Raw genomic sequence first — 110,167 nt, forward strand, 5'->3', positions numbered from 1 at the left:
AAAAATGCTTCGAACTATTTTTTGTCTTCTAACTTATCTAGAAATTCTAAGACCTTTTTAGCCATATGATCTTGTAATTGTATTGTACCTGACTTAATATACATTCCTAAAATTCTATATCTTGCTTTTCTAATGCTATTTTATTTTTGCTAATCACAATTTCATTATTGATAAATTCTTGTAAAACTATCTCTAAATGTTTTCTATGTTCATTTCTTTTTTTTACTATTTACTAAAATATCGTCTACATAAACACTACAAAATTTATCATATTTCTTGAAAATTTGGTCCATCTTTCTTTGAAAGATCAATGGAGCATTTTTAAGTCCAAATGACATAACAAGCCACTCAAAATGTCCTTCTGGGCATGTAAAAATTGTCCACTTAATTGATTTTTCTGCTAATCGTATTTGCCAAAATCCTGATTTACAATCAAATTTCCTAAAATATTTACTTTCTTGAATTTTGTTTATAAGTTCATCCTTATTTGGTAACTTATAACTATCTTCATATGTATTATCATTTAATCTCTTGTAATTATAAACTATTCTAGCCTTATCTCTCTTTAGTTCTGAATGTTTTGTCACAATAAATGTTGATGATCTATGTCTAGACTTAGATGGTCTAATTACTTTTAAATTTAACAACTCTTTTATTTGCTGCTCAAACTCTTGTTTATCTATTAAACTACAAAGCATATCAGTTGTCTTTATGGTTAAATCTGGATTAATTATATCTAATTTTGCTAGTATTTTATTTTTATTCCAATGTAATTGTGGGTCTTCTCCTATAATTCTAGTTTGTTCTGCTAATTGTAACAATTCTTCTAAACTCTTTAGTCTATCTAACTGTAATATTTCTATATGGTTTTCTTCTTCTAAAATCGGATATTCATGTTCAAATATTTCTTCATCAAACTCTTCTATATTATTATGCCCATCATTTTCTTTTGAGTTTTCTAAATAATAATTATCTTGACCACTATACTCTTCTATATTTATACTTTTTTATGCTTCTACAGTATTACTTTGATCAATTATTGTAATGCCTCTTTTGAAAAATGTTATGTTAGGATTCATAAACAAAAAACCTTGCAAATTTTTCAAAAAGTTTAATCCTAAAATAAATGGATATGATCCTACTGGTGAAACAAATGTTAGTGGTAAATTAAATTGTTGTTTTTCTACTTTAATAGACTCATTATTAATACAATGTGTTAAGTAAACTGGTATCTTATCAAACTATGTTATTCTCACTGGTTTTGCTAATTTTTGTCTATATTTTTCTGATACTAACTCTTCTCTTATGACACTCTTTGTACTCTCTGTATCTATCATAGTTGTTGTTTGTATCTTATGCTCTTTTCTAATTCTATTTCACAATTTATGGTAATTAAATAACTATTTTTTGGCTTTTCTATACTATAAACAATATTTCCTAATATTTCAGTATTTTCTTGTGATTCTGCTAAATTAATTTCTAATAACTTATTATTATAACACTTTTCGCACAATATTGAATATATATTATAGTATTTATTTGCAACTAATTTATTACACTTATAACATTTTTCTGGCCAACCTAAATTAATGTATTTATATTCTTCTTCATGTTGTTCTTCTATGAATGCACACATATACTCTTCTAAATCAATATTTGTGCTACTTGAATCTTCCGAGTCTGAATCTATCATGTTAATACTCTTTATACTACAAATACTCTCATTATCACTTAAATCATCTAAATTATATATTGACTGTATATTCTCATCCTCTTCTAACTTAAACAACTCTATCAAATGTTTTTTTATCTCTCGACTGTTTTCCTAATTTTGGACATTTAGGTCTAATATGTCCAACTTCTCCACATGAATAAAATTTACAACTACTCTTATCTTTTGGTGCTTTATATTTTCTAATCCAAGGTCTGCCACTTCTTTTCCTAAATTGTTTTGGAATATATTTTCTTTTCTTATATGTTCTTGAAGGTTTTATGCTGAAATTCTTATGTTGTTTGTATGGTTTATATGATTTATATTTCTTTTTGTATATTTTCTTATGCTTATTTTTCTTATGATAACCATACTGTTGTGGTAAATCTATATTTTTACAGCTCATGTAAAATTGTTTCCTAATCTGCCTTTTAGCTTTTATTTGGCCACACTTATGTCTAAGTATGCCATATACGTGTTGAATTATTGGTCCTATTGCAATATCATTTTTCTTTGGATGCTTTTGCCATTCATTCCAAATCTTTGCTCTTATTGGTCCTTTTATTTTTGTCATATAAGTATCTAATAAATTAATATTACTAATTCTACATGTTCTTCCTAAATATTTAAATAAATCAGTTGTATACTTAGCTATATATTGTAAATCATATATTTGTAATTGTTCTAAGTTTCTAATTGCCCTTATTTGTTCTTGTTCACTTAGGTCATCTAACCTATTATGATCTAAAAATTCTTGTTTAATCAAAGTAACAAAATCATCAATATTAAAATGCATTTTAGTTGCCTGATGCTGTTCTAAATTTTGAACTTTCCATGACTGAAAATAATCAAAAACTAATCCATCTAAAGTATGCTCAAAGTAATCTAACATATTTTGTGGATTACTAAAATCTAACATTAATGCCGCATGTACGCAACATTTTTCCCATCACTCAATTGTTTTCTCCCAATCTTGTGGATCTACATTATCTAAGTTTAATATATTACCAGCTATATTAATTTGTTCTAACCCTCTCAAATATGAAATCATATTTCTTCTAGGTGGTTTTATCATACTTTCGTCTATGTAATCTACTCTCGCTTTTTCATTATATTGTTTATTTGTTGGTCTCAAAAATTGTTGATCAGTTCTACTTGAGTGTCCTGAATTTTCTACTCCTGATGTACTACTTTCTTCTGCTAGATTACGTTCTTCTTTCAATTCTAATAAATTATTATATTCTTTTGATCCCAAAATATGTTCTACTCCTATTTCTAAAATTAATTTTTTAATCTCTTCATCTGAAATTCTATGTAGTCCTAAATCATATGTCTTATATTTTTCTAAGTACTCTTCATCTAAATGATCAATATCTTCTATAAGCTTATCTAGAATATGATCAAAATTTTGCTCAACTAAATTAATATCTAAATTATCAAAAGTCATATGAATACTCTCATTTTCGATCTCACTCTCATCCTCATCTATATTTTCTAGTTTCTTGTAATTACTAAACATAATTGTTGCATTACATGTACTAGTTTCATATATTTGTACTTTATCTAGTTGTTTATTTCTTGTTACTTGTAAATTAGGTAATATCCATTGAGTTCCTTCTAAAAAGTTATTATCTACGGGTTTTGCTTCTATCATATTTACATGTTTACTACTAAATGTTTGAACAAAATTTTGAAATTCTAAATTAAACTTATGATTATATTTATCAAATACTTTACCAATATACATTAAGCTAATACACAAATTTTTATACTTTCCTTTCATATTATAATTTTTTGTTCTTATGCTCACTTTAATATATTTACTAAATTCATTTATTGTCATAACATAATTAAGAATACAACCTATGACTGCTAAATTCGAACTTAAGTCTACTTTAGTTGTTATTGTTGTTGTTGTTGTTGTTATTACTGCTTGCTGGTGATTATCCTATCTATCATCATATATGTATACTAAAGTTTTTGTATACTTGTGCTCTGGTTAGTCCTATTATTCCAATTAATATTGTTCCTATGTGAATCTGATTGAAATATGATTTTCTCAAATGAGTAACTGCTTCTTTACTAATTAAATTAAGTGTAACTTCTTTATCAATATAGCTAACTTCATGTTAACTAATGTTACTTACAATTCTGCTTCTATTCTCAAATAAACCTAATTGATACAAATTATATTTATTTTTCTGTGTTCTCTCAAAACCTCTTCTAATAAATTATTGTGCTTCTTCATTTGGGTATAAATCTTTAGCTCTAACTACTTTTCATTTTCTCTTAAAGAGTTCCATTTTTTGTTATCAAAAGGATTTATCTTATGTCTTCTAATATGATTATTTGTACTTAAACTTAAATTTTCTAATTTTTCTAACAAAAATGGTGGAAGTGATGAAGATGCGTTATGTAAAACTTGGTTTATTTCTGCTATTTGTTCTTCAACTTGATCTAATTTCTCAACCAAACTTAAAACTAATTGAACAATTAAATTATTTTGCCTAATGGGAATATTACCACTAGCTACTTGTGTTGAAAAATCTGTTAAACTTAATGGGAATATTACTACTATTTCTTTCAAAACTTATTGGTTCTTTCTCAGGGTCTCTAAAGTTTGATCTGTTGCTCCTTTTTGCTTCTAAAACTTTATGTTGCAATTCTGTATTATTATATTTACTAATAAATGAAGGATGTTCAAGATAACCAAAATAAAACTTATACTTATTCAAAGTCCTGCTAATTCTTTTGGATATGTATGCCAATCTTCTCTTTATGCTAGTTATAGTTGGGTGTCTGGGACAATAAATACCTGGTGGTTATGGTTGACAAGGACAATAATATTTGTTGTTCATACAAAATAAACGAGTGTGATATCAGTTGTATCAATGACTTCCGTCCTCAAGGTACTCTATTATTATAATTATACTATTAAAATGTTAAACTTGGCTCTGATACCAGATTCGCAAATCAGGCCCGATTAAATAGTCGGATGGACATTATAACAACTAGACATAAAACCTTGCACATGGAACTAGACATGTTTCAGCATGACGGACACTCACAATGCAAGTATAAGGCCTTAATGGCTGAACTCAGAGGTACGAAGAACTCATAGGTACCCTGGTCAATGTCCAGTTATTTGTATGACAAGCATTCAACTATAACAGAGTGCTCAAACAAAGTATGATCATCAGTTTAGCAGGTTAATAATATAACTGCAATAGTGTTTCCCTATTTTGGACTAAAAGTCTAATTAAACAAGCACATTAAAGAAAGAAAATGAAACTTACTTAAGACTTGGAGATTGCTTGAATCTGTACACTTGACCTTTTATTGATATATAAAATGTTTACAAAGATAATTGTTTACAAGAAAGTGTTTACAAGGATGCTATAAGGGCTATGGATGAAGATGGTATGAGTATATGGTGAGAGTAGGGTGTTCAGGTGTTCAGGTGTTCAGGTGTTGAGATGTTGAGGTGTGGTGTGTTTTTACAATGAATGAAACTCCTTTTATATCGACTGAGTGAGAATACTCTGAAAAAATTAAAATCTTTACAAATGTATGGTATGGACATCTCCTTGATAAATGCATGTGAGCTTACATCATGGTTGTCTCTTGGAGCCCAATTTTTGTTTTTGCATGTGATATCCCTGAAATGCTTTTTTACTTGTCTTCTTTTCCATGCCCATTTTGGGTATTATTGTATTGTTTTGTGCTGATGATTAAAAGGAAAGTCTTTTAGGGGTTTTGGTTAGTTTTCTATTTTATTTTTTTTATTAGAGGAACTACTTGATTTAATATCAAATTTATTGTTTGACGTGTGAAAATTGAAGGCTATCCATGATTGGAGTTTCTTCTTGTTTTATTTGTTGTTTAAGTTAACGGAGTTGTTCACCGTTTTGATCATTTACATCTTGGCAACGAGTGTTTTTTATTCGAGGAACTAGATTTAATATCAAGTTTGTTGTTTGACGATTGGAATCACTAAATAAAACAACGATTTGTCATACAAACATACACATGCGATTAAGTGAATTTACAAAAACTAAGGATAATTACATCTTATAGAATATCTTGCAGGGCACATACCAACCATGTATGTATTAATCTTAAAAAAAATAACGATTACGTTAGCTGCTGGCATGCGTGCAATCGATTATGAACTTTATATAACTTTCTATTTTGCATAACTAATTCTTGAATTCAAATAAAACTACGATTTATCACACAAATACACGTATGATTAAGTGAATTTACAAAAACTATGAATACTTACATGTTATAGATTATCTTATGGGGCATACCAACCAATAAGTGTCAATCTCCCACGTACACATGACGACGGATTGTTAAAAAAAATTAAAATCTCCTTTCATACTCTCGAATCTTGAAGATAATATAACGTGGTAGGTCAATACGAAGCACATCATTTTGATCTTTTGAACTTTGAACTTTGAGGCTAATAAACTATAATTCAATGATTATGACCGATCATGACCGTCCATTACACTGAATATTCCATCTAAAAGATATTAGGTCCCAACCAATCTCCTAGGTTGACACATGTCAATAGTGGTTTATGAATCGCCATATCCTAAAATCAAGATTACAAGACTGCATGAAATTTATGTCTTAAAACGCACATCCCAATATGATGTGATCCACTTTTGACCCAAAAAAAAAATGATGTGATCCACTGCAGCGTGTCATCGTATACCGGCACTCTATTAAATACATAAAACTTTTATGTCACAACCACACTGTTATTCTTATTTTAAATATTAAATGCTATGATAACACGTATGAGAGTTATAAAAGATGTTCTTTGACGATGATTACACCGAAAGAAAGAGTGGGACCTGTAAAACCATGCAGAGACAGTCACGGTTGTTGCCGGCCACGAGTGCATTGACATCTACGGTGCAATCTACGTCAAAATCTTCGTTTCTCAAGCATGAAGCCAATTAGAGCAGACCACGTATGTATTGGAGGAAGCAGAGAATCAAAGCAAGGAGATGGGTACGTGTGCAAATCCAAAGGGCCCAAGTGGTAGAACATAGAGGTTCTTTGGATAGTCCATATTTGAGACGTGCTGGGCTTTTCTTGCGGCCGCCTGCATTCCATTTTTCATGATTCATCCCATGTGCAATAGACTGAGTCGAACTCAACGTATTTTGAATATGCTAATACTAGTCTCTTTCGTTGCCCTTACAGGAATCTTGATAATGATTAGTTACAGTTCTAAACTAGTTTTCCTAATAATCAAAGATGGATAATAAGTTCAAGAAGTCTAATTAGTATTTTAGTATTCTTTATTTGTAATAAGTGAGATGTCATAAGTTTAAATTTTGTATATGACGAGTTTGATATTAAATTATTATAACTAATTCATTGTGTTACTTATGAGAAATCTCTAATCTCACAGTAGGCCGAAAAAAGTGAATGTGATATAAGTATATTGAACTCGAATAGGATTTACACACTTCTATAATGGTCCGGAAAATTTGAGTGTGATACCAATTTATTGAACTCATGAGTTTAATATATTAAACTCATGAGTTCAATATATCAAACTCATGAGTGTGGTACACTCACACTAATGTAGCAATAGTGTTATAGAAATTAAACTCAGGATGTCTGATTCTTATGAATAAATATCACTCACCTAAACCACTATAGAAAGTACTAGTGTGAATATGTCATTCTAATAATTAAAAAAAAGGTTAAATAAGTTGATGAATTGTACTACCGACAACAATGAGAAATGCTAAGCAGACTCTCTTAAAGTGGAACTCTCCATTGATTTTCCCCTCATGTTTTTGGTACAAAGTTTTATAATATTAGTACGAGAACTATGCAAAAACATAAAGTGACGAAGAGCACGCAAAAAATCCCATTTCTTGGGAGAGTCTCATTACCATTTCTGAACAACAATAGGCGGATCTTTCAGTTTCCAATGCCCTTAAAAGATACTGAAAACACTAAAATACTTCATAAGATAATGGCCAAACTTTTGGGTCCCAAACATAACCCCTTAAACCTTATGTTTATTTTACTATTTTAGTTTTGCCCAAGCCATTTCAACTAGGCAAAAGCCCCATCAAATTCCACCAAGGCCATCTCCAACCGATGGCTGGCCAGAGGGCTCGTTTTAGCCCTCTGGCCATCCAAGATTCTCCAAGATATTAATATTTTAATGAACAGTACATGGTCATATTTGCCTCCGTCTCCAACTGAGGACCAGAGAGCTCGTTTTAGCCATTTCACAAAAAACCATCTCCAACCGAGGGTCAAAGGGTCATATGGCCAAACATAATTTATTATTTAAAAACTACAACTTAAATTCAAATCCAACGGCTAAATGACAAATTTTGTGAAATAGAAGTTATAGGAAAAAAAAAGAATTTAAAAAAAATATGAAACAAATTTTGTGAAATAGAAGTTATAGGAAAAAAATGGAATTTAAAAAAAATATGAAACAAATTTTGTGAAATAGAAGTTATAGGAAAAAAATGGAATTTAAAAAAAATATGAAACAAATTTTGTGAAGTAGAAGTTATAGGAAAAAAATGGAATTTAAAAAAAAATATGAAATAAATTTTGTGAAATAGAAAGGAAAAAATAGAAGTTATATGAAAAATTTTGTAAATAAAAAATAATAAAAAAACTGTAAAAAAAAAAAAAAAAAAAAAGCAACGGCTAGTAGCCGTTGCATTTGAATTTTTTCTTAAGAAATCATGTCGGTTATAACCGACAAAAATAACAAAACATTAAAAAAAAAATCCAGCCCTCCAACCCTCTCCGATTCTGTAGGGCCTTTGCAGATTCCAGAGCCCTCTGGCTTAGCCCTCGGTTGGAGACGGTTTTCGGGCTATTTTCAGCCCTCTGACCTTCTGGACCCTTCGGTTAGAGATGACCTAGGTCCTTGGAGGAGAGTTTTGCCTACGTGGCACAGCAAACGAAGTCAAATCGTTTTCGTGAATTTTTGAAATCATTCGAGCATTAATTTATTATTTTAAGTTGAGTAATACTAAGGAGACTAACTATTATTTGTAAAACCAAATGGGTTGATCTTACGGCTTGAGGTCTGTTGTCCCGTATTTTATGTCCCGTTTTTGTCTCTTGTTTAATTTTTTGGCACGTGTCTCTTACTTTAAACCCACGTCTAACACACATCTAACACAGTTAAGTTTTAATAAAACTAATTAAAAAATAAATAAAAACCAAACGGGTTAATCCGGAGCGTCTATTCTCTTCTAACAATGGGAAATCCAGCACACAGAGAGCATTCGGCTTCTGTGCTCGTCCGCCTCGCAATCGCCAACCCAGTACAGACAAACCCAGCAAGGAGCAAACTGAACTCATCGCAGAAAAACTAGAAAATCAAGCTAAAGAAGAAGAAGATGACGACGATGGGTTGCTGAATAAAGAGACCGGTGAGATCATTCGGCCAAGAGGGCCGGAGCCCACACGCTGCGATTGGGAGAGAAATGATCGAAGCTCTGATTTTTTCGTTTCTTTTTTTCAAATCTGATTAATCATGATAGCAATGGTATGCAGTTCTTTGATTTTTTTGGAGAATTTGTGCTTGACAGCACCCCTCATCGGAACCGTCGTTTGAATAATCACAGTCCAACACAAGAATTCCCAGGTGAGAGAGAAAGAGAGATGAAAAGTCTTGGCGTGGGTCTCCAGTGTTGCTTTCTTTAATTTTTTTATTTTTAAAGAATTTTATAAAAAGGTGACAGTATTTTTGTAAAGTTAACTTAACAGTGGTAGATGTGGGTGTAAAGTAAGAGACACTTGTCATAAAATTAAACATGAGACACAAACGAGACATGAAATACGGGACAGCAGATCTGGAGCCCGATCTTACTTACTAAACTTGGTAAAACAAATATCGAAACCAGGCAAAGCTTTAACACCGTTGTCCGGATTTCTTTATTTTTATAAATACTGTTAAAATAATCTAAAAATAATATCTGATCCATATTTCAACAAACCCTTAAACTTCACAGTTGCAATTTGAACATATTCTTAAATTTCAAATTCAAATTTTCAATAGAGATTCCATCTATCAGAAAAATAAAATTTGACTGGTAATCAAGGGAAAGAGAAATATGACAAACTATGGTTGGTCATTGGAGAGGAGTGTACAAGCGTCTTTGCAGATTCAAAGTACGACACATGATAACTATTAACTATGCGAATGTTCATGGTTAAAGATCTTTGTCATCCTATTTCATCGGATCCTTGCAACACATGATAACTATGTGAAAGTTCCTAATCTCCTCAATTCATTAAATGCACAAGATTCGGGCACACCTTACCAGAGTAAGATAAATTATGAACCAAAGATTGATTGCGTTGGATTCTAATGATATCAAGTGCTTAAAGATCTTTGCACACGAAGAGAGGGTTTCACTTTCTGAGGAAGTTAGTGCACGTAAATCCCAACTAAGTGAAATGAACCATGGAGGTTCAATATTTCTTGCGTCACTAGAGATCATCAACTCGAGAAGATCGCGATAGCCATCATACATGCAAGAAGGCAGTCGGACACCTATTAAAACACTTCTTAGAAACCGAGAAAATATCCAATTTTGGTCATGGGTAGGATTCACCATTCATCCGCTAGACATACCACAAAAGCCAATAGTAGTATGAAGGAGACAAATCTCTGAGAGTAAGTCATTAAGTTGATGCTTTATGGTGGATTGAAATGAATAAATCTCTTTTCATGCATTGTTCATCTTCTCCTTTCAACAAAATTTAGAAGTTGACTTTTAGTTTCTTACTCTACAATCTTATCTTGGTCATTCAAACATGACATAATCAAGAGAGTGAGATTTCAAAATTTGAGCTCGTATTGAATTGTCAAATAGCCCAATATAAAAGAAAATAAATTGACATTTGAACCATAGTAATTAAGACATAGACCATTGATGCAACTTACATGCACGGTGGAAAAAAAGAAGGGGTTTTTGTAAATTCACTCAACCGCATTTTTCTCAAATATTACGTAATATTTGGTTTCTGTTTCTTTTCTATTTTTCTCCAAAAATAAACAGTTATGAATGTGGGAGATGTGGCATGCACGTGTGGATGGAGTCAGCTGAGGCCAGCTGTGACGTGGGATGACGCGTGTGAACAGTGTCAAAATATGGGAACGAGGCTAACGTGAGCAGTAAAGATTTTTCAATGTGATCAGAATATGGGATAGTACATCACGTGTTATTATACAAATTGTGGAATACGTGTGCAAAAAAAGTTAATAACTTAAAAAATACAATTTTTTATTACTTAAATAAAAACACATAGTGTACCGGTCACAATGAAAATTTCCTCCGTGAGCAGGGAGCTAGCAGTAAGTTGGCGCCATCCACAACGGAACAGCCTCTCTCTCTCTCTCTCTCATACACTGGTTTTGCAAGGCACTTGGTTTAAGGAAGCTGTAACCCTGTATCACCCAGATTGCCACCCAACCCACGTGAATTGCTTATTTGGATTAGGGTTTACTAACTCGCTTTTAATCAACTTAATGAATTTTTGAGGATTACAGTAAGTTTTACATCAATCAATGACTAACAATCACTTACGAGTAAGCGGTTTAGGGATTTATTCTGGATGAGGGACGAAAATCGTGAACTGTTTTGATCAGTTGAGGTTATAAACAAAAGTCATTGGCAATTATGTCAGCATGCTCATGTGTTGAAACCTGTGGTTGCATTGCATCATGAAATGGGGTGGTTTTGGTGTACGTGGAAAGGAAACAATGACATGTCAACAGAGAGTGAGTGCAAAGCAATTAGCTGAGAGAGAGAGAGAGAGAGAGAGAGGGTTTTTGCCTAAAATGGCATAAGAAAAAAGGGGAGAAGAACCCAGAAAACAAGGTTCAGGAGAGGGAAAGGAGCCAAATACACGACACTCTCAGAGGCGGAGGAGAAATGTGGCCCGCAGCATGGTGCTAAATTTGTACGGAACTGATGGCTCAGTAGCGCAAACTAACCTGAGATTCTTCCACGTATGAGGCCACGAGTTGCCCAAACAAGATTTGTGGCTCTGCACTTGTATCTCCTACAGGCCTAGGCTTGGCCTCACCATGTGAAATTCACATTCGCAAAGTTTTGTTTGGTATCGGATATACGAACTTACAGTATTATAATTTGAGTACAACCTTAGGTATTGTACATTAGTATAGTCATCATTGAATAATCATATTTAGATTTTTTTTTTAACAGATGATAGAATATCTGTTTTAAACTATGGAAAGGGAATGTGGACACGGAATCTCAGGTAGAAAGACAAATGTTCTTAATCAACTAAACAATAAGACATTTTTAGTCAAATTTTTGTAACAAAATCTCTCTAATAGAGATGCGATCCACATTATTAGTGGACCCTATTTTTATTAAAGAGATGATACAAATAATGATAAATAATGATATAAATATGTAGTAAGTGTAATATTATTATTATTCTTTTGTAAATGTCCCATCGATGTAGATGGACGAGGTGGGGGTAAAGGAAGGTGGGGATGACCCCTATTGAAAAAGGGACCAAAGCAAGGTGTTCCCATAAAACTACTGACGCCTGTCCCAAACACCTCCCACCTACAAACCTCTCTTTCTCCATACCACTATTATAAAAACCAATCCACCACTCCATTTATTCATCCTTTCTTTCACTCACCACTAGCATAGCTACTTGTTCAAGCCACCCAACGCCACCTCTCAAACCCTCCCATCACCACTTCCACCACCATGCAACTTTTTGCCTCATCAACTTTTTTGCATTCTGATTTTGTTCTTCTTCTGATTCCAGTCCTGCTGCTCTTAGGCCTTGTCCTCCAATGGCGCCACCCCAAGCACAAACGCCTCCCCCCTGGCTCAATGGGTTGGCCTTACATAGGAGAGACCCTCAAGCTTTATACTGAAAACCCAAATTCTTTCTTCTCTACCAGGCAAAAACGGTACACACAACTCATATCACAAGAACCCCATGTTGTCTTTGGAATTCTCCTCATCGTAGCTAGTTTTTCTCTCTTTTCTTTTTCTCCAAACAAGTTTCTTAATTGGTTGTATCATATTCACTAGCGCTTACAGAGTATATATACAGTTTTTGCATACAACATGTGTGTGTGTGTATATATATATATATATAACTTTTTACTTATACACGCGATAATTTATATTATATTAATCTAAACTAAGAAGAGTAGATTCGAACTTGAAAGCATAGGGAAAAAAACTTAGCTAAGCACAAGTCCAATATATAGATATATATATATATATATATATATATATATATAACGAGTTAATATGAGAGTGAGATGACACAGAACGGTTGTTTTTATTGACTTGTTGTAGGTATGGAAATATTTTTAAGACGCATGTATTGGGGTGTCCTTGTGTGATGATTACAAGCCCAGAAGCAGCAAGAATGGTTCTTGTGAGCCGGGCACATCTGTTCAAGCCGACCTATCCAAGAAGCAAAGAGAGAATGATAGGACCGGAAGCAATATTTTTCCACCAAGGGGCCTACCATTCAAGGTTGAAGAAGATGGTTCAGGCTTCCCTTTTGCCTTGTGCAATAAAAGAGTCGGTCTCAGAGATTGAACAAATTGTTATCAATCTTCTCCCCACTTGGAAGAACAACACCATCAACACTTTGCAAGAGATGAAGAGGGTATATCTGTCAGTTCATGGACTTTTTTTTTTTTTTTTGACTTTTTTGCATGTCTCTGAGCATTGGAATCTTAAAGTTTGTTGCTTTTCTTGGCTTGGCATGTCAGTATGCTTTTGATGTGGCAATGATTTCAGCCTTCGGAAACAAAAGGGACTTTGAAATGGAAGGAATTAAACATCTGTATCAATGCCTTGAGAAAGGCTACAATTCCATGCCTCTTGATCTACCTGGAACTTCCTTTCACAAAGCCATGAAGGTATTTATGTATATGTTGTGATTGTCTCTATTGTGGTCCACCCAATTTTCCAAATTCAACAAATATCATTGGAGATTTGGCTTTTTTTTAATTTCTTGCACATTCAACTTTAATACATACATCATAAGCTTCCCTTAATTTATCTCGAAACATTTGACCTTCATTGATTTCTGACACGTGTGAAAGAAATTATTATTTTACTTTTAATGAGTTATATGCATGTGTCAAGACCCAGTTAATTTTTTTTTTTTTTTTTTTATACTTTTGGTGAGTTATGTATGAGATCAAATCTTCTGAACTTATTTTGTATGTGGTTTCTTTGCGATCTTTATTATTGATTAACACGTGTTAAATTTATAACAATAAAGTTAAAATAGGTTGAATTTAATTAAACGATAGAGGTTACGAAAATGCCACACACAAAATGGATGCAAAAAATTTGAACTCGTTATTTATGCACATGTATCAAGAAATATTGATTTACATGCAAGAACTAATTTCTTCCAAATCAAAGTTTGACGTGCATAAATAAAGTTTTCTTTTTAAGATTTTTAATGATATATGTCAAGACTTTATTAATTTGCAGCTGAGGAATTACTCCTTTGAATGGTCTACTTAGTAATACTAGAAATAGAGTATGGAGTTGCTAACTAATGTTGAACAGGCAAGGAAGCTTCTCAATGAGACATTGAAAAAAATGATAGAATTAGAGAGAAGGAAGAGTCCTAAAGAAGATAGTGGTGGCTTGTTGAGAGTAATGCTGGGAGCAACAGACCAGAATAATAAGCTTAATTTGCAGCTTAGTGATTCTCAAATTGCTGACAATATCATTGGGGTCATCTTTGCTGCTCACGATACCACTGCAAGTGTCCTAACTTGGCTCATTAAATATCTCCATGACAACGCCGATCTCCTAGAAGCTGTTACTGTAATTTTTCTCTTCTTAGTTAATCTTCCCAAAGAAAAAAAAAATACCAATATTTCGTTTTAATTAATATATACACGTATATATACATTGACTAGTTTGATGTTTCAGAGAGAACAAGAAGGAATTCGATGCCAATTAGTCAATGAGAATCGTGGGCTTACGTGGGATGATACTAGGCGCATGTCCTTAACTACCAGGGTAAAATAATCATTTCGAAAAATTCTATACGGAATATATATTCCATTTTCATACTGTCAATTAATTAGATTTTGAAGTTGACAAGTCTTACAACAATACAATAACTTTATGCTAGTAATAATCTCTTAGGATGTTCATGTTTTGACCTAGATGCTTGTGCTGCAAGATTGTGTATTTGGAACACCCTTTTTTTTTGACAAAAATTAATATGATTAATAGTCCAGAATCTCATTCTGATAAGATAAGTACGTATGTTTACGATTATATGTTTTTATCAGAATGATTCAAGTGAGTGTGAAAATGAATGAAATATCTCATCAGGTGATTCAAGAAACTCTAAGAACAGCAAGTATACTGTCCTTCACATTCAGAGAAGCAGTGGAAGACGTGGAGTTCGAGGGTTATGTTATCCCTAAAGGTTGGAAGGTGCTGCCTCTATTCAGAAGCATTCATCACTGTGATGATTTCTTCCCTCAGCCCGAAAAGTTTGACCCTTCAAGATTTGAGGTAATAAAACCTTAGCCAAAGAAACAAATAAATTATATAATCTCAAGATAATGAATTTATAATATCCCTTGGATCTCTTCATCATCTGTGTGACCAGTGCTGTGTCTCTGGGGCAATATTCAAAAAGTGGGTCATATGCTCATGCAGTAGACTGTTATACTTTATCTTATTTTGGCCAGAAACATAAGGTTATCAATGTCTGGAGGATTATCCTGGTCATGTCCTTTTCATTCTTATATGAATCTTCCTCTCTATTCACAAGGATCTGGGTCTGGCTCATGAATATCTCTTTCTAAGTTTCAGGTCACGTGACTTTGTTTTGTTTTTGTAGGCACTTAGCAATTAAAATTTTGAATATATATTTATTCATTATTTTTTATTACAACTTGAACGCAGAACATATATAGTGAGTTGAAAAGAAATATCATATATTCATCGAAACTATCCACAATTTTGTATTCATTCTTGTTTACTTGCTAGAAGTCTAAAACTATATGTGGTAAACGAAATTTGAGAATATTCAGTTAAGTTATTGTTAGAAATTGTCGTGGATTATTGGTTGAAGTGATGCTTTAATGTATTTATCTGTTTTTGGGTTTTTGTGATTTGTGTGATGGTGCAGGTTCCACCAAGACCAAACACTTTCATGCCGTTTGGAAATGGCGTGCATTCTTGTCCAGGCAGTGAGCTGGCCAAGCTTGAGATGCTCATCCTCCTCCATCACCTCACCACTGCTTACAGGTAATTCTCTCTATGCCTCTCTCTGCACATCTTCTAATAGCATTGCCAACAATATTTATAACGTGACAAATCTGTGAAAAATAATGAGATGACAATTGCTACGGAGACTCACCCCAAAAGCGATTCCCCCCAGACTCGTTGGCCATCTGGAGTTTATGCCTTAATCCATATCAGTTAAGGCCCATTTCTAAAAATAGAAAATAAAATATACAAATTTGTTCATGATATAGAGTGACACATGTCCTGTTCAGTTTTTACTGGACCATCTCTTCGGCATAAACCCCATTAGCATCGCCACCGTGCCGAAAACCGCATCATGGGATACTTTAAGATTCATCAACAACCAAAAACACAATTATAAACACTAAAAAATTCTTCATCAACGTCATTTGATAAATCCACGGCTTTATCTGCTCTTCATTCTGAACTTTCTTTTAAACTTCTGGGACGAGTCTCCGTAGCATTTCTAATTTTTTATTAGTATCCTAAATGTTTTGTATTACTAATGTTAATAAAATAATTTTAATTATGACATTTATAAGATTAAATAAAATATTTTTAATTATGACGTTTATGAGATTAAATAAAATAATTTTAATTATGACATTTATAAGATTAAATAAAACGAAAAACTGTTCTCGTTTTCTTTTAATTGTAAAAGTGATTTGTCCCCTCTTAGTCGACCAGAGCCTGGAGGGCAGTGGAAGGGGGATGATTGGTGGTCCAATCCAATGGTCCTTCCTTAGGCTGTGGAAGTGGTCCTCAGTTTCACTGAGGGCGAGTGGCCGGGCATTAACTTTTTATACTAGGGTTTCTTAGTAGAAATCTGGTCACCATATATATGATATATGATATGCTAGGAAGATTAAATTGTAGTTTAAATTTGTAAATTAAATAATAGGTCATCAATAGAAATCAGTATGTATATCAATCCTTAAGTAATAACCTAATTATAAACTTCTATATCTTTTAATTTTTAAAATTTTGTTTAAAAATTTAATTTTCCTAACATTACTATATGATATATGCCCACCCCAAACTAGATTCGTTCAGTTTGCATGTTTACTTCAACACGTGGCATGCATGCACCTAGCATTAACTAGTCAAACATAACTTAACTCTTACCAACTTTTCAATTTTTTTCCCTGAGATCCGTAACATGGATCCTTGTAGATGTGGCGTTTTACCGACGAAAAATAATTAAGTTTGTGTATTTTGATGTAAGTTCGATTTTCATCAATTTTTCTCTTTCAAACAATACATAATTTAATAAACTAACACTATCATTTGAAGAAAAAAAAAAAAACAAACAAACATGAATCTAATCAAGTATCAATTAAAATTTCACATGACGAAAATAATGAACATTCTCTCGGTAGTTACATATCTTTTCAAGTTCTCTTTCAAATTTGAGTAATTAAAATTGAAGTAAACTTTAAAAAATTAAAACAATAACATCAATACTAAACAAATATTTACGTTTAGCCGCCTTTCTTACTAATATTCGTGTACGATTTATACTAGACCCATCCTACTGTTTAACCGTCCACCTTTGCCTTCTTACTAGATTCTTCCAAGTGTTTAACTGTCCATCTTTGCACTCTCCTCCTCCGGCAGCTCCTCCCTTTATCGCCGGTCGAAACTCAAGTCTTCCATTTCTCTCGTCTCTCTTTCATATCCTTTCTCGTCCCATTTCTATTAGGGGTTGAAACATTCTCCTCTCTTTCTCCCTCCGTACATACACATAAATAGTTAGCTATTTTCCAGAAATCATATGAGCCAATAGATTTGAATAGTGATCTCTACTATGATGTACGTAGCCATCAGTTGTATCATACAGTTACAGGTAGGACCTTCCTCTAACCCTAATCAACTATTAGGATAGAGACACTCTTGAGTGATATTAGATCTCACAGATCGTGAGACATCTGCCATTTCCGTTTATAAATCTCTGGTCTCATTTGAGGAGTCTAGGCCTCAGAGGGTATCCTCTACGTTGTAGATTGGCGTACCACAGGTCCACATGTCAAAACAAAGTTTACTTGATATATCACCAATCAGGGATGGAGCCACTAAGGGATGAGAGTGATTTCGGGCTCATGCTAACTACGGTGTAAGAGATTCTCCGGTGGCCCAAAACCTGCATCCTTGTGAAGAAGTTGAGATGTGATCGTTTTTTTTTATTCTAATAGTTTTGTTGTTTTCTTTTTGCGGTTTAGTTGAACGGTGAGTTTAGGGGTGGGGGTAATTTATTCCCATAGCAACATAATCAATTTTTTTTCAACCTAATAAACTATTATTTGCACACCTCTTTGCCCTCCTTTTTTTATCAAACAATTTAAACCATATTTCTTTTTATTTTCTTTAAATATTAGAAAAAATTTAGTGGTTATCTCCTCTCTATCTGCCACTTAGTTGTACTGTACAATTCTTTTGATTCACTCTATTAAATTTAATTGGTTTTTCAATTTTGTAATGATTACTTCAATGACCCATGTTATAAGTTCAAATTTTTCTCTCTAACATATATGGAAGGCCATCCTCACATAAAATGCTGACTCCACCAATAATCATTAATATTCAGGCTGATTAAAATTTGATTTGCCAGCTGTACTCTGTCTAGATGGAATGGCTATGATACAATTGTTGTGCCAGCTGTTGACACGGGTGGCCACCATAGCTCTGTTCTGCATGTTCTACACCACAACATCATGCTCAAGTGTGTCCACATCAAATATCTCACAAGAACATGCATGCAGATATGATTAGCTAGGCACATGATTTTGTTAGCATCCAAAGCTACAGTACTTTGGCTAATCAAATGAGTTTGACGTTGTTGCTGACAATAACACTGATATTTAGCGATGTGATTGCTACCAACTAAATAGCCATATGCCTATTACAATGACACATTTACTAACGTAGTGATTAGAAACATAAGTTTCTTCATATGTATATCAAACTATGATTTGACGGTACAGAAAATGCTTTGGCTAAGTTTTGTATGATTGGTATTGATCAGGTGGCAGGTGACGGGAGATGAGGACGGGATACAGTATGGCCCTTTCCCGGTACCCAAACAGGGATTACCAATAAAAGTAGTCCCAAGAAACGAGAAGGCAACTTAATCAAGCTAAGCTTCTGGGTTCTTGACGGCAATCCAATATTTTCCAATGGGGCCAGAAGCAAGCATACCCCATTGAGCCTTTTTTACTTTAATTCCATGTTTTTTCCTTTTTCAAATCTGTCATTGGGAATCCTATGTTTCTTCTACCTCAGTTCACTTGGGTACGTGGATTTGTCCGGTTTGCTAGCTAGCATAAGATCATGATCTGTCAGTGTCAAACTGTGAATCTAAATGTGTGATAGAAATGTGAAATGAGAATTTTCAAAGCACAAATTAAGATGTGCGCATTATTATTTGGTCTAGCGGCACAACATTTCTCATGGACGGCAATTCTCGATGAAAAAACAAAGGAGATGGATAGTAAGATATGTTGTTGAATGTGTGAATAACAAAAGGATGAGAGGGAAGATCAGATGTGTGTGGTTTTGGATTGTGGATGAAGTAACTTTCAGTTATCATTGATTTTTCCTGTGAATCTGAAGCCAACTAGGCCAAGCTGGAGGTCTGAATCTGAAGCCAACTAGGCCAAGCTGGAGGTCTGGCCCATGTGTTATTAACCCTAACACTGTCACAAGCCAACTGCGTGCAAATGTACATGGATTTTTGGATTGTCGGGCCCGTCCTACTCTAACGACATCGATATTATCCACAACTTTACCACCTATCAAATCCGTCAGGTGTGGAGTTTTACCACAAAAATCCTCGGTATTAGTTAGAATAGGGTAATCCTATTTAAACCCATTGTGGAACTTTATCTCCACCGATGTGGGACATTTAACAAAATGTGCATGGATATGGAGGGTGTGCACGCTAGAATTCCACGTCGGGCAGTGTCTCAGCACACAACATTGAAGCCTACGTGGAAGACTAAATAATTCCAGTTGAACTACTGGTGTGCTGGGAGGAGGAAACTTGATCAAATATAAAGCCAAAATGTTATAACTTAAAGAAAACTAGAGCTTGAGAGGGATGTTATTTGTCCAAGAAAATGATTGGGAGGGATGTTTAATTGATGATTCCAGTTGTCTTGGCTTGCTGAGACTTTTGAGTGCACACAATAAATTTGTGCCAAAAAGATACAAATTTGGCCAATAATCCCTCCAAATTGATCACATCAAATAGGTTATGCCATACATGTAGACGACGGAACAATGCGATGTTTTGGATCCGATGCTTACACATGAGCATGACTATCGTGAGTCACCCTATGAAAGTGCGTGGATGACTTATCATAGCATTATCCATTATATATACTTAAGATTAAAACATCATATTTAGAAAACATTTTTCTGCACTACAAGAAAAACATCTATTTACTTAATTAGAGACAGATGAAGTTTTCACTAACCTATAAAGACAATGCAAAAACAAATTAGTCATGTTTGTTCAATTGGTATAACTATTGAGGTTTAGGGACATTAAATAAGATGTCTCTCAATTTTTACATGAAATTCAATTTAGTTGACGATGGAACAATGCGGTGTGTTGGATCTGATAATTACGCACGAGCGAAAGTCACCCCACAAAAGTGGGTGGTTCTTAATCCGTTTAAACTTGCGACTGATTTCCACGTCAAGCATTGAGATTCAGCTGTGCAATTTCTAACTTGTATGTTCGGATGACCAACGATAAAGATGGTGATACTAAGCGGTAGCATGATCTAAAATATCCATAATATTCCGATATTTTCATCGAAATTTCCGTTTTTTTGGACTACCAATATTTTTTTGGACTACCGATATTTCCGATATCATCGATATTTTAAACCTTGCTAAGTCACTCATGTATCTTACCATACAATGTATAAAGTGTAAAATATTGTACTAATTCATTATATATAAATGATTATGGTGTGTTCAAACTTCTTTCATTAATTACTACATATTTTCTACACTCACAATGTTTGCCAGCTCGCTATATAATCAACTTAAATCAGTTATATCTATCATGCAATGCATTTTCTTCCAATTTTTTGTGATAAACTAATAGATAATTGACTAAATAAACATCCTGCAAAGTTTCAATAAAAATTTCCAAGTTTTTCTTACATTTTCCGTGGTTTTTATTCAATTTTTATCGATATCGATAATATCCCAATATTTTCATCGAAATTTCCGTGTTTTTGGATTATCAATATTTCCGATATCATCGATATTTTATACCTTGAGCGGTAGTAATGGTGGCAATGAATGTGATGGCACCGGTGGGAGTGGTGAGTAGTTTTGACACGTAGTTGTGTGGCAATGACAACAATGCTAATAGGAAGGTGGTGGTGGAGCAATGACAACGACGCTAATAAGAAGGTGGTGATGGTGGTGGTGGTGATGGAACAGCGACAGTGACAATGGTGTTGGTAATTTTAATTAGAGAACATTGTTGGAGTGGTATCGTTAAGTTGGTTAGTTGTATTTAACTTTTGTATTACTTGTAAATAACTTTTGTGTCATTTGACGTCAAATTTAACTAGCGTTGCTGGAGATGCTTTAATCTCATAAAATCCCTCCATAAAGTTTAAAAGAAATAAAATCACCCCAAAACATGAAGAGGACAAGCGAACAACACACTTCCTACGATCAAAGATGTTTAATGCACGCATAAAATGGGATATTTTATGACTGCATTAGCCATTCACTTAAGTTTTGCAAAGGCAAAGCTTGTACGCAGGCCACAGAATGTCGATTTCCGACAGAAAATATATCTAACATACGAACACAACGGGCAGATCCTAATTTGGTACACGACCTTAAAAGTATGAACAAAAGTGAGTGAGTTTTGTTTCCATATCCTAACCATGAAATTGTCTGAAGTTTCTGAAACCATGGTCGAAAACCAGAACTGATGCGATAAATAACAAGTAAAATCGGAGGTGTAACACGAGAAACAAACTCCCCGATCACATACAGCTTGGGAGGGTGGAAACAGGTTCTTAATCTAATTGGATAAGGAAATGGCACAAGTAAAATTCACAACATGAAACACGAGCAAACTTTACTCGTGCTAACGGGCCCCCACATACATACACTTACATGAAGAAAAAACAGTGGAAGAATGAAAGGAGGAAACTGGACATCGTAGACGAAAAACATGTGAGTTTGAAAATGTCCAAACAATCTTTGTTCTCAAGTGCATGAAATTGTAAAAAACAGAAAAGACATAAACGATAGTGATCTGTTTGACCGCTGATGAAGAAAAAGACCCTACTAATTTTTCAAAGAGATAAAATGCTAGACACTCGGCAGTTTCCCTGTGCTCCTGAGAAAATCTGTGGTGTAAATCAAATATAAGTTGATAGATCTCACATCTGATGAGGTGACCCTCATGTTTATGAGGCGGAGTTTCACGGTGCCAGTAAATAGACCTTGTCAAACATTCTAAGTTCGATGCACCAGAGGGAATGCTACAAAATTGGCTTGTGTACGTGCTCTTCCAGAAAGCAAGGCCACACGTTGTTAATGCCTCCTGGAGAGGTTGGGGTTTTCTAGTTTATAGCAGGATAATGCTCCTAAAGTTCAGCAACTCTTGATCTAATGAAATACTAATGTAAAATTCTTCAAATAGTTTACTATTCCTTGGAAACACAGACATTCCTTGTAAAAAGAGCAACAGATAATGCTTCACTTCGATCTAAGATAACATTCTTGCTATGTTTATCTAATTATACTAGCAAGTATACAACATTTGGAAGGAATGATACATGCCGATTCAAGCAAGAAAATGAGGATAATGCTTCACTTCGATCTAAGATAACATTCTTGCTATGCTTATCTAATTATACTAGCAAGTATACAACATTTGGAAGGAATGAAACATGCCGATTCAAACAAGAAAATGAGGATAATGCTTCACTTCGATCTAAGATAACATTCTTGCTATGCTTATCTAATTATACTAGCAAGTATACAACATTTGGAAGGAATGAAACATGCCGATTTAAGCAAGAAAATGAGGATGTGTCAAGATCAAGAGACCAGCTAGTTACATGCATCTCAAACAAAGCAGCAAACCCACTTAATTAACAAGGTTGTGGTTTAGGGATAACAAAATACTGATACAAAACTCGGTAAGTTCATATGCCTCATCACAGAAACAAAAAGCATTGACAGATATTCTTGATTCCATTACTGAAACATACAAATAGAAAAAGTAACACCAGGTAAAAAAAGAATAAACAAACGAAACACATGATTGAGTCAGACTTAATCTACCCAGAATCTAAATGCTTTCTTTCTTAGAGTTATGGCTTAAACCCGGAAAAAGGAAGTATCTCAAGAGCATAGTTGGCCTTCTCTCATGCACGTTAAAACTGAATTAACCTTCAAATTAATTTTCGCGACAACCTTTCTTTATGTGCCCACCTGCTAATGATTTTTTTGTAGTTTTCACTTATTATTCACTTATAATGACCATTAGTTTAACATACTTCTTCAGCTTGGTACATTTTTAACGCTCTTGCAAAATGCTCAGATTAGTTTCAACTTCATCTGAACTAAACTTTTCAGGAAGCGTTATCTGCAACTTTCAATTAACTAAAGTGGTAACATAACTTTAGAGCTTTTATCAGTCATTAACTTTGACTTGTAACATCAACTACCAGTTTCAGTTGGGTCAGCAACAAGCCCAAGACCAACTCAGGATAGATTATCCCCAGGCCATCTGAATACAGCATGACTCATTGCGGTCAAATCATGCCAATGTGCTTGATGGAGAATGCCAAAACCAGGATTTAGACTGAGCAAAGTGATCGAAGTTTGTAACACCTTGTTGATCGTATCTCTATATCATTACTTCAGCACACACAAATCTTGTATACTTACATGAAGTCATCTAAAAGTAAATGTGAAAACTTCAATCAAGTGATCTTTACAAATAACAACAAATAACTTGCGATTAACAAAGACTAGAGAACAAAGAGCGCTGCTTTATATATCCTAGCATGCATGGTGTTCCAACAAATCATGGTGAAACCAAACCTCACTATTAAAGCCTATATAGAAAAAACCACTCAGACAAGTGAACACAAGGCGCTAGGATTTGGAGAAATTGGGGTCAAGATCCAAATATTCTTATCATACATGTGGAACTCAACTTGACCTAAAAGCTAAAACTTTTTAGGTTGCGAGTCTATCGATGCATATGCATATAATAATCAACAATTCTATTTTCAGTTCCATGTAGGATAACCAATCACACTTTTTCTCAATGAAACTACCTGTCAAATGTGAACCTATCATATTTGTTCTCACACCTTTATTTGGAATATTAGATACTTCTCTGGTCTGGTACTTGCTCCCAAGCTCCCTTAACGGCCTCGGTACATGACTCAAGGAACTCAGATTGACTCAAACGTTTTACCATTCAGGTTTGGGTCTGTATTAATCCATAATTCCATGTTCACTATCCCATGGGGAAAATAATTAACACTTTTTTTTTTCCAAGAGAAGACATAAAACAAATGTAACAAGTAAAATAAAAAGGGACCTCAAAAAAACCAACATGAAAGATAACCTAATCAGCAAATATAAATGCTCAACTTGGCTATGTAATCTAACATTCTCATATTGATTTCAAAACTCAAGTACTTAGTACAATACATTATATCCTCCACAATACAAAATTAATAACTGCATACCTTGTGAACAACTAATAGATAAAAGGAATGAACTTGTACCTAACTTTACTTGCATAATCCGTATACCTCTCCCCAAAAGTCTCAACCATCAAGGCCTCCTCCATTTTGGCCTTCTGATCATAGTACAACGAACAAACCGCTACAATGAATAGCAAGCTCAAAGGTGCCCGAAGCGCAATGAAATATGTGGCAAACAGAAGCATTGTAGAAGCATATATTGGATGACGCACCCACCGGTAAGGCCCAAACTGCACAACAGCAGTTGGCACCACAACCTTTTCTGAATACTTTGCAAGATACAATGTTGAGTTATACTGCATTAGCAGAGTCACCAATATCAAAATCCAAATAGGAACATTGCTCCACTTGCCAGGAATGCGATGAAGCTCGGGTCCTTCAAAAGCAGCCAGCCAGTGACCAGCCATGACCCCAACACAGAACAAAAGGCGCAACCATTTCGGTGGGCTCACATCCCACTTGGGATCATGTGGGCGGGCATAGTAATCCCCATATAACCGTTTCCTCACACTAACATTGAAGAAAAAGAAATAATGGTACACAAAGAAGAATACATAAGGCCAACCTTCAAGGAAGCCATTGAAATGGGCAGGTGGCACAAGTGTGAGCCAAGAAAACACTGAGGTAACAATCGCAAGCTGCTCAAACACATTTGCTTCACAGCGCAAATGCTTCCTAAAGCAGTATAACCCGTAAACCGCAACTGATACAGCCAGAAACCAAGGCCAAAACATCCAAGTCCAGCTGAAGTACATCCAGAAAAAAGGGCTCAATAGCAAATTCAGAGTCCCCCTTGTGGCTGCAATTGCAATTGACAAAATCCCGGACCACTTAATCACATCAAATGGGGTTAATTTCAAAAGGGTAGTTTTCAACGAATCAAATGAGAGGTTATTGAAAAGCTTCAGCAATGGAGTTTGAGATTCTGGGTGGCTTGAGGTGCTGGAAAATGAGCATTTGAGTGGAGCTAACAAATGGGTGCTTCTTCTTGTTCTTGTTGGGGATGATAAGAATGATGGGTTTTGTGAAAGACATAAACTTGCTGGGGTTTTGAGGGGTTTAAGGCTATGGCGGAAGGTAGAGCTGTGGTTTATTGGATTGCACGGAAGGTGTTTGCTGAAATGCCTGAAAGAGAAATTGGGTCTGTCTGTGAAGGTGGAACAGAAAGGGATTGTTTTGGAGTGAAGCAACATTGACTTGGCTTCCATGGTTGGGTGAGGATGCACAATTTGGCTAATCCAAACCAAATTTAGTCAAGAGAGTATCCAAAGAGACAGACATGGGAAAATTAGGGCTTCTGTCATTCTTCTGTGTTTCATTGAAACATTGCGTACAAGATGGAGCCGTAAGGGTCTTATCCTATGAAATTAATTTAAAGATTTATTGGGCCTAGATTGCTTTTGCACTGGCCCATAAACTTTTTTCACTAATTTATGGCCCAAGTTTATACTTCTTCTTGTCATCATTTTGATCATTATCGTTCAAGATTAATCAATGTCGTCTTACATATTTTACTCCGCATATGAATGTCATATTTTCCTTAAAAATCTTTAAATTTTGTGCTCAATTTGGTCATATCTAATTTTGTCAAAACAACACTATCTTACTTTTGTTTCACTCATTTATTTATTACCCTTTTCAATCTTTTCTTTTGTGAGTACTCGTATATTGATTTTCTTGAATCCAAGTTCTTTAGATGGCTTCTTCTCATATTTCTTATCCTTGGAAATCACTATTTAGTTACATAACTGTAATTAAACTATCTTTAGTACGAATCTTGTCTTTTGATTAGATCAATCGTGTGAATTATCCGTCAAATTTCATTATATAATTGACTTTTAGCCCATATTTCTAACAATCCCACGTGTGATTAAAAATTTATCTAACATGCTCTAAAGCCAATTGCATCGCAAATTGACATTGTTACCATTCTACATTCAACTTAAGACTTAAAAATATGAGACCAATAAAATTAAAGCTTATTTGCGGTAAACACCTTATGAAACTCAAACTCGATCTAACTTAACTCAATAAAACTTAAATTTTATCACTTAAGCCCAATTTGATATTGTTTTTTTTTTTACCAAATGTTGTTTCACTTTAGAGTAAGCATTAAAAAAGTGGCTGGTAAAAATACAATATTCCGTTTATTTTAAAAGCAATAACTTCAAGATAGCGGCTTTTAAAGTACGATGTATGTTGCTTTTAAAAGTTGTTTTAATAAAAAATGGAGTTAAGCCTTTAATGAATATGTTTAATTCCTTTAATACTCTTATTAATTTTTTTTAAAATCACATTATTTATCCTTCCAAACACATTTTATTGTTGAAAAACAAAGTGACCACGACCACCTATCACAACAAACCTTAACCTCTTACACTGTTATTGCCATTACCACAACCACCACTGCCACTACCATCCTTGCCGCCACTGTCACCATCGCCGTTGTCGACGCCCTACCACCATTGTTACCTCTACAACCAGACCCCCAGACTCCTTTATTGACACCACCATAATCACAATCATTGCCCTTGCCATTGTTATCGTCGTCATCATCCAAACTATCATGTTCATTTTTGTCACTACATATAATTATATTATTTTTGTACATTAAAGTTTACTAAATGCTTTTACATCACTTTTTATACTGGCAATACTTTTAAAAATACTGTTTATCATACGCTCAACTACTTTATTTTGCAATTGATTATTCTTAAGTTAGTAACATACAAATTTTTTTTTTAACACACAAATCCCAAACTAGCACTTAATTATTTAAAAGGAATTTTAACGAAAAACTTATAGTATTATTCAATTTTAACAAAAAACCATATTTTTACTTTTTTTTTATATTATTTACTACACCTTTATTTATCATTTTTCATTAAAACTAAATTTTCTTTTTTTTTTGAACTTTTTTGTTAATTTTCCTTTCAAATTAGGTTCCAAGTTCGTTAAAGGTTCCGTCAAATCACTTTATTTTCAACAGCCAAAAGCCAAACTCTGTGGCGTGCATGTCGTCTTGTCTTGTTTGCCAAGCCTTAGTTTCAATAAATATAAACTACGTAACACCCCTCTGACCACCAAATATCTCCACAACCCACCATAACGAGATGGCTTAGTGATTGAAAATAAATTATAGAATCGTAGTTAATACGGTATATTTTTTATTTGATTCAATTTTTAACATTGGTTAATCATACGATGGTAGGTAGAAAAGATTGAAATACTTTTGTAAATCTTCTCAATCTAAAATAATAGACTGCCATGTCGAAGCTACCAATCATAGGATGGCAGTCAGAAAAAGTTGAAATATCTATACATCTCTACTTATTTGCTTTTTTTTTCTTCAAAACCTCACTACATGTAATTTTAACATATCTCTAATTAAAAAATTAAAAAATAAAAACTTCTCGCTCCCACCTTCTCTATCACTCTTTTCTCCTTTCTTTATATTTTAAAAACAAAAATAAAAAAAAATTCTCACACACACTGTATGTGCCCATATGCTAGTATTTTTTAAAGAGTGTGCTATCCACACATCCCATTTTACTTCTCACACACCCATTAATAATTTCTGTCCGTTGATCTTTTTCAATTCATTCGATTCAACGGTTAAAAATTAAAAAGATATGTGAAAAGTAAAATAGAGTGTATGGACATTACACCCATTTTTTAATGAAAATATCTCCACAACCAAACACTTCCTTTTGTTTGTCTCTCTCCCCGCCCCCAATTCCCAAACACACACAGCTGAAAATACGCACAAAATAATTTAACAATTCGAAAACAAAAAAATAATCGGATTTTTCCAAATGGGTTCATCGAATCAGATCGAGAAGTAAGTTTCCATTGATTCTCAACGATTCTCAGAAGCAAAATTTCAGTCTCCCTCTCCGCCTGAGACATCAAAGTTATGATTTTTTCTCGGATTGGTCGCTCCGTTTCTCGATCTTCTCGCGCCAGGGTAAGCTCCCCAATTTCTCTCTTTTTTTGTTGGATTTTTTAATATAATTTTGGTTTAAATTTATGGGTGTTTGTTTTGGTGTTAGAATTTGTTGCTTGGAAGTGGGCGATCGGCGGGTCTGATTGGGAATGGAGGCATTTCTGGAGTTCCGCGTTTTGGTTCGTATCTGGGTCCGGTCGATGGGGAATTAGGGTTTTTGAGGTCGTATTTTGCTGCGTCAATAGGGGCCCACAAGGCCTGCGTTTCGGATTTCAGTTGCATTCTTGCAAACCCTAAACTTAGCCGACACTTTTCGAGTGAAACCCCAAAGAAAAAGAGTAAGCAATTTGCATTTTTTATTTGTTGGATTATTAGTTATTTGTTTTTCGGCTAAATGAATGTAATTATTGCTGTGATTTGTGGAGAAAGATTGTGGTTTGATTGAGTATGTGCTTGTGTTGCAGATTATGAGAACTTCTATCCCAAGGAAAAGAAGGAAATTCCGAAAGGAGATGAGCAGAAATCGGAATCAAAAGGTTAAGTTTCTGTCCTTCAGCTGCAACCAGGCTTATTTTCAATGCATTTTCACTGTTATTATTGTTTGAATTGAATGTTTATCGTAGAAGTGTAAAAATGTTGGATTTTTTTGTTTGTTTTAATTAAGTTAGATTAGTGTTTTTACGTTATCAGAGTCTCGTGGGTGCTCAGATGTTTTGGAGTTTTGGCTACTTAACTAATGTTGTCAGGAAAAAAGATAATGTGTTTTTGAAGCATTGGAGTTCGAAGTGACACCCCTGTGACATTTTATTTGCCGGTTACAGTAAGTATTTTTGTGGAGACACATGGTTCTAGTTGTAAAGCACTTACCCCACACTCACAGTTAAAGTTCGACTCTTGCTGTTCCCTACCTAGGCTTAGGATACCTGAAAAACAAGACGTATTTCATCGTAAAGTGGACATTTTATTTGGTAGGTGTTTGTGACTGACACTGATAAATGGCTACAATATTCTGTCTGTAAACTTGATCATCTGTCACTCATCTGGGTCTGATAGAAAATGGTGGCAAATTTAAAAGTCGAGGTTCTGTGTTAGTATTTGATATTGAAGGCTTGCGTGATTGAAAGCTGTTCAGTGTTCAGTATTTGATACTGCAACATTTTCTCCTTTCTCTAGTTCTCTTCCTCACTATTTTTTCTCTCTCCCTTTCCAAGATGATTGCTCTTTCATCACCCATACTTTTAGGAATATGCTTTAATATTTTTTCAATTTCAGATGAATCAAAGGCAGATGATCAGGGGAGTTTTCAGGAAACTTTCTTGAGGCAGTTTCAAAATTTAATTACCCCGCTATTGGTCATTGGGCTATTTCTTTCCTCCTTCTCCTTTGGTACTCCTGATCAGCAACAGGTTAGTGTGCACACAAATATGTGATCTCTTTTTTTCAATTCTCTTGCTATATATGTTTTTCCATTTTAGGTTTTCTGAATGGTGTTTATGCAACTACAGGCCCATATTGTATAATTTCTTGTTCTGTTGTGATATAAAGCAGAGGTCGCACTTGGTGCGATGGCAAGTGCCTTCGCCCATGAGCAGTAGGTCTCGGGTTCGAGCCTTGGGAGCAGCCTCTCCATAAATGGGGGTAAGGCTAGCCGACATTCACCTCTCCCAGACCCTGCGTAAAGCGGGAGCCTTGTGCACTGGGTACGACCTTTTGTTATGATATAAAGCGGAGTCGACTCTAAGGAAAATGTTTCAGAGTCCAACTATTTCCACATTGGATCCCCTACATGCGAGCAGAGAATTGGGAAATTAGTTTCGTTGTTTAACATCTTCCATAAAATAATTGTTTAAAATCACAGAAGTTTGGCCCATTTTGATTCAGACTAGCTTTACCATGAAAAAACTGCCCTTTATCTTTAAGATTGAGTTGAAGTTGGTCTTGAGCTAGATTCAACCTACGTGTTTTGTGACTCTAATTACTGAGAAAATACCTGTTCACTTCCATATCAGTTAATTCATTGAGTTTATCAGTGTACGAATATGGTGAAAATTTTGATACCTGTTTGTAATCGCTTTTATGTTTATGGTAAATTTCCTATACCAGAAAGTGCTCTACTCACATGCTATTCAATTTTGTTCTTTGCAGATAAGTTTCCAAGAGTTTAAAAACAAACTTCTGGAACCAGGCTTAGTGGATCATATAGTTGTCTCTAATAAATCAGTTGCAAAAGTGTATGTGCGTAGCTCGCCACGCGGTCAGACAAGTGAGGAAGTTGTCCAAGGACCTGGTACCCCTGCTCGTGCAAATGGGGGCCAGTACAAATACTATTTCAATATTGGAAGTGTTGAATCTTTTGAGGAGAAGTTGGAGGATGCCCAAGAAGCGTTGGGAATAGACAGTCATGATTTTGTTCCTGTTACATATGTCTCTGAGATGGTTTGGTACCAAGAATTGATGAGATTTGCACCAACACTACTGCTTTTGGGATCCCTCTTGTTTATGGGGCGGAGAATGCAGGGTGGACTAGGTATTGGTGGTTCTGGCGGACGAAGTGGCCGTGGAATCTTCAATATAGGAAAAGCCCAAGTTACAAAAGTAGATAAAAATACAAAGAACAAGGTTGCCTTTTTGTTTCTGTAGTGTTTTCTTGTCATTAATCTGTTGTAATATATTTTCTTAAGCACTCTGTTGCAGGTTTTCAGCAGTACCTGATATTTTAATTGGTACAGATCTATTTTAAAGATGTTGCTGGTTGCGATGAAGCAAAGCAGGAAATCATGGAATTTGTGCACTTTCTCAAGAATCCTAAGAAATATGAGGATTTGGGAGCCAAAATTCCCAAAGGAGCTCTATTGGTAGGCCCTCCAGGCACTGGAAAGACCCTTCTAGCAAAAGCAACTGCAGGGGAATCTGGTGTTCCATTTCTATCTATGGCTGGATCAGACTTCATGGAGATGTTCGTTGGTGTTGGACCGTCAAGAGTCAGAAACTTGTTTCAGGAAGCAAGGCAATGTGCTCCTAGTATAATATTTATTGATGAGATTGATGCAATTGGTCGAGCAAGGGGGCGAGGGGGCTTGTCAGGTTCCAATGATGAGCGTGAGAGTACTCTAAATCAGTTGTTGGTAGAAATGGATGGCTTTGGAACAACTGCTGGAGTAGTTGTTCTTGCTGGCACCAATAGGCCTGATATTTTGGACAAAGCCTTATTAAGGCCTGGTCGATTTGATCGCCAAATCTCTATTGATAAACCTGATATTAAAGGTCGTGACCAAATATTTCAGATATACTTGAAAAAGATCAAACTTGATCATGAACCATCATATTATTCTCAAAGGCTTGCAGCCCTAACTCCAGGGTTTGCTGGGGCAGACATTGCAAATGTTTGCAATGAAGGTGCTCTAATTGCTGCAAGAAATGAGAGTGCACTGGTCACAATGCAGCATTTTGAGGCGGCTATAGACAGAATTATTGGTGGTTTGGAGAAGAAGAACAAGGTAAGTCATTTTTGGCTTGTTCCTTTAGTTTTATGGCATATGATAACTATGTTTCATTCTTAGTAAATAACCATTCCCTCCCCTCTCTTCTCCTCTCCACATTGTCCAAAAATGAAAGAGCAATGCTGCCTAACATGGGCCGGTACAGCATTGTGTCCTCCCTAATTAGGACTCCGGTCATTTCTATGATGGAATTTGTGATGTGCACTTTAGCTAGAGATTTGATGGAACATTTGGAGATAATCATAGCATACCTTGGAAGAGGAAAATACTTAGAAGGCAAACTCTTGTTTTCCATCTTCCTAAACTATAGTATTGGGTTTGGATCTTGTGCGGCTATATGTGGCCCTTATGTTGAGTTAGAACAGTTTATTTCCATTGATCTGGACCTAGTAAATCCCATTTTACCTTCCATTATGCAGGTTTCAGTAGTGTTAATAAAGGTCCAGGTCAAACTTTAAGGTAGCTAAAAGGGTTATTATGTCTTCAAAGAGAATGCTTTGACTTTTAACCTTTAGTGTGTTTCTTTGTATTTGTTCTGTATAATTGGAATTTTGACATCCTTTTGCTTGTCAAACAGGTTATAAGCAAGCTCGAGCGCCGTACCGTTGCCTACCATGAGGCAGGGCATGCTGTTACCGGATGGTTCTTAGAACATGCAGAACCATTGTTGAAAGTGACCATTGTTCCTCGAGGTACTGCAGCACTTGGGTTTGCGCAGTATGTTCCAAATGAAAACCTCCTCATGACCAAGGAGCAGCTTTTTGATATGACCTGCATGACCCTCGGTGGTAGAGCAGCTGAACAGGTATCCATGAAACTTCATTAGTCGTATATTTGGAAGACTTTTATTATATCGTCATTCTCAAGTTCCTCGGAACTTCATTAGTCATCTAATGATATTGTTGGTTAACATGTTCTGGGGTGCAGGTTATGTTGGGGAAAATCTCGACGGGGGCCCAAAATGATCTGGAGAAAGTGACAAAGATGACCTACGCCCAAGTTGCAGTCTATGGTTTCAGTGACAAGGTGGGTCTCCTTTCTTTCCCTCAAAGGGAAGATTCATTTGAGATGTCAAAGCCCTACAGCAGCAAAACTGGAGCCCTTATTGATGGTGAAGTGCGCGAATGGGTGGGTAAGGCGTATGCACGCACAGTTGAACTCGTAGAGGAACATAAAGAGCAAATAGCTCAAATTGCAGAATTGTTGCTTGAAAAGGAAGTTCTTCACCAAGATGACCTGCTCAAGGTGTTGGGGGAAAGACCATATAAACCGGCTGAAGTGACCAACTATGATAGATTTAAGGAAGGTTTCGAAGAGAAAAATGATGAGAAAACAGTGGAGACACCGCTGGTTGGGTCCGAGGATGACGGCTCATCACCCCTTGAGCCTCAGGTTCTGCCTACTTAGTTATTGAGAAAGAAGTTTGTAATTTGTACATTGTAATTGCTTTCCCTTGGAACTTCTGTGCTAACTATTTCACACATTTCATGTATGGTCGAAATCTGTATGATACTTTATTTGTTATTTGGTGACAACGACCACGCGTTTTCCATACAAAAACTATAGATTCAAAAAGTTGGCACTACTGCTCAAGTGCTTTTTTTTTTACTAGGATGTAAATTGTTGTTTAGTTGCTCAAGTTCTGGGAAGATAATTGGTTGCCTATCCCGGAAAGCAACTGCCTTCGGCCATTACAGGTGATTTTCGGGGCAATTCCTAATCTACTGACTTCTTTGATTGAAGTGGATACTGCTACCATGGAGATTGGACTCGGATTTGGATCCTCGTCTGATCCCCTCCCTAGGGTTCTTAGGATCAATGCACGTGTATCGTTGATCAAAAATCATACGGCCACAATTTTTTTCTCTTTTTTTTTAATATATTTTTCATGCAAAACGAGGTTACTTTACTTTTAAAAATATAAAAAACATTTAATTGTAGTCGCACGATTTTTGATCAACAGTTCACATGCGTTGATCCCTAGGATCCCCAGGGAGGGGATCCGACGAGGATCCAAATCCATTGGACTCAATCTCTCGTACTCCTTTCTCGCGTGGCATCTCGCTAAATGATTTTTTTAGTTAAAATGATCTTTAAAATTTGTATAATTCCTCATTTTGGTCCTTAAGATTTGAAATCAATAGAAGTGGTCTTTGAGTTTGACCACCATCAATTATTTTTGTCATTCGGTGAAAAATTATGTTATATGAGGACCAAAATGATGCCATCAATTTAATAAACAAGGCTAAATTGGATTAATGGTCCCTGTGATGATAGGTTAATCGGATGATAACGCCCGTGCTGAAAAAATTTGGATTTAAACCCACCGAGTAAAGTTTCAGGATTCAAACCCAAAATTAACTGACGTCAACTTCCGTTAACATTTCCACCTTGGTTCTTTGATTCTGCCTCTCCCCACCTGGTTCTTTGCATCCCTTCTCTTTCTCATTTTTTCTCCAGACCTTCGGCCTGGAGCAAACCAATGGATATTTATCTTCATCCCAGCACCCAAATCATAGAGTCATAGCTATAGTTATGGAGCATATGAGTTAATTAACTAATCATTTTCAGCTCCAAAATAAAAGAAATTAAGAAATCGGAGTCATGAGGGCATAGAACAGAAGACAAAGAAACTAATCGTAGCGAAGTTGCCAAGGCAGCGATATACAACAAGATTGCAGATTTATCCATAGACGACGAACAACAATAACCAGTCGAATTGACGAACACGAGAAGAAGAAGGAGGGGAAAAGAAGGGTAAGAGAAGATAATACATGGGTGAGAGAAGGGCAAAATTTAAAAAAACGAAAACCAAGAAAAGGATATGAATATTTATGAGAAACAAAATCTGGGATTAGAAGAAATGTAGGAAAAGAAAAAGGTTTGAAATTTTGGGGTTGGAGTTGATGATGGTGGTGACAAAAATATCTTGGAAAAAAAAAATAGAGAGAGGAAAAGTAGCTCTTAAAATTGAAAATTCTAACGGAAATGTTAATTTTGGACTTAAATCCTAATGAAACTTCACTACGAGGGTTTAAATCCGAATTTTTTCACCATGAGGATTATCTTTCTATTAACCTATTACCACGGGGAACATTAATCCAATTTAGCCAATAAACAATGAACCAACATGATTTGACAAAAATTGAGGGTATTTTGATCATTTTGATCATTGTTTAATGAATATTTTTACGAAATAACCAAAATAATTGATGAATGACAAACTCATGGACCATTTACATTGATTCTAAATCTCAGAGATCAAAGTGAGGAATCATGCCAATCCTAGAGACTATTTTAACTATAAAACCTTTTAATAACCATGTCCCCAACTCTCTTTTCTACCCTTCCTACAAGGTTGTATTTTTGCAGGCATCTACTTGCACACGCCACAAGTCCTCTCTGTCAGGAACATGAAGAATCAATGGAGCATCTACCTTGTTTTAGGAATCTGTAGTCAAACTCGGATTTGAGAGATCCCAATGTAGCCTGCTAAAGGATTTTTTGAATCCATGCAAATCCTAATGTAGTCAACAAAAAGATTTTAAAAGACTTTAAAATCTTAGTGTAGTTACTTGAGATTTTGATCAACACTGTTAGAGTCCATCCAAATAGAATCTCACCTCACCCTCTAGGATTTCAAATCCAACGACCTCCCAACTCATTTTTCCTCTCATTGTCTGCCAGCCACTTTGTTTTCTTTATCTTCTTCCTTCATCTCTGCATTTTTTCTTCAATTTTCGTTGATGGGTCACATTATTTGTGAAAGATGATGCTGGGTCGCATCGCATCATTTCTCATATATAGTGTAGCTGGGTCCCAATTTTCACATCTTCACTTTTTTTTCCCGCACGGCGATCAACTCTCGTTCTTCATCCTTTTTAGTTTTTCCACTAATCTTTGGGGATTTTTCCGAGTCTTTTCTTCCTTTCTAATTTCATGGAATGATGGTGTTGATTTCACCATTTGTAATATTTATTTTGTAATTTTTATCGGAACGTCGAACAGAGATTTGGTGGGTAATGGTGAATTTCCCAAGGGTGGCGGTGGCGGTGGCGGTTGGAGTGCAAAAGTGGTGAAGAGCAACGGTTGCTCTCGTCTGTCTGTTGGGTTACCATCTCCATTGCCTTAATGTTATAATCGTGATTATCTTAATCATAGTATTGGTTATTAATTAAGGGATTACTTGTATTTAGGGAGAGTTTGTTAGAATATGCCAGCTGGCAGTGGGCTCTATGATGTTATAAATGGACCAAATTATAAAGAAAATGTTCTAGGGATCTCGTAATTATTTCCGTTCATCGTACATCGTACGGTCATAAATTATTTAAAATTTTAAATTAAATATAAATAGTATCTAACGAAAACTAACCGCATAATATACGATAAACGGACATGATTACATGATCCTTCGAATCCCAGGATTCCAAAAAAGGGATCCAGTGAGATCATTTTCCAAATTATAAGTGCTTTGCCCAACGGCTATATGAATAAACAAATATATTACAAAAATATACTGGAGCTTGTTCTCCTTCTTCTCTACTCATGCATAAGCCATGGTTCACCTGCATTAACAGGTCAAGGTTGAATTAAGATCTAACACCTAAAAATCCACCAAAATCATAAACCAAATCAACAGAAATCCCTAAAAATCCATATGGAATTTGTACGAGTTTTCCAATCCCACAGCCGCCGTGCTTAGAACTGTCAGTTCGGTGTCAGATTTTGCCAGCATTTGTCGTCCGCCCCAGGCACCTCAAAGTCCTTGTGTTAAAATTCATGGATATCATTTGACCAGAAAGAAAATACGCACAAACTAATTTAACAAAACGAAAAAAAAAAAAAAATCTGATTTTTCGAAATGGGTTCATCGAATCAGCTCGAGAAGTAAAATTTCAGTCTAAACGATTCTGGGAAGCAAAATTTCAGTCTCTCTCCCCGCCTAAGACATCAAAGTTATGATTTTTACTCGGATTGGTCGCTCCGTTTCTCGTTCTTCTCGCTTCGGGGTAAGCTTCCCAATCTCTTTTTTTTTTTTTTTCGATTTTTAATTTAATTTTTGGTTTAAATTTAGGAAAACTAATGAAAATGGCTTGAAAACTTTGAGTTTTAATGATAAGGACAAAATAAAGGGTAAAGTGAATAGTACCAGGATTGACTTTTTAGTGTAAAAATGTGGTTTTTCGTTAAAGTAAACAGTACCGGGAGCTTTTCGTTAAAGTTCCCTTTAAATTTTGATGGTAGAATTTGTTGAATGGAAGAGGGCGATCGGCGGGTCTGATTGGGAATGGAGGGATTTCTGGAGTTCCCCGTTGTGGTTCGTATCTGGGTCCGGTCGACGGGGAATTAAGGTTTTTGAGGTCGTATTTTGCTGCGTCAATAGCAGCCCACAAAGCCCGCGTCTCGGATTTCAGTTGCATTCTTGCAAACCCTAAACTTTGCCTACACTTTTCGAGTGAAACCCCAAAGAAAAAGAGTAAGCAATTTGCAGTTTTATTTGACCTTGTATTGTGGGTTTGCTAGTTATTTTTGTTTCAGCTAAATGAATGTAATAATTGCTGTGATTTGTGGGGAAATATAGTGGTTTGATCGAGTATGTGCTTGCGTTGCTCTTGGTGTTGCAGATTCTGAGAACTTCCATCCCAAGGAAAAGAAGGAAATTCCAAAAGGGGATGAGCAGAAAACGAAGCCGAAAGGTTAAGTTGCTGTCTTTTCAGCTGCAACGGGGCTTATTTTCGATACATTTTCACTGTTATTATCGTTTGAATTGAATGTTTATCATAGAGTTCGACTCTCACCGTTCCCTACCTAGGCTTAGATACCCGAACAACAAGACGCATTTTGTAGTAAGGTGGACATTTTATTTAGTAGGAGTTTGTCACTGACACTGATAAAGTACTGCAGTTTTTCTGTGTGGAAACTTGATCATATGAGACTCATCTGGGTCTGATAGAAAATAGTGTCAAATTTAAAAGTCTAGGTTCTATGTTAGAATTTTATACTGAAAGCTTGCCTGATTTAAAGCTGTCTATGTTAGTATTTGATTATGCATTTATAATGTCTTACGTTTCTATTAACTTTAATATTATTTCAATTTCAGACGAATCAAAGACGGATAATCAGAAATTTTTCTTGAGACACGCTCCCAATTTAATCATCCTGCTATCAGCCATTATGATATTACTCTCCATCTTGCTAATTTATGTTGTTAAACAAATAGAGGTTAGTGTATACACAAATATGTGATCTCTTTTTTTTTTTTTTGAATTGTCTTGCTATATTTGTTTCTCCATTTTAGGTTTTGTGAATGGTGTTTATGTAACTACCGGCCCATATCGTATGATTTCTTGTTTTGATGTGATATAAAGCCGAGTCGACTCTAAGGAAAATGTTTTAGAGTCCAACTATTTCCACGTTGAATCCCATACATGCATTGAATCCCCTACATGCGAGAAGAGAGAATTGGGAAGGTCGTTTGGTTGCTTAACATCCAAATCAGTAAATTCATTAAAATGTATCTGTGACCCTAATGTTTTGTGACCCTAATTACTGAGAAAATACCCGTTCACTTCCAAATCAGTAAATTCATTAAAATGTATCTGTGTAAGAATCTTGTGAAATATTTGAGTCCTGTTCGTAATCGCTTTTTTGGTATCCCTCTGTTTTATGTTTATGGTAGTTTCTCTATACCAGAAAGAAGTTCGCTACTCACATGATCTGCAATTTTGTTCTTTGCAGATAAGTGTGCAAGAGATGCAGATAAGTTTCCAAGAGTTTAAAAACCAACTTCTGGAACCGGGCTTAGTGGATAATATAGTTGTCTTTGATAAATTAATTGCACTCGTGTATGTGCGTAGCTCGCCACGCAGTCAGACAAGTGAGGAAGTTGTCCAAGGGCCTGATATCCATGTTCCTGCAAAACGGGGCGAGTGCAAGTACTTTATTATTGGAAGTATTGAATCTTTTGAGAAGAGGTTGGAGGATGCCCAGGAAGCATTGGGAATAGACAGTCATGATTTCGTTCCTGTTGCATATGGCTCTAATATGGTTTGGTTCCTAGAATTGATGAGATTTTTACCTACACTACCTATACTACTGCTTTTGGGAAGTTTCTTGTTAGTGGAGTGGAGAACGCACCGTGGACTAGGCATTGGTGGACGAAGTGCCCGTGGAATATTCAATATAGGAAAAGCCCAAGTAACGAAAGTAGATAAAAATGATAAGAACAAGGTTGGATTTTTGTTTCCCTGGCATTTTCTTGTCATTAATCTGTTGTAATATATTTCCTTAAGCACTCTGTTGCACGTTTTGCAGCACTACCTGATATTTTTAATTGGTACAGATCTATTTTAAAGATGTTGCTGGTTGCGACGAAGCAAAGCAGGAAATCATGGAATTTGTGCACTTTCTAAAGAATCCTCAGAAATATGAGGATTTGGGAGCCAAAATTCCCAAGGGAGCTTTATTGGTAGGGCCTCCAGGCACTGGAAAGACCCTCCTAGCAAAAGCAACCGCGGGGGAATCTGGTGTTCCGTTTCTATCTATATCTGGATCAGACTTCATGGAGATGGTAGTTGGTGTTGGACCGTCTAGAGTTAGAAACTTGTTTCAGGAAGCAAGGCAATGTGCTCCAAGTATTATATTTATTGATGAGATTGATGCAATTGGTCGAGCAAGAGGGCGTGGTGGCTTCTCAGGTTCCAATGATGAGCGTGAGAGTACTCTAAATCAGTTGTTGGTAGAAATGGATGGCTTTGGAACAACTGCTGGAGTAGTTGTGCTTGCTGGCACCAATAGGCCTGATATTTTGGACAAAGCCTTATTAAGGCCTGGTCGATTTGATCGCCAAGTCTCTATTGATAAACCCGATATTAAAGGTCGTGACCAGGTATTTCAGATATACTTGAAGAAGATCAAACTTGATCATGAACCATCATATTATTCTCAAAGGCTTGCAGCCCTGACTCCAGGGTTTGCTGGGGCAGACATTGCAAATGTTTGCAATGAAGGTGCCTTAATTGCGGCAAGAAATGAGAGTGAACTGGTTACAATGCAGCATTTTGAGGCGGCTATAGACAGAATTATTGGTGGTTTGGAGAAGAAGAACAGGGTTAGTCATTTTTGGCTCGTTCCTTTAGTTTCATGGCATATGTTAACTTTGTTTCATTTCTTAGTAAATTTACCATTCCCTTCCCTCTCCTCTTCTCTCCTCAATGTCCAAAAATGAAAGAGCAATGCTGCATAATACGGGCCGGTACAGCATTGTGTCCTCCCTACCCAGGACTCCTGTCATTTTTATGATGGAATTTGTGATGTGCACTTTAGCTTGAGATTTGATTGGAATCTTTGGAGATAATCATTGCATACCTTGTAAGAAGAAAATACTTGGAAGGCAAACTCTTGTTATCCATCTTCCTATTGGGTTTGGATCTTATGCGGCTATAGCTGGCCCTTATGTTGAGTTAGAACAGATTCTTTTCCATTGATCTGGACCTTGTAGATCCCACTTTACCTTCCATTATGTAGGTTTCAGTAGTGTTAATAAAGGTCCTGATCAAGCTTTTAGGTAGCTAAAAGGGATTTTATGTCTTAGAAGAGAATGCTTTGACTATTAACCTTAAGTGTTTTTCTTTGTTTTTGTTCTATATGATTGGAATTTTGACATCCTTTTGCTTGTCAAACAGGTTATAAGCAAGCTCGAGCGCCGTACTGTTGCCTACCATGAGTCAGGGCATGCTGTTACTGGCTGGTTCTTAGAACACGCAGAACCGTTGTTGAAAGTGACCATTGTTCCTCGAGGTACTGCAGCACTTGGGTTTGCCCAGTATGTTCTAAATGAAAACCTCCTCATGACCAAGGAGCAGCTTTTTGATATGACCTGCATGACCCTCGGGGGTAGAGCAGCTGAACAGGTATCCAAAAAACTTTATTAGTCTTATTTTTTGAAGACGTTTATGATGCATTATGTTTCTTAATTCTTCTCATTCTTCAATCGTCATTCTCAAGTTCCCTGGAACTTCATTAGTCATCTCATGATGTTGTTTGTTTAACATATTCTGGGGTGCAGGTTATGTTGGGAAAAATATCTACGGTAGCCCAAAACGATCTAGAGAAAGTGACAAAGATGACATACGCCCAAATTGCAGTGCACGGTTTCAATGACAAGGTGGGTCTCCTGTCTTTCCCTCAAAGGGAAGAATCATTTGAGATGTCAAAGCCCTACAGCAGCAAGACTGGAGCCCTTATTGACAGTGAAGTGCGCGAATGGGTGGGTAAGGCTTATGCACGCACAGTTGAACTCGTAGAGGAACATAAAGAGCAAGTAGCTCAAATTGCAGAACTGTTGCTTGAAAAGGAAGTTCTTCACCAAGATGACCTGCTCAAGGTGTTGGGGGGAAGACCATATAAACCTGCTGAAGCGACCAACTACGATAGATTTAAGGAAGGTTTCGAAGGGAAAGGTGATGAGAAAACAGTGGAGACCGCTGGTTGGGGCCGAGGATGATGGCTCATCGCCCCTTGAACCTCATGTTCTGCCTTCTCAGGGGCTAAAAAATTGGAACTAAATGCTCAAGTGCTTTTTCTATTAGGATGTAAATTGTAGTTTAGTTGATCAAAGATTGTGACACAAACACCAGATTCTCACGTTACCGGCAAATCAACCATAATGTGACTAATGTCCCTGAGCAATTTAAAATGTTCCCATCATTGTTAAAGTTACTTGTAACACCTCACTAAAGTTAACATGCAAAATGCTATTGGTTCTACTCTAGATGAGTAAGTGAAAAGTTTTTAACGTGATTGTAACACTGTCTCATAATTCTATAAATTTGTTTATATTACAACATGCATATATATTATTACACCACAAAATAAATATTGATAATATTACACCTCGTGAGGACATATGGTAGAACTTCATCTGTGTTCGAATCCTACGAGAGTATTCCAGTAGAAAAATGTATCCTTGTGTTTGTGATATCCGTCTTGAACTGCACCCAAAAAAGCTTTCATTGTGACATACACGCTATTTTATTCTGTATGCTGATTGTTGAGGCTCCGATACGATGCTTCTCTCGCTTTCACCGTTGATATATATACACGGAGAAACGCTTTCCCTTCTTTTTCTTTGTTCAAACGCTTTTCCTTCTTTTAGCTGTTAACTTTTGAATGTGTGTGGTGGCCAGTGGCATCTATCCATATATATAGTGGAGATATTTAGCATATATGTTTCTACTTTCTGGATGTTGAGTGTCTAAGAAGGTGGCATGCTGTGACATTCTTGTGGATTTCACCATAAATATGCTTCTACCCCTTCAATATTTTCTCAACTCAAACCTCTCATCTGCACCTTCTCTCTCTCTCTCTCTCTCTCTCTCTCTCTGAGGTAATTTCTCGCTTTCTTTTGAAGCTTTGATTTTAGTGCTAAAATGGAATTCCAAAACCAGTTTCAGGAGGCGGACCAGATGCCAAAATATGAGTGCCTTCTCTTTGGTTAGTGTTTTCCCTTTTTAATCTCATATATCATGCCCCTTAAGTTACCTGATCTAATAGCTTGTTAACTTGGATGTAGCCAAGTTGATTAGCAGTGTGGTGTCCCCCTGTGCACTCGTGTTTGAATTCCCCTCGTAGTATAAATTAGATTGTAATATGGCTCGAACAGGAAAAAAAAACAACAACAAAAAATCTGTTTTGTCGCAGACCTTGATGATACCCTTTATCCCTTGAGTTCTGGATTGTCTGATCAATGCACCAAGAATATTGAAGGTACAGCATAATCCATCAATGCCTCCATCCAAACACGCACTTTTCATCAGTTAATTTCATCAGTTATTTAGTGAAATTGAATATTTATCTGATTATTCTTAATTATCTTTTTTCAGAATTCATGGTTCAAAAATTAGGCATCGAGGAAAAAAGAGTCACTGAGGTGAATCAAGTATTGTACAAGAATTATGGAACATCAATAGCTGGTCTCAAGGCCATTGGTTATAATTTTGACAACGAGGACTATCATAGGTATCAAATTTTTTCATTACAACAAACCAAGTCATATCTCACTAAGTGGGTCGTTTGTATGAATCCTACAACGTCATGATGATCGGTTTTGCATCAAGTCTTCCGTTAGCGTACTCCATATCTTTTCTTAAAATGTCTTTCAAAGTCTTCTTAGATCTTTCTCTACCTCTTTTGCCCAGTGTCTTCGTACCAAAATTTTTCATTACCTGTTTTTATTTTCCATCATTATTATATGATGCAATAATCTCACAAATTCCCAAATATTACAGTTTTGTTCATGGAAGATTGCCCTATGAGAATCTAAGACCTGACCCTGTCCTAAGGACTCTATTGCTGAGCCTGCCATACAGGAAACTTGTAAGCTACATACAAGTCACCTTTAAATAAGAAATTGATTGTAATGAATTACTAATTAGCTTTTATATGTAATATTTCTCTGATTATGTTTTTTTTTGTTTTATGCATTAAACAGATTTTCTCAAATGGAAATAACGTCCACGTGGCAAAAACCCTAAGCAAGCTTGGATTGGATGACTGCTTTGAAGGAGTTATTAGCTTTGAGACTCTGAATCCCACTAAAGATGATGAAGGATGCAGCACAAGTGTTTTTGATCGTTCTTGTTTATTTGATGCTGGAATATCAGAGCTTCCAGCGACTCCTATTGTTTGCAAACCATTTGCAAATGCATATGAACAAGCCTTTAAAAAAGCCAACATTAACCCTCAAAGAACTGTAAGAAACTAACGTAGAGTCTGTTTGGTAGTGCTTTTAATTTAAAGTGCCCAAAGTGCTACTAGACAATCCGAAGCTTTTTTAGTGAGTTGTGATAAAATTCTTGTTGTGCTTCTAAACAAAGTGCTTCGAACACAAGCGTCTCGAGTAAAGCCTTCTAACAAGGAATTTTTTTAATTAATTTTGCAGATATTCTTTGATGATAGCCTGAGGAACATACAAACTGGAAAGAACATGGGTCTCCATACTGTATTGGTAAGTTGTAAACACAAAATAAGATTTTTCAGTTCATCTTAATTGCTAATTAATATAAAACATTCCTAAACCCTATATATATATATATATATATATATATTTTTGTATGTATAGGTGGGCAGCTCCAACAGAACAAAGGGTGTGGATTATGCAATAGAGAGCATCCACAATATCAGAGAAGCACTTCCAGAACTTTGGGAAATCGACAATAAAAATACAGACACGGCTAGAACTTTGTCAGGGAAGCTGGCAATGGAGAAATCAGTGACTGCCGAGGCTTAGCTTTTTACCTTCAATTTCAAAGCTCCTTTGAGCAAATGTAAAAGCATGGAGGCTAGCACTTGGCTGTATACTATTATGTTTATCCTAATAATTGTATGATCAAATTATCAATGATAAAAAGCAAGCTTCTTTCTGTAAATTTTTTCCTTTGCTTTCTGATTTTTGCAACCACATTACATACAGCTACCAAAATAAATACCATAGCCACTGAATAATAATACATAAACCTACCCAAATAAATCTAAAAAAAACCTGGATAACAATTGATGTGAATTTGTTTATAATCGATCCTTTGGTCCCCTTTATTTCTAACAATTAAACTTTGGGTATATTGTAAGGGTGAAATTATTTGAAACACACAAAATTGACAGAGTCTACTATAAGGTAAGACTCACGTGCAATGGTAAGGCTCACATGTATTTGCGATTGTGTCAATGTTGTGTATTCAAAGAATTTTACCTATATTATAATATATATGCTAATAATACTAAGGTGGTTTGGACATGTTGACCGAATACCTACAGATACTCTAATTAGAAGATGCGATTGTGAGACAGAGACTCAGGCCAAAATGGGTAGAGGAAAACCCTAAGAAGACTTAGAATGAGACTCTAAAAAAAAATATGGAGTACTTGGAGTTAACGGAAACTTCGCCTAATATTGAGTACATTGAGTTCTAGAATTTATACAACCGGCCCCACTTAATGGGATAAGACTTTGTTGTTGTTGCTGTAAATATACTAATGCCATATTACCATATTTAAATGAAGACACCCTTTTTTTTTATTTGTGTGTCAAAGTTAATAAGAAACTTAAAACACAATTAAACAAGCATCCATCATGATATTATATTTAAGCCATTTGCTAATGTTGGGAAGACTAAATTTGTAAACAAAATTTTGTAAACTAAAGGATATGAATGTTGATAATTGGATTATTACTTAAGTGTTGATAAACGTGCTCATTTTCTATTGGTGACACATTATTTAGTTGTCTACAAATTTAAACTCCCTACCATTACTCCATCAATTAATATGTGGGTAATGCTAGGAAAACTAAATATGTAAACTAAATTTTGTAAGCTAAATGATATGAAATTGATGATTGGATTATTACTTATGTGTTGATTAACATACTTATTTCTTATTGGTGATTGTTTGCAAATTTAATCTGCAAATTTTGTTTACCTAGCAGTATCCTTAATATATAAAATTTGTGTATAAAGCTGACCTTCACTACGTGAAAGACTGACGATGATATACACAAAATCAAAATGGTTTCACAAAAACGTAAAATGAATAAGAAGTGAATATTCCGTATAAGCATAAACAACATGCGCATTAAGATCGTCATGTTATATCTATAACACTATGTTTGGATGAAGAAATTTAAGATTACCAAAGAATTTTAAAATGACGAAAATTGAATTGACGGGATTTTATTTTTTAGAATTTGTGAATTTCTTGTTTGGTTAGCCTAAAAGAACAATGGAATTGAATACGGAATTTGTTATTTTTAAGCTCTCAATCATAGAAATTGGGAAATGACACCTATGTATATAGAATTTAAACTTACGAATTGGAGGTCCCAAATTCCAAGTTTTTTTCCACGTGGAAATTCTAAATTTCTATGTTTATGAATTCAAACAAGAGAATTCGTGCATGTCAATTTACAAATTTTGACTTTTATCCAAATTCCAAGTTTATTTCCCTCATCCAAACATAGCGTAAAAGTTGATGGAATACTCTCTCGTAGAGGTTAAATCCTAACGTGGTAAGAATCCTTGGAAGAAAATCTTTCTATTGTTGGAGGATTTTTTTTTTTTTTAATTTCGTAAGGTTTTATGTTGTAATCTCTACTGAAAAAAGCCTTCTATGTTTGGAGGATATTTAAGTTACACAAGGTGTTGTCTGTTGTGCCTAACAAGAAAAGATTATTTGAGTCACGATTCTTCCATAAAAAAAAGTGCCAAATACTTCTTAGGACAGTTTAGCATTGCTATGTTAAAAAAAATGATTTTGTTGTGTTTTAAAAATAATCAGCTGTAAAATAAAGCAGCTAAGTGTTTGATAAACTGTATTTTTTAAAATGTTGTGAATATGAAAAGCAGTGTCAAAACATTTGATAAGTTTTAATGTTAAAATTATATACTTGTATGTAATGACAAAAATGTACATGGGAGTGGGGTGGTGGTAATGACAATAGTGGTGGGGATAGTGGCGGTGATGGTAGCTGCCATAGGGGTGTGGTGGTGGTGCTAATAATAAGGTGTGGTGGTTGTGTTGTAGAGGCAGTAGTGGTGGCAAAGGTAGTGGTGGCGATTGCAGCGTTCTTGGTAGTGGTTTGTGATGACGGCAGTGGTGTAAGGCTAGTGGCATGTAGTCATAGATGGTGGGGACGATGATGGTGGTGATGGTAATGGTTGTACCAATGGCAGGTTGGCGGTGATGATCAATTGTAAGGGTAAGGTGGTGGTGTCAATAGTGGGGTGTGGTGGTTAGGGTGCAGAAGTTAAAATTGTGGTAGAGGCGGTGGCATTAGTGATGATTTTGGCGACAGTGACGATAACGATGGTTTTAGTAATGACAATAGTTGTGGTTGCGGTGATAGTGGTGGTAGTTTGTGGTTGTGATAGTGGGTGGCCACGATGATGGTGGTGGTATTGACGACGATTGTGGCAGTGGCGACGAAAATGGTGGGGGAGGTGACGACGATTGGGATGTTGATGGCAACGGTATCAGTAGTAATGACGATGGTGATGAAAAATTAGTAGTTGAAGTGGTAAGCGGTAGCAATCACTTTATTCTTCAAGAGAAAAAATGTAAGCAAATTTTTTTTAATATTAATGAGGGTGTTACAAGAACTAAAACTATTCACTAAAAACTGAACTCCGTTTTTTATAGTAACCTACAACTTTAAAAACAATGAAGTTGCTTTTAAAAAATAATGTCTGAAGGGCATTCTTTAAAAACACGTAAGATATTTTATATTTATCAGTGAAGCAGGTTTTTAAGGAAAAAAAAAAAACTAAAAAAAGTGGTTTCCTTGCTGCCCAAAAAACCTAAAATTGAACTACTTATTTTATTTTTCTCATATTTCTCGTTTTTTTATGGGACGTGGCTAACATGCAACGATAAAAAAGACGCATGATAACAAAAATATAAAAAATAAAACAAACTAAAACGTCCATGGTGATATGCGACACTTGTCCAGTTAAACGCGATTTCTGGGAGACGCTCAGGTAACATATGTACGTGTCAGGCTCCAATAGGGCCACATAATGAGGTCAGATCTTTTACTGGCTTTGGTTGAATAAATTGAATTAATATTTAAAAAACGGTTGTGTGCCTATTTAAACACACTTCCACACTTCCGCGTCTTCTTCTATTCTTTCACTTTACCCTACTTAAAGTCCTCTCTCTCTCTCTCTCTCGCTCTCTCTCCTCTCTCTCTGGCTCTGCAACGTCGGTTATTCGGATCAAGTAACGCTCATTTCTCTAGTCTATTCCTACTTTGTTAGGGTTTTCTTGCATTGGATGTTTTTTTTTCGTATTTGCAATTAATGGTTAATGTAGGAGAAACCAAATATTGGGTTTTCTATTTTGATTGTGATGAAGCATTGTTTTCTCACTTAGAAATTTAGAATGGTTAATGTTGGAGAAATCAAATTTTGGGGTTGCTTTTACCATTGAAATCTTACTTAAATGTCTAGACTTTCTGGGATTTCAGTCATCTGCTTTACTTTAATTGTGTTTTTGGTAAATGGAAACTGCCTTTTGCTTTTGATGTTTTGTTGTTATGTAATTGTATATATGCTTAATGATTTTTTCGATTCGTCTTCTTTGAAGCCTTGTAGGTAAAGATGGAAAATCAGGTTCAGTATCACCAATATGAGTGCCTTCTTTTTGGTAAGTTTTTTTTTCTTTTTTAACACAGGTTTTTTTATTTGAAATTTATGGTTTTCGAAGGCGGATATAAGAACTAGTTGCTTTGATTTCCAGATCTAGATGACACCCTTTACCCTCTGAGTTCTGGAATTTCAGTGCAAATCACTGCGAATATTAAAGGCGAGTTGGGCTTTGTGATTCTGGATTTTAAAACTTTGCTGTGAAATGTTCATTGTTTTAGTGTAAGTTTTATAAATTTTTGCTGTAGAATATATGATTCAAAAGCTTGGCATTGACGAAAGTGAAGTTCCGGAATTGTGTATTTCTTTGTACAAGGATTATGGAACAACAATGGCTGATCTTAAGGTATGGTCATTGCGATACCTTCAACCTTTATTTATAGTTTCTGAAAGTATTTTAATTAAGGCAGATCAGAATGGCAATTGAACATGGTTTTTGTTTTTTATTCCTGATTTCCAGGCTAAGGGCTATAACTTCGATTGTGATGACTTTCATAGGTACCAAATGCCTCACCTTACTTTGTGCTCTTGTCATTTACGACACCCGTGTGATCTTAATTTTTTGAAAAAATTACTTTTGTAGTTTTGTTCATGGGAGGTTACCATATGAGTTGCTTCATCCTGATCCTGTTCTGAGGGGTCTTTTACTTAGTCTGCCTGTCCGGAAAGTTGTAAGTTTTATTAATCCAGAAATGCACTCAGATGTTGTCTTTGAGGAAAAAGAAAAGGGAAATTTCATTACATTAATGCTTGCTTCTCATGTTATGTTGGTTATTCTGTGTAGATTTTCAAGAATTCGGATAAGGCACATGCGGCTACTGTGCTCAAGAGGCTTGGAATTGAGGACTGCTTTGAGTTGGTTATATGCTTTGAGACACTGAATCCCACACCAACAATGCTGATGATTCTGTTGGTGCAGGTGTAGCTGAACACATTGAACAACCAAATACTGGTGCGGTAATACCAAAGACCCCAGTTGTCTCCAAACCATTTGAACAGGCATATGAAGAAGCTTTTAAGATAGCAAACATCGACCCTCAAAGAACGGTAAGATCTTTTACCTATTTACTAAGGGAAATTGACTGATCCATAAGTCTCATAAGTTGGCAGGTTACACTTTAACATAATGTGGGGTAATTCTGTTTCTTATCGCCATTTATTCTAGCTTTATGTGAGTAGTTTTCTAAATGTCTACTTTTACTTGTTTTCCGCACTGTATTGATTTTATGATTTCGGTTTCCTTTCCAGTTATTCTTCGACGATAGCATTCGGAATTTACAAACTGCAAAGCAGTGTGGCCTCCACATGGTATTGGTAAGCTACAAATACAAAATTTGAGCAATTGTAATATTGCAGTTTTTGAAAAATGATCTTGGAATATCATCCTCACAAAATATCGTTTATCAAAATGGTTGTAGGTTGGCACCTCTCACCGAACTAAAGGCGTGGACCATGCACTTGAGAGCATCCATAATATGAAGGAAGCACTGCCAGAACTGTGGGAAACCAGCACTGTGGAGTCTGAAAATGTCCGGAATTCACGAGAGATTGCAATTGAGCAACTGGTAGTAGCTTAGCCTACCTGTAAGTCATCTGAACGGTTGATTACCAACACACAGCTTCTTTACGTTCTACCATATCAAGCATAGAGAAGGAAATAGCTTGTGGTGGAGCGCCGGAAACACCAAACGGCTGATGAGTTGTCGATATTTTCATGTAATTTTTACCTTAAAATTGTAGAAGTGTCTTAGATGTGGTAAGCTTGATATAGCACTACTTAGCATTGTTTTGTCTAATGCATGCTGGAAAGACCCTTCTTTATATTATAATAAGATTATATTTACCATGTTTATATTGATCACAATTTTGACAATAATTCAGGTTAATTGACTCTTTGAGTAAAAGGTGTTTATTATACAAGAGTTTTTACCATAAGAAAACGAACAGAAAATTGATCGATGCATCTCTTTCCCTTTAATTGAATACAAGGATTAAGTAATTTCCTGATCGATGTAGAAGAAAACACGAGTGCTAACTTTTTTTTAGTATATCAATATTTTTACACTTGAGGGATAGAGAGTTCGGTTAAACCACACAATGAGTAACTTAATTTGGTATCAAATTCGTCATCCACGAAATTCTAACCTAAGAAATGATAACTAAGAGAATGAACGGTTTCGAAAATAAACTTTACAAATGGGTGAACAAAGAGGTGCACCCAATGGGCGGGCACAATTGTTATTGTCAAATGTATGCCGCTTTCTTTCCTTTTTTGTTTCTTGCCATCTGTCAGCTTAAACCTTCGTACATAAAGTTTCCTAATTAATTAAGGTTAGTATTATCGCAACTAAATTTATGTTTTCCTAGTTAGTTAAGATACTTTTATGCTTTAGTACTATTTAAGCACTTGTTCGAGTTGTAATTTAGGACCATCCAAAGTTTAAGTCGATCAAATTAACTCGATCGACAATTGTTACTTGTAAAATTACAACAACGATGATCTTAACTAGCCAGCTTAAGAAGCTTCAGAGACATCATCATCCATGGCAGTGGCAGCCATGATCACCACCTGTCTTTCCTTTATTTTTGGTCTGGACTCATGTTTCTCCTTCGTGCCATCAGCTCTATTCGCATACCAGACATTATCGACGCTCGACGAAAATCCCTACATTGAGTGGCCGTGGCCATGGCCCGGAGAGGTTCCACCCGCCGGTTTTGATAACTATTACTAGTGTTCCATGCTTCCACGCTTCCAGCTGCATGTTCTAGTTCAACTAGCTAGTAAACTACGTAAATTCTGTGTCCTGCATAAGACATTACTTGATGTTTATGTGATAAAATAGCTTAAGCAGTGTCTTAGATTTCTTTGTACGTATATAGAGTTTTCTCGTATATGAAAAGAGAAAGACTTGCTTCGCAAAGGTTCAAAATACTTCGTGGGTTATTCACATAATTTTTATTTTCATGATCAAAACCATTTATATTATAAGTCATTTTGCAAAGATCATCTCTACAAAAAATTAATTAAAACTAAAATTGTTTAGTCATCACACTGTATAAAAACAAATGAAGCGTATTACCAAAGCAAATACGATTAACTCGATAAGATATTCCTTGTATTCATCCTCTGTGCTGTTTACAGAATCTGGTTCTTTTGGGGTTATAGTTGACAACTTCAATATCTCTTTTTGAGTTCCTACCAATGGTTTTTTGTGAATCTGTACGACTTTTGTTCTTCTCTTACGTATTAACGAATATTCGATTGATTGGTACGGGGTTATTGACAAAAAAGATTTGTCTAAGTCACTTCCTTTCTTTTTTCCAAGTTTCTTCTCGAAATATGGGTCTAGTTTATTAATATGTTCCAAAAAACCCTATTTCAATACATTTAACTACGAATTTAGTAAAAAGCATTACAAAATATCTATTTGTTTGCTACAATTTATTGACTAACTGATCTTTGTTTTAATTGATTTTTTGCAGTGATGATCTTTACAGAATAATTTATAATATAAACAGTTCCGATTATAAGCACAAAATTATGTGAATAGGTCAATAAGTATTTTGAGAAGGAACTCCTCCAAACTAGCTAAGCTCTTCTCATAGGAAAGTTGATGATATTATACATGGAATTTCGACAAAAAAAATGCATGGAAATGTGAATTTTGAATACATATAATAAACTTCATGTCACTTTTGAGAATTTTCCAAGCATCTTTATCCTTGCAAATATTGATTTATTTTTTGGGAATTGTTATTAGTACTAAAAAAATCTCATTCTACATTCCAAACTTTCTATATTAAGAAAGAAAAATACATTTGTGAGGAGTGTAGAATAAGATTTTTGGAGTGCCAATAACATTTGCCAATTTTTTTTTCTTAATATTACAACAATTTTGAGTTTAAATCTCTGCACCTCCCCCCTTTTAATTAAACGTAAGGATTATTCAAATTAAGCAACTAGTTACTACGAACTTGGCTGATCTCCTGAGCATAAAAAAGCAATAAAGAACGGATGAGATTTAAATGAATAAAATTTGGTTAAATCTTAACCGTTCATTCGTGAAAAATGACCTAGGTAGGGGAATCATGTCAACTACCCCACCTTAATTATGAGAAATTAATCAATGTCGTGGTCACATAATCACGTGGTGTCGTGTCATTAAAATGCACATTAATCAACTTAATAATATTGCCATTAATTAATTTCATGAGAAATTACATTTTATCATCTTAACTTTGGATCACATAACAAACTCATATATCATCTTTTAAACATTACAATGTCATACAACTTGCGGATTCGTTGCAATGTCAGACCTTCGTTAGTCAATTCGTCAAATTGACCATTACATGATGACATGACAAATGCCATATTTTTGTTGATGTGGACGCCAACTTTGCACTATGCGAATAAAAAACAAATAAAAAAAAGTTTAATCAATAAATAAAATCAATTTAAATATAAAACTAATCTAAAATAAATTTAAAAATAAATCTCCATTCCTTCAATTCCAGAATCCAATTGCGATCGAATTTGTTGGTTGGGGTTTCCAAAAGAGAAAACGAAGAAGCAGCAAGCAAATGACATCATTTGAGATTTGGGACAGAAATATGGTTGGTATCCATCACGATGAAATCAACAAAATGAAGGACCAAACGTCAATGTCATACAATGAGAAAAGCGACGGTGGTGTATAACCGATTGAAAGAGATTTTGAGTTCAAATTTCATGAACGATATTAAGTAAAACATATACTGGAAAAATAATATTGAAAATCATAACGCAACCGTGGAGTTGAATACTTGTGTTAGTACAGTAAAAGACCTGTATGTTATTGCCACAGGTTCACCATTTAGTTCTCCTACTGCTTTCTATGGGTGCTTTTCACTTGGACGCCTTCCTGAAGAAGCACTTCAGATATCAACACTGTAATCTACCGAACCCTAAGGACCGAGGTAGGTTGCATAATTTACTCTAGGTAACGATTTCCGAAGAACGAAGAGCAGCAAGGCACAATGGCCTAACAACAATCAACAAAATTCAAGAAATATTTTGAATTATAAATATATGAACATAGTTCCATTTGATCTGTACGACATGGAAGTTGCCACTTTATACCAACCTTTGGTTCATGTGCCTTTTTACATATGACAGAAAAACATCATTCAAGTGCAGGGCGCCATTTGATCTGTACGACATGGAAGTTGCCACTTTATACCAACCTTTGGTTCATGTGCCTTTTTACATATGACAGAAAAACATCATTCAAGTGCAGGGCGCTTTCTGGGGTTGGACCTTCCATTGCCAAAACAACTTGAATGTTTCATCTCTCAAAAAAGAATTGATAGAAGAAATGCCTTCTTTTCTTTCCTTGTTTTCGATGCAGATACGCCCTTAAGTTCACCCTTTCAGCGAATACTTCTTCCCCGTGAATGCTTGGAACTTTGGCTCTTCTGCCTTCTGAGGTGTATCTTCTGCCTTCTTAGATGGCTCTGGCTTGCCGTTCTTTGGGGCAACCTGGGATTACAAGTACAGATAGAACAGATAAGCATGGTGTCGTTCTTATTTCGTTTAAATCACAAACAATGAGGGACGTACTTTTGGGGTTTCTTTCATGGGTAGGTCGCCATTTGAACCGAACACAAGCTTTCCAGATTTACGTGCGGCACAAGTTGATGACTTAGAATCCTTGGTTCCATTTTCACTCTCCTGTTGGTGCTGCTTCAGTATGGGAGCGGAAACTGGTGCAACTGATTCTGTCATCGGTTTTCCATCCAGTCGTCTTGCTGAACCAGTGAAGGGATTGAATTTTGGTATCTTTTCAGGTTGTACCTCTTCAGCTGAAAGATACCCATTAAAAACAGAAAATCCACGTCAGTTGATAGAAAGGAATTCTACAGTCTTGTAAGCAGAAGACTAATATGCATTCAAGGCCAATGATTAGAACTTCAATCCATTTATCAAATTATTTATATAAAAAAAAAAAAATCATAAGCACCTTCTTGTGGTCTCTTCTTAGACAAAGTAGGTGGTGCAGGTTTTACCGGTTCCACATAATCAAGCGGAGGGGCGAAATCAACCTCACAGTCCGTCTCAATTATACTGATTGCAGGGGAGGGTTTTGTTTCAACTATGTTAATGTAATACTGCCTATTGTTATAAGGAACCATGATAGTATCACCAGTGGTTAAGCAAGAGTAGCTCCTCAATGTAGTTTCCAAACTGCGACAGCAAGAGAAGTTAGGATTAAAAATAATTTTACAGTCATCTCAAACTGCAATCCAACTACCCAAATGGAAATATCAAAGTGATTAACTAACATGGCTTTGGGGTTTGAGATATCAAGGAAGTCCGTAGTGTGAGGCTGCAACTTCACATATGTTCCCTTTACTAGGCTTTTGTTTTTTACTTGACATATGTCTCCCTCTTGAAGGAGCATGTTCTGCATCATCTACAAAGGAACAAAAAAATATAAATGAGTTAGAAGCATGACCGTATCTGGAATGTTGCTGCTACAACTTGCGAGGGAAAGATGTGTACCCAGTATGGTAAATATATTAGACCCTCATCAGCAACAAATTCCAAAACCCCACAATGAGTAACTCGTCCAACAGTAGGATTGTTAAGTTCAAACAACATAGGGTAGTCGATCTGCAAAGATGCTGGAAAAGACAAGTTCTCATTTAGTTGACATCATCATATATCAAGACAGGGTTAGATAAATTGAAATTCAATTCGCAACAGCAGGACAAATAAGAGACAGAATGATCAATTACCGAGGCGGTCAAGAGCTGAGGGAGGCATTATAACTGGAGGGGCAAATATAAAAAAAAGTAAAATTAGACAAGCATTCAGTACTACCATGTTCTATCGAAAAGAAAGGATCGCACGGATCGTATAAACAAACTAGTCAAGCAGATAAACATACTTTTATCACCCTTCTCCAGATGTGGCTGCAAAGACCGAGATTAAAGAGGAATCAGTACAAACAGTTAGGAAGCTGAACGAATAAATTCAATTATGACTAATACATCACTCTGACTAATCACAAAACTCAAATACTGGAAGATGTATTCCCACTCCAGCATAGGTCCCAATGATAGATTTCAGAGTGTTGCCCTCATTTATGGAGCACACTTCATTAGTGAAATTTAACCTTCGGGTTTCAGAATTCAAACCTTCTCAATAAACGATACAGGGTAACAACGGTAACTTTGCTCAAACGCTGAAGTACGAAAGTCTTCATAAGCCTGTTACATAAAAATAATCAGATCATTTAACAAAATTCTTCAGTCAAAGTAACTCCAAACATTTAGATCATGGATAAAATGTGAAACAGAAGCATCTAAGCTCATCAACTGAGACCCGAAACCGTTCAAATCTAAAAACTCCTACTTTTGGTCAAATCTAAAACCTTCTTCATCCTACAAACATGCATCAACATCACTATTCAAGGTTGCTATAATCAACAGAAACAGAAACTAAACTACCATCACAATCAAGTCAACAACTTTATTCTCATATTCCAATTTTAGAAAGCACAAACTATAAGGAACAGAACAATGGGTCATTCAACTTACCATATTCACTGGGTCCAACAAGCTGCCACTGGCCAAAATATTACTGATATCCTGCCAAATAAGCAAAAACAGTGAGAAAAGAACCCAATTCTCCATTCGAATAAAAAAAAATTCAGAATACCCACAAAACAGACAGATTTCAGATATACAGTTATAAACAAAGATACCCATTTCTGTTCACAGAAAAAGGGCACAAGGAGAAGAAGAAGAAGAAGAAGAAGAAGATACCCACTATTTGATTTCAAGCAAAATGATTGAAAAAAGAATACCCAGAAGAGATTAGAAACAAAAGTTGCTGAATTGTTAATGGTGTTAAAACAGAAAGTGTGAATTTTGATTGGCACCTTTGAGATCGTAATGGATGATGGATAGGAAGTGCTGGGTTTCTTTCTTGCTAGCTGGGTCACAGCAGAGAGTGATTTATGTGAGATGGGTGCGCTCCGAGTTTTTATAGGTTTAAACTTCAGGGTCTTTTATTTGGAATCAAAGCTCAAAACTTAAACGACTCGTTTATTTGAATTATATTTTTGTAAATTATATAATGTATTTATTGATGATTAAATTATTGTTTAAGGTTAAATTACCGTGTTTATTTTTTATTTATGACACAACACATGGTTGTAAATAAAGTTTAAAAAAGTTGATTTACCTAATATTACTCTTTGAGTTGTGGCTCGTGGAATATGACAAGTATCTTTTATTTTTATTTTTTTCTTTTTAAGGGGTGGAATGCTCTAAAAGTTAGGGTAATTTTTTTTTTCAACTCACCATGTCTCGGATTCAAAAATCTTATCTCATCTTTAATGTATAATAGCTTGTGTTAAAAAAAAAAAATCTTCTGTTTTAGTTTAGTGGCCGAGAAATTTCTAGAGATGGTATCCAAAGCTTTCAAAAGCAAATTCATGTGACCATATAGGAAGCGAAACTATTAGAAACTGTCTCTTTAGATCCTTTTTCGATATCACTCGGAAAAGTGATAATGTACTTACAGTATGGATGATGAATGAATACGGAACTAATGATTCTTTGACTAAGCTCATACAAATTCCTTCAGATTGCTCACCTTTTAATCGATCTCTATCTTGTCCTGCATCAACATGAACTACAATTCTCTTGCAAATTTATCCTATTAAATAGAAGTTCAAAAGTTTAAGGGACCAACTGGAGACAAAAAAATTTAGAGATGAAAGGATTGCAACCTCAAAAACCTAGGTGCAAATTTGGAGTTAACGTGGACTTGGTGACCTAGTTGGCCCAAGCCCTGGCCCAAAAGAAGCCCATCACCAGAGAGGGTCAAATTTGTCTTTTCGTTCGGTAATCCCCATTCGTCCCCAAAAGAAACCTTTCGTCCTCCTCATCGTCTTCTCCTCCCGCAGTTGCAGAAGAAATAAAGGAAAGCTTTTTCATTCACGGCGGAGCCTCCACAGAGAAATTCCACTTAAAGTTAAGGACTTCAATTCTCAATTGGATTCCAGAGTGAAAACCCAGAAAGCTAATATGGCGAAGCGAGAGCTTTCCAGCACTCTCAGGAACTTAAAGGTAAAAAGAAACGGAGAAATTTCAATTTTTTGGGGCTTTTCGATTAATTTTCAGTGTTAATTTCTGATTAAATTATTATTTTTGATAAAACCACTTACAATCTGATCTGGGTTTTGCTTAAATTCTTCTTGGGGTTTTTTAATTTTGAGTTTTATAATTATCTGGTCCACCTGTAATTAGATTTTCAGATTAATTTAACGTAATGGGGTTAATTTTTCTTAATTACTGTAGTTTATGCAAAGAGCAACTCAGAGAGAGGTGAAGAAAGAGGAAGATGTCAAACCAGCTGTGGATTTTGCTTTCCCTTCCCGCCAAATAAGAAAGTGGTAGATTTTCCATCTCTTTATTTCTTGTTCTAATTTTTATCTAAAGTATTTGAACTGTTTCGCCTTTTGGATTAAGTTGCTGAAAAGAATATATTTGAAGGTTTAGTGTGGATCGTCGCTTCGTAATCGTTTGTTGCATGATAGTTTTCGAAGGGAAAGATTTTTTTGTGACCTAAAGCAGGTGGAGTATCTGAGGAATTTAAGAAATTGTGGATTTATTGGTATCGAAAAATTGGCTATAGGTTGTGAATGATGATTCCTAGGAGAACCAGTTTGTAGAACCTAACTATAAGCTATAACTTCCAAGAGAGAGTTTTACTTAATTGGTATTAATAAGGTTTTAACCCTTTTTGGGATCCCTTAGTATGCAACGGCATTAATGTCTCAACGTGGATGCCCTAAGGCCTCAATTAAGATAACTCCGTGCATTGAACGAGAGATGATTGCGACTGCCTGCCATAGTTATTCATTAGTTACATTACTCCACCTCCTTTTGTTCAAATTTTACTTGCTTCATGTGGACGGCTGGGCAGCGTGGTCATAGTGGAAGGTGACCCTCAACCTGAAGCAGTTAGAGGGCGGATGTCGTTTCAAAGTTTCAATCCAGCGATTGATGTGAGTATAAGTTTCATGGACCTTAAGATTTCTAGTGGCTATTGACATCTTGTGTACTTCTTGATTGGCTTTATTTCACCTCACATAAAAGTGTTTCCATGATAGAAACTGAATCAAGTACCGGAAAACCCTGGTCAGCCTGCTGCCGCTGCCACATCTTCTAGCATCCATAGTGAAAAAGTGTCATTTAGGTGGGTGATTTGACATTTCAATACTTAATTTTTGTTCTTTTGTCTCTTTAAATGAAAATTCTGTTGGATGACTAAGAAATATATGTTGGCAAACATTGGTTCCGAAATTTTGCTTCTGCTCTCCTATCTTTTTTCTCCTATTTGCATTTCAACAGAGAAAATGGATCCTCGATGGATGAAGCAGGGTGCTCAAATACTGACAAGTCGAACGGTGAGCCTAATGGAGACCATAAAAGAAAACAGTCCGAAGAAGTTTCTGGGAAACAACATCCGAACAAGTCGCCCAAACTTAATCAAGTTGGTCAGCAGTCATCACCAAATACAAGTAAGGGCTCCTTCAGGAAACCAAAGGGTGAAAACCTGAACTGGAATGTTCTCAGACCATCAAAGGGTCAAAACAAAAGAGGCTAAGCATAACTAGGTGATTCACTTATAGTTGCGTGTACTTTTACTTTTTAATTGCTTTCAAGCCCTATCATTTAAATGTGTAATCTTGTCAAATATTTAATGCTAGCTTCTCATAATAGCCATTCAAATTTGTTAGATTTTATGGTGAACTGGTTTCTCTCTTTTCCGCACACAAATTTATATTATACTCGGGAGTTTTAAGTACAATAAAGAAGTTCATGCTCCAATCTATGGTTTATAACATTGCGTTTTTGTTAGTTCTTGTTTGTGGTTCAACAACTCCGCCTATGTCTTACATGGCCGGTCCCAAGCCCGGATAAAGGAGGAGGGGGAGGGCGTCAGGTAGTCGACAGCCGGCACTCCATGATCACGTCGAATCCTTATGAAAATGAATCCAGAACAAAATCGCGCTAAAGCTAGGGCGTCACCCGTAAGTGGCGCGCTGTGTGGCCTGAGCACAGTGATAAGTGAGCAAGGGTCGCTGTATCTCCATCGGCACCCGGATGCAGTGTTAAATGAGCAAGGGGGCCATAGAAACTTCTTTTCGAACGACTCCACTCAAAGTTGTTTGGGAGCATATGCTCCTATCAACTTTACCCGGGACACACAAAAGAAGTACTTTGATCCTATTAGACGGGGGAGGGTGAAGAAGCTAGGACAGAAGGGTAGAGTTCAAGAGAGCAAAATGCGTTTAGGAACGTGGAATATAGGAACCTTAACGGGAAAATCTATGGAAGTAGTGGAAGTTATGGTGAGGAGAAGGATAAATATTATGTGCCTACAAGAAACTAAGTGGGTTGGTAGTAAGGCAAAGGATCTAGAAAACTCAGGGTTTAAACTTTGGTATTCGGGCACAAATAGAACGAGAAACGGTGTTGGCATCATCGTGGACAAGACCTTGGTACAAGATGTTGTAGATGTCAAGAGGGTAGGAGATAGAATCATGACAATCAAGATTGTAATTGGACAAGAACTTATCAATGTGATTAGTGCGTACGCACCTCAAGTAGGGTTGGATACGAGTTCGAAGGAGAAATTTTGGGAAGATCTTGGAGACTTGGTGCAAGGAATTGCTCAGACGGAGAAGTTATTTAAATGTGAATCTGACCAAGAAAGGTAAAAGAATAGCAAAGAAACAGCACTAACAAAAGTTTAGACACATAAATTTTGAAGGTCTAGCTACCATATTATTACCCACAACTGTAAAGGAACAGTACCACTGCTGGATAATTGGAAAGTCCCTGTGTGTCAACCTCTGTGCTTCGTGGCAAGGTAGACTAGCAAACATGCCCAACCTTTACTCACATTCGAGAAAACACTCCCAATAAGATTGCTTGCTCCAAAATCGAAGAGGCACCGTCCTCCGAATCTCGAGAGCCAGACTCCCAACATGACTACTTTCTCAAAATCGAAGAGAGGGTAAAAGAACAGTACCATTGCTGGATAATTGGAAAGTCCCTGTGTGTCAACCTTTGTGCTTCGTGGCAAGGTAGACTAGCAAACATGCCCAACCTATACTCACATTCGAGACAACACTCCCAACAAGATTGCTTGCTCCAAAATCGAAGAGGCACCACCCTCCGAATCTCGAGAGCCAGACTCCCAACATGATTACTTCCTCAAAAATCGAAGAGACACTGCTCTCCGAATCTCGAGAGTCATACCCCCAGCATGATTGCTTTCTCAAAAATCGAAGAGGCATCGTTCTCCGAATCTCGAGAGCCAGATACCACAGACCACTTTTTCAAAGTGCTCTGACAGAGTTAAAACATGTGAAACTGGCAGCTCCCACTACCGTGCTATGACCAAGCAGGGTAAAGGAATAGCATTACTACTTGTTGTTAGGGAGACTCCTATATATGTCGACCTCCATCCCCAACGGACAGGCAGACCTGCAAAAATGCTCAACCCTTCATCATATTTGAGAGGGCACTCCCAACGAAGCCTTTCGAAATATTCAGCTTTCTTTCCCCCCGATAATACCTCTGCAAACAAGCTATACTAGAGCAAGAATATCTCATATCATCAGGGTTAAAAGCAAGAGTATCCCATATCATGCTTTTTTCCTGTCTTTTCTTTTGGCCTTGTTTTTACCTGCAAGACAAAGAGAAAGAGAGCAATCAGTCAGCACTTGGAATCAAGCTTCCAGCCAGGAACTGACTGCCTGGAACCCCTTACCTGATTACTTACCTGGCATTGCTCTCGAGTACTCATCTTCAACATCTTATGTTTCCAGGGAAGATTCCGCATCTGCTTGAGGAACAGATAGGGCAAGTGCGAAGGATACAAGGAAGCATGTGGAGACAAGCGTAACAGCACACGTGCCGATACATTCATTACTCTGTCAAAAGCAAAAGTATCCCATATCAGCAGGGTGGAACGTACTCTAGATTTGATGGACTTGTTTTGACCCTCAAATTCTTCAGTCGGCCTTATACTCTGGAGGAAACCAGAAAACCCTCCAGCTCAGTTCAAGAATAAGCCTGTGGAAAGTTACTTCTTCAAAAGCAAAAGTATCTCATATCATCTCTTCTCATTTTTCTTCTCTTTATCCTTCATGCTGCTGCAAGATGGGGAGAAGGTGAACAATCAGTCGGAGCTCTGATTGCTTACCTTGTCTGTCACCTCTTTCAGCAGACCCCCTAGCTCGGCGACTTGGGGGACTCCTACTACATGGTTTGTATCGCGCTTGACCAAGCCTGAAACTACAAGTAAGCTTCAAGTGAAATTGATACATTACCTTGTGCATCTCCACCAGTTAAAGATACCACCCCTGGATGGAGGAAGAGTACTTCCAGAGAAGATGTCACATCTACCTATGAGACAGATAAGGCAAGTCAAGACGACACCACACTCCGATACTTAGAAGTTTCGTGATTACGAGATCATTCTCCCACAATATTTCCTAATGTCATTTGTACTAAATCATTCACTTGTACTCACTAAATGAGAGCTTGAACCTATGTACTTGTGTAAACCCTTCACAATTAATGAGAACTCTTCTATTCCGTGGACGTAGCCAATCTGGGTGAACCACGTACATCTTGTGTTTGCTTTCCTATCTCTATCCATTTATATACTTATCCACACTAATGACCGGAGCAATCTAGCGAAGATCACAAAAAGCGATCGTTTTCGCTACCTAGGATCTATCTTGCAAGAGAACGGAGAATTAGATGGAGATCTCAACCATAGAATACGAGCTGGATGGAAAGAGTGCATCCGGCGTGTTGTGTGACCGTCGTAGGCCACTGAAGCTCAAGGGAAAATTTTATAGGACGGCAATAAGGCTAGCGATGTTGTATGGCACAGAATGTTGGGTGGTGAAGCATCAACACGTACACAAAATGGGTGTAGCGGAGATGAGGATGCTTCGTGGGATGTGTGGGCACACGAGAAAGGATAAGATTGGGAATGAGGATATCCGAGGTAAAGTAGGAGTAGCCGAAATTGTAGGAAAGATGAGAGAAAATCGGCTCCGGTGATTTTGAACATGTGCAAAGAAGGCCGACTGACGCTCCGGTTCGAAGATGTGACTACGGGACAGAGGTTCAGGGCCGAAGGGGTAGAGGAAGACCTAGGACAACTTTGGAAGAGACTCTAAGAAAAGACTTAGAGTACTTGGATCTAACGGAGGACATGACACAAAACCGAGCGCAATGGCGTTCTAGGATTCATATAGCCGACCCCACTTAGTGGGAAAAGGCTTTGTTGTTGTTGTTGTTGTTGTTGTTTGTGGTTCAACGATTAGGTTACCGGACTTACGAGAGAATTACTTTGGAATCTTGATAATTGTGGTGAAGATACTATGGCTCCTAGGTTTATCAGCAGGTTTAGCACCCAGGAGAATACATATGGTCGACGGCCTTGATATCGGCTTTCAGGGCTCTCCGATGCATTCATCGACCGGTCTTCAAAACATAACGATTAACTTTCATTAAACTGAACTATTAGTACACCCAAATCAGATTTTAAGAGAGTACATAACTACAAATCATGCTCACAAGTTCTAAGCAGTACTAGCTAATCTAAGTCCCGTAAAATTACTCTCCTGAAGTCCGAAAACCAACAGAATTGAGCCAGACTGCTAGCAAACACTTTTCGGGCATTGCCTTGGTGCCTTTTGTAACTCTCAAACAGGTTTCCAGTACGAAATAGCATGGAATATCCTGCCTTTCCATCCCTGCAACACCCACATTCCATCTTCGTCGACGGAGAAATCCTTATGGTAATCTCTCTTCACCATACTCCTGATTTCCTTCAAGATCTCCTGGTCTGATGGTACCTGCCTGAACCCGGCTCTCTTGTTTCTAATCTGCCACTGCTTGTATGTCTCTGGCCTTTCGACCCTTCTTGGACCCTCACATGCTATCACATTGATAACATCTCTACCAAAGACTTCTTGCTCGTAGAGCAACCTCTGTGGATCTTCTCGTGGCACAGTCGCCTCGAACATGTTGAACAGGGAAGAAAAATGGAAGAGTGCTTCTCGGAAGCGTATGTCAAAGAAGGGTGCATTGTAGGATCCATTGACAATCCCATGGATGAACAAATCCGGGCTAATTCTTCGGATCAGCTTCAAAACTGTATCCCTAGGACAGTCTGTCACTGTATCATCTCGTAGATTTTTTAGCCGGTACAAGCAGTTGACTACAGTGAACTCATCTCTGTCGATTTTGATATCCTCAGACCGAATTGTTTCCCAATTCGTTGCTATGACGTTGTACTTGAAGGGGACGTTAAACCTCTTGCAGTAATTTGCTAGGCGCCGCCCTGTCTGTTCAACCCTTTCTGAAGGCCGGAAACCTGGCTGGGGAAACTCTACTCCGGTTATGCGAAGCATGGGAGGTCCGCCGTGTCTCTTGGAGAGGTCTTGGATGAGGGAAGGCCATTGGTAGCCATAGAGGACACCGAAATCAATGATGTGAAGCCTTGTCCCCTTCTCTGCTTGTTTCAGAATCGTTTGGTTAGCATAGATATTTGACATCTTGTGGAAAGGGCATGCCGTGATGTAAGTCTGGTAAGCTTTTAAGATATCAGCAGCTGACATCTCACTGCTGGGAAGAGAAGCGTACGAGGGAACATCAGCACCCAAGCGCAGTTCGAGGCCATTTGCCACGTAATGAGCTAATCTCTGCGTGCCATCGCCGTAGGGAGAAGAGTGCAGCCTTATCTGCTTGAGTTGTTCATTTGCATTCCTTTTGTCATAGCTTGCAACAGCTTGTGCGCATAGAGTCATCAGCGTCCATAGATCAACCATCCCCGCATTGTCATCCAGCTTTTTCTTGCGTGTTTTCTTGCCCTTCGATCCTTTTGACTTCCGGTTGAGCTGCAACTTCTCGCTTTCCTTGGGAGAACATGAGTTGGACTCTTGTTTCTCACCCTGACAGAGCAGTACCTCATCAAACAGCTGCGGTAGCTCAAATTCGTCGGCATAAACCGCTGGATCCTTGTTTCTCCTCCAGTCATCTAGAGAATCCTCGTCCTCCCTCTGATGACTCTTCTTACTCCATGATCCATTTGACGAGTCGCTGCCATCCTTGTCCGAATTGAAACTCACATCCTTTCCCTGCAGCTCCCTCAGCTCCACAACAGACGATGAATTGTGTGCTAGATGCGTGATTTCACCCTCACCGCTCAAAACCAAAGGGTTTGGAATTTGGGCACGAGAGGACTCGAAAACATCTTGAACAGAACCCCAATCCGAGCCAACCCGGTTTCCAGCAGCTATAGAGCCAGTACTGCTGTGATTACTGCCCTCGTTCGGGGCCTCAACATTTCGATGTATGGAACTAAGAAGTGGATCACTTGAAGAGGGATTTTGCTCCTGAACAAGCACATCATGCAATGACTTTTCGGCAGCTTGGAGTGCCAAACCTTCCTGCAGCATGCAGGGCTTGTTCACCAAGTATTCCTCCTCCTCCATAAGCATCTCCCTTATGTACTTGAGAATTGCATTGGATGCTTCACTGCTTTCCGGAAAATTCATCTCCGTGCTCACCCCCGGCAACGAGGATAAATTATCTGAAGGGTCTGAATTGACAGGGAAGAAATTGTGATCAGTGAAATCATGGTTGGCTTCAAACTCATGAACAGGATTCGCATTCAAGTCAGCCGGGACGTCGACTTGCTCGATTACGGATTTGTTCGTGGGACTGGGAAGTTCATCCTCAAAGGTATCCATAATCTAACGGGATTCAGAAGCAAATGAGAAATCTGAGCGGACGAAGAGAGCAGAAGTGTATGAACACTTCTAGTTTTATATATACTTGTAGGCTTATTTGTAGCAATAGTTCACTGAACTCTCATATTAGTTTTTTAAGTCTTTGAATTTAACAATGTATTGCACGATTGGCCATGTTCACTAACATCGTCTTTTCTTTCCGTTAAATCCAGGGATATATTAGAAACTTCAACATAAACTTCATAAAACAATAGAAGAAGCTAAAACACAAATGAAAATTTATAAATTAATATTTAAAACTTAAAACAAAAAGACTTTAGCACTTGTAAATATTAGGCAATGCGACTTCAAAATTGGTACAAGATCAAATTAAGCCTACACTTCTATTACAATAGCAGCCAACTTAGAATATTTCAGGGCTTCAACCAATCATGTCGGATGAAGTTCTCAAAAATCCTAAAACTAATAAAAGAGGAATGATGATAAATCTTATGAACAAAGAATCTTGATCTGCTACCAATCTGATCACACCTTCCTGGAAATGGGAAATTGATTAATATATGTCATCAAAATGGATCGATTTTGTTGGAGGGAAATTATCGGGCCTGCATGGAAGTTATTTTAAAGTAACTAAAAGCGTTTTTTGGATTACCAAAGTGTTTTTATTAGCGTTTGGCGGAAAAAAATTGTGTTGGATTTAAAAAATATATTTGAAGTGTTTTCTGGAAAAAAAAAAAACATCTATTGTGTCATTCCTTTAGAAAGCACTTACATTTTTCTTAAAGATGTAAAGCTCGTTTGGATGTACTTTTGAAATGACTGAAAACGTTTTTGGTAAAAATGTTTTTAGAACCAATCATTAGTAAAAATACAAGTAAATTCTAGAAAATCACTTAAAGTATTTCCTGGAAGAAGCACATAACTGGTGCTTCTTGTAGAAAGCACTTTAAGTGCTTTTAAAACTCAAAAATATTTTCTCAAAAAGCGTTTTCAGTCACTTTAAAAGCACATCCAAACGAGCCCGTACTCTAAATAGAAGCACTTTTTAACTTAATTACAAACATTTAATAGAAACTAGAACTTGGAAGGTCACTAAACATGTCATAACCTGTACCTAAATCACGAATTAGTATCATTGATTGTTTGTGCTTCGATCATTGTTAGTGCTGTTCATTTTTTATTTTATGTGCTACAGTTCTATATTTGATTAAAAATTTATAACCGGTTCCGGTGTATGTCCCTATCAAAACGTAAAAGCATCATACTTTCTTTACACGGTTGAATAATTCTTTATTAAATAGACAAGGATTGTATGCCCTCTTATTTTTCATGTCTTTGTTTTGTATGGTCACGGTTAAACCACGTTAACATTTTATATTATTTTTTTTATAAAGATAATAAGACAAAAATGAATAGTAATATAAAATGTTGACGTGGCTTAACCGTGAGCACACAAACATAAGAGCATGGAAAAATGTAGGGTAGACAATCCTTGTCCTTATTAAATATGAATATAGTACCATTTCATGATCAGATTATGTGAACCTGACTCAGAACTCAGCTTGACTTATTTGTTGCCAAATCTACCCCTATGTGGGATTAGCGGTTACTAATGAGTGATAATCCTACAATTATTGGATTAGTTTAGTAAACAAAATTGATTTGCTTGTTTTTATATTAAGAGTGGAATATTATTCCATTTCCTTTTAGCTTTTGCTTTCACTGCTTTATTATATTAAGTTTTGATTGCCATCACCAGAGTCAAAAGGTTACACTTGATTGGAGAAACCTCTCATTGATTAGTATTTAGTACTAAATGGACCGATAATATTGTGTATGATGATTGATTAAAAAGAAGTTTCTTGGACTAGTAATGTAAGTGGTGGATTGTCGTGGTGGTTAATTCTTTATCAACTTACTGCGTTATGGGTTTAATTTTTTTTTTTTCATATGATAAATTTAGTGTAGAATATCGTTTGTAGTTAAAAACAATTTTGGACTAGTCGTTTGGGCTGGACAACCAGATACATCGGGATGCAAATGTGTGAATTGTAAAAGTGGGGGACCAAAGATTATTGCACGAGAAGAATTGATTTTGTTTTGTTTTCTTCTGTTTTTTTATTTTTATTTTTATTTCTATTGGGAGAAACAGTGATTTAACATGAAGAAAGTTTGTTTGTCTATTTATATCAAACGTGGTATAAACAATCGTTTTTTAACAAAAGTATTTCCAAACACGATTTGAGTATAGGGGTAAATACTTTAATGCTACATCATGAGACTATGGACACGGTACATAACACAATTTGGAGTATCATTATTAAGGTAATATTCTCTTGTTAAACTTACATTCTCATATTAACGTTTATATTGTTGTACTGTGAGTTTTTTTTTTTTTTGGGTGAAATCGTCTGTGAGTTTAAATATAGTGTCTTGTTGTGTATTTATGTCAAATGTGATATAAGCAACTACATTTGGCCAAACGTTCTTCCAAACATGCTCTAAGATTTGGTGAAGAGACTGAAGAGACGGGCATTGTATGAGCTTTTGTTTTTTTCGCACCAGCCACGAGGCTATGAGACACATGACACAACTTGGAGAACCAATATATAAGGTAAATCTCTCTTTTTAGATTTGTAGTGGATAAATGCTTATGTTATCGTATTATGAATGTAAATAACATATTCAGATAAGAATCAACCTAATTAATATATCAGATTCACAATCTAGTAATATAAGTATTTTCTGATGCCAAACAGTCTAGCAAGACAGTTTCTAGTACCATATAATCATGCATAAACTATGTGCTTTACTAAACCAAAGATGGTTTTTTCTAGGGTGGTGCTATTCATATACTCGTTTTTACCTTTCACAATCCATCTATTAATTTTTATTTTTTGATATTTTTTAATTCATTCGATCAGACGACTGAAAATTAAAAAGTGTATGTAAAAGATAAAAAAAGATGTATGGATAGTACCAAACTTTTTCTAAGCTTTGGTGCATTATCCATGATATGGTGCGGTGGGGCGGCTACCTTTAACTACAGCAACAAGGACGCCAATCTATTCAAACCCTTGATTCATAACATGAGAGAAAAGTAATATTAAAGGGGATTCCAATTTGTCCTTGCATTTTAATAAACAGGGTCAGTGTCATCCAATTTGATGTGGATCTCTACCGATACACAGAAGATGTGGTGGGGTATTTTTTTCAACCAGAACAGTCTCTTAAAGCCTTGATTTTTCTTTTTCTTTTTTTTTTGTGGTGGGGTCAGATTCATCCAATTTGATGTGATGTGGATCTCTAACAAAACACAACGTGGTGGGTTTTTTTTTTTTTTTTTTTTCAACCAGAACAGTCTCTTGAATTTTTCAGAGAAAAGCCTTGATTTTTTTTTATTTTTATTTTTTTGCCTATTTGGTTTGACTCAATGCATGGCGATTTCTTTTGTGGCATTTGAATATTTATAGGCTCTCTCTCTCTCTCTCTCTCTCTCTCTCTCACTTGAATTGCATGCATTGTATACACTTGAATTGCATGCATTGTATATTAGGTTTGCTGTCAATGATGCATAGCAGTCCAAAATGGCCTGGTACTTGTTCCTCAAGCGTTTAGTCCAAATTCTCTCTCTCTCTCTCTCTCTCTCTCTCTCATACACTTGAATTGCATGCATTGTGCATTAGGTTTACCGTCAATGATGCATAGCAGTTAAAATGGCCTGGTAAACTGTGTATTTTGGCCTTCGGATTCCCGAGTAAAAAAGCGAGAGAGTCAGCGAGTAACTAAGGAATCACAGGTTAAATGAGTTTATCGTGACAGTCCTCTTCGGCTAGCTTCTTGAAGTTTACAAGTCGAATGTGTGTTTGAAGTAAATTCATGATTTTCACTGCATAATTTTAAGTTTCGAGTTCATCACTTCACGCTTTGATTCGTTAGTTCAAGTTCTTAAATCTGTTAAGCCATATTAAAAATTTTCATCAAGTTTAATCCCTGCTTCCTATGTAACTAATGAGTTAGAAGTTACATCGCGCGCATAAGCTGCAATGAGGCTGCCGCAGCCAAGTAACCGCGCTTAGAGGGCTTTCCGGACTAAATTCTTTTAGTTGAGCTGCATTTTGATCAGAGAGCTGTTAATCATAAACCATGACTACGTATATTACATGAGAGTCTAAAAGATGCTTGACTCTAGTTTGGCACCAGGCAAAGCCCTAGCACCTAGTGGGGAACCTAGGCGGTTTTTCTTTTTCTTTTTTTAATTTTAATTAAATTTAGTTATCCAAAGTATAATGACAGACAGATTATAAAGTATTAGAATATGTTGAAAACATGGAGAACGAGTGTTCATCCAATTATTCAACAACTTTCTAACAATTTATTGAAAAAATAAAATGCAAAATGATAGTTAATTATTTTCTGTCTATATGACAATTGCGACCTAGATAGACGCCTAGGTGGGTCTAGATGGACGCCTAGGCGCCATTCCTTAATTTTTAAACATCTAGAGATTAATTAAAACGGTGGCTAGCCGCCAAACATCTAGGTAGGGCCTAAGTGACACCAAACGAAATTTTTTAGAACAGTATAGTACAAACAACTTGAAAACTAGAGAACAAAAAGATTGCATATTGTAATAGTTATCCACGACTCTTAAAAACTCTAGCCTAGATAACATGAGATCCAGCACCTAAGCAGGTTTCCAGAACGCAAGACCGAAGATGATTCTGCCTTTCCATCCCTGAAGCATCCACTCGCCATCTTCATCTATTCGAAAATCATCATGATAATCCATTGCCTTCAGCATAATCTTCACTCTCTTCAAGAGTCCCTGGTCTAAAGGCACCTGCTTGAACCCAGCTCGATGATACCTAACCTGCCACTGCTTGTATGTCTCAGGCCTTTCAACTCGTTCCAGTCCTTCACACGCGACGACATTCATTATGTCTTTACCATATACTGCCTTTTCAAACATCAGCCGCTGCTCATCTTCTCGAGGAATAGTGGCCTCAAACATGTCAAACATTGCAGAGAAGTGGTAGAGCGCCTCTTTGAACCGTGTGACAAAGAAGGGTGAATTGTATGTCCCGTTGATGACTCCGTGAATAAATAGGTCTGGATTAATTTTTCTGATCAACTTTAGGACAATGTCCCTAGGACTGCTTACCACCACGGTTTCATCAGGTATGTGCTTTAACCGGTGCATGCAGTTCACCACCGTTAGCTCATTTCTGTCAATTTTAAGATCCTCAAGTTGGATAGTCTCCCATTTCCGTGCAATGACCTTGTACTCAAACTGGACATTAAATCTTGCAGCATATTTTTTCAAGCGACGCCCCGTCTCTTCAACCCTTTCTGTAGGTAGAAAACCTGGTTGGGGAAGCTCAATTGCTGTCAAACGAATATGAGGAGGTCCACCATTTCTCTCTGAGAGGCGTTGGATAAAGCAGGGCCATTGGAAACCATAGGAAATACCAAAATCAACAACGTGAAGCCTTGTTGCCTTTTCAGCTAGTTTAATAATTGTCCTGTTGGAAAAGAAGTGTAACATGTGCTTGAAAGGGCAATACTTAACATACATCTGGTAGGCTTTTAAGATTTCAGCAACTGGTGTCTGTATACTCAAAAGAGGCGAATATAACGGGGTTCTGGCTCCTGCCAAGCGCGCCTCAAGGCCATCAGCAAAGTAATGAGATAATCTCTCGGTTGCATCACCATAGGGAGAAGAGTGCTTCCTTATCTGCTTCAGTAGTTCACTCGCAGTTCGTTGGTCATAGCTTGCCACGGCTTGTGCACATTGAGTTAGCAGGGTGGTAAGATCCACAACTTCCCTGTTATTGTTCTGTTTCTTCGAGCGGGTTGTTTTAGACCCTTTTGACTGCTTGGTAGGCTGCAACTTCTCACATACCTCACTGCCCAAAGGTTTGTCACGAATACAAGATTCATGCGTATGATTCACATGACAGAGTAATACCTTATCAAACATTTCTTGTGGCTCAGCATCGTCGCCTAAAGCAGCTGATTGCTTGCTACTTCTCCCTTCATCTGCATAATCACCATCCTCCCTTTGACGATTCTTCTTTCCCTTCAATCTGTTTGCTGAGATGTAGCCATCATTCTCTGGCTCGGGTGCAAAATTCCTCCTCAGTGTATTACCTCCCGTGGGGACTGATTGGTACCTCTCCACGTCAATGATTCCATATCTCCCATTTGGAATGAGAGTTCTTGCTTCCCCAACTCCTCCAAAATTCCCAGAAATTGAGTCTGAAGCCAACAGGGTTTCTGAACAATCGAAAACCGAGTCTGTCCTAGCAGATCTAGAATCATTACTGCTATGGCAACTATGTGAGGAATCATCATCTGAGTGCTCAAAGCTATGGTACACCTGAAGAGGCGGTTGGTCAGGCGAAGGAGGATCCTTCGCATTAAGAACATCATAGAAAGATTTCTCAGCAGCAAGGAGGGCCAAACAGTTCTGCAACATGCAGGGCTTATCCTCCAAGTCCTCCTCCAAAAGAATATCACTTATGTACTTGAGCACAGGACGGCTGTCACTAATGTCAAAGCAATCTCCATCTGATCCCGAGCTCGAAAGCCCGGAATCGGTTGGATGGTCTGTGGTAGTTGGAAGGAAAAGTGGATTGGTGGGTTCATGATTCACTTGGAATCCATTGACAAGATTCTGGGTAGAACCAAACTGGAAGTTTTTCATGGAAATTGAGAATCTTTCATAAAGGTTATACATAAAAACAACCAATTTAGCAGAAACTGGTAAGAGTTTTCTGGTTTTTCCAGAAAACCCAACTGAGATATTGGAATTTTGGAACGGATGGCCAACAAAAATTGGGGAAAACAAGAAAGTGATATAATTTCAATCTTATTTTATGCAATTCACACACCAGATAAGAAATCAAGCCAAATGGGTAAGTGAGAAATACTCACAAACATACAGATTTGTGGTTGTGGAATTCAAGCAGGTTAAGAACAGAATCAAGATTTGAACTTACAAATATTGGATATTTTCAGAGTACCTCTTGGTCTTTTGTGTTGCAGAATACTTCACACCTGAAAAAGATGAAAACATAAGTGGGTCAGAAGATATGATTGCAGGTATATCCAAATATATATGTGTGAGTGTATGCGTGTTTAGTGATAGTATTTTTTTGTTTCTTTATACATACATACATACGTTCGTGCGTACATACATACATACATACATACATACATACATACGTGAACCTTAACCTTCTGGGAAGGTCTGAAGTCTTAATCTCATCTTCAAGTTGGACAAAGTCACCAGCCACCTTGTGCACCATCCGCTGTGTGTGTGTATAAGTGAATAAGGACCACAAACATAACGATCATACCGACATGGGCTACCAATACAACTTTTCTAAGTCCATGAGTGATTATTGTATATTGTTGTCTGTTTAGTAGGTTAATCATGTGTTCTGCTCAAAGTATGCTTGTGATCCCACGTAACCCAGTAAATGTTGTTCACGTGTTTAATTTCTGTGGTACTAAGAGTTGTATTGAGAATATTTAACTCACGTTGGAAAATGAAATTTTTTGCATTGATAAGTTAAATCCCAAATTCATTAGAGTTTTCTCTCGTTTCTGAATCTAATGTCGCTAAATTATTAATTTATGCGAGATTGCTAAGTGATAAATAAGCCAAAAGAATGGAAGAGTTTGTTAACATAGATGTAATCTCATAGGAGAATGAACGGACTCATTCTTTTTGATAAGCCACATATTTTCTAGTATGTCGTATTGCTTGTTGACAAGTTACAATTCTTAAGATAAGTCATAGCTCTTATCATACTTTTTTTTACTAAGTGTATGCTAGTATGTCAGTGTTATGGTGTAACTTTCACATCAAATACACACGTAGTAAATCCGACATCATCATGATCATATTCCAAAACTAAAAAATTGCAGAAGATATTTGATCAAGCTCCATAGACAGAGATGGATAAGAGAAAATTAAGATTGAAAAAAGAAAAGCTACAAGAGATATTGATAATTCAAGGAGAGTACAAATTTTAGGCATCACACTGTGAAACTCCTAAGCAGGCTTCAAAGCAGAAAGAGCAATGATGATTCTTCCTTTCCATCCTTGCAGCATCCAGTGGCCATCTTCATCTATTCGAAAATCGTTATGATAACGCATCAACTTCAGCATGGCTTTCACTTTCTTCAAGAGCTCCTGGTCCAGGGGCACCTGCTTGAACCCCGCCCGGTGATACCTAACCTGCCAATACTTGTATGTCTCCGGCCTTTCAACTCGTTCTAGTCCCTCGCACGCTATGACATTCATTATATCTCTACCATATATTGCTTTTTCGAACATTAGACGATGTTCATCTTCGCGAGGAATAGTAGCCTCAAACGTATCAGACAACGCAGAGTAGTGGAAGAACGCCTCTCTGAACCGCGTGACAAAGAAGGGGGAATTGTATGTCCCATTGACAACTCCGTGAATGAAAAGGTCTGGATTTATTTTCTCGATCAAGTTTAGGACAGTGTCTCTTGGACTGCTCACCGCGACTGTTTCATCGGGTATGTGCCTTAACCGGCGCATACAGTTAACAACAATCATCTCATATTTGTCAACTTTAAGATCCTCAAATCGGATAGTTTCCCATTTCTGAGCAATCACAGTATACTCAAATGGGACATCAAATCTCTCAGCATATTTTTCTAGGCGATGCATTGTCTCTTCAACCCTTTCAGTGGGTCGAAAACCTGGTTGGGGGAGCTCAATTGCTGTGATACGAAGGTTAGGAGGTCCACCAGGTCTCTTAGAGAGGCGTTGGATAAGGCATGACCATTGGAAACCATAAGAAATACCAAAATCAATTATGTGAAGCCTCGTAGCATTTTCTGCTAGTTTGATAACTGTTCTATTGGCGAAGAAGTACAACATCTTCTTGAAAGGGCATGAAGTAACATACACCTGGTGAGCTTTTAAGATTTCGGTAGCTGGTGTCTGTGTACTTAAAAGAGGAGAATACGAGGGGGTGCTGGAGCCAGCCAAGCGTACCTCTAGGGCGTCAGCAAAGTAATAAGCTAATCTCTCGGTTGCATCACCATTGGGAGAAGAGTGCTGCCCTATCTTCTTGATTAGTTCACTCGCAGTTCGCTGGTCATGGTTTGCCACAGCTTGTGCGCATTGAGTCAGCATTGTGCACAAATCTACTACTTCCCTGTTCTTATGCTTTGTCTTTGAGCGTGCTGCTTTAGAAACTTTCGGTTGCTTGTTGCACTGCAACTTCCCACTTGCATCAGTTTTGACATATTGATCGTGAAAACAAGACTTAAACTCGTGGTCCGCATCCTGACAGAGCAAAACCTCATCAAACAATTCTTGTGGCTCAGGGCCATCATTAGAGGCAGCTGACTGTTTTTTTTCTCCCTTCTTCTGTATAATCGCTATCCTCCCTATGCATCCGATGAAGACTCAACCGGACAAGATTGGACATGAGAGGCTTCTGAACTCGATACCGAGTGTGTCCTAGCAGCAACACGGCCATTACTACTATGACAACACTGTGTGAAATCATCATGTGAGTTTTCAAAGCTTTGGTACATCGGAAGAGGGGATTGACTGGACGAAGGAGGGCCCTTTGGATTGAGAACATCATAGAAAGATTTCTCAGCAGCTTGGAGGGTCAAGCAGTCCTGCAACATGCAGGGCTTACCCTCCAAATCTTCTTCCAAAAGAATATCACTTATGTACTTGAGCACAGGATGATTGCAATCACTAATGTCAATAGTATCTGCATCCGAACCAGGGCTCGAAAACACGGAATCACTTGGATGGTCTGAGATGGGTGGAAGGAAAATTGGATTGGTGTGTTCATGGTTTACTTGGAATCCATTTACATGATTTTGGGAAGAGCTTGAATCATGATTTACTAGATTTCGAGTAGAACAATTCTAATTACCCAGATCAGTTTCAAACTATACTCTAATAGCTCTAGCTTAGCGTACGGAAATACGCTAAATTACTAGCGGCAGAGATTCTCTTTTGCAACCAAGATATTGTTTTGAGTTGCGTCACTTAAATGTTTGCCAAGTGTTTAAAAAGTACACTACTTGTTCAATAAATGTTTGTTTAAAAAATACACTACTCGTTCGATAAATGTCGCGATATCTTTAGTTACATGAGAGTATCTCTTGTGAAGAACTACACTTGGGCTAATCGGTAAAATTTGTAAGCCCATGTGTTTATTATTTTCTTGACTGTGACTGTGACTCTGAACATTGACCATGCTAACTTGTTTTCTTTTACACAAGCGATATTTGGACAGCAGAGAACCGAACAAAACACGACAGTAAATTCTCTCATCCATTTTAGCTACAAGCCTCTTGCAATATGTTGACATTTACAGCAAACCAGAGAACCAAAGTTCGAATATATTTAATACCAAAAAAGTAGACAACAATAGCAACCTCCGTACTGATGTTCACTAGCATCTCCTTCAACTTGGACTAAATTTGGAAGTTCACATCCGTTTCTTCATCCAACGTGTACATTGAATCTAGTGAGTTATCCAGTCTAGTACAATCTCAAATACCAGACGAGGCGTATAGTTAGGAACGAAAACAAGACTGAAAAAGGGTTACAGGAAATATTGAAGATACAAGAAAATACAGATTTTAGGCATCACAGAGTGAAACTCCTAAGCAGGCTTCAAAGCAGTAAGAGCTATGACGATTCTTCCTTTCCATCCCTGCAGCATCCACTGGCCATCATCTTCGATTCGGAAATCACGATGATACCCCATCACCTTCGACATGGTCTTCACTTTCTTCAAGAGCTCCCGGTCTAACGGGAGCTGATTGAACCCGATCCTCGCATACCTAGTCTGCCACTGCTTGTATGTCTCAGGCCTTTCAACTCTCTCCAGTCCCTCGCACGCTACGACATTCATTATGTCCCTCCCAAATATTGCTCTTTCGAAGAACATTCTTTGTTCATCTTCGTGCGGAACAGTGGCCTCATACATATCAAAGAACGTATAGAAGTGGAACAGTGCCTGTTTGAACCGTGTGGCAAAGGCGGGTGCATTGTATGTTCCATTGACAACACCGTGCACAAAAAGGTCTGGATTGAGACTCTTGATCAAATTTAAGACAGCATCTCTTGGATTGTTCGCCATCACTGTTTCATCAGGCATGTGCTTCAACCGGTGCATACAGTTAACCACAGTCACCTCATTTCTGTCAATACGAAAATCCTCCAGTCTGATGGTTTCCCATTTCTTGGCAAGGACGTTGTACTCAAATGGGACATTATACCTCTCACAGTATTTAGTCAAGCGACGCGCCGTCTCTTCAATTCTTTCTGCAGGTCGAAAACCTGGTTGGGGAAGCTCAATTAATGTGATACGGAGATTAGGAGGCCCGCCAGTTTTCTCTGAGAGACTCTGGATAAGGCAGGGCCATTGCAAACCATAAGAACTACCAAAATCAATAATGTGAAGCCTTGTCGCCTTCTCTGCTGTTTTCATAATTGTTCTGTTTGCAAAGAAGTGCACCATCTTCTTGAAAGGGCATGCAGTAACATACACCTGGTAAGCCTTTAAGATTTCGGTAGCTTGACAGTGCATCGTCGTAAGAGGGCAATATGACGGGGTTCTGGCACCAGCCAACCGTGCCTCTAAGCCATCAGCGAAGTAATGAGCTAATCGCTGGGTTGAATCACCATAGGGCGAAGAGTGCTGCCTTATCTGCTTGAGTAGTTCATTTGCAGCTTGTTGGTCATAGCTTGCCACAGCTTCTGCGCATTCAGTTAGCAGTTTGCACAAGTCTACTACTTTCGGGTTGCTGTTTTGTTTCTTTGCACGTGATGATTTACATCCTTTTGACTGCTCCTTATGCTGCAACGTCCTATTTCCCTTAGTTTTTGAAGATTCATCATGCAAACACGAGTCAGGTTCATGGTTCACACTCTGTAGTACCTTATCATATATTTCTTGCAGATCAGAATTGTCAGAAGCAGCAGCTGACTGCTTGTTTCTTCTTCCTTCTTCTGCATCATAGCCATCCTCCCTTCGATGATTCTTCTTTCCCTTTGGTCCATTTATTGAGCTGTAGCCATCATTCTCCGATGCCAAATTCCCAATCAGCGTGTAAGGACCTGGAGGCCACTGATCAGAACATGGAGGCGCTAACTGGTCCCTCTCAAGGTCAATGGTTTCACAACTTTCATTTGGAAGGAACTTGATTCCATGCGAGGGCTGTGAAAAATCCCAGACCCAGCCACTATTAGCAGAAATAGAGCCATTACTGCTAGGAAAACTGGCAATAGATCCATCACTGCTATGACAACCAACATCCGAGTTCTCAAAGCTTTGGCACACAGAGAAAGAGGGTTGGTTGAGTAAAGGAGGGTCCTCCGGATTAAGGGCATCATAAAAATATTTTTCAGCAACTTGGAGGGCCAAAGATTCCTGCAACATGCAGGGTTTACCCTCCAAATCTTCCTCCAGAAGAATTTCACTTATGTACTTGAGCACAGGTTGATTGCAGTCATTAGTGTCGATAGTAACAGCATCCGAACCCGGGCTCAAAGAAGTGCTTAAATCACTAGGATGATCTAAGTTAGATGGAAAGAAATTTGGGTTGGTGGATTCATGATTCTCTACGAACCCATCTGCAAGATTCTCATCAGAATACACTAAATTCAAGCCATCGCCGAATTCAAATCCTTCCATGGGGACAGAAAATCTTTCAACAAAAGGGTTATCCACAAAAACAATCTATCTAGCAGGATTTGCTCAGAATCCTTATTTTTCAAGACTCTAAAGTGATGAAATTTGGAACTGGTGAAAACCAAAATTTGGAACTGATAACCAAAAATGAAATTAATGAAGGAAAAACTGAGAAATATTGCAGAGTACCTGATAACTTGTGGAACAGCACAATGATCAGACAGATGCTATTTTACTCTTTTGCAATAAAATCTGCAGAAACGTCTTCACACTGCATTTAACGGACTTCTGGGCAGGTCTGAACTCAATAAGTATGACAAAGTCAGTTGCCAAATTTTACCAAAACATCAGTTTTAGAGGGACCAATCAGCAAAGTTCAGAAGTCCATGCTTTGACTATATTATACCTTTCCTGGGGTCCCAGTTCCCACCATAATTTAATTTTCTATACAAAGTTTTTGCAGTGAAGTCTGACCATGTTAATTATAAAATATATAAAAAGATTAACATTAAATTAATAACCAACAAAGAACAAATAAATAAAAATAAGAGCATTAAAAGTAAAACTTGAAAAAAATTCTAATTAGTCACAGTTTACTAAAGCTAAGACAGATTGACCATATGAGTTCACCAGCAACCTCATAGTATAACAATTTTTAGATTTTTTCCTCTTTAAGTTGAAATTTTCTTCATTGCTTCCATAGATTTGGGTTTCTTATGTTTTACAAATCCACGATCAAGCTCTCATTGGCAGCAATGAATTAATTGAAAAATAAACAATAAACTCACGAAACCAAGTACAAAGCAGTATAAACACCTTTGTTCCTGGATGGAAGATTACAGAAAAAACTCGACACCAAAGATAGTAAAGATTGTAATAGCTCTAGGCCGGTACCCAAATTGAAATGGCCAAGAGAATTTTTCCTTTCCATCCCTGCAGCATCCAGTTCCCATCTTCGTCAATCCAAAAATCATCATGATAACACTTTGACAATCTCCTCGCTTGCTTCAAAAGCTCTTGGTCTAGTGGAAGCTGCTTGAACCCAGCCCTCACATTCCGAAACTGCCACTGCTTGTATGTCTCAGGCCTTTCAACTCTTTCCAGTCCCTCACAAGCTATGACATTCACTATGTCTCTACCATAAACTGCTTTTTCAAACAACAGCCGCATTTCATCTTCGCGGGGAACAGTGGCCTCAAATATATCAAACAATGCAGAGTAGTGGAAGAGTGCCTCTCTGAACCGTGAGGCAAAGAAGGGTGCAGTGTATGTACCATTGACAATCCCATGAATGAAAACGTCTGGATTAATTTTCCTGATCAACTTTAGCACAATGTCTCTTGGACTGGCACTGCTCAACATCTCCGTCTCATCAGGTATATTCTTTAAACGGAACATACAATTGACGGCAGTCGGCTCATTTCTGTCAATTTTAAGATCCTCAAACTTGATTGTCTCCCATTTTTGTGCAATGACATTGCACTCGAATGGAACATTAAATCTCTCAGCATATTTTTTCAAACGGCGTGCAGTCTCCTCAACTCTTTCTGTAGGTCTAAAACCTGGTTGGGGAAGCTCAATTGCTGTGATACGAAGCTTAGGAGGCCCACCAGGTCTCTCCGAGAGATGTTGGATAAAGCAAGGCCATTGGAAACCATAAGCAATACCAAAATCAATAATGTGAAGCCTTGTTGCGTTTTCAGAGAGTTTCATAATCGTTCCGTTGGCCACGAAACTTGACGTGTGCTTGAAAGGGGATGAGGAAACAGATACCTGAAAAGCTTTTAATATTTCAGCAGCTGATGACTGCGTACTAACAAGAAAAGAGTATGATGGGGTTGTGGCGCCATCCAAGCGTGCCTCTAGGCCATCAGCAAAGTAATGAGCTAATCTCTGCTTTGCATCACCACGGGGGGAAGAGTAGTGCCTTATCTTCTGGAGTCGTTCACGTGCAGTTTGTTGGTCATAGCTTGCCACGGCTTGTGCACATTGAGTTAGCAATGTGCTCAAATCTACTATTTCTGTGTTGCTACTCTGTTTCTTTGAACGTGTTGTTTTGGACCCTTTTGACTGCTTGTTACCGAAATGACGCCGCCCATGACTGAGTAACACTTCATCAAACATTTCCTGCGGCTCCGAGTCATCAGCAAAAGCAACTGGCTGCTTGCTGCTCCTCCCTTCTTCTGGATAATCACCATCCTCCCTTTGATGATTCTTTTTTCCCTTCAATATATTTGTTGAGTTGTACCCATCATTCTCCGGCCTCCTCATCAGTGTGCGAATTCCCAGAGGGCACGGATCAGTGTGCGAATTCTCCAGGTCAATAGTTTCAAAACTTTCATTTGGGAGGAACTTACATGCTTCCCCTACACCTCCAAAATGCCCAAAACTTTGCATCTCAGAAAGAGGATCCGAACCCAAAAGGTTATCCGATTGAGACTCAACAAGATAAGATTGGAAATGGGAGGTTTCTGAAGAATCAAAACCCCAGTCTGTCTTGGTAGCAATAGAGGTGCCATTACCGCTATGAAAACCCGGGGTGGAATCATCATCCGGATTCTCAAGGCTATGGGACAAGGGGGGTTGGTTTGGCGAAGGAGGACCCTTTGGATTAAGGACATCAAAGAAAGACTTTTCCGCAGCTTGGAGGGCCAAACAGTCCTGCAACATGCAGGGCTTACCCTCCAAATCTTCTTCCAGAAGAATATCGCTTATGTACTTAAGCACAGGATGACTGCAATCTCCAGGGTCAATAGAATCTCCATCTGAACCAGTGTTCAAAGGAGGACTTGAATCACTAGAATTATGGTCCACATTTGTTGGAGGGAAAATTGAATAGGTGGACTCATGATCCATTTTGAATCCATTTACAAGATTTTGATGAGCATAGACCCCAAAATTGAATCTTTCCATGGAAACATCACATCTTTCAAGAAGGGTATCCATAAAAGTTTCAACTTTCCAACAATCCCAAGTCAGATTTTTCAAATTTCAAGAAACCCAATTGGCCTGGGATATTAAATTTTTAGAACAGATAACCAAGAATTTATGGACAACTTAGAAAGTGAAATGAAAAACGGAGTCTTGGCTCATGAAACTCACCAGATAAGAACTTGACCCAATTGGGCAAGCGGGAAAAATACCCAGAAACAGATAGCAAGATTCAGACTTTGCACAAATCAGTAAACAAGTATTTTTGATCCAGACAAATCAGCAAGCACGCTAACAGGAAAAAAGATTGAATTGAACAAACAATAAAATCTGCTGAAATTTCTGGAATAACTAAGAAAAATGGCAGAGTACCTCACACGGTCACACCTGAGAAAAATCATAAGGATCAAATAGAGTGACTGGACTCCAAAAAACTTGGAGCTGGAACTGCGGAGGCAGTAACAAGGTTTGGCGGGTTAGCATAGAGAGAGTATTAATTGTTTGGCCTAACTCACTTAGTAAATAAAAGTTCCGACAGTAAGACCACTTTTAGAAAAAAAGAAAGAGTTGAAAATATTAAATAAATTGTTTACTTTAGTGAAAGTTTTTAACACGTTTCCTAGGTTTGCTAGGGAGTAGTCTATAGGTTTTTATATTTTATTACTTTTAGATTTTTTAAGGAGCAGTCGCACACGGTTCTAGGTTTTTAAGAGTAATTATAAATTCTTATTATTTTATTCATTTTAATGAGTACTTACACATTTCTTAAGATTGTATTTTCGGCTTTTGAAGGTATTTTTTTTCACTTTTCAGAAAGCTTTGGTGACATTCGTGTACAATTCACAAAGATTGAGCCTACAATTGTCAAAGTTTATTGATTTTTCTCCTCAATAGGTATGTTTCTGACTACTTTATTTTTAATTCTTGATGAGTTTATTTGTTTGTTGTTTGAATTTTTGTACTTGAAATGATCAGTTTCCAATTTAATATATTTTTTTTCTGATAGATTTCTTAAAAATATAATTTATTATATAAACTTGTTTATTGTTTTTCAATTTGTTAGGTCAACGTTTTTTCAATGAAGAGGTTAAGAACTATTGATTCATTCTTTAGAAAAAGAGATGACAGTGATAAATTCGAGAGTGATATACATTTTGCATCTAATGATATCGCACCAGTATCAACTGAGCAACCTTATGATCACCAGACATCTAATATAATTTCTTACTTCAAATTATTGCATTTAGGCTTATTATTGTGTAACTTTATGTAAGTAACAAAAAAATTTAACCATTTGATTTCGTGGTAATAATTTTAGTTTAGCTCACCCAACAAATAATTTCTGGCTCCGCCATTGGTTGGAGATCCATCAATCTTTATAGCAATGACTCTTTTAGGAAGGGACTTAGTAAAGTTGGACAAAGTCAGCCACCGACAACCACAACAACCCAGCCTCATTCCTCTAACTTCGGTCAGATATGTATGAATATTAGAACACCACCTTACTCGGTTTTGCACTAAATCCTCCGTTAATTCTCTAAACACTCCATATTTTTTTCTTATGCACTATTTTTAAAATGCTCACTTAACGCCGCTTAAGCCCCACCTAGGCGCTAGTGTTTGAAAATTAAGAACAGACGCATAAACCTGCCTACGCATCCGCCTAACTAGCCTAGACCCTCTCAATTAGATATAAAGCAGATAACATTTATTATATATATATATATATATATATATATATATATCATTCTATTTTGTAATTTTTATATCTCAGTTTTGGGTTAACTATACACTGGCAATACAAAAAATATAAAAGATTGACTAAGTTAACTTTTTAAGGTAACAATATATTGATTATGTTGTCACTAATCCTTCTGTGTAGGCATACTTTTCATTTTTTTTTTTCTCACTCACCTATAGTAGTATTTTGTTTTATTTGAGTGTAAGATTTGATTCACATCTATGACGAGTTCAATGGAATATGCAATCTTCATAAAGTAAACTCAGAGAATTAATATATGAAGTGAGAGAGAGAAGAAGAGAGAAAAGCTGAATGATAAAGCTCCCTCAACCTCATGTTAGGGTTTTGTAGCATGAGCTTGTTTGCGCAAACATAATAAGGCCATCTTCAACCGATGGGCGGCTAAAGGGCTCGTTTTAGCCATCTGATCCTCCAAGATATTAATATTTTAATGAACAGTACATGGTCATATTTGCCTCCGTCTCCAACCGAGGGCCAAGGGGCCAAACATAATTTATTATTTAAATTTAAAAACTACAACAACTTAAATTCAAATCCAACAACAACTTAAATTTAGAAACTACAACTTATATTTAAAAACGACGAATTAAATTAAAAACTACAAATTAAATTTAAAAACTACAAATTAAATTTAAAGGAATGGTGAATGAATGATTTAGGTATTTATAGAAAAAAAAATCGAATTTTTAAGAATTAAAAAAAAAGACCCAAAAAACCAAAAAAAAAAAAATGAATCCAACGGTAACGGGAACCAGCTAGCCATTGAATTCAAATTTTAGTTTAAGCATTCCTGTGGGTTATAACCGGATTGGTGTTTTTTCTGGCCAACCTCAGGCTGGCTAGCTGGATGCAGCCAGCCCCCCAGCCCTTTGGCCCTTTCAAATTCAGTGAGGCCCTCTCAGATTCCACAAGCCCTCTGACCTAGCCCTCGGTTAGAGACGATTTTCGGGCTATTTTCAACCCTTTAGCCCTTTGGACCATTCGGTTGAAGATGACCTAACTAAGGAAAATGAAGCCCTTTAGTATTTACTAGAAATTGGTATCCGCGTATTGTTGCGGGATTAAAAATTATTTGAAAGGTTGTCTAAAAATATAAAAGATTAATATTATTTATATTGACAACATTAAGAAGATTTTTACATGGAAAAATTTTGACTGATACGGACCACATACAAAAGATCACAGATTTGTTTTTTGTGAATGCCAAAAAGATTAGATGTGAGTTTATTTAAGTAGTTTCTGTGGCATGTCCAGACAACAATTTTCTTATGACAGATAGTCCAATAATATAAATGTACACTAATGTTTATGAATCAAATAAATTGAATAGGCAAGAGGTGACACTACTGCTTCCTGGTAGTGTCGAAGTTTCTTTCCCTTGCACTTCCGGCATTGTTTTTTGGTTGTTTGCCTCGTTTTGGGCTTTCAGTGTATGTTTTGGCATCTCTACCTGATTATGAATTCCAGTTTACCAAAAAAAAAAAGGATGCCTGCACTGTAAACCGCAAAAGACTAATACATGCAAAAACAAATAAAAAAGAAAGGTGAACAAAAGTCTTCCAACTTTTGACAAGTTCATACAACTTCAAGACTTTTGTGTGCTCACACACACAGCCCTCGGCTAGGAAGGAGGCTGTCACGGCTGTGCTTTCTGTCACACTCTGCTTTCGGCCACTTTTGAAAACATTGACATCTAGAAGAAAAGTCTTTGGGCCACTTTCGAAAACATTGACATCTAGCAGAAAAGCGAGAGAGAGAGAGCCGGGAGATGAGTGAGAGGGAAGAGGATCCTCTCTAGATCTTCACCAACTTATCTGAATCGTTCAATTTTAATTTAACGGTTCCAAATAGGTAAGTTTTTTTAAAAGTTATAATAATTGTAGTTGTTAAATTAAATTTGAACGGCCTAGATAGACTGGTCAAAAGGATCACCATCCTGAGCTCAGAAGAGGATCAATTTAAAAACAAAACCCTCCAAAATCACAAAAGGAAATTTGAACAGAAAACAAATTTGCAAATCCAAAATCACATAAACGAAATTGAAACGGTTGTATTAGAAAATCCTCTTGTACTCGTAAAACAATAATAATAATAATATTACATCAGAAATACCAGAATTCTTACCAGCATTGGGTTTATAGCTGAAGCCTATAGGTGTAAAATTCTCACCAGAACTACCAAGATTTTTCCTGAAACTTTTCTTTATCTTCGTGAGAATCAGAAGATGAACTCAAGCATCCTGCTCCAATAAGAAACCTGCATAAAGCCCCCAACAAATTCAACTAGTGTTTAAAAATTAAAACATTCAAAAGCAATATTTGTGATACTTTTTACTTGTTATTTAAAAAAAAGCATGCTCAAGAAACCTCTGAAAAACCTCTAGCCTTTCAGAAAAGGTCATCAAACCATATAGAACCACAAACACAAAGCACATAAGAAATGCAAAGATGCAGATTTTCAAGGAAGCTTAACAACCTCCAGGAGCAAGAAAAAATTGCAAGATGGATTCGTACAAAATGCTACAAACAATTAAGCAAATTCATGTCCATTTTAACATGAATACAGCAGCAACATTACCTGCCATTCCAGTCAGACTGAAACCTATGAAACGGATGAACAACAGGTAGCAAATCTTTCTGCCTCATTTCAACCTCGTGAACAGGAACCGTCTCTATTTCCATCTCTTTGCCGGTTACATCTTTACCAAAATTTAGCTCACTCACCAGCAGCAGACGGACTCATTGTATAGAAATATATCTAAGACATAAATGAAAGGATCTACCTTAGACTTTTGCCAGATTGGAATCCTTCCGGAATTGATCTGAACCTCAGCATTAGAGAGGTACACGTGAGATGGTTCAAGGGGTTTTGCCAACTCCTTATCCCCAACATCATTGTCAGCAGAGTCAGAACTATCAACCCTGTCAATATCGTCTTGTTTCCCAAGTATAATCCCAGAAATGCCTTCCTCTCTTTCAGGCCAATCGTTTCTTCGGCAAACATCCAAGAAATGAATCCCGAAACTGAAAAACAAAACGCATCAAACATGCACAAAAACGATCTGAAAAACAAACCATCAAACATGCAAAACTCACCTGGAAACGCCGGATTAGATGGATCTCAACCAAGTTCGAAGCGAATCCAAAATGGGCACAAAATTTCTGAAATCAAAAAAACCTTGTGCGGCAACAAACATGCAGAACTTACTAAGAAAACACAGATCAAACCAATCAAAAACCCAAAAAAATTATTGGAATCAAACCAAAAAGGCAGAGAAATTAACAACCCTTACTACTAATCGAAGAACAACTAAGGAAAACAGTCAATATTTTCAACAACGACAAGACGATGAAGAAAACAGAAGCCAAGGCGGAGCAAAACGGACGGCGAAAAACAAAGGAATTGGAGATATGTGAGAGAGAATAGCCGAAACCAAAAGAAAGATCCAGAACAACTAAAGCCAAAACATCCACCGATGATGGACGAATCGAAAGGGCAAGACTGCACTTTCAAAGTTTCACTGTACAGAAGCCGATATACAGTTAATAAACAGTAACCCTTGAGTTTGAGTTTTAGTATTCTCTACTGAAATGGATATACAGTTCACTGTGTTTCGTTCTTTTGTGAAAAATATGGTTGTAAACGAGAGCAAATGTATAAATGTTGTATCAAGATAAACACTATCACAGAGTCATTGTCTAAAGCCAATACGTTGTTTACACATGCTTACGTAGACGAACGATTGATGTATATTTATCTTCGGTTAATGAACGAGAACCAGCGAACTGTAATATGTGAAAAACACATTAATAATAGTCACCAATTGTTACCCTAGCTTATCGATGTAGCACATAATACGTCCATTGATGCTATAACTATGTGAGACACAAGTCACAGAGCAGTTGAGATCTAAAATGCTATGATAACTACTTAACAAAGAGGATCCTGTTGACAATTTAGGCCATCTCCAACCGAAGGGTTCAGAGGTCCGAAAATAGCTCGAAAATCGTCTCCAACCGAAGACTAGGCCAGAGAGCTCGTGGGCCCCACAGAATCTAAAAGGGCCAAAGGGCCAAAGGGCTGGCCAAAAATTCAAAAAATCTTGTCAGATATAACAGACAGGAATGTATTTATATTTATGCTTAAACAAAAATTTGAATCCAACGACTAGCTGACTAGCCGTTGTATTCAATTTTTTTTTTTTATAATGAATTTAAACTTTTTTTTTCTATAAATACATAAGCCATTTGTAACATCCCACATCGTCCAAGGGAGTGGATCCTGTAAGCCTTATATGTATATTCTCATATCTACCTAGCACAAGGCCTTTTAGGAGTTCACTGGCTTTGGATTCCTTAAGATCTTCGAAGTTAAGCGAGAAAAAAGTCAGAGCATTCTCAGGATGGGTGACCCACTGGGAAGTTCTGCGCACGTGAGTTCCCAGAAACAAAACCGTGAGGATGTGGTCGAGGCCCAAAGCGGACAATATCGTGCTACGGCGGAGTTGAGCCAGAGATGTGGTGGAGCTCGGGCCGGGGTGTGACAATTTGGTATCAGAGCCAATCCTTGGCCAGAAGTGTGCCGACAAGGACGTCGGGCCCCTAAGGGGGTGAATTGTGTAACATCCCACATCGCCCAGGGGAGTGGATCATGTAAGCCTTATATGTATATTCTCATCTCTACCTAACACGAGGCCTTTTGAGAGCTCACTGGCTTCGGGTTCCATCGGAACTCCGAAGTTAAGCGAGTTCGCACGAGAGCAATCCCATGATGGGTGATCCACTGGGAAGTTCTCATGTGAGTTCCCAGAAACAAAATCGTAAGGGCGTAGTCCGGGCCCAAAGCAGACAATATTGTGTTACAGTGGAGTCTAGCCCGGGATGTGGTGGGGCTCCGGGCGGGGATGTGACACATTCCTACACTATTTATCACATAATTTTCATCATTCCATACTATCTCACTTCATTCTATTTTTTTTCCTATAACTTCTATTTTACAAAATTTGTTTCATATTTTTTTTAAATTCCATTTTTTCCTATAACTTCTATTTTACAAAATTTGTTTCATATTTTTTTTAAATTCCATTTTTTTCCTATAACTTCTATTTTACAAAATTTGTTTCATATTTTTTTTTTCCAAAATTTTACATAATTTGTTTCACTTAGCGGTTGGATTTGAATTTAAGTTGTAGTTTTTAAATAATAAATTATGTTTGGCCTTTTGGCCCTCGGTTGGAGACAGTTTTTTGTGACAGGGCTAAAACGAGTCATATGGCTCTTTGACCCTCGGTTGGAGACCATGTACTGTTCATTAAAATATTAATATCTTGGAGGGCCAAAAGTCCATAGGGCTCATTTTAGCCCTGTCACAAAAAACCGTCTCCAATCGAGGGTCAAACATAATTTATTATTTAAAAACTCCAACTTAAATTCAAATCCAACGGCTAAGTGACGTCATCATGCCGTTGGTAGCTAACATAGAAGTTATAGAAAAAAATAGAATTTAAAATAAAATGAAACAAATTTTGTGAAATATAAGTTATAGAAAAAAATGGAATTTAAAAAAAATATGAAACAAATTTTGTAAAATAAAAGTTATAGGAAAAAAATAGAATTTAAAAAAAATGAAAAATAGAAGTTATAGGAAAAATTTTGTAAATAAAAAATAATAATAAAACTGTAAAAAAAAAAATTCAAATGCAACGGCTAGCTGCTAGCCGTTGCATTTGAATTTTAGCTGAAGCATTCCTGTCAATTATAATCGACAGGATTAATATTTTTTCTGGCAACCCCCCGGTTGCCTGGCTGGTTGCATGCATGCAGCCCTTTGGCCCTTTCAGATTCTGTGGGGCCCTATCAGATTCCACAAGCCCTCTGGCCTAGCCTTCTGTTAGAGATGATTTTCGGGCTATTTTCGATCCTCTGACCCTTTGAACCCTTCGGTTGGAGATGGCCTTAGGTACTTAAAAGTAAACATCCCATGTTTGGATCTTTGACTTTCTTTTGTTTTTCAAAACTTTTGTCATGGTATACAGTATACACTGACGAATTTTCTTCCAGTATGACAAGTCCATTTGACTAATTCTACGTACCTAAACTTTCTGGTTAACCATTATTATCAAAGTGGAACCGGATCTCCTCCGAACCCAAAAAATTGGACCTGCTGAGCAAAGGATCTGGACCGTTGAAATTTGATCCAACGACTACAAACAAAGAGCCCTCTAAAAGTTATAATAATTGTAGCCGTTTGATCAAATTTCAACGGTCCGAATCCTTTGATCCTTAGGCTCAGTTTATTTGGGTCTGGAGGGAATCTGGTTCTGTCAAAGTGAAGGTCATCATTATCTTAATACAGGCTTTTTTTAGAAAGGATTTCCATTTCTTAAAAAATGGAATTAGTTGTGAGACTTGTTTTATATCGAATTTCAACGATTTCAACCATCTATTCTTATAAGTGTCGATTAATAGATTATTTATGTAAAAATTCAAATCAATCCGAAACAATTTACCTATTTAATCGACACGATAAAATTTCAATGTTTCTTCAAACATAGTATTTGTCAATTTCTTTGAGCTCAATTAGATGACTAAATATTTCCGATAGTTGATATTTTGCAATGATGATCTATGATGTGCAACTTGAAAAATAAACGGTAAATAAATGATTTGAAGTTCGATAGGATGTGAGCCCACAATAATCCTCATTTATAAAAAAAAATGAAGATTCCTTGTCTTGGAAAACATCGGTTCCATCTGTAATACTCAAATTTTCTGGTAGGAGGTCGAAAAAGGATTTGGATCATTTCCTGAGCTCAGAAATCTGAGCTTCCTGACCAAATCACACAGGCCATTAAGGGGAAAGTATTGCAAATATGCTGCGTAGTGTAACATGTAAGGAAAGTACCTGTCATTTCCTACGAACATGAAAATCGAAGTTAAATAAAAGGGTAAATTACATAGTAGCCCCTCAGGTTTGAGGTCTATTGCAATCTTATACAACATCTTTAAAACATTTCACTTTCATACCTCAAGTACTATTTTATTTCAATTTCATATAACCGTTACATTTTCCATCCATGGATCTGTTAAATGCTGACGTGGCTACCACATGTATGCCACGTGGCAAATAAAATAATTTTTTAATTTAAAAAAAAAAAAACCTGTTTGCCACCTTTTTTTTTTCTCTTTCTTCTTCTTCTGAGTTCGGACCTTTTTTTTTTTTTTTTTCTCTTTCTCTTTCTTCTTCTTCTCTTTCTCTTTCTTCTTCTTCTGGGTTCGGACCCCTTTTTTTTTTTTTTTTTTCTCTTTCTTCTTCTTCTCTTTCTCTTTCTTCTTCTTTTGGGTTCGGACCCCTTTTTTTTTCTTTTTTTTCTCTTTCTTCTTCTTCTCTTTCTCTTTCTTCTTCTTCTTCTTCTTCTTCTTCTTCTCTTTCTCTTTCTCTTTCTTCTTCTTCTGGGTTCGGACCCTTTTTTTTTTTTCTTCTTCTCTTTCTTCTTCTTCTTCTTCTCTTTCTCTTTCTCTTTCTTCTTCTTCTTCTTCTTCTTCTTCTTCCTCCTCCTCCTCTTTCTTCTTCTTCTGGGTTGCAGGAGTTCAGTCCCTTTTTTTTTTTTTTTTTTCTTCCAATTTCAGTTTTAAAAAAAAATATATTTATTTTATTTGCCACGTGGCTGACATTTGGCAGCCACATGACATACATGTGGCAGCCACGTCAGCATTTAACAGATCCATGGATGAAAAATGTAACGGTTGTATGAAATTGAAATAAAATAGTACTTGAGGTATGAAAGTGAAATGTTTTAAAGATGTTGTATAAGATTGCAATAGACCTCAAACCTGAGGGGCTACTATATAATTTACCCTAAATAAAAGGTTAATTGTGTGTTCTGTACGGAGATGATATTGTTCCTCTTCTCCCATTAATTTCCGATTGCATACAAAGGAAGCCATTTTCTGAAAAAATTAATGGAAGCCATTAAGCATCACCACTCAATATTAGTGTATTTTTTATTTATTTAACTTTCTTCTGAAAACTAGGCGGTACGCAACCTGCTGAGGGAATCCACCATCCTCCATCTGAGAATTGATTAACAGCTTTGCAGCACGGTGGAGAGGAGTAGGGTCTCTTTCTGCCTACAAGATTTTTTTGTTTTTAAAGAAGTTAGAATCCTGGATGAATGAAATGTTATTAACAAATCAAAGGATGAGGGAAAAGAAATTGATTACAAACTCTGATTCTTAATACTGGTTTGGTACTGATGTGTTTTTATAAAAAGTGGGTATAAAAAAAAGCTGAGCTCAAAAAGATGTTTGGTAAACACTTAAAAACAACTTATTTTCACAGTTTTGGATAAAAAAAATGGGCTTTTAGATCCAGGTCCAAAAACATAGAGTGTTTTTAGGAGTGACTCCAGTTATCTAATTATATGTTTTTATTTCTTTTATACTCCTTTTATATTTTCTAAAAATATTAAAAATCAATTAAAATATTTTAATATTATGCATTTTTCAACTCCAAAATATCTAATTAATATCTTATAAACAAAAAATAATAATATACTAACATAAATCTATCTGCAAAACATTCTACCCTAACTCAAGTAGCAAAATATATGAATGTATATTATACCTATAAGTGAGATATGAAACCTAACTAAAAGATAGAACAAAACATAATATACCTACAAGTAAGGCACATTAATCTGTGACAGGTTGACTCTGAAAAAGAATATGTCATATAGGTAGATAAATACAATTAACCTGTGATATAGGTTGATTATAAAAATTAAAAAAAAAATCTATAAATGGGTTAAAACAGGAGGAAGAACAAGAAATAACAAAAAAAATATATAAAAAAAGAGATGATCAAAGAGATAATTAGGAAGAAATTTGATTTTTACAATAAGTTTTTTCTTTTAAGAGATAATTATTGATAATTAAATAATTAAATTTAAAGAATTGGACTTATTTTAATAAATTAGACCATTCCTACTATTGACTCAAAAAATTAGAGTTATATCAAGTTTTCCCAAAAAAAAAATTGAAAATGTGAAGTTACAAAAATGAGCTTATTCTCACAGCACAGCAGAAACAAATTTGTTTTTTCAAAGCACAGCAATACCAAACTAACCCTTAATCCATTGACAAAATGAATAAGGGAGACTCCAAATTGTCTAGATAACTACCTAAGAAACGAACTACATTTTGTCAAGAATTAATGGTCTTCTACTACGCTAGGCTTCAAATCTTCTGTTCCAAAAACATGCCTACCTCTAATATTAGATAAAACGTTAAGTTTTGGGATTAAGTGGGTGTTGATTAAGCATACACATGTAGAAATATCTAATTCTGAAAAGATTAAAAAAACATGAAAGCAATGATAAACCTTGAGGAATCTTAGGTGTATCTGCTGCGCTACATCAGCCGTATATCGAGGCACTTATAATTTGACACATGTTTTTTTGGAATTTTTTTAACAATTTTACAACTAGATTATCATTCCACCTTAAAATAAGGTCTGCTATGAGACCCGTTTATTTTTATTTACGCAAAATTCGCACCATTTCAACCTATCAACTTCAAAGTCTAAAATTGGGGCTTTACGACTACCTTATTTGACTTTAACCTGTCTGAGGGCTCGGACAGGTTCCTTCCCGAAGTGCATGTGCCATGTAAGCAACCAAAGCCCAAAAATATCTTGCCTCTTAAATGTCTACATAAACGTTATTCGACACATTGATATCACTACTGCGATCATGCTAACCGCCTCAAGCATAATTGAAGTCACCCACCACGAATTACAATCCCTATTATCGTCAAATAACCGATATACCCTAATCTAGCTCAGTAATATGATCAAGGTTGCTCTTTTCCCCTGCCTATAAATAAAGATAGAGGCATTCAAGCTCTGAACCTTCGTCAAATACAATCTCTATGATTAAATGAGGCATTCAAGCTCTTCTCCCCTGCCTATAAACTCAATTTCTCTTCAGCAAAAACTCTGCCTATGATCTCAAAGCCTTTCTTCGAAGTAAACACTGCCTACGATCCCTAAGATCTAAACCTTTCATAGCTCTACTAATCCGTGGTATGATTCGGTGGATGTGCAATTCCAACCACCCTGATTTCCTCTTTGAGGCGCATATTTTGTACTAAATCCAATCCAACACTAGTGATCTCAGTGGACTCCTCTAGCATTATCTTGTCCCTCATGACCTGAATTTTGCTAAGTTTTCCTGCTTTCTTTACATTTCCATTCAATTTACATTTCAAATTATGAAGCTCAGCCCATCATCCTAGATTTTACTTTTGAGAATGTTTGTAACTTCATCATAAAATAATTACATTTTGTTTCTAGGTTTAGCTTTCATTCCACTTTCATTTGCTGTTTAGGCAAGCATACTGAGGTTACACTAAATTTAAGTCTTCTTCTGCTTGATTCACATAACAAAACTTAACTGAACCAATAGTGTTCCACTTGGTACAAAATCATTTAGTTAGAAGTCAAATTAACCCGCAACTTTCATAAACACTCAAACATAAACATTGTTTGTTGACAGCCTAAAGCAGTGACATGTCTATTCTCTTTTTCTCCCCAGCTATATAATGGCATTGAGATTGAAAGCTACACTCGGGTCAAATGCATATAGAACCTAGTCCAGACTCCATCCAATTTTTGACACCAACAAGGGGAATGACAGTCGTTGGCAGATACATACAGTTTAGGTTGACACGGAAAGGGGAGAGAATGGGTTATTTAATATTTTTATTTTATTATTTTACTAATTTTATGTCAAAGGGTACAATTGGAATACTATTTCCAACCGTAAGAGAGAAGTAAATTATCTTTAAAAAATATAAACGTGGCAAATTTTTATTAAGTTGATATACCAAGTCATATTTGTATCGGATACACACAAGAATTTCTTAGTAAACCTTAGTAAATAAAAGTAAAGCGATCATAATATTTAACCTACTACAAAACTCTAAGACATGAAAACACCCAAAATATATACCCCAACATAAAATTAATGCAAATTACTAACTTGTAAAATTTTCCAGCATGTATTTAGTTATTAAAAGAGTATTTTATGAGTTCTATTTTACATTATTAACTTACCTGATGAGCATGAAAGTTTGTACTAAGTTTGATCTTCTTCCTTCAAGTGGTATAATTTTCTGCATATAAAAACCACAATTTGCTTCTTAGAGAGTATAAATAGCTTTTCCTGGTTTTTTACACTACGGCAAAGGTCTCTTTACACTAGCTAGGGCAGTTCAGCATAAAGGTTTGTATATATCAATGAATGACTTACAGAGATTTAGTAGATAAAGAATTTACCTTGCGTAGACATGAAAGGTAACTCTCTCCCCATCCACTGTCATCTCCTTGGCTTGCCAGTAGAAAATTAACCCCGTTGCGCATAGCCGGACAATTGTAATAAGTTTTTCCAGCAGTAGCTAAACCTTTAAGCGCAAACCATGTACCATATGTGAAGCAGACTCCCCAACTTCCAAACCTGGATGCATGGGTAGAAAAGAAGGAAGCATCCAATACTCCGGAGGTATTGGGTTACATCCAGACCAGTCATAAACACCAAGTATCTACATAAGAAGAAATTGGCTCACTTCAAAAGTTATACACACGCGTATATATATGTGTGTGCGCACTGGAAAAAAGGTCACAGTACCGAAAGCCAAGCTTTTACGCAAGAAAGTATATTGGTTACACCCCCATGGTCAAGAATCCACTTTCTTCCCCTAGCCATGGCATTCTCTTCACCTCCATCTGGTCCTTCTCCAAGCAGCCGCAAACTCACATAGTTTTAAGCCGTACAAAACATGTTGCTGGGGCTCTCTATGTGTAATCCCCACCCACCATTTTTGCTCTACAAACACACAGACAAACACAAAATTTTAATTAGCATAAAATTTAATTAATTATAAAAAGAGATTGGACTGGTTAATAACATGGCATAAGTTATTCCCCACCTCTGCCAAAATAAAAGGAGGGAAAACAAGCACAAGCTAGTTATACACGGCATACGTACATAACTCGTACAATATTCGCACCTGATGGTTGTATATGTAACGCTTGATTTCTTTGAGATGTTCCACAGAGAATACAACACTAAGATGACCAGTAATGTACAGACACATGACCTGTATGAAAAGAAGAAAATGTATTAGTAATTAGCTGTTGCATGAAATCTCAAAAGAGTGATGAATTTTCACCAGAGAAAGAAGGTAAAACAATGGGCCAGAATTTTCAGCAGGCCAATGTCCGTGGCTTGATTGCAAGGCTGAATTAAAATGGACAGCCCTCTTCATTGCAGCGGTTGCAATTTCATGTTTCACTTCATCGCCCTCGTTGATCTTCAATGGAGGAATCGCTTGTTTGGAATTTTTCTCTCTTAGAAACTGCATTAATTTAATAATTTGTGAGAATCTTGTTAATTTTGGACACAAGTCACAATGGTAGTATCTGTAATTTGTTCGGTTTCTACTCAGCTTACTAAGGGGAGTGTATTCAATTGAGAATGTGAGAGATTTTAATGGATTTATAAATCCATAGATTTTTATGGAGTTTAATTGATTTGTAGAGATTCCATATAAAATTTTGATTCAATTCCCTCGAAATCTCATGGGAAGAGGTGAAATTTGTGGATACTTAAAATACACTATGAAATCTCTCAAATTCCCTCTAATTCCTCAACTCTCTCAAATTCTTTAAAATTAATTTCTAATTGAATACACCTGGAATGTTATAAACTTTTTTAAAATCTTAATTGAATACACCTGGGATTTCTAAGGATTTTAATAAACTATTTTAAAATTCTAATTGAATACACCTAGAATTTCAGAGAATCACTTAAAATTCTGATTGAATACCCCTAAATTCATTAAAAGAATTAAAATCCCTTAAAATCCCAATTGAATACACCCCTATAAAGCTTGCAATTAAGGAAAAGTCGTTAGATCTGTGTAACTGTGCAAGCAAACATCATATTTTCGTTTGCTCGAATCAAAGAAAAATAATTGTGCAACATATGAATTGCAATTGGTTTGAGATTTGAACTCAAAACTTCTCACACAAAATTACAAACATAGAATAAAAAACCTATTAATAACAAATAAAATTTAAAAAAAAAAAAAAAGCTAAACTATAAGGAAATGAACCAACGAAAAAAAGTAACCTTTTCCCTTATTTTTTTTTTTCAATAAGAAAAGGAGCGTTTTTTATTTTTTATTTTTGTTACATTAAAAAGAATCGAGCTAAGCTTACCCTTTCGCATCATGCATGATGCCATGATTCCAATAGTACGTCGACATAAGTACGTACCTGCATTTTCCAGAGGAAATCGCTACTAGGCTTGACCTGAAATCGGTTTTTGAGGTAATTTTGGCGAGCCTCTTCAACCTCAGCTCGCTCTTGAAGAGTACCTGCATGAGGATCAAACGGCCATGTCTGCCTCCCCAGAAAGTTGTTTGTGCTGGACAAATATGGGCCATCTGCACCGTCCCCAATCTTCAGCCTCCACATTATTCTTAATTTCCCAGTTATCTAATCTCTACAAAAATATCATAGTGCACAAAAAGTTATTTGTGTCAGGCTTAAGGACACCATATGTGTGTCCATATAACAATAGCAACAATGTTATGTGCCCTTTATAGGCATGCCCTTTGCTGATAGGGAGGGTGTTTTGTGCTCAAAGAGGTAAGCATAGGTGGTCCATTTGTACCTCATGTTTTGACAACTTTGTTGACACACTCCAATCATTATGTCCAGGTGGACACTGAAATTCGAAGAGTGCTAGCCGACACCTAGAAGGTGACCAAACCTATGAAAAAGTTGGGTAAGAGAGTGAATAAATTAAAGAGGAACGTAGATGCAAATTTCTTCCTTCTTGTTCTTGGACAAGATTGCACCTACAAAACAAATAACACCTTAGGTCAAGGCTAAAGGCCTCACGTTCCCACGATGAATGGGGGGCTTTGGCCAAAGAACCTCCAATGACAAAGTTAGAATTTTAAGGGAAAAGTGTTTGGAGAATTTTTTGAGTGTTTAGCAAGAATGAAAACTTAGGTTTTTAGAGAAAATGAGGTAGAATATATAAGGCATGGCCGGCCCCCTTGGGAGAGAAGGTGACCGGCCTCTTGTGTGTTTTTTTGGTGTAATTGGTAGTTTAATTAGGCATTAATAAATTAATTAGGTAATAAATCCATTAATTAGCTAATTAACATAATTTAAAATGAATGTTTTGGGGGTTATCTTGTAGAGAAGATATGATGAGGGATTGATGACATAGGTTATAAAAAAATACCTATTTGGGCACTTTTGACTTGATTGAGGGATGATTGTCCATTGCTCGCGCGTAGGAATTCCGGTGTGCCTCGAGGGTAATTTTATCATTTTTACCCAAAAATCCACGTGTCGCCTCTTAATTATTTTTGGCTCCACAACGGTGTCACTAAAACAATTGCACCTAAGCATAATTTTTTGTTTCATATTTTGACGAAAAGAAACCCATGGCTAGGTTCCTGGTTTGAGTACGATGGTGGTGATTTGGAGGTCGATCGCAGGAGATGGCGTTGTGTCTTTGGGTTGCAGAGAAAAGAGGAAAGACGGTGTGAAAGAGGAGAGATTTTTCAGTGTGACTGTTACACAAGGTGGTACATCATGTGTTTCTATATAAATGGTCGGTTATGTGTGTTAAAATGTTAATAACTTAAAAATTAAAAAATTTCACCACTTACATAAAAACACGTTGTGTACTATTCGTGTTTCCGTCATAACTAAAAATTTCTCATGAGGGAGGTTTCTGATTAAAGAGACAGCATGAGATATTTTGATTGGTGATGTGATCTTTCCCAAAAGGGCAAGCTTTATTGAATAGGAAATAACCCCCACAATTGGTAATGTGATCTTTTCCCAAAAGGGAAAGCTTTATTAAACAGAAAACAACCCCCACAATCAGACAAGTAGTACTTACCGACAAATCCACGTGCAACTGCAATGTCTAAAACAAGGGTAAATATCAGTTTACTACTCTTTCGTGGTTTTCAACATTTAGTACATCAAGTTTTTTCATCCCAGAGTCATACCTAAAGTGTTAATTTTGGAACAGTCTCATACATCCGCAGGGCTATTTCTGAAATTTCGAGAGCCCTGTGCGAAATTTATAAAAGGGCCCCTCCTTAAGATAGTATTAAAAAAAAGTAAAACAATGTATTGATGTTATAAAACAATCACTTAACTGATTGCAAGTTTACAAATGTCATTAATTATAAGTAAAAAAGTTACAAGCATAACCTTCACTAGATAATCAAAAGCAGTTCAATCTTAAACAACTAAACACGAAAAAAAAAACTTCAAAACTCTAACTTTAAAGTCCACTTGCATATATAACCTTATTATATACTAAAATTGGAAAACTATCGTTTTTAGGGTGTTATTATTGACAATCAGAATATCTCATTGTACTAGAAATTTTTATATTGAGTGATGCTAGGGATACTAAATTTGTAGACAAAATTTTGTAAATTAAATGACATGTAAGTTGATGATTGGATTATTACTTAAGTATTGATAAACATGATCATTTCCTATTGGTGACTCATCATTTAGTTCACAAATTTAGTCTCTCTAGCATTACCCTTTTATATTTAGAAAGGAACAAAATTTACTCTTATAAGGAATGCATAATGAGATTTTAAAGTACTAACAAAAGCAATTTTCTAAATATATAACATTAGATGACAAAATTTTTTGGAGGCCCCTTCAAATTTGGGGCCCTGTGCGACTGCACCTTTCGCTTCCCCTCTGTACATCCGTTAGTCAAACTGTTAAGTCTTCCGTTAATTGATGACGTGGTGCCTACATGGACAATGACTGGGTGCCACATGTCATTAAAGGTTCACGTGGATTTTTTTTTTTGGAGAAGGGGTTCAAAAAAAAAATTCAAAAATTCAAAAAAAAAAAAAAAAAAACCCCGTCTTCTACCTCCCCCAACCCCCCGCACCATCTCCCTCCCTCATCCCCCCACACCCTCTCCCTCACTTCTCTCCTCCTTCCTCCCTTATCCCTGCATTCTCTCCTATGCACCAACCCACCAAACCCTCTTCTCATCTCCTCTCGGCAGCGATTTTCCAAATGCAAGCATTGATTTCGCTTCTTCTTTCCCGAATGAAGATCCAAATCGTGACCCTAGCTACGAAACTGGAAATCTGATTAAATAATTAATTAATAGCTCCAAAGATTTTCTCCGTCGAAATTCCCAGGGGAATTGTTGGAAGAAATCCTCGGCAGACTCACCAGCATTCCCTCCGCCATGTCCACAGCAGATTTGCTAATTTAAAAGCTCCTTCTCATCCATATACTCCTCCTGCTGCTGGCTCACCATCCCACCACCACCACCCTCATTATCAACCCCACTCGGCTCCGATTTCTCTCTGCTCTCCCTTTCCTGAGGAACCAACATATATGCCCTCGACTGTGCTACCCTAGCCGCCGCAAACCGTATATCACTAGTGGCGGAGGAAGCCGGTATTGGGTACGTAAGAATCGACTTGGAAAAGTTCAAGAGGAAGGTTTGGTGGGTTGGTGCAAAGGAGAGAATGGAGGAAAGATGAGAGAAGGGAAGGTGGTGTAGGTTGCAGAAGAAAGAATGGAGGGAAGGGGTGCAGGTTGAAGGAGAGAGAAGGGAGGGAGAGGGTGCGGGGGGTTGGGGGAGGCAGAAGACGAGGCTTTTTTGTTTTTTTTTTTTAGTTTTTGAAATTTTGAAATTTTTTTTGAACCCCTTCTAAAAAAAAAAAAGGCGCCCAATCATTGTTCACATAGGCACCACATCATCATTTAACAGCAGACTTAACAGTTTGACTAACGGATGTATGAGACTGTCCCAAAATTAACACTTTAGGTATGACTCTGGGACAAAAAAAAACTTTATGTACTAAATGTTGAAAACTACGAAACATGAGGGTAGTAAACTGATATTTACCCCTAAAACAATCACGTGTGATAGTTTAGCACTTTGTTTTTTGAACTTAAAAGTTAAAACAAGCTTAATTTTTTTGTTACAAGTTTTTGACAAAATAAGACTTATTTTTAGCTAGCTTTTTTAAGTTCGATTTTATTTTCTTTTGTTTTTTGAAATTCAGAGGTCATCACTTTGCTCTCTAAAATTTGATTTTGATTCTAATTTACGCCATGAAAAGGCATCATTTTACTTCCAGTAACATGATTTTGATCTCACTATGCTCTTAGAAACTCAAAAGTCGTCATTTTATTTCAAAAAACTGAATATTCACTTCACTTTGACTTCTTTCTATCTATTATGTTACATTACTTATCTGGTATATTTAGAGCTCACTTATCACTAACGTGACATAAGAATAAAGCTCACATATCGAATCAAATGATGCCGCATAGATAAAACAAACAAAAAATTAAACATTGTATAGTATATAAAAAAGAAGAAGAAAAATATCAAAAATATATTATGCTATAATTTTCATTACCCTACAAGCAACGAAATACTAACGAAGCCAACATATATATACACATTACCCTACAAGCAACGAAATACTAACGAAGCCAAGCATTTACATTATGCTCTAATTTTCATTAGCAACATGAAGTAGACAAACCATTAATATAAAAAACGAAAAAAAAGACCTCTGAACCACACAGAAAAAGGAGTCGTGTTGTTAATGTTCTTCTGCGAGAAGGTATTACCGTATTACCACCAATGACCTGAAAAAACATGAAAAATATGAATTAAGATTTTTTCTTTTAACTTGCTGAGTGAGTAAATAACAAACTTAACCCTAACAAGGATCAACTTCATTTTATAAAAACGCCGACTAGTAGTTCTGCCATAAAGCCAACTAGTATATGCATGTATATTAGTGTACAACACGGAAGAAAAGAATATTCAAATACGAAAGGAAATAGTACCTCTGCCCAGTTTGTCGATCATCCTTTCCTGCAATTCTCAAAGAAGTTCAATCAAGCATACTCTACAAGACTCCTAAGCTGGCACCCAACAAGAAGAAGCATACACAATTCGGCCCTTCCATCCTTGGAGCATCCAATCACTATCTTGATCAATTTCAAAGTCCTTGTGGTACCATGCCTTCACCTTATCCTTGAAAATCTTCAGTAGACCTTGGTCCACTGGCAGCAGCTGCAACCCAGCCCTCATGCATCGAACCTGCCACTGCTTGTATGTCTCAGGCCTCTCAACCCTCTCTACGCCCTCACATGCTATTACATTCATAACTTCCCTGCCATAGAACTCCCTCTCAAACATCAACCTCTCTTCATTGTCACGGGGTATATTAATATCAAATGCATCATACAAGGCAGAGTAGTGGAAGAGAGCCTCCCGAAATCGAGTGTCAAAGAAAGGGGCAGTGTAGGAACCATTGATAATAGAGTGCACAAAAATATCTGGCTTCATCCTTCTTATTAGTTTTAGAACAGCATCCCTTGGACAGTTCACTTCAGCTGTCTCGTCAAGTAGGTTCTTGAACCGTAACATAGAATTCACAGCAAGCACCTCGTTCCTTTCAGTCTTGAGGTCCTCCAGTTGGATGGATTCCCAGTTTTGTGAAGCTATCGCATTGTACTCAAAAGGCACATTAAAACGCTCACAATATCTTGCCAAGCGACGTCCAGTCTCGTCAATCCACTCTGCTGGACGAAACCCAGGTTGGGGAACCTCTATCCCTGTAATGCGTAGCTTCGGAGGTCCTCCAGCTCTCTTTGAAAGATGCTGGATGAGGATGGGCCACTGGAAACCATACAGGATACCAAAATCGACAATATGAAGGGTTGTTGCTTTCTCGGCCATCTTCAAAATCATCTTGTTTTTGAAGAAAATTGACATTCTCTTGAAGGGACAAGCAGAAAGATGAACTTGGTAAGCTTTCAAAATCTCAACAGCTGGTGTCCTTTTGGAAGCAAGGGACGTATAAAACATTTGGGTTCCAGTGCCAGTACCAGCCATACGAGCCTCAAGACCATTTGCAAAGAAGTGAGCCAATCTTTGAGATCCATCACCGTTAGGAGAAGAGTGCTGCCTAACCTTCTTTAGCAGTTCACTGGTGGTTTTAAAATCATTGGTTGACAAGGCTTGTGCGCATAAAATCAGGAGATTCCGCAAATCCACGGCTTCCTTCTTATCTCCTTGTTTCTTACCACGAGCCTTCCCACCATTACCATTAGATCCTTGTGCCTGTCCATTTGGCTGCAAGGTCTTGCTTGCTTCATTCTTAAAAGCAACATTGTCACACTGAGATTCATTATTTCCGCCAGGACAAAGCAACACCTTGTCAAACATCTCAGATAATTCACTCTCTTGAGTCCCTTCTAAATAAACTGCAGACTGCTTGCTACTCCTCCCTTCTTCGAGATCAACATCTTCCCGCTTGTGATTCTTTCTTCCCTTTGACCCATTAAGTAAGTTCTTCCTCTCACTCTTTTCTTTCTTGACAGTAACTATCGGCACATGTGCTTTCACTTCTGGAGACACTGTGTTGCTTTCCAGATCAACAAGCAACTTAGTGCTTTTCGGAAGGAATTTACTAGCTTCCTCTAACCCTCTCTGAAACTGAAAGATAGAATCACTATCTGTAAATATATTCTGAGCCACAAACTCTTCTATAGAAGAGCCCTGCAGCACATTATCAACATGCTGCTCATCACCAACACGCAGCCCATCACCAAGCCTAGTCATGCCATTTTCCAGAGGAACAGACAACTGTGAACTGGATTTTGAATTAAACTGGAAAGGGTAGTCATTGGGAAGGGAAGTTTGTGGAAAAGAAGATTTTTGGTCTCCTAGATCGCCAACCCATTGAGGATCAATGGAATTGCTAGTACCAGAATTAGTACTACCACTACAATCAGTACAATTCCCAGAAATATTACCATCGGGACTCTCAACATTCGGATTGATATAAAGGGGTTGCTGATTGGGTGAAAAGGGGTACTGTTGACCAAGAACATCGTAGAACGATTTCTCAGTCATACGAAGACCCAATGGATCATAGAACATGCAAGGCTTTTTCTCTATATTCTCTTCCATAAGAATCTGGTTTACGTATTTGAAAACAGATTCGGAGAAATCACTGTCATCGGAGGATGTGTCTCCTCCTCCAGGGCTCAAAGTATTAGGCAGTGAAAATGAGCCTTCATCTGGTGGACTCAAACTATTAGATGGAACAAACGACTCTCCAAATGTGGTCACACTAACTTTAGGAACAATATTACCCTGTTCGAAATCGGGTGGAGTGAAAAAACGATTATCCATAAAGTTAAGATCCGGAGAGAGCTGGTTAAATTGATATTCATTTATGAGATTTGGGAATTGAGTTGAATTGGGTGAGAAGGCTAGGTCATCAATACTAAAACCATTCATGTAATCAGGAACTCCATTGAAAGTTGGATGATCCATAACAATCACAGAAAAACACAGTATCTGGGACAATTGTAATCTCTAAAACCCCTCTAAAACTTAGAGATCCAACACACAAAATGATGAAATTCAAAGATTTAATCTCACCGACAAAGTCAGAAGGAACCCATCAAGGAATAAAGCATACTAACAAGAACAAATCAGAAGCAAAATAGAAAACCCTCAAAAACCCATCAGGGAAATTGAAAAACATCGATAACCCATCAGAGTTTTTGCAGATTTATTGCACAGGAAGCAAGGGGTATCAAGTGGAAGGCTCTATGAACAAGCAAAGATCGAACCTTTACCGAATAGGACGACAGAGAGCAAGATGAACAGAAAAGGACTAGCGTACCTTGAAGAAAAGCGTTGAGATTTGAGACAAGAAGCGGCGGTCAACCAAACTAAACATTGCGGGGTGAGTTTTTCTAATATTTATAAGCTGGTGGGCGTGACCGGCGTCACGAACGTTCTTGGAACGCCGCTTTTATCTTAATGGGAGTCAGAGAGTCCTGAACTTTTTCTTGCCTGGGAGGATGCTTTCCTCAGCTCAGGATGGGGATCTTCTTGACCAGCCCATTTGGACCGTTCAAATTTAATCCAACGGTTGTAATTATAATAATTTTAAAAAATCTTCTGTTTGAAGCTGTTGGATTAAATTTGAACGGTTCAGATGGGCTGATCAGGAGGATCCATTTTGAGCTCCGGAGAGGATCCTCTTCCTTTCCTGCGACGCATAGATTTTGTCCCACTCGTCCTTTGTTTTTCTTTCGATAATCTGTCCTTTTCTTTTACTTTTCAATGTAACATAATTTGGAAATGGGACATGGAAAATGGAAGATTCTATAATAATGTTACCTTTGACATAATCGGATTGGATCAATTTTACTTCAAAATTACCATCGAACTAATTACAATAAAATGATTTGGTTTAGTTCGTGTCAACTTTGTATTTACAACAAAAAAAAAATTTAACTTAAATGTTTTTCATTTTTTAGGACATCAAACTTTAAAATTTATTCCCTTGAAAAGAAGGAATATATTATAATTGCAAAAAAAAAAAAAACAATAGGTTTTTAAACACAACTGCAAAAAATATCCAACAAAAAGAATACATGATGCCAAATAAGAGTAAACCTTCTCTAAGAACTAAGCATGCATAACCTTTTAGATGAATTTGAACACACTGTTGACTTGAATTGGTAAGAATATGCACAACCAACAAATTAAAGATAAAAATCCGTACTTCGACACTAACATAACAATTATCACTTATATAGATCGTCAACAAATCAGAATAACATGACAGATCTATGCTAAAGGCACACTTATAATAAATTATGGTTGAAACAATAGAACAAAAGCCCTAGCCATAAGACCAAGAACACCACTTGTTTTCATAAGGAGTAACCATATTGTTAACAACGGGAGAGACATTGCCATTAAGGTAGAAATCACCATTATTAAGGTCAAAAGTAGCATCCTAGATACCGCAGTAACAGCCAAGTCGAATGTAAACTTGAAAGATTTGGAGGAAAGGGAATAGGGAAGGAAGATGAGGGTTGCGCAACTCATAAGACTTAAACTCATTCAAACGATAAAAACTTGCATGTAATATGTTTCGCATGTCCAAAATTATGTGAATAGTACACAACCACGATAGATGATACATTCAATGATTACATATAAGTTTTTCTCTGGTTGTGTTAACATTGGTTGACTTTTAATGGAGGTCGTGTATTACTATAAATATAAGAGAATCTCCAAAAGACTCTATAAAACTAATAGAAAGCTAGTTTAAAGAACGAATCCATAAAAATCATCTTCAAGAGACTATATAAAAGACTCTATATAATGAATAATATCTACATTCCCCCTCTTGGGAGGATGATCTCATTCCCTCACTTGCAAATAATGTATCTTTACAATAGAAATTTCACAATCAAAACTGTTCAATGTCTCAATCTTCATTTGAAGATTATTCCTACAAAATATCATCTGAATTTGAAATCGTGTAGTCATTCAAATGTATTAATGAATGGACAGTTCATCATTAATCTGTTATTATATAAACTTAACGAGCTAGTGTTCATTTTGCAATTATGAAGCCACTGCTCAAGGCTAAATGTCAAAAAAAAGTAATAAAATTCAAGAGTAGACCCCTGAGTTAAGAGGAAGGGGAAGAGAGAGAAAGTGGTTCTACTTCTAGAGAATGAATGAGTTGAGTTTTTTTTTCTTTTTGAAATGATTAATAAATTTTTTAAATATAATGAATTGTTAATAATAAAAAGGCTAAATTTTTTTCTTGATCCCTATAGTGAGACACTACTTTTAAATCAATCCATGTGGTGAAAAAAAGTGTTAATCTTAATCATGTGGTGAAGTTCGTTATCAATCGTAGTCCAAATTGAAAATTTTGTCAAAATCTCAACCACATGCAGGGCTAAAAAGGTCATTCCATTCTTTTTTTCTCTTCTTTTTGGTAATTCCACTTTTTTATAATCAACAAAAATAGAAGGGGAAAAAAAAAATCCTTCCCTAATCCTTATCTTTGTCAACCACAGCCACAACGACCACCACCACCTTCCCCTTCTCTCTCACATAACCCTAGCCGTCCCGTCCACCACTGTTCTTCTTAAAATGAAACTAAATTCAATGTTTGCATATATAATAACTTATATTCTAATCTAAACGGGGTGGTGTCTTTGTGATTTTTTAAATATTGATTTTGGACTCTTGGCTATCTTGAAATGAGAAAGTCTGATAATATGAACCTTGTAATTTTATTTTTTATTTATTCTTTTATTGTAGCTCTAAAAGTTTTTTTTTTTTTTTAAATTATGTCCATATAGCGCTTTATGATTGGTTGATGGAATCAATAAAAACGAAAATAACAATTTTGTCCCTACAAATGAAAGAAGAATGAGGAAAAATCTAATAAGGACTATGATTGATAACAAATTTCACCACATGATTACAATTAATAGCTTTTTCACCACAGAGGTCTATTTAAAAGTAGGGTATCTGATGTGGTAGAAACTAACACACAAATTCAACCCTATAAAATATGCAATCGTAGTACGAGTAAGTAATGATCGTTCTATTCCAGGGATTAGTAGGGATGCTAACCAACACAAATTAAGCTTATAAAACTGAAAACTAAGTTAAACTAGCAACAAAACAATGACTTGAGGGATTTTGGACGAATTTGATTAAAACAAAAGTAAATGGCAGCAAGTAAATTAAGTTGTGAATGAAATATGGATGAAAGGATAGCTAAATGATTGTTCTCCACACATGAATCATATGCATACAAATCAATTTCCAGTTATTATTCCTACAAAACCATTAATGGCAATGCCCTAAATTAACTGTAACCAACACTAATTAACTCTCAGATTTTCCTAAGTTCATTGAATTGGACTCAGGGACGCAACCAAATTATTCTTCTCAAGTTTCCTAACTATGAAAATCATGATAGAGATACATCTCAAAGATCATTAAGTTCTATGAAAATCATAAGCGTTGACAAAGAATTCGTAACTATGAAAAGTATGATACTCCTGCCAATAATTTACTTAACTCAATCATGACTAGTGACTTTTACTATTTATAAATATAAGTTCATAACGATTAGGTGAAATTCCCTTATATTATAGCATCAAATCCCTGCCTGCAAACTAAGTATGCATCCTTACTAAACATACAAGAATAAGTTCTCTATAAAGCAGATAAGTAAATCGCATTCATGTCTTATGAAACAATAACTTGATGTAATCAATTTATATAAAACATATGATCATGGCTTCGAATTCACCTCTAGCTAAAAAGAAACTTAGTTACACATGTTCATCATAACTGAAAATAACAATCTAAAATAAACATTGAAACTTAAAACAAAGAGAGAAATCACTCTGAAAATTCCAGCAACTTCAATGGATGAATGGTAGGCGCGGCACACCCTAAATCGTTGGAGGAATTTCATATATATATATGGGGGGAGGGGAACGACTGAAACCAACGAGGAAAAGGTTTTGGCATTTTGAATTATTTTAGGACTTTAAGAATCAGGTAGAGAGTGTTGGAATGTAATTAGGATTCATCCTTACAGCTGGAGATAAGATAAGATAATGTTCCTCTCCAATTATGATTCCTCTTTCTTGTGTAATTCCTTGTCTTCCTAGCCTTAACTTTAATTTCTTCAGATTTTAGCACATATCTAGCACCATTTAAACATCAAAAACGTCCAACCCATATGCTATTCACGCATGTAATCCAATTCAAGTCCAAAACTGCTCCAAATTGCTCCATTTGATATTTATTGTCATCTTTACCGACTGAAATTACAATAATACGAAAATAACTTAAATTACTACAATAAATGGAAATTAACTAAATAAATGTAAAGAAATAAAATAACAAAGTCGCATAAATATGCTCCTATCAGTATCACCACAAGGATCATGAAAAAATTGAACTATCATACCCTGTTGTTCTAATACAAATCGATCAGAACATGAGAAGAGTTGAACACACATCCCACGAGTCCATATAAACACTTAAGGAATTTGGACATGATGTCACGTACAGTACAACATGATCAACTTATCCCACATTGATGAGAGGCAAAGGAGAAAGAAAAAAGATGACTATGGATACGTTTCTATACTTTTGCTTCCAACTAACTCAAATTCTCGTGCTTAAACTTTGTATTCATTACTCATTTGCAATGGCGAAGTTAGAATTTTATATCAGGAGGGGTCCAAAAATCTCACGTTAAAATGCTCTCCTAATTTAACAAAAAAAATAAGGAACTACCTAAGCTACCGACTCTCATCTTTGCCCTCAACTCAACCACATGCCCAGTATATATCATGACTCAAATTTAAAATAAAAGTCCTTTTAAAAATATAAGCATCTGCCTAAGCCCTCAACTCAACCACATGCCCAGTATATATCATGACTCATATTTAAAATAAAAGTCCTTTAAAAAAAATAAGGATCTGCCTAAGCTACCAACCCTCTTTTGATCACCTTTGTTCCTCAAAACTCACAGTAATTGCATAAGAGCCACCAGCCTCAAATCAAACAATAGTGAAGAAAAAAAGGAAAATATTATAGTTGGGGCCCTAATCCCCTAATTATATATGTATTGGAAATCAAAGGTATAACTCTAGGTTTTTTTGTGTGAAAATAATATCAGGGTAGCCTTGAGCTGACCTGGTACGACTAGTGAGTCTGTGTATCTAATTCACTCACTATCATGTGATGTAAAAACAACAAGCGAGAAAGCAAGGGCGAAGCCATGATTTTTTTTCTTTGGTGGGCTAGCTGATATTAGTACCATAAAATCATATGTTTATTTATTTTTCTTATATAAAATTATAATCAATATAAAAAAACAACAATAGAATATAAACAATTCTTGAAATCATAACCCTAACTGACAATTTCAAGGACCATATAAATAATTAACCTACTAAATAAATAAATCAAAATAAGTAAATAAAGCAATTAAGAACATACCAAGGTTACATTTATTGGAAAATTGCAACGAAAAGTAAGGATTTGCAGAGATAGGGATTTAATTGTGAACTAAAAGAAAATTCTTTTTCTTTTCATGAGTAAGAAGTACAAAGGCTAAATTGCATAGGGTAAATGATATTTTTCTTTAACGAATATGATAGAAGGGGGAGGGGAGATAGAATTAATTTATTATTTTTAACATAAAAGGTATTATTTATTACCTATCATCTACTAAATATACATGAAATAATAACCTGTATTGGAATTGAGTGGACTATATAGGACACATGCATTAACATAAGCCATTAAAGCACCAGTTTAAAAAAGAATAGTGTTATTCACACACCCTTATTGATTTTTTGTCATTCATCTTCATCAATTCATTCGATCTGAATGCCAAAAACTAAAAGGGATATGTGAGAAATAAAAATGGTTGTGTAAATAGCACTACACTTACAAAAAAAACCTCCCTGGGCTACAACCCACCTTAGCCTTGTGGGTGGCTCCACCCGTGCATGAAAGAGTTTGATTTTTAAAAATGTTGAAACCGAAAGTTATTAGTGATATGCCCCTCCCTTAGTTTCGGATTAGCCCATGACCATTATGGCCCTTTCATGGCTTCGCCTCTGCTTATTCGAATAAAGTTCAGACTTAGACATAAAAGAATGAATGTCTAGTACTAGCCCATGACCATTATGGCCCTTTCATGGCTTCGCCTCTGCTCGTTCGAATAAAGTTCAAACTTAGACATAAAAGAATGAATGTCTAGTACAACTTTTAAACAATCTCCTATATGTCGAAATTATCCCGTTAATAATGCTTAAATGGTCACTATTATTGGAAGGGAGTGTCGTTTAGTATTTCTCAATCTAGACAACTTTGGTACTACTTAGGGGAAAAGAAAATGACCATCCATTTGTTTTGGTACCTTATGAGATGTGAAGTGATTTGGACCTCCATAGAGATTAGAGAGAGCCGACATGCAATTTGCAATACTTGTAGTCTTCTAGACGTTCTAGTTTCTTCTTTCTCACTCTCACGTCGCTCTCCTCCTCTCGTGTAAACGTGTTCATGCATGCACATAATGATGTGAGGACGTAACAGGACCTCAAACCATGACCGTTGACTACAGAACCCTTTCGCCACCGTTATCTCCTCCCTTTTATTCTCAAATCAAAACCACAATGGCAAATACAATTAATGAACACCATTCAAAGTCGAAGCATTGTTTTTGTGGTTGACGAAAATTTAAGTCACCTTTTGAAAAATAAAAATCACTCTCCGGCCCGCCTGCTTACGCACCTTCGCGTGCGCCCAACTCACCTATTTCGAGCATTGTTTTTGTGGTTGACGAAAATTTAAGTCACCTTTTGAAAAATAAAAATCACTCTCCGACCCGCCTGCTTACGCACCTTCGCGTGCGCCCAACTCACCTATTTCGTCTAGGCGATTGCCTGATAAACTTTTTAA

At 36.5% G+C, this 110,167-nt stretch overlaps 14 protein-coding genes, 1 long non-coding RNA gene and 1 pseudogene across 19 annotated transcripts; 6 read left to right on the forward strand and 10 right to left on the reverse strand.

Moving 5' to 3' along the window:
* The first annotated feature begins 12,297 nt into the window (after positions 1–12,297).
* LOC103420642 (abscisic acid 8'-hydroxylase 2) lies at positions 12,298–19,455 on the forward strand. Its single transcript, XM_008358695.4, has 8 exons — positions 12,298–12,692; positions 13,090–13,408; positions 13,515–13,664; positions 14,329–14,592; positions 14,701–14,790; positions 15,112–15,297; positions 15,920–16,038; positions 19,061–19,455. The coding sequence occupies exons 1-8, from the start codon at positions 12,484–12,486 to the stop codon at positions 19,164–19,166; spliced, it is 1,443 nt and encodes a 480-aa protein (XP_008356917.1). The 5' UTR covers positions 12,298–12,483; the 3' UTR covers positions 19,167–19,455.
* Positions 19,456–24,701: 5,246 nt separating this feature from the next.
* LOC103420651 (uncharacterized) lies at positions 24,702–26,160 on the reverse strand. Its single transcript, XM_008358706.4, has one exon. It carries the CDS (start codon positions 26,018–26,020, stop codon positions 24,806–24,808), a length of 1,215 nt encoding a protein of 404 aa, XP_008356928.1. The 5' UTR covers positions 26,021–26,160; the 3' UTR covers positions 24,702–24,805.
* A 2,328-nt stretch (positions 26,161–28,488) lies between these two features.
* LOC103420661 (ATP-dependent zinc metalloprotease FTSH 10, mitochondrial) lies at positions 28,489–33,818 on the forward strand. The gene is made up of 8 exons (XM_008358715.4): positions 28,489–28,779; positions 28,865–29,096; positions 29,223–29,294; positions 30,031–30,164; positions 30,904–31,377; positions 31,488–32,255; positions 32,836–33,063; positions 33,186–33,818. The coding sequence occupies exons 1-8, from the start codon at positions 28,729–28,731 to the stop codon at positions 33,663–33,665; spliced, it is 2,439 nt and encodes an 812-aa protein (XP_008356937.1). The 5' UTR covers positions 28,489–28,728; the 3' UTR covers positions 33,666–33,818.
* A 3,702-nt stretch (positions 33,819–37,520) lies between these two features.
* LOC103422256 (ATP-dependent zinc metalloprotease FTSH 10, mitochondrial-like) lies at positions 37,521–42,025 on the forward strand (annotated as a pseudogene).
* A 441-nt stretch (positions 42,026–42,466) lies between these two features.
* On the forward strand, positions 42,467–44,686 carry LOC103420671 (uncharacterized protein C24B11.05). 2 transcript variants are annotated; one of them, XM_029099707.2, is made up of 7 exons: positions 42,467–42,752; positions 42,832–43,025; positions 43,142–43,277; positions 43,547–43,634; positions 43,750–44,010; positions 44,200–44,265; positions 44,380–44,686. In XM_029099707.2, the coding sequence occupies exons 3-7, from the start codon at positions 43,147–43,149 to the stop codon at positions 44,545–44,547; spliced, it is 714 nt and encodes a 237-aa protein (XP_028955540.1). In that variant the 5' UTR covers positions 42,467–42,752; positions 42,832–43,025; positions 43,142–43,146; the 3' UTR covers positions 44,548–44,686. The 2 variants fall into 2 exon arrangements, with proteins under 2 accessions (XP_028955540.1, XP_008356946.1); XM_008358724.4 differs by having other exon boundaries at positions 42,488–42,752; positions 42,960–43,025.
* Positions 44,687–47,923: 3,237 nt separating this feature from the next.
* Positions 47,924–50,304, forward strand: LOC103420689 (uncharacterized protein C24B11.05). Its single transcript, XM_008358739.4, is given in 10 exon segments — positions 47,924–48,029; positions 48,396–48,455; positions 48,549–48,614; positions 48,703–48,800; positions 48,915–48,952; positions 49,038–49,125; positions 49,239–49,338; positions 49,341–49,501; positions 49,703–49,768; positions 49,873–50,304. Coding segments are annotated over 9 exon segments (822 nt in total). The 5' UTR covers positions 47,924–48,029; positions 48,396–48,409; the 3' UTR covers positions 50,032–50,304.
* Positions 50,305–53,497: 3,193 nt separating this feature from the next.
* Positions 53,498–56,534, reverse strand: LOC103420698 (uncharacterized). Of its 4 annotated transcripts, none has more exons than XR_011579211.1 (11): positions 56,383–56,534; positions 56,039–56,089; positions 55,637–55,708; positions 55,387–55,411; positions 55,235–55,267; positions 54,999–55,120; positions 54,779–54,909; positions 54,457–54,680; positions 54,057–54,298; positions 53,681–53,975; positions 53,498–53,580 (listed from the first exon to the last, which is right to left on the reverse strand). XR_011579211.1 is itself a non-coding variant. In XM_008358748.4 (10 exons), exons 2-10 carry the CDS (start codon positions 56,039–56,041, stop codon positions 53,859–53,861), a joined length of 969 nt encoding a protein of 322 aa, XP_008356970.1. In that variant the 5' UTR covers positions 56,042–56,089; positions 56,383–56,534; the 3' UTR covers positions 53,498–53,858. The 4 variants fall into 4 exon arrangements, 2 of the variants coding, with proteins under 2 accessions (XP_008356970.1, XP_008356975.1); XR_011579212.1 differs by lacking the exon at positions 56,383–56,534 and adding an exon at positions 56,271–56,360; XM_008358748.4 differs by having other exon boundaries at positions 53,498–53,975.
* Positions 56,535–57,367: 833 nt separating this feature from the next.
* On the forward strand, positions 57,368–59,344 carry LOC103420714 (uncharacterized). The gene is made up of 5 exons (XM_008358761.4): positions 57,368–57,577; positions 57,809–57,903; positions 58,437–58,518; positions 58,624–58,709; positions 58,865–59,344. Exons 1-5 carry the CDS (start codon positions 57,536–57,538, stop codon positions 59,118–59,120), a joined length of 561 nt encoding a protein of 186 aa, XP_008356983.1. The 5' UTR covers positions 57,368–57,535; the 3' UTR covers positions 59,121–59,344.
* A 3,685-nt stretch (positions 59,345–63,029) lies between these two features.
* On the reverse strand, positions 63,030–65,410 carry LOC103420735 (scarecrow-like protein 30). Its single transcript, XM_008358779.4, has one exon. It carries the CDS (start codon positions 65,299–65,301, stop codon positions 63,250–63,252), a length of 2,052 nt encoding a protein of 683 aa, XP_008357001.1. The 5' UTR covers positions 65,302–65,410; the 3' UTR covers positions 63,030–63,249.
* A 4,476-nt stretch (positions 65,411–69,886) lies between these two features.
* On the reverse strand, positions 69,887–72,359 carry SCL9 (scarecrow-like protein 14). The gene has a single exon (NM_001294357.1). The coding sequence runs from the start codon at positions 72,041–72,043 to the stop codon at positions 69,989–69,991; it is 2,055 nt and encodes a 684-aa protein (NP_001281286.1). The 5' UTR covers positions 72,044–72,359; the 3' UTR covers positions 69,887–69,988.
* Positions 72,360–73,290: 931 nt separating this feature from the next.
* On the reverse strand, positions 73,291–74,991 carry LOC103422263 (scarecrow-like protein 14). Its single transcript, XM_070819513.1, has 2 exons — positions 74,910–74,991; positions 73,291–74,760 (listed from the first exon to the last, which is right to left on the reverse strand). The coding sequence occupies exons 1-2, from the start codon at positions 74,989–74,991 to the stop codon at positions 73,367–73,369; spliced, it is 1,476 nt and encodes a 491-aa protein (XP_070675614.1). The 3' UTR covers positions 73,291–73,366.
* Positions 74,992–75,702: 711 nt separating this feature from the next.
* On the reverse strand, positions 75,703–78,023 carry LOC103420743 (scarecrow-like protein 30). Its single transcript, XM_070818887.1, has one exon. The coding sequence runs from the start codon at positions 78,021–78,023 to the stop codon at positions 75,987–75,989; it is 2,037 nt and encodes a 678-aa protein (XP_070674988.1). The 3' UTR covers positions 75,703–75,986.
* Positions 78,024–78,559: 536 nt separating this feature from the next.
* LOC103420754 (scarecrow-like protein 14) lies at positions 78,560–80,966 on the reverse strand. The gene has a single exon (XM_008358794.4). It carries the CDS (start codon positions 80,964–80,966, stop codon positions 78,903–78,905), a length of 2,064 nt encoding a protein of 687 aa, XP_008357016.1. The 3' UTR covers positions 78,560–78,902.
* Positions 80,967–84,190: 3,224 nt separating this feature from the next.
* LOC103420765 (uncharacterized) lies at positions 84,191–86,329 on the reverse strand. Its single transcript, XR_011579213.1, has 5 exons — positions 85,809–86,329; positions 85,496–85,736; positions 85,291–85,411; positions 84,838–84,969; positions 84,191–84,448 (listed from the first exon to the last, which is right to left on the reverse strand). It is a non-coding gene; the product is annotated as an uncharacterized lncRNA (long non-coding RNA).
* A 7,840-nt stretch (positions 86,330–94,169) lies between these two features.
* Positions 94,170–96,252, reverse strand: LOC139194626 (lupeol synthase OSC3-like). Its single transcript, XM_070819514.1, has 4 exons — positions 96,052–96,252; positions 94,944–95,129; positions 94,782–94,871; positions 94,170–94,313 (listed from the first exon to the last, which is right to left on the reverse strand). The coding sequence occupies exons 1-4, from the start codon at positions 96,250–96,252 to the stop codon at positions 94,170–94,172; spliced, it is 621 nt and encodes a 206-aa protein (XP_070675615.1).
* Positions 96,253–100,187: 3,935 nt separating this feature from the next.
* LOC103420784 (scarecrow-like protein 33) lies at positions 100,188–103,722 on the reverse strand. Its single transcript, XM_008358829.4, has 2 exons — positions 100,669–103,722; positions 100,188–100,464 (listed from the first exon to the last, which is right to left on the reverse strand). The coding sequence occupies exon 1, from the start codon at positions 103,169–103,171 to the stop codon at positions 100,742–100,744; it is 2,430 nt and encodes an 809-aa protein (XP_008357051.1). The 5' UTR covers positions 103,172–103,722; the 3' UTR covers positions 100,188–100,464; positions 100,669–100,741.
* Positions 103,723–110,167: the final 6,445 nt, after the last annotated feature.

Source organism: Malus domestica, chromosome 03, assembly GCF_042453785.1.
Source record: "Malus domestica chromosome 03, GDT2T_hap1".
Classification (NCBI taxonomy): Eukaryota; Viridiplantae; Streptophyta; class Magnoliopsida; order Rosales; family Rosaceae; genus Malus; species Malus domestica.

Bases quoted from the DNA above. Each gene is read 5' to 3' on its own strand.
- LOC103420642 (XM_008358695.4), top strand. From the start codon at position 12,484: ATGCAACTTTTTGCCTCATCAACTTTTTTGCATTCTGATTTTGTTCTT. The intron at 13,409-13,514 runs GTATATCTGTCA...TTGGCATGTCAG, and splicing joins CTTTGCAAGAGATGAAGAGG to TATGCTTTTGATGTGGCAAT. The intron at 16,039-19,060 runs GTAATTCTCTCT...GGTATTGATCAG, and splicing joins CACCTCACCACTGCTTACAG to GTGGCAGGTGACGGGAGATG.
- LOC103420651 (XM_008358706.4), bottom strand. From the start codon at position 26,020: ATGGAAGCCAAGTCAATGTTGCTTCACTCCAAAACAATCCCTTTCTGT.
- LOC103420661 (XM_008358715.4), top strand. From the start codon at position 28,729: ATGATTTTTTCTCGGATTGGTCGCTCCGTTTCTCGATCTTCTCGCGCC. The intron at 31,378-31,487 runs GTTGCCTTTTTG...TAATTGGTACAG, and splicing joins ATAAAAATACAAAGAACAAG to ATCTATTTTAAAGATGTTGC. The intron at 33,064-33,185 runs GTATCCATGAAA...TCTGGGGTGCAG, and splicing joins GTGGTAGAGCAGCTGAACAG to GTTATGTTGGGGAAAATCTC.
- LOC103420671 (XM_008358724.4), top strand. From the start codon at position 42,689: ATGGAATTCCAAAACCAGTTTCAGGAGGCGGACCAGATGCCAAAATAT. The intron at 42,753-42,959 runs GTTAGTGTTTTC...GTTTTGTCGCAG, and splicing joins ATATGAGTGCCTTCTCTTTG to ACCTTGATGATACCCTTTAT. The intron at 43,635-43,749 runs GTAAGCTACATA...TGCATTAAACAG, and splicing joins GCCTGCCATACAGGAAACTT to ATTTTCTCAAATGGAAATAA.
- LOC103420698 (XM_008358748.4), bottom strand. The intron at 55,412-55,636 runs GTTTGAATTCTG...CGGTCTTTGCAG, and splicing joins CTGTATCGTTTATTGAGAAG to CCACATCTGGAGAAGGGTGA. The intron at 55,268-55,386 runs GTATGTTTATCT...TTGCCCCTCCAG, and splicing joins TCTGGAGAAGGGTGATAAAA to TTATAATGCCTCCCTCAGCT.
- LOC103420714 (XM_008358761.4), top strand. From the start codon at position 57,536: ATGGCGAAGCGAGAGCTTTCCAGCACTCTCAGGAACTTAAAG. The intron at 57,578-57,808 runs GTAAAAAGAAAC...TAATTACTGTAG, and splicing joins GCACTCTCAGGAACTTAAAG to TTTATGCAAAGAGCAACTCA. The intron at 57,904-58,436 runs GTAGATTTTCCA...ACGGCTGGGCAG, and splicing joins TCCCGCCAAATAAGAAAGTG to CGTGGTCATAGTGGAAGGTG.
- LOC103420735 (XM_008358779.4), bottom strand. From the start codon at position 65,301: ATGGATACCTTTGAGGATGAACTTCCCAGTCCCACGAACAAATCCGTA.
- SCL9 (NM_001294357.1), bottom strand. From the start codon at position 72,043: ATGTATAACCTTTATGAAAGATTCTCAATTTCCATGAAAAACTTCCAG.
- LOC103422263 (XM_070819513.1), bottom strand. From the start codon at position 74,991: ATGTTGCAGGACTGCTTGACCCTCCAAGCTGCTGAGAAATCTTTCTAT. The intron at 74,761-74,909 runs GTCAATCCCCTC...TGTCCGGTTGAG, and splicing joins AAAGGGCCCTCCTTCGTCCA to TCTTCATCGGATGCATAGGG.
- LOC103420743 (XM_070818887.1), bottom strand. From the start codon at position 78,023: ATGGAAGGATTTGAATTCGGCGATGGCTTGAATTTAGTGTATTCTGAT.
- LOC103420754 (XM_008358794.4), bottom strand. From the start codon at position 80,966: ATGGATACCCTTCTTGAAAGATGTGATGTTTCCATGGAAAGATTCAAT.
- LOC139194626 (XM_070819514.1), bottom strand. From the start codon at position 96,252: ATGTGGAGGCTGAAGATTGGGGACGGTGCAGATGGCCCATATTTGTCC. The intron at 94,872-94,943 runs GTGAAAATTCAT...CTTTTCATACAG, and splicing joins TGTTTTACCTTCTTTCTCTG to GTCATGTGTCTGTACATTAC. The intron at 94,314-94,781 runs GTGCGAATATTG...CTTCTTATGTAG, and splicing joins GTTACATATACAACCATCAG to ATACTTGGTGTTTATGACTG.
- LOC103420784 (XM_008358829.4), bottom strand. From the start codon at position 103,171: ATGGATCATCCAACTTTCAATGGAGTTCCTGATTACATGAATGGTTTT.